Source organism: Carettochelys insculpta, chromosome 9 (assembly GCF_033958435.1).
Source record: "Carettochelys insculpta isolate YL-2023 chromosome 9, ASM3395843v1, whole genome shotgun sequence".
In the NCBI taxonomy this organism is placed as follows: domain Eukaryota; kingdom Metazoa; phylum Chordata; order Testudines; family Carettochelyidae; genus Carettochelys; species Carettochelys insculpta.
This window is the reverse complement of record NC_134145.1, coordinates 36,230,959-36,352,854: the sequence shown is the minus strand read 5'-3', so window position 1 is coordinate 36,352,854 and position 121,896 is coordinate 36,230,959. Positions and strand designations below refer to the sequence as shown.

The window sequence follows — 121,896 nt, the reverse complement described above, 5'->3', positions numbered from 1 at the left end:
GACTTTTGTTTCTTCCCAAATCTCCTCATACAGTTGAAATGTATCTGTAGCTCAGTCTGGCTAACAACTGCAATATCTAAAAAATAACTGCAGAAGAGTGCTGTAACAATGGTTCTTCAAGATGTGCCCCCCCATGGGTGCTCCACTGTAGCCTCCTGCTAAACCTGTAGGTTGTTATGTAACACACCACCAGACAGCCTGCAGGCCTCAGAGAGCAAGAGTGGAAACTTCATTCCTGTGGCACAACCAAGTTCCCATCCCTATGTTACAGCCTGTTGCAGCCTTGAACCCCGTAAACATAAACATGAGATAGCCGTAACAGTCCCTGTCACCTGCATTTAGATGTGGGAACCATAGGACAGACCAATAACCAGGACAACCTTGGCTCCAGCCCCATGAGAATGCTAGAAGTGGCACTGAGCCACTATGCGCACACCCAGTAAACTGTTAAGGGATAAAATCACTGGGAGGTCCCACCCCAGCTGAGTTTCGACTGGGGACACTCAGCCTCAGGAGTGCCCTGAACCTTTTCCTCCAGCTGGAACACCGTCCACTGTGTTCCTGATGTGAGGCACTTTGGGACTGGAACTCCCCGCAGTAGAAAGGGATGTAAATTTGCCAAATAGCTTCTTATCTGGATATATGTACACATTCCCAAAGCACTTCGCTTATCATGTGGAATGTGTGAACTAATTGCAGTAACTTGGAGTAGATAAGCTTAATAAGTACTATTATCCTTAATCAGCTCTGCATTGAAGCAAATCCCATAAATCCTGTGCAGCCTTGGCCTTGTGAGTTGACATAAATGCTCCTGCACCTCTAACTAGAGATTTTTTGTAGCAGTGTCCACCGAGCTCACGCATGTGCTCTCTCCCTCTCGAGGTTGTCTAGTACTGCACAGGCAAAGACCCTCTCTTCCTTCTCCACATACCTCAGAGAATCAGTTACAGTACAAGGTAACTTATCTTCTTCAAGTAGTGTCCTTATGGGTGCTCCACGTTAGGTGACTCCCAAAGCAGTACTCAACACTGAATTCTGGACCTTGGAGTGGAGTCTGTTACTATATAGCGTACTATGGAGTTGAAGATGAATTTGGGGGACAAATTTCATGGATCTCAATGTTCTGAGTGTGTGGGCAGAGGTCTATGCTGCTGCTCTACAGATAACAGATAAGAGTATCCGTAAGGAATGCAACCAAGGCAGAAACAGACCTCATGGAGTGCATATGCACCTGGGACGGAAACATGTTGTGTCCTCACTAACAGTGATTCATGTAATCAGAAACCCATTGGATAGTCTTTAAGCCACTATCTCAGCTTAAACATCTTTCTTCTATGGATGAAAGGAAGAGTTTAGGGAATTTCCTACCATCCTTATCCTGTGCAAGTACAATGCTGGTGGTTCCTCTAACACGTAGCATACTCCGAATCATCTCCCTGTTGTCACAAGGGGTTTTGGGGGAAAAAAAAGGGAGATGGAGGGATGGCAGATAAAATGTGCCACTTATTAGCCGAGGCCAGCAGTCAGCACCACTCTGCCTGCCCGCAGCCCTGGCAATGGGCAGCCAGCCCTGCTGTCTACCCCCGACCCCAGCTAGTTTCAACTTTGGCAGGTGAAGCATTTTTGTGAGGGTGAACCAGGTAGCAGACATCGAGAGCAACGAGGAATGTGGGAGAAAGGTGTTCTTCTCTTTCTTTCTTTCCTTACCTAAAAAAGAAAAACAACTAGTTTTCTAAACACAGGGGGGAGGAGGGGATAGAATGCCCCAAGAGAGGAAAGGAAACAAACTCAAGTTCTCCGGTTTTCTTGCTTTTTCTTTTTCTTTTCTTTTTTTTTTTTTAAACCTAAGGAAGTGGGGTTGGGGAGAAAAAGAAAGGAAACACTATGGGTGCACCTACACTAGGAACTAACTTCAAAATTAACTTTGAAGTTAGGCATTACTTTGAAGAGGCCAGCAGAGAGCCTACACACATTTTACCTTACTTCAACATGCTTACTCCCAGGAATGGAGTAGTACCCAACTTCGAAGTTTAACTTTGAAGTAGGGTGTGTGTAACTGTTCAGCTTCAAAGTAGTTTACTTCAAAGTGGAACTTCAAAGTAAGCAACTTTGAATTTATTTTTGTAGTGTAGACACAGCCTATTATGGAGAACAAAGAAACCAACACCAGCTACTCTTTATGCTAATGATGCAGATGAGGACAACTGCTCTCTATGGTGAGGCCAAAGAGAAGGTTGAGAAGGAAGTGAGGGGCTTTCATTCATTCAATGCGGTGCAAGATAGCTTAGTGGAAGACCACAAGCCACAGAAAATATGTGCGCGGGTGCAATGGATTCTGCTGCCAAAAATCTCTAATTAGATGTGGAGGGGAGCACAGTCACTACAGTGGAGCACCCAGAGAGACAACACTCAAAGAAGAACCCAATTAAAGTGTGTTCCTGACCATATAGGTTTCAAGCCAATGCATTTTTATTTAGTACTGTGTACACCTATGCAACCCCTCAAGGTTATTTGGTAACTTATATTTTTGGCAGATATTTATTGATTATATGGTCAATATAAAGAACAAACACCATGTCACACAGTAATCTTGACATCAATAAACCTATAGTAGCTGTACTGGAGAAGCGAAAAAAAAAAGGGAACTTTGATAGCTTTTACCAACACAGCACTTAATTATACAGTTATTATTAAACTGGGACTGTGTGAAGTTATTTTTAATCTAGAGACATTAACATTTATTATAACAAGGAAATTTAAAATAATGTGTAGAAGCTATAATATGCCAAAAGAATTTTCTGGAAATTTTACAGAACAGGTGAAAAAAAATCAGTGTGTAATATGGTCCACTATTCTAATATTAGCTTTAGCAAATTGGCTACTTCAGGATTATCTGTGTTTTGTTCTTTAATCCACAACATTATGATTAGTAGAAAATCTTTAGCAGACACAAAAGATGGAAGATGAAATTGCAGCAAGAGAGCATGGCAAATTTTAGAGATCTATTAGTGCATAAATATACTTAAACAGAAAAGAGAGAAAAAGAGCACTAACAAACCACAATAAAAGTTGTCCTTAAAGCAGTAGATTATAACAGGGTGGGAAATGTGTACTATACAGGTACTCCTCCAGAGCAGTTACTCTCTTTCTAAATATAAGGAGCTGGTGTATTTTCATAGCATCAGATTTACTTATGGTATATAAAGCCATACAATTATAAAATTATTAATATGATTATTCTTTTCCCACCCTGGCAGAGAATAAACATGAATTCAGAAGCACAGTGGGGAGTGGAAAACAAAGAAGAGAAGAGAGAAAAGGCAGCAGAGAAAGACAGAAAAGGTGAATACAGAGCTATAGAAGTGTTTATTGAGCATGCTACAGAGGTAAGCAGAGTACACACAAAATGAAATTAAACGACTGTCAAACCTCCCAACTTTGTTAGAAAATTAATTTTTAATTGTGCCGCTTTCAAACTATACTGAATTTTACATTTCTAAAGATGTAAAAATGTAACTAATAGAAAATATACATGACCTTTTTCTACATAGATAACAGAATCTATGAATCTTGAAATTAAGTACATCAATTTCAAAAAGTATTGGTCATTTAAACAGAATCAGATTAAACAGTTCAGGTTTACAGAACTGTTTCAAATTAATTTGATCTGTAGATTCTGAGCCATGTTTATAGTAAAGTCAGATCGATTTCTAAATACAAAATATTTTGAAGAGCTTTATTAAAACTGAATATTACAATGCAAGGTAAATTAAGACTAAAGGCACATAAACTTTGGTCCCACCTAGTTGGCAGTTTTGAAAAACTGCCACAAAATTAACCTTCCTGCAAGTGTTCGCAGTACACTTTCTTCATCTCGGAAAAATACATGCACCAGTTCCTGAACTAGCTAGACCAGTCTGCACATGCTCAGAAATCCACAACCATATTCCAAATCTTAATTACAAACTAAAGATGGCAATATATATTTAAATGCACATAAGTCATGTCAACTTCAAAAACATCTACGAAAAATATTCAACCACAAACAAGACATTACTTAGTGCTGACATTTATATGATACGTCCCACAAGAGTGTGTACAAAAAGGTTAAGATTCCACAATTCTTTCCACACAGGGTTCAAAAATCACAGAAATCACTTTTTTCTCCTTTAAGAAATTAATAATCTGTACCTTGTTAATTTTCTCTAATGCCTACATTCATAACTGAATCTAGACCAGAATCATGAATTACAGGCCATTTACAAAAAAGCTGAAGTAGCAGAAATTAATATGTCGTGTTTTAATCTTTCAAAGCAATATATTTTATCTGATTAAAAAAAGGTACATAACAACCCAATAAGTTGTGAAAATAAGTTCCAAGAAGGTGAAACAAAAACCTTAACCTTTTTATACACCCCTGCCTAAATATATTTTAATTCTCATGAAACACTGTGCCCCATACGAACAAATTTGTTTTATTAGCCAATGCAATTCTAGCAACATTAGTTTTCCTTTTTTAAGGCACATATGTCAACTAATTTGAAAAAGCGTGGAATTAACTTGAAACCCTTTAGAACAAAATGACGTTTCTCTAAACAACAGATGAAAACCCAACAGTTAATATCACTGCTTTTACCTTCTTATGAATGTTTAAAACAAAAACAAAAATAAAAACAAAAAACAAACAAAAAAACCCCAACAACCAAGGAATGATAACAGCATGAAAGACAGAAGTCAAACTCTGGTCCCCACATTCCTGAACAGTCAATAGGCAACGACACTGAACAATGCGATACACCATTTTTTTTTTTAATCTCCCATTTTAAATTGTTGATTTCGAGAAAGAAACTCTCAGATGGTGATTTTCTCCAAGATTGTAATTATGCAGATCAATCAAAGCCTGAATAGCTTCTTCCACTGTTGACATCTGAAGAAGTGCCATCTTGTGATCTCTTCTGAAACAAAACAACGTCATTAGGAACTAAACCAATATTAAGTAAAGGGCTAAAAAAACTGTTGCCCTTTCAAGACATGATATTCAAACACATAGGAATTCAAGGAAAACTTTCTTACTGAAAAAATTTAAATGCTTTCACAGTGCCTCCAGTGTTAGCAAACAGAGTGCGCAGATCTTCTTCTGCTACTGATGGTCTAAAAAAAAGAAAAACAAAACACATACAAGAATTATTTTTTTAATAGTTTATGTGAATCCCATTGACTTATTGTCATGCAACACTTACGGAATATTAGACAGATGAAGAGTTGCAGATGGAGGAAATATATTCTGGAAATTTTTTGAGCCAGGTTTCTTGAAGCGATGCAATGGTGAATTACCAAAATCTTTAGTTAGCCCTTGGTCATCAAGTCCCTCTCGAGGTAGCTGTACTGTCTGATGCTTGGAAAGTGTAACTCGAATAATCTTTCCATACATTTTTTGTCCATTAAGATGACTCATGGCTGAAAAAGATAAGTTTATTAAATTCAATGCTACATTTCAAAACCCTACAAGGATGGTACATACCTTCATTAAATCTCTGAGTTCAGCCAACACAATGAGCTAAAAATATAATTCTATTTCAAAGTTAGTTTGTAAAGATTTCAAAACTGCATTCAGTAAATCAAATGTGGAAACACAACCCTATTTTATTCTGTTACTTGAATTGTACAAACAACTTATGCCAAGTGAAAAAGACCACCATCACACCACTATCCACTGTTATAACCAAACTTCTAGTCTTTGGTTTAACTACGGTATTTTTTGTGTGTGCTATTGTGCTATGTCCAGCGTTATAGCAAACTGAGATCCATAGGGCTAAATTACAATTTGGAGCTAATGTTTAGTTTAAAAAAATACTAAACACCGCTTTCTCCTCCTATATACTATTATTCTGTACACAAACAGCACATACATATACTCTTTTTTGGAATAAAAATAAGTTGCTGTAGTAAGTTCTTCTGTCAGATGGCCAGTCTGGGAGCTGAGAATAACTAGAAAAAGAGTTGACTGAAGAATATGAACACGTTCATTTGAATAGCCACAACATGGTTTCAAATAATTAATTGACAGATTTAAATGAGGCATAAACAAACTATAATCTTACCCAGCTGTGATTGGTTCCCATCTGCCATCTGTATAAGAGCACTGTCTTTCTTATTGTATAAAATCTTCACACGCTGCACATCCCCATAAACACCTTTTTTAGAGTCAGAGAGGTAATCCAAAAGAAAAATTAATTTGAAGTCTAATCTATTAAACAGCACAATCTGACTTATCAATGAAACATTCAGACATCAACAAGATCATCCACTCAATCTCAACATTCACACAAATGAATAAAGAAGATCAAGATTTTGAACAGTGAACTTTGAAAAGAATAAATTTTTGATAAACCCTCAAAAGCTATGTGAATGATATTAAATTAAAGACCATGCAAAATATATTAGCATGCATTAAAAGAAAATCTTGTGTCTATGGAGAGTTTTTAAACAGCAAAAGAAAAATAGCAAAAGATTTACTATTCAACTTTAAGCCAAAAGTGCTAGCTACAAATAAGAATTAAGGTGAAACAAAAATTAAATCAATAATAAAAGTATAGTGCTAACAATAACATACCGAAGAGGGTAAACAGACTTTGGGGCGTAACCATCTTTAGAAGGAGAGAAGAGCAAGCAGCGTAAGACAAGAAGAGAGAAGAGTCGAGGAAGAGCGGAGATGAACAGATCATCCATAACGAAGGGTGGTTCCCGCAGAATGGTGAGGTGGTCATGGATCATGGTTCAAGGCGGTTAATTAGGGCAAGTTGGTCCGAGGAACACATTTTGTTCAAGCACAGAAGCATGAACACAGGGAATGAAGACAGGGGACGTTGACAAAGAAAATAAAGGATAAAACAGGGAAGGGCATGGGAATTTGGGGAAAAACAAGGAAAGGGAAGGTGAACACATAGGGAGAAGGATGAAATGGGGAAGGGAAACAGCAATGCAGAAACAAAAAAGGAAGTGGGGAACAAAAAAAAATAAAATATAGGTCAGTACATAGGAAATGCAGGAATTTGGTCAGAAAATGGTTGGTTTATGTACTGTACAAGAAAAAAAAAAACTAAGTAAAATGTAGTCACCCAAGACAAATATGGGTAAAGTACATCCATATTAAAGAATAAGTTACAGCATTTCATCTCAACATGAAAAAAAGCATGCAATAGAAAATTTTAACTCCGAACTTTAATTGCATAAGCATGGCTGGGTATGAAATGCAGGCAAAAAACTTTCAAAATGGCACTCTGATTCAAACATTTTAACATGCAAGACTGTGGATGAGAAAATAGTAACAAATGATAAATAAGCTTAATGAATCATATTAACAGAGGCCAGTTAAAAATGAAACAAGTATTCTAACTAGACAAACTGAAACATCAGACTTCCCACATTTCATACCAGCTTTCACAGCAATAAAAAATGTACAAGACTGTAAAAACATAAAACTAAATAAAACCCCTTAGATTTTAGAGTTAGCAAGAAATATAACAGTATTAAGGTGAAAAATGTTTTTGAAGACAAATGAATAATAACTGCAAAGAAAAAAATTACTAAGATAGACTGGAAGAGTGCCTCGTCAAGATCTTTGGGAGAACCTTCAAAGAAAAATGTGTTAGAGTAGTTCACATAAATTAAGATTTTAAAAATGCAGTGACATGTAAGCATGAAATGAAGCTGCAAATAATTAGAAAGAGAAAAAACACAATTCTACTTACATAAATATAATCTACAAATTGGAATACATTTTGCAGTTTTTGTGAAAATATTTAAATTACAAATTGAAAGCCAAACATGCAGTGTTTACCATATTTTTCTTAAGAAAAATAGGTAGCCAAGTATAAATGGATATTTTAAGTTGTTAGCTACCTAGGAAAACAAAAATATTTAACTATAATAGAAAAAATATAAAGTTTATGGCTTCAAAATTATTCAAAAAAGAAAAATACTATAAAGCAAAATATGCAAGTGGAAAGAGAGGCAAGTGCAAAAAAAGAAAATGAAAACAAACATTCACAGATGAAGTGTGGTTACAAAATAAGTGTGGTGGGGGAAGCTAATGTTTACACTGACCTCTTCATTTAAATTGCTAACCAAGAGGACTGTATTGCCACCAGCAGAGACTCCAGGCATACCCACTCGGCCAGCAGCAGCAGCTGCTGCTGCTGCAGCAGCATTTGGAATTGCCAAAGGACTCAGCGCTCCTGGAACAGCTGCAACAGGAAGCCCTAATTTTAAAATAAAGCATATTTTACGAAACACACACAAGTCGTTAAAAATATCTAAATTAGAGGTACAAATACTGTATAGATTACATTGCAAATCAGTTTATTCCACTATTTGTATTTTCCAATGCTTACTAAAACTGATCAGTGGTAACAGGGTTCCTGATATTTTTCTTGCTTCAAAGCACTTTTTACGACACTTCTCTTTTGTAAAGACCTTGTTGTTTTCAATCAAATGTAGGTCTTCTGAACCACACATTACCCTTTTTTCCTAGATTAAAGCAAAAATCCTCTCTATTATCATCTACAGCATCTGTTTTACCAAAGTGACCTGAAGCAAACTTTTTGATGTTTAATTCATCTTGTTCTCTGAATACTCCAGTCAAGTCAGTGAAACTAAATATTAATATAAGTTGCCCTCACCATTATGTTGTCTTTATATTACCCTTTTATTCACTACGTTCTTCACTTCAATTTGATGCTTTAGGCTAGATTACAGCCTTGCAGAGCAGGGCAAACAAAACAGCCTACATCAGGGGTGCAGAACCTATGGCCTGTGGGCTGGATGCAGCTTGTGGTTTGCCTGGATTGGGCCTGTGAATGTTGGAGCTTAGTCCTGGCATGGGTAGAAGCTGGCACTGGTGTTCCAGTCATGTGGGAGGAGGGGCACCATGTCTGGAGCAACAGCAGATTTATGCCAATGGGGAGGAGGGGGTAGAACAGGTAATGAAGCCTCGAGCCTCACAGGCCCAATCCAGGCAGCCTGTGATCATTCATCCTGCGGGCCCTGCCTGGCAGGGAAAAGCAGCTCCTGAGCTACAGCGAAGCCTTGTGCCAGCACAATCTCTTACTGCTCCCGTTGGCCAAATTGTGGCCAACAGGAGGCGTGGAGCACTTTTCTGAAGTACAGAGTGTCATATGAAGCAACATGAGTTCAATTCCACACACCCCACCCGCCCGAGCTGCACCAGGTAGGCGCCTGCACCCCCATCTCTTGCCCTCTCCCACCCAGAGCTCACACCCACCTGCACCCCCTCTCTTCCAGTCCCCGTGCCCTCAAAATACTCCTGCACCCTCCTTCAGACTCCACACCCTGACCGCTAGCCTGCTCCTCCACCCTCCCCATGACTGGACACCTTATCCTTAGCCTACTCCTGCACCTTATGTTCTGCGCAGGCCCTGCACCCTCCTTTTTAGCCCACTCTTGCACAAGGGTTCCATTTTTTCCCATCCATGTGCAGAACAATTTTTTATGTGCACTAAGGCACTAATCAGCTGGGTGGCACCTGAATCTGACCTAGGTGGCTGCCCAAGCACTCAGCTTACAGGGAACACTGTCCTGCATCCCACCTCCTGCCCAGACTCCACACCCCCAGACCACTTCTGCATCCTACCTCTTGCCCAGACCCCACTGCCTCACCCCAGCCTGCTCTCAGACAGTCCCCACCTGTGCACTGAACCCCTAATTTTTGGCCCCACTCCAGAGCTGGGTGGGGGTGTTACAAAATCTATTAGTCCCGGTCCCCTGAAGTTCTGGGGTGGAACTTGAAGGTAGTAAGGTGAATATCTGCTTTTCAGTTTGGGGCCACATTCTTCTTTTCCCCTCACTTTGAATGAAGCCTCCAACTAACTTTTCTGTGAATCAGAGGCCACTGACCCAAAAATAGATTTCTATCCATGGCTTATATATTTCCCACTGCTTTAGGGTCGGGGGGGTAGGGGGAGGAGTTCCAGCCACGATGGAACAGGAATCATTCTAGGGAGACGGCTCCCAAGAGGTAATCTTCCTCAGACTTTTTGCCTCCTAACAAAGTTCGTTCAGGAATTCTGCTGCCATTGGCCACCTACACTTAAGCTCCTCCTCTCCCTAGTGGCTAAGGCAGTGTACAGGGGCATTATTAATTTAAGATGGGTTTTCCAGTGGAATTCCTTGGGTTCACAGTGAGTGTACCTTCCCTCTAGGATAGACTCCTTCCCTACCATCCTGTGAAGTTGTGCCCCTATGCTATGCCCACACAAATAATACTGTACAAATACATTTTATTTAGATGTCAATAAATAAAACAGGACAAGCACACAAATAATAATTGTTCTAATTATGTATAACTATTTTATTGCATACTATTTTCCACTACTGCATTAGGCTTTGCAGATTTCACTGTGACTATGTGGTCTTCTGATGCATGGATGACAATACTAAATGAAAATTTAGCTCAGGACCATGTAATCTTGACCAGTTTAAGCTCACTAACATATCTAGATAGAAATCTTTGCTTTGCAGATGAGAACTGACTATTTAGTCCTTCCTCCTGCTAAGAGTTAATTTTGTTTAAAAATACAAAGAAGGGAAAGGCATAAAAATTACCCAGTTGCATATAGTAAGAAAATGCTGAGCAGCTAATTATTGATTGTATTCCTTATTAATAAAACAAAATATTTAAAATACTACTAAAACTAGATATTGCAGCAGGAAAAAATGGAGAGGTGTAAATAAGTGTCGTTACAAAGTAAATAAAATGTCTATGAATCATGTTTGTTTAACAGGAGAAAATTTATGGCAGATAAATAATCAACACATTCAGATTTTAGTACACTGGAAAAAAGGATTATCTAATTAGATAATATTAATGTATTGTGAGAGAGTGGGGCAGCCAGTAACTATTTGCAGTAAGGGTAAAAACAGCAACAACAACAAAAACAATATTAGGGGTGAATACTGAAAATATTTTAATGGCCTTATATAAACCAAAGTTATATTCTCCCTTAGAAAACATTCCTTTCAGGCCATTCCATGTCAAAACAGATACAGAAAGGCTGAAAGTAAGGCAATTAAAATTTTCAAAATAGAAGAATTTTTAAATATATCAGTTTATAGTGATCATAACACAAGTATGCAAAATAATCAATGAATGCTACTGAGAAGAATTGGGAAATCCTATTTAGTCCCACCAATAAATCAAGAAAAAGACCTCTGGAATCTCCACTACATTACATCTGATGAAGCGGGTCTTTGACCACCAAAGCTTATGCGCCAAAATATCTGGTTTATAAGGTGCCACAGGACTTCTCATTGTTTCAAGAAAAACGTTAAGTGGATATCTAATAAAATTAAAGGGCAACATATTTAAAGATAGTGTACATTATGCTAAAAAACAGAGCATTTTTAGAGGTTAGTAGGATTCAACAAGGGATTAGACATTTCTATGGATAACAAAAACATCAAGTTATATTAGAGAGGCTAAATATGCATACATGGAAAAATAAGCTTCAGGACATAAGCCAATCACTAGCTACCTGGGGGGATTACAAAACAACCTTCCTCCACAGGCACAATATTATGTATCTATCCATAATAAGGACTGTCTAGATCTTCTACTGAAATGTTGTACTGGTCACTATGGCTATGTGTACACAGCAGCCTTATTTTTAAATAAGCTATTTTGGAATAACTATTCTGAAATACGGCTCCTACACATAAAATTATTTCGAAATACATAGTCTTCACACATAGTGCTTATTTTGAAATATCATCTATTTTGAAATAAGCACTATTGCATGTCTTAACAGCTCCTATTATGAAATAGGCACTATTCTTCTTGCAATGAGGCTGATTTCAAAATAACACACTTGCTATTTCAAATTTATTTTGAAATAGTGGTTGCATAAGGCAGACAAAAGCAAAATAACACCTGTTTCCACGAAATAACTTTGCTGCGTGGCCATACTCTATCAGAGAAAGTATACAGGATTAATCAGAAAATTCCTATAGTCCTCAACCTCAGTTTTTCACCGTCTGTTCCATTGCTGACCTCTGTGAATACTGATATTGCTATAGACATATTTATATTTATTAATAAAAAAAGTTAGACACAAAAATTATGCGACTCAGTTTCCAAAAATCATAGTTAAAATTGTGCACAGAATGTTTCAAATAGTAAAGCACAGGGAGACATTCACATTTAACTGCTTAACCCGTAACTAACTACATTTTGTTGTTATATCACAGAATAAATGCACAAATATAAAGTTTCTGTATTGAAGAAACAGAACCAAAGAGCCCCACATAAGCGAAAAATGAAAATATGTCCAAAATATTGAACACTATTCAGTATTCCTGGTTTTTCACATATCCTATGGTAGAAGACAATATAAACCCTTTAGCAACAAAAGGTAAAAGCCAGTAAGAACATAATGTTCAGGGAAGTTCATGAACATTTCTTCATTTACAAGAGAGTCTCACTGATGCCCACTTGGAATCCCACAATGCTACTTTGTCCCCTGAAAAAAAGAACGCAATAAATAACTTGTTTTTTTCAAAAGTTTAAATATCATAATAAAATGTTACTTTTAATGTTGAAAAGCCTGATTGCTAGGATCACTTTAATAATTGAGTGAAGTTGGGTAAGACCATTTGTTAACGAAAAACTAAGTAGCTCCTCCAGTATCATCTGGGGCCAGTGCAAGGTACATGAGTTACAACTGTCAAAGCAGCTATCAACTGACTTCATATTTAAATAGTTTATTTACATACTATCAGGGAAGCAAATTTTGTTCTGGTTTATCTCCATATTGTCAAGGAAAGCATATTTTCTCTTTTCCGCAAGTTACACATTTTTACATTATCCTGGTCTCCGATGAGACATTCCTTCTCCATTCCCCTACTTCATAACTGGCAAATCATATTAGATGTACATCAATGTTTATAGAGAAAAATACATTTATCCTATTGTACAACATGAATGTGTATTCTATTGTACAATTAATTCAAGACCAAATTAATTTGATCATAAAATTTGACATTATTAATGCAGCTGAGGGGGAGGACAGACAGGTAGGAGAATGACAATGGACTTCAAATATGCAATTTGTTTCTAAATGTTTTTATTACTCCCTATATTGTGAGAATTGATATATTTTTGTGACAGCCATTAATATGATACATTTCCTTTCCTTGATAGTAATAAGACCAGTATACTTTGAATTGTATTAGGTTTCAGATTTTTGTGATGCAGATAAGAAGAAAAAGAACAATGTATAAAATTTGTCCCCCAGGAAACACATTCTGAATTGATTTTAATTCAGACATAAAAAAAATGCAAATACAGATTTTAATATTGTACATACCCATTTTTCATGTTAGTTTTCAGTAAGCTCAGGAAGTATAGTTAAAGAAGGTCACATATGCATGCATTAGCTATATAGTAAAAATGCACAAGACAAAGGGGCAGAATACTATGTGCCAACTGCACAACTTTTTTCACGTGAAATGGTAAAATCATGTCACAGTTTAACCTAGGGCACTTTAATCTAAGAAAATCCCACAACACTAAAGAATTGCTATAAGAACTAGAAACAGTAGTTTTGCGCCACTGGAAAGTAAAGCTTCCCAATGAGACTTGATGCTCACTTGCAGTCTTCAAAAGTCCTGAAAGACTAACACTTTTAGGCAGAGAAAAGTTATTTCAGGTCACTTAAGAGGCTCCCTCTGACCTCTCTACACCTACAAACACAGTAAGTAATATTTTACAGGTAAAGGGATAAAAATAGGCCAAATAATATTTTAAAAACAGTCCTAAACTATTATTTCTGTATCTCGTGCTATATACGCACTACACAATGGTATACATGATGGTGTGATTAGGTTTTACTGTCTTTTTTCTGGGATGAACTGCATACCTCACTTTATAGCTTTTCCATTTGCACTGGGAAACAATTCCTAATTTATGCTGGAAAACCTTTAAAATATACCAAAACGTATTCCTACATGCCCTAGTAACCCAGGCATGCAATTTATAACACACACAATAATATGTAGGTTGAAGTTATCTTTTCTGGTTTTCTATCTCCTACTACTGCACATCAATCAGTTATCAATGCTTTGTAGTGTTATCAATTTGTTGAAGTAATAATTAAGATACCAATACCTTCAATGGAAGAATAAACAGAAGCAAATTCAAACTACTAATATTTATCTAAATGTCCCTACTAATTAAAATTCCGCATCACTACTGAAAAGCTATTTCCCCTGTTAGAAAAGATATCTGACCATGATTCTAATTAGAAATAATTTTTGTTTCCACAAAGCTTTAACCAATTTTAAAAGAACAGGTTTGATCCTGACTGGGGCTTCTGTGTACTGAGATATATATAAAAAACCAGATTACTGAATTTTATAACATTTTTAATTAGTATAGTAAAACAGAATATGAAGGAACAGCTTTCTGGGACTTGAAATAGATGTTCTCCAAATGTTATATCCTCTAAAGATCCACATTCTTAACTCCTGTGCCCTCACGCATGCATCTTCAAAAGCTGCCTAGCAAAGCTTGTATCATAAAGTTTAGAACCCCTCAGATGGAAACAATTAAAGTATGCATCTCAGGGGGCAGACACAGCACATCATAGCCTCTAATGATTAATTCTTTTTTCAATCTAAAAAGATCTCAGTTTCTGGGGAATAAAATGAAATTACATCTCAAACAGGGAGCAGGATAAATGAATCAATCTATAAGACACTCCAAATAAAAGCAAACATCTCTGTGAACGAAGAATGAAATATCTGAAATTTATCCATATTAATGCTTTAAAGCCAATCAATAAAATAAACACCTTACTTTAGTTTTATTGTGTAAAAATGGCAAAAGAGATAGCGGCAGACCAGAGGAGAAACGGAAACAAATATTTACTAAGAACAAATTAAGAGTCTGGATGATGTGAGGGATTAGTAACAGAACACAAATTCACCCTACTTCCTTGGTTCAAACCTGATCTAGCTCTGTAAGCAGTTGTGAATCCATTCTCTAATGGACAGCTTTTCAGATAAAGAAAGCGATCACAATCAAACCATTTTCGCATTCTCATTGGAAGTGTTTTAACTATAATGGATACCGAGTAAAATTATACTTTCCCATTTATTTGCCCTGAGAAGTGTTGAAGTAGTAGTAATGTGGAGCAAGCATGCATCACTTGAAAAGCCTGTAACTGTTTGAGCTTTCTTCTTTGTAAACAAAAACTTCATTTTCTAGTAGTGTCACAACCATTAAAACATCATCTATAAAATTGAACTGTGTGTAAAATATAATAAAATCCCTTAAAATCATAGCACTTACTCTTTGAATAAAGAAGGAATTTTAAGAACATTTACAAGTAAATCAAATAATTTGAGTAAAATTAAGAATTTTAGCATTCTAAGAGAATTTTCGACGTCCCTAATGATCTCAGTAACAAAATTTCACTTCAAGTGTGAAAAATCACCCAAACTGGCTATTTCTGAAAACCATATTTTAGAATTTGCTGGGGGGTGAATTTGTGAAGGTACTGTTACTCCATGACAGATAATCATACAAGAATGCCCGCTTTCAAAATGGTTCCTATCTACTATTATTCTCAATGGAGTAAGGCTAACAGTTTTCTCTTTCAAAAAGGCCACCAACTCCCATTGGGACCAACAGAAATGAAGCCAAACTGCCTTCAGTGGAAGACAATGGCATTCAACCCAGTCAGATATCTATGAAAGTCTCTGCAGAACATTATTCTTTAGCCTTTGTTGAAGAAACAAAGTTATCCAGAATGATGGCAACAATGAAAATTCTTGTCAATGACTACTCATAGCACCATACTAACTTGACAGGAAAGTTAGGAAGGGGAACTCAGGGTGGATGTGAACATGGAAATGGGAAAGAAAATAGTGAGGAGGAAGTCATGTGTGGCATGGACATGACATATGGAGTTTGATTGTTAGGGGATAATGGCCCTAAAAGTTGAAATAAAGTGAAGGTTTTGAAATATACATCTTCAAATAAAAGAAATAATCATAATGTAACATCCTCTCTGGAATCTTGCATAATATTCACACATGAACATTTTAATTAAATAAAAAGGAAATTCCCAAATCAGGACTACAGTAAACTGAAGTTAAAGTTGAAAGTACTTATGAGTAATTTAATGGTTGAAAGCATTACTTGGATGTTCAGATCATTCCCCCAAAAAAGCATTACAAACTCAAAATATTTAAGAGTTGGTATCCTTCAAATAAACACCAAAAAGTTAGGAAATTTAGTTCGGAAACTTTGCCCTGTATTTGAATTAAATAAATAAAGCAGGGATGTCCAATATGTTCACAACTTGCCACATGTGACAAAAAGGATATTGCACTGTGGCGAATACAGCTCTTGAGCCACATGCGACTCTTGGAGCCTTTAAACGCAGCTCCTCCTGAGAGCCACACGTGGGATTGCTGTCCGCCCGCTCCATGCACATGCCCCACCACTTGGTGGGAGAAGTTTGCAGCAGCACCAGTGGCTCTAGCTTTGAATGAGACGTGGGGGGCATGGGGGTGCCAGGCTCTGGGTGAGGTGGGTGGCATTTATTTAGAGCGAGGGGGAGGATGTGGCACATATGTAAAGACGACACCAACAAGTGTGGCAGTATTTGAATTCCTATTGGACTCCACTGAAATAAAGAGTATCTTTAAAACCACTTTAATCTAACCTGAAAGCACACAAGCTATTATGCATTAATTATAAAAGCACAGTTATTGACAGCATCATTATAGGGTGGTGACTACAATGCATTTCTATTTCTGATTTTTTTAAATTTTAACCTCAACTAAATATCCTGGTTTTGTAATTCTTGTATTGAGGATGATTATAACATCACTGCAATACTTTACACTTACATTACTATACATAATAAACATTAATCCATATTGTATTTATTTTGGAATATGGAATACACTGATGTTACTCAAAGAACTGTCTGCATATTACAAAATAGCTGTTGGCTTCCCCTGTAGAGGAATTTCCCTATATGTGTGTGAATATATCTATCTCAAAAAACACAAAGAAACAACTACTGGTTGAACCTCTAGTCTGGCACTCTCATTCAGAAACATCAGTAATTTTTAGTCAGTCAGACAACCACTTATGGACGTGGCCAAGTTTCCCATGGCCCTATAAAGTTTGTTTACAGTCAACAGTTCTGGCTCTCAGTGTTCTGTGTTATTTAGCTGTCATTTACCCCTAAAATGTCTTCAAAGAGCCCAATTAGCAGTAGAAGTGTTGGTAATGTGCTAGACATCATTCGCCTCCCATGGTCCAGCAAATTCTCTCATTCAGCACTAGTCAGGGTCCTGAGGATGCTGGACAAGAAAGGTTAAACCTACATTGCTTTTGACAATTCACCTGAAAGCACTGCATTCTATCCATTAATGAATTTTCCTTCTTTCAAAAGATAAAAGGCTCATTAAAATGTCTAATTTAGAATTTCAAAGATTTCTGATCACCTCATTCCTTCACAGCAGAGAATGGAGTACATGAATGAACAATCATCTGTCACAGCCAGGATTATCTTTCTGTATGTCAGGTTTCTAACTGATTATACATCACAGAGACCTCATCAGTCAGAAGGTTTGGAAAAATTACAAAGAAAAAGTAATCCTTATACTGTAGCTATCTACAGAGGGCTATTCTGAATTGACAGGTAAAAAACGGATAAAAATCTGATCAACTTGAAGTATGATACACTGATAATTAACGGAACAGTATATAACATATTGACTGAATCCTGACATATTCCAACAAGGTGACCCCGCATTTGTAAATTTGGTCAACAGTTGTACTTAATCTTTTTAGTTTTATGGGTAAATCTTTTACCTTTTGTTTTGTTTGGTGTTACAAATGCAACCTTATCAGCTTTTTGCTAAAGTATACTTGGGAACAGCAGGTCAATGCTTTTTAAATATACAATTATGTTGTATGGTGAGCAGCATTTGTAAACTGTAAAATTTGAGAGAGCGCAAACAGTATAAAAATAAAAATCTTATGAAACAGAATAGACCTTTGTTTATATTAGGCTAAAAAACATGATAGGCTAACTTGAGGTTAACATACCAGTCTAGGCCTCAGGAATTCTGGGTTCAGGTTCCCAGACATTCCACTCACTTCTTTAGTGGCCTTCTGCAAACTCAAGAAACTGAAGCACAGTTAATTAATTGTTTGATCTACCCTGCATACTTAAACAATTACCTGTTTGGGGCAAGGATTATATCCAAATAGGTGTTTGTACAAACACCTAATAGAATGGAATCTCAATATCAGTCCTCTAGGCACTAGTGTAATACAAATAATAATCACAGTCGCAAGAAAGAAATAGCTTGTCAGTATCCTAGTAAAATCGAACTTAAGGATGGGTCTACATGAGCCCCTTCCTTTCAAAAGGGGCATGTTAATGAGTGGGTTCGAAAGATGCTAATCAGGTGCTGCAATGAATATGTAGTGCCTCATTAGCACAACAGGGGCCACAGTGATTCGAAAGTGTGGCTTTTTGAATCACGCGCCGCCCATGGAGACGGGACCTTCCAAAAGGACCACCCCCAGTTTTTGAAAGCCCTTCTTCTTAACACCAGATAGGAAGAAGGGCTTTCGAAAACTGCGGGGGTCCTTTCGGAAGGTCCTGTCTCCATGGGCAGTGTGCGATTCAAAAAGCCACATTTTCGAATCGCTGTGGCCCCCATTATGCTAATGAGGTGCTGCATATTCATTGCAGTGCCTCATTAGCACCTTTTGAACCCGCTCATTAACATGCCCCTTTCGAAAGGAAGGGGCTCGTGTAGACCCAGCCTTAGAGTGATATGATGGTTTTCTACTTGAACAATTTTAAATTTTCTACTACTAGACTTTAACGCTAGACAAACAGCCAAAACAATATTTAACTCTTACAAAAGTGTCTATTGGGGTCCACTCTAATGGCCAACACGTGGTTATGAATTACAACTTCTATTGCAAAACCAGTTAACTCATGTTGGGACAATTCTCGAATATGTAATAAAATGACCCAGTGTGTCCAAGGATAGAAGTAAGCCCTTATTTTTTCCTATTAGAATTCAGTGATCTCTTCCTACCCTCTGATTTAACAAATAAAGGTAGCAAAATTTACCATCTCTTCTGAAAAACAAAGGCCAATGAGTAAGAGTGCTGCAGGTCAGAGCTGAGGTACATTGGTACAGAAGTGTGGAACCTTTGACTGTACTGACTCAGTCCAGCACAAGTTATTGTTTCACTTTTATAATCACAGTATGCGAACATGACCTTCTGCCACATTCCGCTTGACAAAAGTGCACAAACTACAAAACAAGTAGCCTTTCTCTGAGAAAGTCAACATAGGCAGCAGCAGGAAGACCCCTCCAACATTCCAATACAAGCAATACAATGTTTAAAAAGTAAGGACAAGGAATGAGATAGGACCAAAAACAGGCAAGATCTCTGGTAGAGTATTAATGTTGTCTGTTTTACCACCCTTTCTGCTTTACCATCACCTGTATTACGTCAGCTTACACAGTATGCTCCTCAAATGGGGACACTGTTTTTGTATATTTTATAAAGCACCTTGCTTATTTGCATAATTACATTAATCATAACAGCTACCTTTTATATATAGCACTTTTCACCTGAATATCTCAAAGTGCTTCAGAATAGAAGTCTGTACTGTTACACTCTTTTTATAGATGAGGAAACTAAAGTGCAGGAAGGGGAAATGTCTTTCTGCAAGACCATTCTGCAAGGGAATGAAGCCAGAAACTGAACTCAAGGGTCCTGAGTCCCAATCTAGTGACCTGCCTGTCAAAATTTACATTTTAAAGCGGGGGGGTGGGGGGGATTATATAAATCTCCATACTAGTGAAACAGATAAGGGGAATTTACCACGTACCTAGAGTCTATTAATTCCTATTAAATGAGATGGAAAAAAAAAATAGAAGTCGAACGGGTCACAGGGGATGGATCATTCTGCTCAGTCTCTCTGAAGAGCCTAGCATTGGCTTCTGTCAGAAGACAGGATTAACAGCTACATGGGACTTTCTGACACAAACTTGCTATTCTCCTGTTAAATAAATTTTGCCATTAAACAGCAATTTCTATCCTACTATTTATAGTTTAGGAGTCCTGCCGTCCAGCCTACAGGGAGTGTGAACTGTAGAAAACTGATATAATTTTATTCGTGCCAGTAGGACCTGCTGGCATGAACTAAAACATACTTAGTTCATATTCATATAGCTCTTTCTGTAATGGACTACTACATCAACACTTAATTCCATGCACAGAACGGATGGTACTCATATAAAGAGCAGTTTTGATATTTTGTTTTCTCCTTATTGTTCATTATGTGCCTGCATGCATTCTTTACTGCATACTAATTAAACCTTTCTCTAATGACAGAATTATCAATTTCCTTGGGGGCTTTCTATGGTGCTCATTACTATAGTATCAAGTACTTTGCATTTATTTTCATTACAGCCTGTGAGAAAAGGCGTTATTGTAACTATATTACCTATGGGGAACTGAAGCAGAGAGAAGTATTCAAAAATTTTGGGAGCTCACTTTGAAACTCTTAGGCTAGACGGTAGGTCTATACTAGAGAAATAAGTCGACTTCAGATATGCAATTCTAGCTACTGCATTGTGTAGCTAAAATCGATGTATTGGAAATTGACTTACCTGACTGTCCTAAATAAGGAAGGTCGACAGGAGTGATTCTCCAGTTGATCTCCCTTACACCACAAGATAGTGCAGAGTACAGCGGTTGACCGCCAATGCCGGAGATCGATTTTACCAGATGCGCAAAATTGAACTCCAGAAGAGAGACCCTTACCAGGTTGATCTTCCACTTAGTACAGACATCCCATTAGAGTTTTTCAAAAAAATTAGTCCTATATCACTTTATATTTTAAAGTAAAGCTCCCAGTAATTTTTGTTACAGATATTAGTGATCAGGACTGATACAAATCAGACTTTGGCACTCCGAAAATGAAGAAAAATTAATGACCATCTGTGAAAAGAAAGGTTTAAGCAACTTGCTCAGCATCACCTAACAACTCAGTGGCAAGAGAAGGAAAATAAACCAATTCTCCAGGTCAGCATTCTACTGCCTTAACCATAAAACCCATAGTCTTTGTTCCTGCAATCCCCTACCTCATTCATTAACTACCTTCCAATTTCTGCAACAAATGTGGCATAACTTCAGTAGAATCTCCTTTACTACACAACCCTGATTCTACCCCAGAGCAGGTCCATCCTGTACACAGAATAAGACAGAAAGCCTGTGGAAAAAAATAGTATGTAATCATATGCATGTACACAAGAGATTGCACAATCTTAATTCTTCATTACATAACATCTGACTTGACTTTGCAATCGTAATGGTGTTTTTAGCAGAACTGTGTGTATACTTTGCTAGTTAAAAAAAAACATAACCTGAAAATACAGAAATTCCATCACATGGAACCTAAATGCATTATGAACAAATGTTGAACAGACCTTTGCTGTCACAGTAAAATGTAATTTATAGCACTAGTAGTCATTCCTTCTCTATATGACATATTGATTAATACTAGAGGAAAATGAAACACAACCTTTACTAGTGCACAATCACAGATATTTGCTAAGAGCAGAGGAATGATGAGATTTAGCAGTCTTGGGTTCCATTACAGGTTCTGGGATGGACTTTGCACTAGTGAGTATAGCCTTCTGCCCGGTTCTCCCTAGCCTGGCCTTATCCTACTCCTGCCTCTTCCCTACTGACTCCTCATCCTCATCCCTTTCACCCCACTTTGCCAGTTCCAGTCTCTACTCAAAAAGTGTCTCATCCTAGCCCCATTCTTGTTGCCCAACACGTCCTTGTGCCATCTTTCCAGTTTGTCTTGGTCCCTGAATGTCCCCACCCATTCACTCCCACTGCAGCCCTCAGCTCATTGTTCTTAATCTCCTTCCCCATTCATTCTTAGCTCCCTGCCTCTCCTAAATCAATCTCTCTCTCCTCTCACTTCCCTCATCACCCACTGGTTCCCAGACCCAATCTCCCTCCATTGGCTTTCCCCAGACTCAATCTTTTGCACTCTCAGGCCCAGGTTCCTTATTCCCATCTATGTCTGCCCTTTCTCACAGTTTCAGCTCTTTTCTCCATGGCATCTGAATCAGGCAACTTCTCACTCCAGGTTGCCTGGACTCATGAAGGGAGATGCCAGCAGCACTGGCAAGACAGGTTTCCTACCTTCAACTCAGAAGTCCAGATCAGGACTTGGCATGGTTTGCAGCAGCCCAGAGCAGCAGGGAAAGTCCTGCTCAGTCACAGGCTGTAGTAAATCCAATGTAGGAAGACTCTATTTAACTTCTAAAAACCTACAAAGTGTAGAACGTGTGTGAACTGGATTTTTAAGACTCGCAACCTGGCCAAATTTAGGCAGATTTTCAGTGACAGCAACAGGCACATCCCTGAAATACCGTCCATCCCCTGTCAAATCTGAAGTCCCTATTCTAAAGCATGGGGTCAAGTGGTGCAAATTTTCTCAAAAAAAGGAAAAAAAATCACCATTTTTTAAAATAAATGTATTTTTAAATAAATGTATTTTCCCCTAGCTTCAGTCTCAGAAATGGCTGAGCCATTCAAAAACAGTCAGTCTGAAGCAAACATCTGACATGGAATTTTTCAGGCCATATCTCTGAAGTCTAGCCAAGTTATAAACAACTGACAACTGGGTCAAAGCAACTGAAATCAGAAGAGCTGGGAAACACCAGTAATACACAGTACTGCCTGCTCTGTTTATAATCATATATTTCCTAACAGCAACTTACTGGTTTCCTTCTAGCTTCACAACTTCAAAGCTAACGGACAATAAGTGGGTAAGATAATAAGCATTGCACAGTTCACTTGGTCTTGTAAAAATATCTAAATCCAATCTGTACTCTGCTGACTAAATGAATCCTAAAACATCAAAGTATAAAGGACAGCCAGAAAAGGAACTGGGCAAAGCTTACGAGTTGATGTAATTGTGAAATTTACTGGGCTCATACCAAATTAAAACGATAAAACAAAACCAAGATTTAGTGTATTAAAATATTTCTCTCTCGAAGCCTAAGTAAATTAAGGACTGAATGAATCACTTCTACCAAGAGGCAGAAGATTGTTAGAGGCTATGACATGTTTATCTATGCACTGCTCAGGGAACCTCAGATGCTTTTTTCTGCTAGATTCTACTATCAGCTCTTAAGCCCACATGCCAGAGCACTAAAGACAAGAAGAAAAAATGCAGTAATTGTAAAAAAAATGCTGAGATGGAATTTCTATGTAGACAGGCTCTCCTTTTTGTCATCTGTATTTCTTTGTCAATTTTTGCATAAATTGTAGGATGACAATTCTTCCACAAAGTAACACGACATCTTATCTGCAGAAAACGGGCACCACAAGCAGGCGAGCAAGCCAGAATTTCAAGATCTGCTTAACATGCCTGACATAAAGAGACAGATCATGTTCCTCCTGAAGTCAACAGAGATGTTACCCTGTTTTTAACAGGACCAATATCAAGTTCCAAAGATTCTGCCATGAGGTAAAGGCAGTCTGAAAGGAAGATATCTTAGGTCATTAAGGGTGGAGCAAATTGACAGACATCCAAAACCAAATGAAAGATGGTTTGGGGAAATTAAAAGAATGTTAAGTGACCAGACAACTTTTGATAACGTGTATATTCCGTCCTACTACTGTTTGTTTCTCATGTACTCATACAATAAACTTACAGGGACAGAAACAACTGCACAGGAAAACTGAAAACAAAACTGAAAGATCTTAGGGACTTACCATAACATAAATACTAAATAATTACAATGGTTGATGATAATAAAAAAGCCTGCATTTGAAGAACTGGTAATCGGAAGAGTTTTCCAAATTAAATTCATACCTAGAAGTGATGTCTCCTTTGCAAATGCTGCAGCAATAGCTGGGTCCAATGCTGGTTGCCCATCACCAGATGGAAGATCAGGTCGAGTGTAGTCTCTACTTTTATCATTGTTGTACTTCACATTTAAGTTCACCAATTTGGAAAAATCAATCCGTAGGGTACAGCAAGCATTATAAATATTTTGCCCATCTAATGCCTGAAAGAGGAAAAATAGGTTTAATAATCTATTATATATCTGAGAGTGTCTGTGCATCTGTTTGTATGTCCATCTGTCCATGAATCCATTTGTTGAAGAATTCCTCCTAAACATTAAGAGCTAGGAGCACCAAATTTACTACGCAGCTTCCTCTTATCCTAATTTTAAAAAAGGTCAGCATTTGGGTTTGGCAGGAAAACGGGATGTGCCTAGAATGGGACTGTTTTCCATAATACAGAAAGGGAAGGGGGCTACTAGTAGGCACAGTTATACTGCAGAGTGAACACGGGGAGGTGGTCACACTCACAAAAAAGAATCCGATGAAGCATCTGATGAAGTGAGTCTGTGCTCACGAAACCTCATGCCCAAAACTTTTCTGTTAGTCTATAAGGTGCCACAGGACCCTTTGTTGCTGTTACAGATCCAGACTAACATGGCTACCCCTCCAATACTTGACTCACAAAAAAGAGGATGGCTGGGGGAGGGCCACGACTAAGGTTTCCGTGCTAGTGCTGGGCATGGTTTCTCACTCCTTCAGTGCTGACCCCATTCCCCACAGTGGCATCCCATACAGTCCATCCCCCTGGGCCCTCAGCCCCAGCCCCATAAAATGTAGTGGGGGGAAGCCCAAGTGGGCAGTGCAGCCCCCATCTCTGTGGGCAGCCTGGAGGAGGCTGCCACTACTACTGGAGCAGCACAAACCCAGGTGACCTGGGAAGCTGTCTCTACCAGACTAGCGCGGACCCAATAAGCCTCTTTCCTGCTCCTCTCACCCCCAGTAAGTCTCCTAGGCTCCTGTCCTGAGTCTCTTGTCCTGAGCACCTCACACACATCTTTGCCCTGACTCCTGCACCGATCCCCCACCCTGACTCCACTGGCCTTCCCTGGAAACAGGCAACACTGGGTAAGTCTTCTACTATAAAATATAGTTTGGTCACAACAGCTGAAGTCTGATAAAAGTGAGCACACATTTATCCATTAAAACAAAAATGATTTAGTTTAAAAGACAGTTACCTGTTTTCGTAAGTGTTGTTCTTCAATGTGTGTTGATCATCTTCAAGCAACACATCTCAAAGAGCTCAAGTTATGAAAACAGGTAACTGTCTTTTCTTCTTCTTCGAGTGACGGCTTATGTCCATTCAACATAATTGACTGCAAGCAGCGTCTGTAGAGGTGGTAGGCGTTTCCTTAAGAATATGTGGATTGCAATACAACCCTCCCAAAGCCTGTGGCAATCCTTGCCTACTGTGTGATGGTGTAATGAGATGTAAACATATGGAGAGATGACCATGTCGCTGCCTTGCAGATCCTGGATGGGAACATGGATAACGAAGACCACAGAAAAGGCCTGAGCCCTAGTGGAGGGGCTCCTACTGAAAGTGGGCAGCTAAATTCCTGCTACGTCACAGCTACTGAGGATGCAGTCATTGACCCACTTAGAAAACCTCTGAGCAGATACCGTGAAACCCTTATTTCTCTCTGCATATGTTATAAAGAGTTGTGGTGATCTGCAGAAAAGCTTGATCCACTCCAGATAAAAGGCAAGTGCCCTATGAAGACTTAGGATGTGGTGTCATCTCTCCTCATTGACTACATGGGTCTTGGGGTAGAAAACAAGAAGTAAGATGTCCTGATTGACATGGAAAGCCAAAACCACTTTCAGAAGGAAGGCAGGGTGCGGCTGAAGCTGAATCTTATCCTTAAAGGAGACCACACAAGGATGCTTGGACATCAAGGCACAGAGTTCCAAGACCCATCTCGCAGATATAATAGCCACTAGAAAAACAAACTTAGCTAAAAGAAGCAGAAGGGGAGTCCAAATGTTTTGAGCCTTTATTCTTACAAGTGAGGTCATGCTGGCCCTGATGTTCCCTATGGTTTCCTGATTCCATAACTATGGAATTCAGTGTCAGGTAGGTATAGATATTCATTCCCTTTTGCAGGTACAAAGTATTTTCTTTCCACCCTCTTTGAAACTGGCAGAATAGAGGACAGGGTTTGCCAGAGGGACTTGGTGATCTTGGCCCCCTTTCATTCAGCAGCAACATGAGTTTTGTCAGAGCTGCCCGGCCAAGACCCCAAAGAGGAATGTGAAGCTCCTCTACAGAGAGTTCCAGGTTAATGGTCATCCTCTTTAAAAAGTCCTGGTGAAGCTTAGCACCATCCTAGGGGACCACAGAAGGGGGATGTTATGATGGCCTCATTAGAAGACACGGGGAAAAATGCTTAGGATGCCTGGCCTTCTTGCAACGCCTGTGGAGAGTCTCCTGCCTTCTCTTCCACTGACAGGAAGACTGGCTTTGCCTCCTCCAAGCCCTGGGTGCAGCTTTTGTGGACTGCCAAGAGTGCTTCAGAGGCCCCACTGCCTGAGCAGGTTGCTTGCAGCTTCAGTGGGAAGCCCCACTGGGTCCAAGGAAACCACTGAGATGGCGACTGGACCTGGGACCATGGAGTGCCCTGCAAAGGTGTCAACAGTACCAGTGGCATTGCCAGGAGTGGTGCCGAGGGCTGCGATGGTGGAATGAAGCCAGATTCTGTAGCCACACTTACTGAGCAGAGGCTGCATGATACCACTGGTGGAGACTGGGCACTCTGAACCTTCTAAGCCAGGAGCTTATTGACACAGATGATGCCAGCGATCACCCCCAGAAAACTGTGTCTGCACCCTGGAGACCATCTCTGCATCACTCCAGTCAGGAGTGACGCAGAGAGGCAGACACTTGCTGCCAGAAGGATGACCTTGACCTCTGGGAGCCACTTTGTCTGCACTGATACAATGGTGCTGCTAAATAGCAAGGAGGCACCGAATCCTGTGGGAACCATCCCTCAAATGACAGCATGGCAGCAAAAGGCAACCAAAGACCTCACGCTGCTGGTGCCAGGGTACCTGTGCCTCAACAGGTCTGCGCTCCACATTTGGTGATGGCTGAGGAGTGGCATCCACAATGGGCACTAAGCAACTGAAGGGCAAATTATGGCTTCCCTACATGTCTAGGGCCCACTGGTGCTGGCGTCAACAGCACCGGCATGTCCATAATGTACGGCACCACTTGGAAGGGCTTGGGTGTAGGCAGGGCATGGACTATTGAAGAAGGTGCCAGGGAGCATGCAGGACTATGCTGCTCTGTCAAAGCCAGAATCTTCTCCAATCTTCTGTGGTCTGAGGCACGATCCACCTTCTTGGCTCTTTCTTTACTGGAGCCAGCAACTTGTCCTTCTCTGCACCCTTGGGTCATCTGGGTACCTACGATGTATAGTGTCAAGCAGACAATGGTGAGGCACTCTACACTAAAGCACTAGCGCCTGGCACTGAATCTGATGGCTGGTCTTGCAGTGAGTGTGGATTCCACCAGCAGGGTCTTTAATTTTCCTTGGACGAAGAACCTGCAGACCCTTACCTGAGATGTGACCTTCCCCCAAACAATGAGGCAATCATGCGTGAGGATCACTCAAGGGTTTAGGCCTCCACCACCACACACAGGCTTTGAAGCTGAGAGTGGGGGGGTGGGGGCGGGAGGAGGAGAAGAAGCTGAGCATGGCCTGTTCCCAGGCTAAGTCATAAATGGGGGACTAATAGCACTAATCCATAGCTACCTAGAAATATTTACAGGTAATTAACAAAACAAAGAGCTATTTACAAGAGAAGAACTATGGACCATTATGCTTACACTAAAGCCTAAGTTGAGCATGGAGTTCCAAGCACCCTCACTGGCTGCAAGATAGAACTGTGGAGGGAGGGGACTGAGAGTACCCTATATAGGGGGGGCATATTCACACCACTCTGGGGGCTGCCTAGCCCAGCTCCCTGAAAGGTACTGCTGAGGGAAAAATCTTCTGGCAGCAGCCATATGGTGATCTCACACACCTATGATGAACAGTGTGGCAGGGTCAACATTACTCCTGAGCGACAGTCCCATGACGTGAAAACTGCTTGCCCTTGCCAGGGTTTGGCCGTTGGCCCCTAGGCTCAAAGGGCAGTGGGTAAAAGCCCCATGGTCTGATTGGGATGAGTACTCATTCCCTCCAGCCTTTGGCTGAGTGCTGAGGTTACTGGGGCATGGAGCCCAAACACACTCTGCAGGCGCTGCTCACCTCCTGTATTGTCTTCCATATTGGTATTATTTGCCTATACCACTCTCTAGCTGTCTCTTTTCCTGTTTGAATCTCCTCACTCCACTCCAACTTCCTCTTCCACTCTCTCCCTGCCTCCCTACTGGGGGAAAGCTTTTAAGAGGCCCATGGCAACCTCAAGTGGGACCAGACAGCCCTAACTGATTTATAGCAACCTCTTTCCCTGCTGCTCCCACTGATTGTCAGAGCTGTTTCTGCTTTTGGAGCTGCTTTTCCCCTTGTAAATTACTCCATTGGCCTGACCCTGTCACAATAGATATGAGCAATCACTCGAAGAACCACCATTAAAGCTCATTCCTGGAAGCTTTTTCAATTTCGCTTACCCTAGAATATTTTTGCATACTCAAAATACCTGGAAATTTATGGTAGCATATTAGAGCAGCAAAGCTGGTGACCTAATTTATCAGACCTACGGAATCAACCTGTGTTCCACAGTGCTCGGCATTTAACTCAAGGTTAATACAGATATACTGTAAAGTTTTCAAAAATCAAAACCACAAACAAGTATTCTTTTTAAAAGGGACGTTAGAGAGAGAAAGAAGATTAAAAAGAAGGTTACAAAATAATATGTAAAAACTGCCAAACACCATATAGTGGGGTGGACAATTATTTTTTATGGGGGAGGGGGGTATTCCCAGAAATTGTTATGTGGTCAAGGACCACACTTTTGCATTATATGAATGGAGGAAGTGCAGTGTCTGGAATGGATTACTTACTATTACTGTGGCTCAATATGTGATTCTCTGGTATTCCACTGAGGTGTACTTGTACCCACTGCAACAGAGCTAAAGAATTTAGCCTAGCAACGCCCACAGAGTGATGCTGCTTGTGCCCTGTGGCCATAGTCTCTTCTTCAGCTATATGAGGTGGTGCTGCCTCAATCCCTCCTCAGTTGCTTCGCACAGAACACTCATAGACCAGACCACAATGTAGAGAGGAACGTAGGATAGTTCCTAGGCTATGCATCTGCACCACATTCTCAACCATTCTTTCTCTGAGTATATGAAACTATGTATTTCTTTTACATGACTCACAAGCAGTACCCAAAACTAACTGTTAGATGTAAGTGTGTTTTCAGGTCAATTTACCTGCTGTTAGACTAGATCAAAGTAATTACAGAATGCATATTGTCTATTCAGATGTTTAAAATTCATGAAAACTAGTGCACTTTTTCTTTCATTGTTTTCACTTATCTACTTCTGTCATAATTTAACAAATATTTAAGTAATAAATACCCCTGTAACTAAATATTTACCCATCAAAGAAATTTTATGAACTGCTAACAAAGAACTTAAGAGCTCTAATTGGAAATGTTAATTTCAAGCAAGTGGACAGGCCATTATGTATATCAGATTTCCTCAATCTGTGAGGCCTAACTCAATAGGAGGTGGAGAGTAATGTTTGTGGTGTGGTTGAGGACCCAACCAGCTTCATCCTGGCCCCAGCCTGAGCTGCCAGCTTCATGCTAAGGATCTGTTTTGCTAGTTTGCCTTTGTATATTTACTGCTATGCTATTCCTGCTTCGTTATATTCACTACTACACTGTATTCTGCTTTACATCAGAGTCAGCTGTAATTCAAATAACCTACAGGCTTGTGTCCTACACAACATTAGTTTCCACAACTTTAAGTCTTGAGGCGCATAATATCTAATCAATAAGCTTCATACATTCTAACAGCCCAGTGGAAAACCCCAGGGCTGTTTCTACACAGGCCGCTTTCTTCGGAAGTGGTATGCTAATACATGGAGCGAAAGATGCTAATGAGGCGCAGATGCACATTCCCTGCACCTCACTAGCATAATGTCACATGATTTGGAGTCCCCGGGGCAGGGGTGGCTTCCGGAAGGATGTGCTTCTTCCAGAGGCCCCTTCTTCCCAAAAATTTTTGGGAAGAAGGGGCCTCTGGAAGAAGCACATCCTTCCAGAAGCCTCCCCGGAGCCACGCTTCTACACGGTGTTTTGGAGTCCGGAAGAACAGTCTTCTGGACTCCAAAGCATGTGATGTTATGCTAATGAGGCACGGGGAATTTGCATCCATGCCTCATCAGCATCTTCTGCTCCCTGTATTAGCATGCCACTTCGGAAGGAAGTGGTCTGTGTAGAAATGTCTCATGTTTTTTGGGGAGTGGAAAATAGAGATTAAGTACATCTGTTGATGTAATGTGTTTAAAACAGATGCTGTTCTGTGCAGACTACAGAGAGGGGAGTTAAAAAACAAGTAACCATCATCACTATGCCTGCCAAGGCTAAAGTGTAAGACCCTTTATCTATAGGAATTTAGTGTGGTAACTAACTAAGGCTGCGTCTACACGTGCACGCTACTTCGAAGTAGCGGCAGTAACTTCGAAATAGCGCCCGTCACGTCTACACGTGTTGAGCGCTATTTCGAAGTTGAAATCGACGTTAGGCGGCGAGACGTCGAAGTCGCTAACCCCATGAGCGGATGGGAATAGCGCCCTACTTCGACGTTCAACATCGAAGTAGGGACGTGTAGACGATCCGCGTCCCGCAACATCGAAATAGCGGGGTCCTCCATGGCGGCCATCAGCTGGGGGGTTGAGAGATACTCTCTCTCCAGCCCTTGCGGGGCTCTGTGGTCACCGTGGGCAGCAGCCCTTAGCCCAGGGCTTCTGGCTGCTGCTGCTGCAGCTGGGGGTCCGTGCTGCATATACAGGGTCTGCAACTAGTTGTTGGCTCTGTGTATCTTGTGTTGTTTAGTGCAACTGTGTCTGGGAGGGGCCCTTTAAGGGAGCAGCTGGCTGTTGAGTCCGCCCTGTGACCCTGTCTGCAGCTGTGCCTGGCATCCCTATTTCGATGTGTGCTACTTTGACGTGTAGACGTTCTCTCGCTGCGCCTATTTCGATGTTGGGCTGAGCAACGTCGAAGTTGAACATCGACGTTGCTGGCCCTGGAGGACGTGTAGACGTTATTCATCGAAATAGCCTATTTCGATGTTGCAACATCGAAATAAGCTATTTCGAAGTTGGGTGCACGTGTAGACGTAGCCTAAAAGTGGTATCAATACAGTTACCTTGGAATGTCCCGTCGCATATCCAAATTTCTGTTTTAGTCCCAAGTATCCTACTTGGATGGGGAACCAAGCAATTTCCCCTAGTTCCATAAGATTATAAAGTCACTGAAGTGGGTCTCTTTACGAGCAAGCATAGAAATTACTAACAATATGCAAAACGTCGTACTTTCCAATTACCAAAGAAAGGTAATGAATCTAACAATCCCTGGTGAGGGTCTAAAAGGATGGGTTATAGATCAGGGATTACTGGAGGATAATTTTCATTATTCTAGGATACAAATCTAAAAGACATAAGCAAAGACCTAGACAGGTAAAAAACATTGATAACAGCAAATATATGTATAGGGTGCCTGAAAATATCCTAAGAATATACTGAAAATATCACAAAGATGATACTCCTCCTTTACCCCAAGTGGAGAAAAGTAGTGTCGAAAGCATCCTTACAAGCTTGTAACCATTTACATCTGTACCTGTGAGATGGGGTTAATTTCACATTTCACCCCATCTAAGTGGGAGGTGTAGCTTATAGGGCTTACCTGCTTGCTTGCCTGTAGATAAACAGATTTATTGTTTCCTTATTGGTTTGAATATATGTGATAGGTTTATATTGGCAGTTTGGCTGTAACACAAGGGACTAAGCTAAAGCAAAGCTAGCATGAATATGCCTGGGACCCTTCACCCAGACAGCATAGTCAATGGGTATATATTTCAGAACTTTCACACAGATAAACCAACCTTCAGTGACATAGGTGTATGGTATCAAAAAAGTATCAGACACGCACGGAACACCAGCAAGTTGTTCATGGAAAACCAGTGTTCCACGGAACATTGTTTAAGAAACACTGCTATAGAGTTAATAGTAACAGAGAGGTAGCCATGTCACTTTGTACTCCAACAAAACAAAGCAACAGAAATGTAGCACTTTAAAGACTAACAAAATGATTTATTCAGTGATGAGCTTTTGTGGGACAGACCCACTTCTTCAGATCAATACAGCGAGTGCTGTAGAGCAAGTGTGGCAAATGTGCACTTCAGGGTTCCCAATTATACAATAATTAAATGCTGGGCCTGATCCTGTGACAAAGAATCTGTCAGTCCTGAAGGTGGTAACTGGAAATTCATAAGTGTTTATATTATATATAAATTATACTCAGTCTATAGATCAGGCAACAGCTCCCAGCTGTATCTGCCTTATCCTGCCCCCAGCTGCAGCTGCAGGCCTCAGCCCCAGCCAAGAGTTCTCCCCCACCCCCAGGTAATAGCCCCCTACACATACACCTTTCAACATCCCTCCTCCCAGAGTTGTGGGCCCATTCCTAGCATGAGGTAAAGGGTGGCCACCACTGATATACATAGCCAGTGGTGAAAATGTGGTGCATTTCCTCACCAGTCACAGATTCTGGACCCTTGGTAAATGGTAAATTATTGGCATAATACTTTACTTGAAAGTGTAAGCACAACTTGAAGCTCATAATGCAAGAACACTGTATCTCAGGAATTCCTTCTTGCCAGGATACAGGCAAAGCACACAAGATGACTTGGTTATAAAATTATCACTTGTAGCCAGAATTATTAACTGGATCCTTGTAGCAGGCATAATAAATGTAACTGCTTGGGGCAGTGTGGGGCATCTTAAAGAATAAAGAAATCTTGCATCCTGTGAAGTTTCTTTCCCCAAAGAGAGAAATTATTCGAGTTGTCCCCGTTACGGAGCTTTTAACCAAATATGTCATGAGCGCACCCAGCTGACTAAACCACATCAGCAGGTTACTCAACTAGTTTTTCCCCCCCAGTGAAAGTACACGAAACAGTGAAAGACTCTGGATCCATGTGAATTATGAATAATATTAAGAGTCTCCCTAAAAAGGAAAGTAGGGAATCCCAAGAGAAAAAACGCCAAAAAAGTAGTGGGCTTCAGAAGCTGAAGCACTCTTTGCAGATCTGCTGTGGGAGCACCCAGCTGGCTGTACTATGTCAACAGGTCGCTCAACTAGTTTTCCTCTAGTGAAAGAACACTTTCAGTTTAAGGCAGCACGTCAGGGAACTGTCAATCCCACATACTACAATGTTGTTTATGATAACCATGGATTAAAACCAAATCACATACAGAAAAGAAGGGAGGGAATCACTAGGGGAAGCACCCAAATGAGCCATGGGAGAACCTACCAGACTGTACCATATACCTGTGATGCCCAAGTGGAACAAGCTGGCTTCATGCAAGTAGGAAAAGAAATATGGGAGCACCCAGCTGACCGTGTCATGTCAACAAATTGCTCAGCTACTTTTCCCCCAGTGAAAATACACCAAGCAGGCCACTACAGAGCCTGCATCTCCCCTGAGCCATACACTCTCGGTAGGGAGAGTAGTGCAGCAGGACCTGGGGGCTTGTCCCCCAATAAAATTCAGCTGGCAGGGGCCAGATGAGAGACCAGTTGACATGGTGCCGTCAGCGGGTTTCTTAGGTGGGGTGGGGGAGGAAGCAGCCCAGAGAATTCATGTTGCTCTCTGTAGGGCCAGCCCTGCCCCCAGTAACCTGTTGACATTTTTCTATCAGTTGTGTACCTACATGGGGGAACCAGCTCTGAAAACAGGTGCTTCTGGGGGACTCCCAACAGAACTTCAGCTGGGAGGGGTCAGCTGAGGGACTAGTTGATATGGTGTGGTCAGGGGGTTTCTTAGGAGGGGGGCAAGCACAAAAAATAGGCACCGCTGGGGGAGCCATCCTCCCAGCACGTGCTGCCTCTCAGGGACCAGCCAGCCACTGAAAATATTTCCCACAGGGGAGGTCACCCCCCCACACCCTGGTGTTGCCTCTCAAGGGCCAGCCAGCCACCAAAATGTTTGCTTTTGGGGGGAACCAACCCCTCAGCACTTAGTGAGCCCCCAGAAAACGTGAAGCACAGAAGCGTTCACCCCATGCAGGCCAGCACATGCTTTTGTCTGGAAGCATGGTCTGCATAGCACAACCAGTACGTGTAGTGGGGCAGGGGCTAGCCATGTGGTGGGGTGGGGGCTAGCCTGCCAGCCACATGGTGCCAGGGAGTGGGGGGATGGAGGACTGCCCCATACAAATGTGATGCACAGAAGTTTCTCAGCCTCTTCTGCTAAATCCTGTGCGGAGAGGAGGCCTTCACTCTGCACAGGGCAGGACATACTGCTGTCTGCAAGCACAACCCCCACAGCTTAGCCACCATGTGGTGTGGTGGGAGCTGACACGCCAACCACATGGAACCTGGGGGGTGGGGCTGTGCAAGCCACATCGCCCAGTGGGGGCTAGACAGCTGTCCATATTGTGCTGGGGAGGGGCATGTCCCATACAAATGTGAAGTGCAAAAAAGAAGTTTCTTGGTCTCTTCTGCTACATCCTGTGCAGAGAAGAAGCCTTCACCCTGCGCAGGGCGGGACCTGCCACTGGCTGGTCCCCACAGCCAACCCAAGCCACCATGTGGTGTGGTGGGTTAGCTCGCCAGCCAAAATGAGATCCTGGCTCTCCTGATAGCTCCAGGCTGGGGCTCTCTAAAGTGACTAGATGCGATTGCCACACTAATCATAAAGAAATGAATTCAAATTGCCAGGCTTCCAGTTTCCTACTTCCTGCACTTCTGAAGAGCAGGGGAGGCAAAAGTGGACAGAACATACACATGCTGGGAATAGTGGGATACATCTGGAGGCCAATAAAATTGATTTAAAGAAACACTGTTTCCACACATGCATTAATTAGACCTTTTAAATTCAAACGGTGTTATATCGCATTGGATGGTCAATGCAAGAATGCCGACCTTAGCTCTCCTTAAAAATCGACCTGATGGTATTTGCAGTGAAGACAGTCACATTGTAAAATTGAGCTAACTGCCTTAAAATTGACTGTATTCTGTAGCACAGACATAGCCTCAGTGGTTTTTCTCTGTTCCAAGTTACTTCGCAGAATTTTGTTCAAGCTGAAGTTTGTGCTATCTTCACTTCAGTTTCCAATACTGTGGATCCAATCCAGAGGTGGTGGTAAAAACATAGGTTAACATAGCCAGAATCTACTGCAAAAGGAAATGACATTTTCCTGGAAAACAAATGATAGAGGAATGCAGTTTTCACTACTTATACTACCTGAATTAATGCAGTTCCACAGAGCCAGAGGCTTTGTGGCATTCATCCTTGTCAATATCTCACATGATTTTCTTCATAATGCTCAGATAAATACCATCTCTTCCAAGTACTTACATCACTTGAGTTTTTCAAATTGCTCTTTAACTTCCTTACTAAGTCTTCAATTTCTGTTAAGGTCACAATCTCATTTCCTTTGAAGTGTGCCACTGGAAAATTAATTTCCCATTATCTTCTATAGCAAGAATGACTGGAAGAATCATTTAACAACTTCACTATCTCATCATGCTTTCCAAATGACCCCCCATGCAGCCCACTAGTTTTTCGGGAGGTCTTGTCGCACGGTCTTCTTCCTTCTAACATACTTCAAATGTAGTTAAATAGGACAAGTCATTTCTTATCCTCTTTTGTCTCCTTTTGAGTCAATTTTCAATTCAGCTGGCACACACTGTGTTACTCAAGACAGATTTAGGCTCTTTAAAGTTTTTTTTTTTTTTTAAATAAAACCAATACTTTAACAGTAAAAACTGTACTCAATCATTTTAATTACACAGTTAGGTGTAATATCTTATTGGGTCCAATAGATGCTACCACAACACACGAAGCAAAAAATCAATAAGGTATACTTTCCGTTGTATGAAAATGATCACTCAAACCCCCCCCCCCCCCCCCCCCCCCCCCCCCACACAGAGTAAGAGTTTAGGACATTAGGAAGTTTTGCAATGTGTTGTACTAACACATTTTTCAAATATCTTTTCAAAGCCACACATGATACACATGCAATTACAGAATCAAGATTAGTTTAAGTTCAGTTAAGGAAATATATTTGTTGTAAAGAAAGGACCTGACTAGCAAGTAGAAGGCAAACCCTGAAAATACGAAAATTACAAGACCAGAAGGAATAAAGTACAGATGATGTGTGTTTCAAAGAACAACTGTGATAACAGGAAGTTTCTAAAAAGAAAGTCTTTGATACATGGGAATGGGGGGGAGAGGGACTGAAGATGTTTTTAAATAAGACGAAACCTCTTTTAAAAGTACAACAAAAGTCTTGTGGCACATTATAGACTAAGATATTTTGGAGCATAAGCTTTTGTAGGCCAAGAGCTGCTTCATCAGATGCACTGGGGGGGGCGGGGGGGGGTTTCCACAGGGGTATTGAAAGAGTGGTGGTCCCAGTAACAAGGGGAGGGCCAGAGCTGACAAGGTCTATTCAGCAAGGTGGAAATGGCCCCAGTATCAACAGTACTTATCAAAAAAGAGTAAAAAACATGTCAGATCAGACGGGGATGTGAGCCATTGTCAGTGTCTAATGGGGAGCTATTAACACCCAGAGCAGAGAAATTGTCTTTTCTTTGTAAACTGCGAGCCACTCCTCCTCTCTGTTTAATCCATGGTTAATGGAGTCAAATCTGCAAACAAATTGCAGCTCAGAGATTTCTCTCTCCATCTGATTTCTGAGTTTTTTTTGTTTCAGAACTGTCACCCTTAAATCTGCCACTGAGTGTCCAGGGAGATTGCTGGACACTCGGTGGCAGATTTAAGGGTGACAAAACAAAAAGCAGTCAAGTAGCACTTTAAAGACTAGCAAAATAGTTTATTAGGTGAGCTTTCGTGGGTAGGTGAGCCAAACTTGGCTCAGTCTAATTCTTGATCTCCCCCCCACCCCTCCACTCTCTGATTTGCTCATCTTGACTATCTTTTTCTGCTTTGTCCTCCTTGCTTACTGTTTTTGGTTCTCTGTGTCTTAAATACTGAGTCTGTTCTGGTCTGAAGAAGTGGGTCTGTCCCACGAAAGCTCACCTAATAAACTATTTTGCTAGTCTTTAAAGTGCTACTTGACTGCTTTCTGTTTTGATAGTGTATAGACTAGCACGTCTTCCTCTCTGTTACTATTCAACATTAAGGGTGACAGTTCTGAAACAAAAAAATTTCAGAAATCAGATGGAGAGAGAAATCTCTGAGCTGCAATTTATTCGCAAATTTGACTCCATTGACCATGGATTAAACAGAGACTGGGAGTGGCTTGCAGCTTACAAAGACAATTTCTCTGCTTTAGGTGTTGACAGCTCCCCATTAGATGCTGACAATGGCTCACATCTCCCTGTCTGAGCTGACTTGTTTTTCCCTCTTTTGATAAGAACTGTTGATACTGGGCCATTTCCACCTTGCTGAATAGACCTTGTCAGCTCTGGCCCTCCCTCTTTACTGGGACCCCCCTCTTTAAATACCCCTCTGAAACCACACCCCCCACTCATGCATCTGATGAAGCGGCTCTTGGCCCATGAAAGCTTATGCTCCAAAATATCTGTTAATCTATCAGGTGCCACAAGACTTCTTGTTGTTCTCGAAGCTACAGACTAACACGGCTACCTCTCTGATACTGTTTTAAAAGTAGTCAACATAAGCCTTCCTACCCTGCATACCAGTGTTAAAGCCTACATAAACTCAAGACACAATGGAAAAACTGCTGGTGAGTAAGGAAGGGAGAAAAGGACTTGGGAAGAAAGGGGACCATAAATCTTATGTGGGTTAAGACCAGAACTAAGGATAAATGGCTTCAAACTGTTTCTATCTTACGTTACTAACTGGCAATGACATTAATTGCTGCTGAAGGTTATGAAAAAATAAACCCTTAAAAGGTTCATTGCTAAATGACCACATTGGAACCAATATGGGTGGAAGCACCCTTGGGTTGAGCCCATTTGTAAATATTGTGCTCAAAGACTTATAAACTTTTGTTATTGTTTGGATGTAAATAAATCAATTATTCCTCAGGCTTTTTAGGCAAGTTTAGAGAAACTGTATAAATACCATTTGGCCTTCTGATTTAATACAAGAATTTATGGTTAAATTAGTGTTAAAGTAATACCCTGCACAAATAGTAATAATTCCATCATGATAGGATAAATCACAAGTCCAAAAGTAATTTTGTACCTACCAGTTTTGCTTGCTGTGCATTTATGGGATCACCATACTGCAGCAAAGCTTGAAATTGATTATTCTTTGTGAATGTAATGATCTTCAATACAGCACCAAATTTAGAGAATATCTGTCAAAAATAACAAAAAACCTTTATGTTCAGAAATGTATTACAAATCATATAAACTAATGTGACACAGAAATGGCTTACTTGGTGAAGAACATCCAAGGTTACAGGGTAGTACATGTTGTCAATAATTATTCTAAGTACTGGACTCTGAGCTGGAGTCACTGCACTCTCACTAACTGTAGTTCCACTTATGGGAGTATTTGTTGTCTGTACTGCTGTCACTGCCTGAAGAACAGCTTGAGCCCGCTAAATACAAAGAAAACATCTTATAAGGAAACCATTTCAAGAAAAGAAGGTTCAGAAGATTATAGCTATATTCATGTTGTTACTACCAATAAATATTTAGTTACCTTTGGCAAAATCAAATTAACCTTTTAAAATATACCTACTGATATAAGAGCATGGTAAACATTTCAGATATTTCTTCTGTGCTATGGCAGCAAAACTGTGCTCTCTGTTATATCTAGGCCATAAAGTACAATGTCTAATTAGGACAGTATAATGGAAACTGCTACAATCTACCACAAGGGGAGAAGTTGGTAACACTACATACTATGATTACTTCCTACTGAACAACAGGAAGTGGCTTCAAATTTCTAGCAGCAAATATGACATTAAACAAGTAGGACAAAAGTGAGCTTTGGAGGGGATTTCAGAGTATTTATTTCCACAGGCAACAATGAGGAATAAAACAACAAACAAAAACACAACTACAAATTCATAATGTGATTTACTGAATAACTGTAAGTTTAAAAAAGTTTCTAATATTGATATGAGAATTAATTAAAATACTGAAATATTAAGTAAAATGTTCTCATTGAAAAAGGTATTAGAAGTATGGTACATCAAAATATTCCAATTTATGTTTTAATGAAACAGTAACTGAGCACAGTCAGAATGAAGTAAATCACAAATAAGTAAACTACTTTGAGACTATATTATCCAACCTCTTTAAAAACAAAAATCCCAAAAATTTCTTAAAGCAACAAGCAGTTTTAAAAATGCCTAGGATAATCACATTCATAATATATGAGCATATGCTTACATTACTACTGCTATTGCCAACTGATTACATTTTAAAAGGGTTAGATATTTTTCCGATGAAAAAGTGCAAAAGTGTGTTTTTATTTCAGGTTTTCATATAGCACCTTTAAGTAGCAAAACAATACACAATAGAAGAGAGAAGTGTACATGCCAGGTAAGTATCATAATTGATCAACATATGAATGCGCATTGTGAACTCTAATGGTATTATCAGACACACCACGCAACTGCAGAGTTCAAAGTGAACATGATATTTCTGTCACTGTAACAAATTAAGTATAAGGAAAGTAAGAAAAAAAAAGACATGATGAACATGACTTGGGACAAGAAAGTTTACTGTATAATGTTGATACTCTCATAAAAATATTTTGGAGACAGTGATAATTTCCTTTTAAAGATACACACGAAATCCACATCACTTTTAAGCCACTCAAATGTTTGGTAGAGTTACCTCATCATTGATTCTTCTTGAATTTTCAAACAAACAGTAATGTGCCTATTAAAATGTGTGTCTCGGTAACCTCGGAAGAAGCTTGTGTTATATAATCTGAAGACCAGAACCTGCAAACTCTTACTTACACTATTCTGGTAAGAATTTGTAAGATCTAGCTTTCTATGTAAGAGTCTGTAAACACTCTTTCTTCACTGTGTGCTTGTTTCTCACAGTTAGTTTATTAAGGTCAACTGGACAGCATACCAAAGCAAGCATGATTGGTGAAATAAATCTTTGCAGTACAAGGCCTACAAGTTTAGAAATTATCAAAGCCATGAATTGTTGAGTTTAATATTTACTCCTTTTATAGAAACCCTAATTCTGAATGTATTCGAGAAAATATAACTGTTGGAACTGGCTAATCAGCTGCACGTTTAACTTATGAAATACTACATATATTAAATTTCTTTTAAAGTTTTATAGTATTCTTCCACATTTGAATATTTCACCTTGACTTGACTGACTTTAACCTTGACATTCTGAGTATAACACAAGACACCTACAAGCCTCCTCCACTTCACTCTGCCTTGTGACAAAAACTTCTAGTTGACTCCTTCAATTGCTATCCTTCAGTCTCAGTAGATCTTCCCATGTTGTTCGAAGTCTTCCTCTTTTACATTTTCCTTGCAGGTTCCATTTGACGGACTATGCTGGATGGTATTCTGAGAGCGTGGCCTAGCCATCCTCGTTTTCTTCTCTTAATTTGAATGTCAAGTCTTCCCATTTGATGCAAAGGATGTACTTCAGGCACCTGTGTATGAATGTCTGTAGATTGTGATTTGAAGACTTTTTAGTACACCAGGTCTCACATCCTTACAAGACCACACTCTCCACATTCACGCTGAAGATTCAGAGTTTTGTCTTTGCTGATATCTGTGAACTCCATATGGAACAAAGAATCTTGAATGAAGCTGTTGCTTTCCCTATCCTGGCACTGATATCCTTATCTCCTCCTCCGTCTCTGCCCATAATACTCCCCCCCAAGTAGGTGAACTGCTCCACATCTTCAAGGTCATCCCCTCCCAATGTGATGGTGTTATTGTTAGATTGGTTGATCCTCACTGTGTTGGTCTTTGCCTTGTTAATGCTCAGACCAGTCATTGAGGTAGTTTTGTCTAGTGTTGTGACTTTTTCTTCCATGCCTTTCTGTTGGTGTGAAAGAAGGCTGACTTAGTCAGCAAAACCAATGTCATGGCTGTTTGAGAAGTGTCCACCTAACGTCTCATGGATGGCCATCTGTTGTCCTACTCATAATCCAGTCCATAGCAATCAAGAACAGGAAAGGTGACAACAGGCAAACTTGTGGCACATCTAAGAGTATGCTGAAGGATTCTGTCAAAACACCATTGTGGATGCCACAGTGTTTGCAGCAGTTTCTACAAGATGTCTCTATCAAAACTGTTGAAGGCTTTGTTGAAGTCTATGTACAGGGAGGAGTTCAACTCGAGCAACTGTTCTATGATCACTCAGAGTTGCTCTTTGATCAGTACAAGATCACTTACTTCAGAAGCCAGCCTATTCTTTCCTAAGCTGTATATCATTTTTTCTCTTCATTCTCTATAAGAGAATCCTATCAAACACTTTTCCTGGAATAGACAGTAACATGATGCCTCTCCAGCTCTTGCATTCCTTCAGGGTGTCCTTCTTTGTAAGCTTGATAAGGTACCCATGTTTCCAGTCTTGTGGGATCTCAGTGTCCCAAATTTTCCCCAAATAGATTATTCATCATGTTGAACCATAGAATTATAGGGCTGGATGGGACCTCAGGAGGTCATCTAGTCCAGCCCCCTGCTTCAAGCAGGATCAACCCCAACTAAGTCATCCCAGACAGGACCTTGTCAAGCTGGGACTTAAAAACCTCAAGGGATGAAGAATCCACCACCTCTCTAGGCAACACATTCCAATGCTTCACCACCCTCTTGGTGAAGTAGTTTTTCCTAATATCTAACCTACACCTCTCCCTGTTCAACTTCAGACCATTACTCCTTGTTCTGCCATCTGACACCACTGAGAACAGCTTCTCACCCTCCTCTTTAGAGCTCCCCTTCAGGAGTTGAAGGCTGCTATTAAATCATCCCTAAGTCCTCTCTTCTGCAAACTAAACAAGCCCAAATCCCTCAGCCTAGCTTTATAGGTCTTGTGCTCCAGCCCGTTAATCATTTTTGTTGCCCTCGGCTGAACCTGTTCTAACACATCCACATCCTTTTTATACTAGGGGGAGCCAAAACTGGACACAATATTCTAGATGCGACCTCACCAGTACTGAATAGAGGGGAACAATTACTTCTCTAGATCTGCTCAAAATGCTCCTCCTAATGCACCCTAGTGTGCCGTTAGCCTTCTTGGCTACAAGGGCACACTGTTTACTCATATCCAGCCTTTCATCCACCATAACCCCTAGGTCCCTTTCCATCATACTGCTGCTGAGCCAGTTGGTCCCCAGCCTGTAACAGTGCTTCGGATTCTTTCATCTCAGGTGCAGGACTCTTCACTTCTCCTTGTTGAACCACATCAGATTTCTTTTGGGCCAGTTCTCCAATTTATCCAGGTCACTCTGGATTCTCTCTCTACCCTCCAACGTATCTACCTCTGCCCCCTAGTTTTCTGTCATCTGCAAACTTGCTGAGGGTACAATCCAGTCCCTCATTCAGGTCATTAATAAAGATGTTGAACAGCACCGGCACCAGAACCGAGCCTTGTGGCACTCCACTTGAAACCGACCACCATCCACCTATTGAGCCATGGACCACTACTTGTTGGGCCCGACCATCAAGCCAGCTTTCTATCCATCTTATAGTCCAAGGATCCAATCCAGATTTCCTTAACTTATGGGCAAGAATGTTGTGGGAGACTGTAACAAAATGCTGAATGATATCTCATTACCTGCCTTGATTTTGATTCTTCTTTTGTAGGTCTACTGATGTTAATTTACAGAGGTACATTTTTAGGTGGTAACTCCAGAGGTTCTATATGGGTGGGGTGGTTCAGTAGCTCTTCAAAGTGTTACTTCCATCTAACAAGCTGCTCCCTTGGATTTGTGAGCACACGCCTCCTTATCTTGCACTGGCTGACCCACCGCATGCCAGCTAGCTTCCGTGTGATGTTACACAGCTCTTTCAAGTTTCTCTGTCTTGCAGCTTGTTCCACTTGCTGTGCAAGGTTTTCCACAACTGTTTCACCTTATGATAGATACTAAAAATACCATAATGCACAAGACTATAAAACATGAAGTCCACATTAATCCATTTGACACTGACCCACTGAAAATCAGTTATGGCAGTCATTCTGTTCTTAACTCACCTAGTTGTGCCTATGTACTGCAGCACACAAGGTAAAAAATATTTGTTTAAATCTGAAGTTTAATGTTATTTTGTTGTTGGGCTTACACGTATTTTAGGACAAAATATCTTAACAAAATTATTAAAATGACACAAAACATTCAAATGGCTCATTTAAATCTGTGTTTATATTCAGGCATGACCACATTGCTGAAAACCAATCATGGGACATTCACTCATTCTTACTTTGAGTTTAAACACTTGAGCTACATCTACACTAGCCCCCTCCTTTCAGAAGGGGCATGGTAATGAGGGAGTTTGGAAGATGCTAACGAGGCACTGCCCTTGGACTTCAAAAGCCCTTCTTCCTAAAACCAAATAGGAAGAAGGGGCTTTTGACGTCAGGGGTGTCCTTTCAAAAGGCCCCCATCTACATGGGCGGCATGCATTCAGAAAGAGGCACTTTTGAATCACATGTGGCTGCTGTTATGCTAATGAGGCATGGCATATTCACACCACAGCCTCATTAGCATCTTCCAAAATCCCTCATTACCATGCCCTTTACGAAAGGAGAGGGCTAGTGTAGACATAGCCATGGCTGTTTAAGATACTCCATCTTTTCTAATTTCAATTCCCTCTCACCTTGCATTACCTTAATCATTTGTACTTTTCTCCCTTTTCCTATTCAATTTTTGCATTAAATCTACTAACCCTTTCATTGTCTTTGCATTTCTCAGTATAGAATATGAAGAGAGGACAATGTTAAAAATGAAAATGCCTTGTTACAGCAGCTTTCAAATGCAGGTAACAAAATTATATGGTGAGTATTCCAACTGACAAGACTTAATGGGATACTCTGCACAAATGACTCTCGAAAAACTTTTTAGTTTTCCTAGTAAGTACCAGTTTCCAGCCCTATCATAGCCAAATGGCTCCTGCTCAGTATATTGCTCTACTACATTGATGATGTCCTGTAATATTTATAAAAGTGTGCTGTTAATTTATAATATAAGAGTTGCCAAAATAAGGTTGCTTGCAAGACTGAAACAACTTAGTGCTGAAACAAATAAGAGTGTTATAGCCAAGATACTATCTCAGTTGCAAGCATCACACCAGAGCAAAAGATGGTTGCTTAAAGCAGACAGGACATTACCAGAGGACCTAAAGAAAATGAAAGGCAAGAAAACAACAGATGATGTTCCTATTGTTTAAAGTTGTACATACATCCACCACTGCCCATACTGATGGCATGTTTTTATTTTCCATTTCCTTTACAAACTTTATTCTAGTTACTTTTATTATTAAAGAAAGTACACATTTCTTACAGCAGGCATTTTCTAAACTTACAGTCTAGGATATTCTTTAATGGATAGGAGACTACTCAGAGCTCCAGAAGATCTAATGTGCTGGTACTGTGAGGCAGGGAAAATTAATGCTGAAATTAATTTTAGCAGAAAGCAAACATATCAAGCAGGGAAGTTTCCAGAAAATTTCTCTTTAAAAGATAATGGCAAGTTATTTGCTAATACAGTATTATAACAAAAGGACCTAAATGCAACAAGAAAGTAACAGAAACTAGTGATTGTCACAACCCAGTGTTAAGTCTGATCTAAAACGGAACACAAGAAATGAAAATGAACATATTAGCATCTGACCTGAGAGGAGCAATGCTTCTTTTCCCCATTCTTTGTAGGATAAAACAATCTCAAATAGAAAGACCTTTTCTGCTCCTACCATATTATCTTTGAAACAGTTTCCCCATTCCATTAAAAAAAGTGAATTATACCTGTTTTGGAAGAATAATAAGTTCTACACACATTGAGTATCAAACAACAAAATTCTCACTTACTGAAATCCAAGGTGATCATTAATGAATTTTTCTCCAGGTACTGTACAGTAGGAACAGCAGACCAAACAAGAGTATCAATGCTACTGAACATGTGATTCAAAGCAGTTTAAGTAGGACTCAGCTGAACTCTCAAATGCCAGAACCAACAAACTGTTAAAGAACAACATTTAAAAATTTTGGATGTTTTCCATATTTTCAAACATATTGATTTCAATTACAACACAGTGGTCATTTTGTTTATTTCATACTGACACTGTAAAAAAAGAAAAAAAAATAGTATTTTTCGGTGCCCTCATGCTAGTAACAGTTTCTGCTCAATAATGATCCAAACCAGTGCAGATAATTGTATGTTCAGTTTCATCATCTGAGTCAGATGCCACCAACAGACTACTGATTTTCTTTTTTGTTGGTTTAGATTCTGTAGTTTCTGCATCAGTATGTTGCTCTTTTAAGACTTCTGAAAGCATGCTCCACACCTCCTTCCTCTCAGACTGTAGATGGCACTTCAGATTCTTAAATCTGGGGTCAAATGCTGTAGAAATCTCACACTGATACCTTCTTTGCATTTTGTCAAAATCTGCAGGGAAAATGTTCTTAAAACACATATTTGATGGGCCATCATCAGAGACTGCTATAACATGAACTATATGGCAAAATGCAGGGGGGTAGGGAAAAGGCAAAAGGACACACGTTTCTCCCCCAAGGAGTTCAGTCACAAATTAAATAAATGCATTTTTTAATGAGCCTTACCACCTTTTGAACGGTCACTGAAACATGAAGGGGCATATGAATGTTTACCACATCTGGCACATAAGTAACTTGCAATGCTGGCTACAAAACTCTCATGAACATCTGTTCTCACTTTCAGGTGACATTGCAAAAAAGCAAGCAGCATTAACTCCCATAAATGTCCATAAATTTGTTTCAGCGATTAGCTGTGCAAGAAGTAGGACTGAGTGGATTTGTATGCTCTAAATCTTTACGTTATTTTGTTCTGGAGTGCAGTTATGCAAACAAAAAACCCCTCCGCATTTGTAACTTCCAATTTCATGCTACAGATTGCACTACAATATTTGTATGAGGTGAAATGAAAAAATACTATTTCTTTTGTTTAGCATTTTACAGTGCAAATATTTGTAATCAAAGTAATAATATAAAGGTAGCACTGTGGTACACTTTGTATTCTGTTTTGTAATTGAAATCAATATATTTGAAAACATAGCAAAACACCAAAAATACTTAACGTGTTTCAATTTATAGTCTACTGCTCAACAATGTGATTAAAACCAGGATTATTTTTTTAAATTACAATTAATTTTTAGTTGATTGAGTTAACGGTGATTAATCGATAACCCTATTAACTTCTAAATCAAGAGTCAAGATTAAGATTTATTCTATGATTTTTTTCAAATTAAATTAGAAACAATTAACAATGAAATATATTAATAAAATACTGACATATAACTGCAGCATGTAAAATTCCAAACTCTATGTATTTTACAATAACACAATAAACCGCAGCTATCATCAAGAGAGTTAAGTTCGTACAAAACACATTCAAATCATTTTGTAGCCATCAATACAGGCCAAGCTTAATTTGCTATTGTATGCATTTATTATACTCCGTAACAGTAAATATACCTGGTTTAGTGTATTATCAGTCTTTAGTTCTTTATGATTAGAGTACTGAATATAGATGGGTTGGTTACGAAGATGAGGTGTCACAGCAGAATAGTAATTAACCATAGTGATAGCTGCTTCTTCTGTTGCCAACTCCAAAAAAGCCTGTGATGTAAGTGTAAAAAAAAATTTACACACTATTTACATGTCGAATTTCTAGAATAAAACATTGACATAATGCAGGGATCTAAGATTTCTAGATTTCACATTGGAATGGGCCTGCAGTGGCAAATAAAAAATACATCATTTTGCACCTGCTCAATTTAGCAAACCGTGGTATGTGCATATAAAGTGAAAACTTTGAAGAGGCTAGCTTAAACGGTTGGCTTGCAAACTATATGGAGTACATAGAAGAGTGCAAACTGAAACAATGTGAGGCTTTGCACCTCAACTGTTTACCATTACATCTGGATTAATGCAAATAATATTTTACCAGCATACTTAGAATTAGAAAATACTTAAATCACTGTACTATAAATGGAATTCTGAAACAAGAATACCTGATTTTTTCCTTTTAGCATCAGGATGTTGGTTACCTTACCAAAAGGTAAGCCTAAAGCAATAACTTCTGTTTCTGTCACTTCACCAGGCAATTTCCTGATATGAAGAACACGAGAAGGAGCCCCATCCATTTTATCGTCCGCTTTGAATTTCTTGTTGTCATTACCATTGGCTGAAAGATATTTTTAAACTCCATGTCATATTTGCAAGTCTGTAGTATTTTAGAAAATATCTACACTCGTAAACTTTTCAAATAAGATGGACTTTGTACTAGAGGCTAAATATTCAAGTCACTATGTGAACTATGCACTCTCCCATTCATGTCAGCAGAGCCATTTAACAGTTTTCGAAGATTTCCAGAGGAATTAACAAGCTATCTGAAAATCTGGAACTGCTGCAAGTCAACTGACAAAATCTGGGAAAACAAATGTGATGCAGAGGACTAAAGAAAAAAACCTTTGTAACTGTTAAAAAAAGTCCAGTTAATTTAATTTTGGTATGTTATGGAGGCGGGGGGGACTAGAATAAATCAAAAGGCAGGCACTCATGTCAAAAAATTCTCTCACAGCCCAGCCTGTGACGTAAGAGTTGGTGGTGGACAATTCCACAGATGGAAGAGAATGGAGAACTTCACCATCTTTCAACTCAAAAGCGCAGTGGGATTAGCCTCTCAGTCGTCACTACAGCATTACATTAATATAATAAGGTCTATAAGGAACTATTAGGCTTTCTAATCTGCCTCCACGTACATAAAGACCACAGACTTTCACTCATTTACTCCTGTACTAAGCCAAATAACTCATATTGGACAAATGCAAAAAAAAAAAAAAAAATCCAGTGTTGATTTAAAATCATCAATAACTGGAGAACCCGCAATTTGGTAGCCTGTTCCAATGATTAATCACCCCACACTGTTAAAAATCTCTACCTTATTTCTAATTTGAATTTGTTTGAACTTCCAGCTATTGGTTTTCATTATGACCTCCTCTGCCACATGAAAGAGCCCCCTCTTCTGATCTGTATTCTCTCTATGAAAATATTTAAACACTGACTAATTTAAGGTCAGAAGGGACCATCATGATCATGGAATCTGACCTGCACAGAACCTTACCTACCTACACTTCATATCACCTTCATTTTCTTTATGATCAATTAATCAAATTGAGCTTAGTCTCTCATTGCAACGCACTTTTGCAGGTTTCATACGGTTTCTCTCTCTTCTCTGCATCCTTTTCAACCCCCTTTCTGAATTGCAGACAGCAGAACCAGCTGCAGTACTGCAATAGTAGCACTCCCACTGACTGACTGAGAAAGAATCCACACAGTAGCAGATGTTTGCCCCCCACCTCTTAGGAAAGTGATGGGCAACCTGCAGCCTGTGGGGGAGCATACAACCACTGGGGCTCCACCTACAGCCCACAAATTCCCTGGCTTATTCCCTCCCCAACATGTCTTTAGGGCACCACAGCCCCACATTTCCTATTCCTCCCCTTCCCCAATGCTTTCACAGGAGCCACAAATCATGTGATTTACATGCTCTGCAAGTGCTAGGAGGCAGGGGGAAATGTGCAGGTAAGTGTGGGACTCCGGTTCCCCAGTGCATGAGAGGCACATGGTGGAGGGGATTCGGACAGTGTGCCAGAGGGTCACAAGTAGAACCCCATTGGGCTGCAGGATGCTGCAGCCCACTGAGGTGAAGGAGAGCCACTCATGTGGCCCAGCCACTATTCACGGTTGCCCATCCCTCTCTTAGGGTACGTCTACCAGCAAAAAATCTCATGGCTAACTGGTACCAAGCAACTTGGGCTCATGGGGCTTGGTCTGTATGGCTCTTTCACTGCTGTGTACACTTCTGTACCTGAGCTCTGGGACATTTCTACCCTTCAACTGGGAGCATGAGCTATTACAGTACCTTTACAGAGAATTATTAATTAATAAGGCAAGCAATAAAACCAAAATGGAAAACAAAATATCTGTAATCCTTCCATCCCCGGATGAATAAATGCTGGCAAAACTCATGAAATCAAGCAAGTTTAAAAAAATCAAAATTTAGCATAAAAGATATTTAATAATAGTAATGCAAAGAAAAACTCATCATGCTACACTTTTTCATTATAACTGCTTGTATTTATGTACTACTGAGTCCAGCTTCCTGACTCAGTTAACAAAAGTTACTTTGACTCCTGAGCAGATGAGGTTTATGCATCAATAGCAGACCTTGTGCCAGCCCATAAAAATACTCTCTCGGTGCACACAGCAGGGATGGCCGCTACACTTGTAACGTGAGTTTTTAATGGCCAAAAGTCGCATGAGGGACCACTTCATTAACTGTAATTCCAGGGAGTATCATTTGACATCCTGTGTTTTATGTACCAACTTATCAGTTACGCAGAAATATGCCAATTACTGTGTTCCCTTTAGGCCCACCATGTGTTGAAACATACCCTTAATTTAAATTAAGCTAAACCTTCAAATATATATTTACGTTTTTATTTATATAATAATGTATATTCAATATGGGATATTAAGAAATATTTGCACTGAATACTTCATTATTTACAGTGGAAGATTAATTTCAAGTTTTTAATAGTATTACCTAACAGTGATCGTGTTATATTCTTTACATCTAAGAGGATATTCTTTATATCTAAGAGGACTTTTTTCTTTATACCAAATAATCTAAAGTACCTTTAAATTAGTTATCAGTATGATAATTGAGCAGGCAGTTTTTCATAAATACTTTTGTCCTTTCTTACGTATTTTAATAAGCAGTAACAAAAAATGACGACATTTAAACTACTATTACTTGCGTCTGAGCTACCATGGATAGAAAGGAAAGTTATCACCTCAAAAGTCATTTCAGGCTCTCTGCAAGCTCATCATCACCATCATCATCATCACCACCACCACCAATAACTGTGAGCTCAGCGCCCGTTGGTGTCTGATTCCTCTCTCACTATTTCCTTCCATCTTTCCCTGTCTGTGGACTGGTTTAGTTTCTGTAGACTAGCTCTGCACCAATCTACCATATCATCTATCCATTCTCTGTGGGGCCTGCCTCTCCTGTTCAAACCACCCATTATGCTGAATACCAGCGTCTCGATTTTTCTTTCATTGTTCGTTCTGCAAATATGCCTAAATAATTATAGCTTCTGTTTTATAACCTTCTGCCTCACTTTCTCTTTTGGCTTTCATCTTTCTATATAATTCCTCATTGGTGACCTTCTGCATCCATCCTATTCTCAGAACCTTTCTATAACAACTCCTCTCGAACGCCAATATTTTTCTTTTCAAATCTTTCATTATCACCCATGTCTCACATCCATACAACATGCTGCTGAATACACACATTTTCAAGATGCTCCAGCTTTGTTCCTAAGCTATTTGCTTTGCTTTTCCAGATCTTATCCATTGCCTTCAAATTTGCTCTTGCTTTCATCATTTTACTTATTTCCTTCTTACAGTCTAGATCATATGTTGTGTTGCTCCCCGATATGTAAACTTCTCTATATTTTCTAGTTCAATACCATCTACACTGATCTTCCTTCCTATTTCCTTATCTCCAAATACCATTGTTTTTGTTTTAACGATGTTCATAACCAGCCCGTACCACTTCCTTTCTTTGTTTAGCACTTGCACCATTTTTGCTGGCTTCTCTTCATCCTCCGCAATAACAACTATATAATCTGCGAACCTCAAGTTGTTAATTCTTTTCTTGTGCACAGATATCCCTTCTACCTCTTCCTCGATCTTGTCCATCGCTCTCTCCAGTTGCATGATAGAGAGAATTGGCAATATTGGATCTCCTTGTCTCGTACCTCTACTTGTTTTAAACCAACTTCCCAACTCCCCGCATGTTCTCACCACTGCCCCCACACAGTCGTTGATATCCTTCAACAACCATATCAGTCTGACATCCACTCCATACGACTCCAACACCGCCAAAGTCACTTCTGATCTACACTGTCAAATGCCTTTTGAAAATCGATGAAGCAAGCGTATACATTCTTGTTCTTTTGTCGAGCTTTCTCCACTATCAGTCTTAGTGTCAATATCTGCTGTATGGTACTTCCATCTTGTCTGAACCCCACTTACTCGTCTGCTATACGTTCTTCTATCTGCGATCTTAGTCCCTCCATCAGTATCATCATCAGCACCTCGCCTAAATGACTCGTTAGGGCAACCGTTCTGTAGTTCTTGCACTCCAATGTACTTCCTTTCTTGTATATTGCCACTAGTACAGATCTTGTCCATCCATTAGGCGCCTTCCCTTCTTTCCATGCTATATTACATAGTTAGTGTATTTCCTGAATCATGCTTTCCTGTCATCTCATCATTTCCAGGGCTCTTGCTGTTCTTTGGTCATTTCACTGCTTCTTCTACTTCCTCCTTTGAAATATCAGTCTCGCTCTCGATGTTCAGTGGCAATATCTCTTTCAGTTTTTCAATCAGTCTCTGAGACACTCAGGTCTAACTGTGCTTTGAACAGATTGGTGCAGTATCTCATCCATTTCTGGAAAACCTGCAAGCTCAGGCAAAGATCATTGCATTTGACATGAAAATGTCTAATTTTGAAGAAGGTTTTCTTAGCAACCAGAACAGCTAGAAACTTACTTTCCTTGTTTTTAAGGAATATGAAATCTGGGACGGAAAACAAAATATAACTCTAGAGCAGTGTTTCTTACACCATGTTCTGTGAACAACTCACAGGTGTGTTGTGTGCATCTGACACTTGTTTGATATCATACACTGCTCATTTTCTGAATCATCACCTTGTCATGATGAGTGGGCTTGTGTGTTCCAATGGACCTGAGGGCAATGCCACAGAGAGCCTGGAAGAACACTGTTGTCAACTGAAAAATGCCATCAACTGCATAACAAAGAGAGAAGCACATGTCAAAGTCAAGGCAGAAATCTAACGTAAAACAAAGACCCTGAAAAAACAGTGGTGGACTGAGAAGGCGTGAGAACTCCAGCCTCTTGCAAACATCAGTGATAAAGAGATTTCTTCAATGCCATCAAAACTGTTCATGGACTGAGAATCAAAACTGTGATATCAAAGGATGGTATCCAACTCTTGAAAGACAATGAAGCAATTGCTTCTCACTAGAGGGAGCACTATAACAAGCTGTTGAACCACCCCTGCATCGTGGTTGTAGAATCCCTTGACCAAATCCCTCAGCAACTGCCTAGGGATGATCTTGCAACGCTTACTACCCTGAGCGAGGTCCAAGCTGCCGTCAAAGCAATGAAGTGCAACAAGGCAACCAGAGTAGATGGAATCCCCGCTGAAGTTTTCAAATAATGCGGGCCAGAGCTCCATAAACAACTCCACCTCCTGATTCTCAAGATCTGGGAAAGGAAACAGATGACATGAGATTTCGCAGATACACTGATCATCAGTCTCTTCAAGAAGGCAGACAAGTCGGACTGTGCAAACTATCATGGCATCTCCCTCCTGGCAAGAGTAGAGAAAATCTTATCTTGAAGCCTTGTAAACTGAGTCCTGCCACTCCCAGAAGAAATTCTCCCAGAATCCCACTGTAGGTTCCAACCATTCCAAGGAACAGGGGACATGATCTTCACCACCCAGCAACTGCAAGAAAAAGGTCATGAACAAAAACAATTCTTACACATGAGTTTCATCAACCTGACCAAAGCGTTCAACTCAGTCAATCATAGCATCCTGTGGACCATCCTCTCAAAGACTGGCTGCCCCAAAACATTCATTAGCATCTTGAAGCTGCTTCACAATGACATGAGGGCCACAATATTGAGCAACAACAGATCCCAAAGTGACCCCTTTGAGGTCAAAACAGGAGTCAAGCAAGGCTGCATCACTGCCCTATCGCTTTCGGCATCTTCATCATCACGACCCTTCACCTCATTGATGGCAAGCTTCTAGATGGCGTGACGATCGTCTACAGAATAAACGGAAAGCTTTTCAATGTCAGGAGAGTGAAGGCTAAAAGTAAGACCTCCATGATCTTGATTACGGAGTACCAATACACAGATGACAACATGGTTGCTGCTCTCTCTTCCGCAGCCCTTCACACCATCTTAAATGCCTTCACTAAAGCATACAAGAATCTCAGCCTCACACTGAGCATCAAAAAAACCCAAGGTGCTGCACCAACCCTCACTGACAAGACACTCTCATGTACCTTTTATTGAAGTCAATGGAGAACTGCTGGAAAACGTGAAGCACTTCCCATACTTTGGATGTCATCTTTCTACTACAGTCGACACTCATGAGGAAATACAGAATTGTCTAAGCCATACAAACTCTGCAAAGGATCTTCAAGAACCAGGAAATCTATCAAGACAAATCTCCTTGTATATCATGCAGTGGTTGTTCCAACGCTACTATATGCATGTGAAATCTGAACAGCACGCAAGTGTCACGTAAAGGCACTTGAACAATATCATCAAATATTTCTTGGGAGGATAGGCATATGAACACTAGCCTCCTGGAAGAGTCAAACATGGCCAGCATTGAAGCCATCATTGTTCATCAACAACTTCGTTGGACTGGTCATATGATTCAGATATCTGATCAGCACCTCCCAAAATAGATTCTGTTTTCTGAATTGGAGGAAGGACAGATGAGTGTTCAGGGCCCAAGAGAAGCAATAAGGACATGCTGAAAGCACACATGAGAAAGTGCAGCATCAGTTTTGACACTTGGGAGAACTGTGCCCAAGACCGTCCTCAGTGGAGGATGGTTATCCGTGAGGGGATGGTGTTATTTGAGCAGTCCCACTGCAACGCAGACAAGGAGAAGCAGAGAAGAAGAAAAGAGCAGCAAAAATTGCCATGTGCCGCTCCAAGAGCTAACAACACCTGTCCCTTCTGGGATAAGAGCTGGAGCTACAGAATTGGGCTGATCAGCCATCAACGTGACTCAAAATTAGGAGGGAGACCTGAAGACATCCTACTCCTTATCGAGTGACTGCCAAGAAGATCATACACTGATGGAATATATTTTCTATTATTAAAAACAGATACTGTATTATTTCTTCACTGCTATGATACCTGATTAAATACCTTCATTACGTTTTTGGTGTACATGTCACTTTTTTTTTTTTTGGTCATAGATGTTCTGCATAAAAATACTATTGTTCGGTATTCTGTGGTCTCAAAAGCTTTAAGAAACGCTCTATAGCACAATTGAAAGATCAGGCCATACTACCTCATCACCAGCCAGTACTTCCCAAGTATAAAAAGATACATGGAAAACACTTTTGAAACACTGTATTAAAGGACATATTATAATTTTATATTAACATTCATTTTGTGTATAAATATTAATTTCTAGTGACTGTGTAGAAATGGAAGATTAGATTTCAAATGCAACGTACCATACTTTTAGCTTTTCAAATGATTGTTTACAGTCGCCATATTTTGAAATTCTTAGACATTGGTTTCTACCTAGAGTCCTATGCCTAACAATATACTTTTGTTCTGGTCATTTTCTCTTTGCATAGATACTCTGAGAAATTCCAGGCTTCTGAGTGATTAAATATAGATTCCCTTTAACCTGTGACTCAGAGTGAAAAATGGATGAGTGTCTCTACCTTACCTTATCAAATGAGGAGAGTGTTGAGTTTAACAACAGAAAGTGGTTTCCCCAACATCTCATAGAAAAGGTTGGACTTCCAACAACAAATAAAACATGTAATTTTCTCACAAGTTCTAATTTCACCTGCTAACAGAAAGCAATGATGTATTGCTTAAGCACTCTCTTTGCCAGCCCACAGAAACCAATGGGTCTTATATGAGTCATTGACAGAGTAACACTGCCCTTTGTAAATTTTTACAAAGTATGGATTAAAGTGAATCTTCAAAATAAAAATATTGAGTTTACAAAGATTAAATTAATTCAGTTTTTAAAACTGCTTGGCACTGCATGGTCTCTTAATTCCATTTTAAACAACACTTCACAATAGAAGATAAAGTTTAATGCTTTATTATGGAAAAATGGAATGAAGATTCCATTTCAATACATGAAAACACAGATGTTGTTCAAAACTACTGGAAGGTGAACTCAATTATTCTTAGAAAATGTTCGGTCATTTGAACAACTGCGTGCCTATGTCATCAACACTTGTGTAGATTAAAAGACACATCAGAAACCAAGAACAAGTTATTAAGTGGCTGTAGCAATTATTTACTGTGGCTCATCTCAATCATAGACCCAAGTAAAGGAAAAACAGGTCAGCATAAAAGATATTCCCAGTGCAAGGGTATAAAAAGTAAAGAAGGGAAAGTCATGGAAAATGTGAAGTGTCCCAATTCTGCCAAAAATTACAATTAAAGTATTTGGTTCTTCACACAGCTGACTGCCTACAGGCCTGTATTGTTGTGAAACCTAACTTTCACTAGATCTAAAAAGCCTGATCAACTTAGCTTCCACCTACACTCCTATTTTCTGGAACAAGATAAAAATTAATATTCACAAAGAAAAACAGCTGCAGCTCACAGCAGAAAAGCCAATAATTGTGATTACTAAGGTGAATTATTTGTTTTGTATATCCATCTTGACAATCTGAAACAAAACGTATCTTCAAAGACTCATCTACAGAGTAGGAAAATTCCAAAGCTACCTCTAGGTAAAACATACTCCATATTCAGCTACACAACTTCTAGTCTTTTAGTTAAAAACAATCTTTACACATAGTCAAACACATACTGATATAATTCTTACTTGAAATTTCACTGAAAAATATTCTCCTTCCCCCATACACACTCCTCTCAAAAGACACTCTCATCACTTTCTCAAATCTACACACAGAATTCAATGATGCTGAATAACCAGCAGCAAACTCGGACAGTGATGGGCATGCTACACATATGTTCCTGTTTAAACCCTATTAGATGCATATGGTTCCTTGAGCCTTAACTGCCTTCCAAAGATTAAAAGTTCCGTTTATTTAACATCAAGAGTTCTGGAAATTAAAAATACTGAGGACCTTTCACACCTTCAGCAAGGTATAAAATAATTCCTATAAAGAGCAACAAAGCCGCTTGATTCTATTATGCAATCAAGAGGGTCAGGGATCAGATCCAAGTACCAAGTAATCATTCATATTCCCAATGAAAACCATGATAAATGTAACCAAGAATTGACAGCTCTTCAGCAACAAATGGAAACTACCTGGCAAAGAAAGTACTTATTGGGTATGCAACATCTGCTTATCTCAGTTGCCTACTGAAAAGTATCTGGAAGTATATTGGTTAGAGACACCAATTTAATACCAACAGGACTTAGATGACAACAGTGCCCTGCAGAATATAAAATTTAGGTAATTATTCCATTCTGGACCATTTTACAAAGTATCATCATAGTGTCCCATTTAATATCTACCTGCTTGAAGTACCTTTACCTTTCTGCTATATATCAATACACAAGGGATGATTTCAAACTCTAGGAGACCTCTGACTTCTAGAAGATTCAGATCCCAGCTAGTTTAAATAGGAATCAAGAATGAAATCTTACACTAGCTTCAGAAATGGACATTTACTCCAATCGTTTTCATGTGTGCCTTGATCAGAGAATTTAAAATTCTCAGCTGTTGCTGAAAATGGCATTGTCAGCTTGTGCCAGAAAAACTCAAGAGCCCCGACCTTTAATCTTCTGCAAATAAAGACAAAACTGCCTTCCGGAACATTTTGTGGTTGTTAAGTTAACTCACAGGTCATCTTCACCTTTAAAACAATCTATTCTAGCATATAGATTTTTTTCTCAAATACGGTTTGTGCTTTTCATTCGAAGGATTTACACATTACACCTAAAATATTTTAGCATTTATAGTGAAAGCTTAAAGGAAAGGGGTGATATGAGGGTGCAGAAGTAGTTGTAAAATTACTGATACTAGAAATAACATGGAATGAAGATCTGAAGATTAATTTCTTTCTGAAAGCAACATAAATTAAGAATGCTTGATTCAAAGACTATTTCAACAAAGGTTTGCATAATTTGGAAGCCTAGTACTTCAAATCTTAGGCTATGTCTACACTAGAGTGTTTTGTTGACAAAAGGTCCCAGGGAGCATCCAGATTCCCAAGGCAGCCTGCCAACAGTAAATCAACAGAATGCAGCACTTTTGTCAACAGCCATATCCACTCCCCATGAGGCATAACACCTCTGACAACAGATTTCCGTCAACAGAAAGTCGGACATTCGGGGGGGGGGGGGGGGGGGGAGTGGAGAGAGGAGGAGGCCTTCTGTCAACAGGGCTTCCAGTTGGCTGCTTTGTCGATAGAGCAGCCAGGCAGTCCCTCTGTCCAGCTACTCTCTGTCCACAGAGCAGATTCTTGTGATCCTCTTGGAAGTTTGGCTGTGATCTGTCCTTCCGCCAAAAACTTCTGTCAACAAACATTTCCGAGCTACAATTCATCTGCAAATTGATACCCTCAGCACAGGTTTAAACAAAGACTGTGAATGGCTGGCTAAATACAGAAGCAGCTTCCCCTCCCTTGGTGTTCACACCTCCAGATCAACCGCTGGTAGTAAGCCTCACCCTTGCTGACTGAGCTAACCTTGTTATCCCCACCCTTGCTCTGGCTTATTTATACCTGGCCCTACAGATTTCCAAGACCAGCAGCTGATGAAGTGAGTCTGTGCTCAGGAAAGCTCATGCTCAAACCTTTTCTGTTAGTCTATAAGGTGCCACAGGACCCTTCGTTACTGTAATCTAGAGATAGCCTTATTGTATGTTCTGATTGCACAGTGTTTAACCACTGTTTAACAGAATTGTTTACAACTCCATTCTCTCAGATTCTAAATTATTAGTTTCAACCTGAGAAGGTCAGAGCAAATGTTACATATCTACCTTCATGATCATGAGTGACAATGGCCTGTCCAACCAATAAAAATGGAATAAAAATTACAGATACTTTACCTCATTGTATTTTGCAAGTCACCCAGGCAATATGAGAAAATGGGAGAAAAAGCAGAGGTACAGAAATTCTTAAAGGAAAGAAAAGGTGTCTACCTATCATATCATTTACCATGTATTGGAAGAAGAGAAATTATGACTGGGGTAATTTGGCATTCAAATACCATTGAATTTAATGGGGGCTAGAGGCTTAATTCCCTTAGGTTCCTTTGAAAATCCTAATCTACAATGTTAATATTTAGGAATTTCTCTCAGTGGAGTTTTAGTAGGTACCATGTGTACTCTGTCAACTGAAAGAGTGCATACTCAATTTTGAAAACATGATACATGGTGCAGACTCAGCGTAATCAAAAAAATCTAGACATTTAAACGAAATAAATCTGATCTGCTTCTTTTTGTGTACTTTTTTTTTTACTTTTGCAAAAGTGTTTTTCAGTGTTTTGCAAGGTATAGGACCAGAAAGAAGAAAGGACAGTGCTTTAAAAACAACAACAGCAGCAACAAGACACCTTGATTATGAATTACTACTGGGGTAGCACGAGTGGTAGGCAGGACAATTTTGGGCAGTGTGAAGGTTAAGTTGCTTTCAGGTGCTTTTTCACCAATATGTCACATCCTGGTACCAGAAATATAAATTGCCTTTTTATGTCTCTTCTTCTATGAAGAGATCAACTTGGATAGTATCATGAAATCAAACAACAAGTGACAAGGTCATAAATATGCCTTATTTCCCAGGAATAATAGAAAATGGAGAAGAGGAGTAATCAGAAATAGACATTAGGATTCTTGAGAATTTCACAGTGTAAAAGAGGGAGGCAGAGTCAAGTCTCAAATGTGTTATGGAGTAGTTATGGTTCTAAATCATATTTTCTTTACAAATTACATATTTTATTTACAAATTTTCTTTATAAAGACATCAATAGCCATGATATTTTCAGTATGATGACAGAACTATGGCTCATGTCTACACTACTGAATATATATAAATTCAACAGCAGAAGGGTCAGAAGAAACAACAGAAGAGAATCTTGTAGTCTACTGATTTACAGTACATTTAGAATGGCATTTTGAACCCATCAGCCTTAATTATACCTGGTCAAAAATACAAACAAGAAAAATGCATGGTTTCCCTTTCAGGTCTAATTACTCCTTAAATGATCAGCTACAAATGCTCGAAGAATCTGTACCGACCTCTCACTTGCAAATCTGGAAAAAATATTCCTGCTCTGGATATAGCCAGATCTGATCTGATCAAACAAGATGTGCAAGTTAGACAATATTTTCTGTTCAGAGGCTTAGGTCGCATAAGTGAGACTGTGTCCTCAGTCCAACTATGTTTTGAAGAATTACTGAAAGATTTCTCTGAGGATATTACCAAAAATAATACAAATTATATAACTGCATTCAGAAACATCTTTTTAGGCTTCTTATACTTCTTGTTGAGTCCCTGTCTTTTTTCCAGTATTTACTATTACCATTATATTTAGAAGTGGTACCTAATCTGGGAATGATAGAAAAACTCTGATTGAGATTATTCTGTTCATTTAAACTTGTGGCTAGTTTGAATGTAAAATAAAACTATTGACTAATATTTTTCAAAAGTAACTAGTGATTCTGAATGGCTACTCTCAGACACCTTCACAGGCTCTGATTTCCTCAAAGGGCCAAAACCCATTTCTCTGAAAATTGAGTCCTCCTGTGTGTTTTAAATTGGATATCCAAATTACATTTTTCAGTGTTGGACCATAATTACTTTAAAGCCCAACAACATAATAATAATATTCTTTAAAGATGTTGAGAAATGGTTCCATTTGAGCACACTGAAGTCTCTCACAACTGGTGACCCTTGTAAGGGCCTTAGACAAAGAATCAATTTTTGAGACAAAAGCAGCATTTCCATTTAAAAGTAAATTTGAAACTAATTTAGTTTTCTTAAATTTGTGATTTGATATTGACTCACTTGAAAGGTGACATTACCTAACAACAAAACTTGATAGTAATACAGATATTTTATTTATAATCTTCTTTGAATGAACAATTTGGTTTTTAGTCCTGATGGCCTGTGTATTTCACTAGAAATGCATGCCGAATTTGGGATTGGAGAGGAAAAAATCATATTTTGTGCATGAGACTGAAAGTATTGTAAAGGAAAGTTGGCAAGTCACAACACTTTCTAACTCAAACACATCATTATTGTTTCCAAGAATACCTAAGAAATCAAAGACATCCTCTGGATACAAAAAGGAGAGTTGGAAAGAAGCAGTAGTCTTCAGAAACCTTCCTTTAATCTAAAAATTATTTCTATGCTCTCTGTAATTTTGTTAAACCTAACGTCACAGTCATTAGTACTCACACACAACTTTTTACTATAGAAGGTCTACTATTGTCTACCAGCATTACCAACACTTCCAATAATTACTGGGCTCTTAGAAAAGATTTAGAGGTAGTAGGAGGCATCCTTCAATCCCGAGGGACCATGGGTTTGCGCCCCAGTTGGACTGATTTGAGCAGCGTCTTCTGTGGCTGTGCAATCCAATCGGGGAGTGGCAGTCCTTTTCGCACTGTGAGCGGAAGTAGGCAGATGTCGCTCTGGTATCACAGGCACGGATCTTCCTGAGGGCTCTCCTGTCTTCCGCTTCCTTCACCAAGGTAGTTTCATACATATCAAGAGCTTCCTTCACTCCCTGTTTCCAGGAATACCTGTCTGAAGCAAGCGAATGCCAGGTGTTCAGACTGATAGAGAGAGCACTGAGGTCATGCTTGCACATGTCCTTGTAGCGCAATTTAGGTCGCCCTTTCGGCCTCTGTCCAGACGCCAGTTCGCCGAAGAGCAGGTCCTTCGGTATTCAGCCATCCGTCATGAGTGACACATGGCCCAGCCAGCGCATACGCCTCTGTTTGAGAAGGGTGAACATGGACACAGTGCCTGCCCTCCCAAGCACTGCGCTACTGGGGGCCTTGTCCCACCATGAGATACCAAGTATGCGCCTAAGGCAGCACATGTGGAATGTTTTGAGCCGCTGCTCTTGTTTTGAGCGCAAAGTCAACGTTTCACTGGCGTACAGCAGTGTGCTCAAAACATAGGCTGTGTAGACCTGCACCTTGGTGCATACAGTGAGCTTATCGTTAGCCCATACTCTGTTCGTCAGCCTAGAGAATGTTGTGGCGGCTTTTCCAATGTGCTTGTTGATCTCGCTATCAAGTGACAAGTTGTCCAAGATCGCTGAGCTTAGGTACACGAACTCATGGACGACTTCCAGTTCGTGGTCTAGCACGCTGATAGATGGCTCGTTACCCATGTTTTGGCCCATCACCTGGGTATTCTTTAAGCTGATTGTGAGGCCAAATTCCATACATGCATCCGCAAAGCGAGTTATGAGTGACTGCAGTTCCTGCTGAGCGTGAGCAGCAACAAGGAACTCCCTTAGATGCTTCGTAAGCACCCTGGTTTTCACTCTAAGCCTCGACAGTTTGAAGAGGTTGCCGTCTGTTCTTGTGCAGAGAGAGATACCCTCTGTAGCGGTTCCAAAGGCATATTTGAGCAAAACTGCAAAGAAGATGACGAACAGCGTTGGAGCCAGCACACACCCCTGCCTCACTCTGCTGAGAATCTCAAAGGGTTCAGATGTGGATCCGTCGTATACGACAGTCCACTTCATGCCTTCATGGAAGGCCCTAATAATGCTAAGCAGAGTTGGGGGACAGCCGATCTTAGCCAGAATCACAAACAGACCTTTTCTGATGACGAGGTCAAATGACTTGGTCAGGTTGATGAAGGCAATATACAGAGGTTTGTTCTGCTCCCTGCACTTTTCTTGTAGTTGCCTAACAGAGAAAACCATGTCTATGGTGGACCGTTCAGCTCTGAACCCACACTGAGACTCAGGGTAGACTCTCTCCGCAAGAACATCGAGCCTCTGCAGAGCAACAACGCAAATAGCTTCCCCACAGTACTGAGAAGGGAGATGCCACAATAGTTGTTACAATCACTCGTCACCCTTGTTCTTAGACAGTAACGATGTTAGCATCCCTCATATCTTGTGGTATGCTGCCTTCTCTCCAGCATTGGCAAAGTATTCCATGAAGCTCTGAAACTAGGGCACCATTGGCGCATTTGAGGATTTCTGAGGGAATACCATCTTTCCCTGGGGCTTTTCCAGAAGAAAGTGCTTTTAGTACGTCGCTGAGTTCCTCCAAGGTGGGCTCAGCATCGAGTTCAGTCATGGTGGGCAGAGGCTTGATGGCATTCAGGGCTCTCTCTGTAACTATGGTCTCTTTGGCGTACAACTGTGAGTAGTGTTCCACCCAGCGTTCCATCTGCTTGGTTCTGTCTTTCAAGACCTAGCCTATGGCCGACTTAAGTGGGGCAGTCTTTCTTTGTGATGGACCGATGGCCTGCTTGATCCCATCGTACATTCCTCGCATGTTACCAGTGTCCGTGGCATGCTGAATCTTGGAGCAGAGTTGGAGCCAGTAATCGTTGGCACACCGCTGAGCAACCTGCTGCACTTGACTCTGAGCAGACCAGAGTGCCTGCAGGTTCACCTCACTGCGAGAGGACCTGTATGCAGCCAGTGCCTGTCTCTTCTTCTGAATTAGGGGCGTCAGCACTTCAGTGTGGGCTTCAAACCGATCAGCAGACTTGACTGTCTTCTTCCCAAAGGTAGATATTGCAGTATTATCGATAGCATCCTGTAGTTGTTCCTATTTCTTGCTGATATCAGTGTTGTCCAGGCAAGGCAAGGCCTCTTCAAGTGCTTGGACAAACTCGCATACTTTTGAAGGGTCAATGCGTGGCCTCCCCTCCTTTTTGGAGCAAAAGAATCTTCGCAGCTGGGTGTGCACCTTACTACTCACGAGCAAATGGTCAGTGTCACAGTCTGCGCTGTGGTAGCTACGTGTCACCATGACTTTACCTAAACGGCTGCGTTTGGTGAGGACGAGGTCAAGCTGGTGCCAATGTTTCGATCTTGGGTGTCCCCACAAAACTTTGTGCTGGGGTTTGACGTTGAAGAAGGTATTGGTTACGCAGAGGTCATGTTGGGAGCAGAGTTCAAGGAGGTGCTGTCCGTTTTCATTCATCTTCCCTGTTCCCAACTGTCCCAGACAGGATGGCCAGCTGCGGTGGTTGCCGCCAACTCTGGCGTTGAAGTCGCCAAGGATGAATAGCAGCTCATGGGAAGGTACCTCACTGATGGCAATGCTAAGTTCATCATAGAACTTGTCCTTAACTTCCTGGGCAGAAGTTAAAGTAGGCGCATAGACGCTGAAGATGTTGACCATGCCCACTGGTGTTTGAAGCTTGATTTTCAGCATTCTCTCAGTTCCCACATTTGGTGGTATGACTGAGCCAACTAGGCTATTTCTGACTGCGAAGCCAACACCGTGTTCCCTGGTCTCTTTTGGAGGCTTCCCATTCCAGAAAAAGGAAAAGTCCTTCTCCCTGAGACATCCAGAGACAATAGCCTTGTTTCCTGGAGGGCCACGATGTCCATCCGCAGTCTTCTCAGCTCGTTGTTATAACAGGAAAGAACAATGAAAGCCAGGATTGGTGCCTGGAAATAAATTTTACAGGACCAGGGGAAGCTTGACCAAGTCCATGATAAAGGGACTTCCAGCTAACTAATCATGCTGGACCACGGATGTTCCCAGAGCAGAACATGCCAGACTAAAGTGAGGTTCAAACTGTACAGAGGATTATGACCGATACGGTACACCGGCAGTAGGAGCTATTAGACCACCATGCCACACTGCTGAGGAGAGTTCAGCCAAAAAACAAAGTGGTGATCAAGGAATCCTCAACCACATCTAGTTAGATGATGCAGTAGCAGACTCTCTGCTATGAGAATGAGAAACACAATACAAAGTAGGTGTGTCAAAAAAGCAGAATGGGCAAAGCTCCTTTAACAGATACAACTATTTCATAGTATAAGGAAATTGTAAAAGGAAGGAGAACAGTTTTCAATTACTGAAAAGCCAATTTATTTTGAGTCCTTAGAAGTTTGTCCAAGAAACGCAAAGCTGAATGCTGCTATGAGCCAGAAGCTGCTTCCATACTAAGGCAGTGAATTAGCATCAGACTCTAGTGTGTGGCAGTCCAGCTGAGGCATTATTAGAATTTTAATCAATCATTCTAAAGTTACTCAACTACTGTGAAATGAGCAGGCTAATCTAGCAGGGATACCCAGACAAGTGGGTTCCTACACATGACAATGTTTAATTCCTATTTTGGGTCCATTTAGCCATTGTTCGCTCTATATTACTCCTTAGTTTCAAGGCAATTGTATACATCATTCTAGTTTAAAAAGTGTGGGTTTTTTTCATGTTGCATCCAGTTTTCTAACCATAAGAATTGTTTCTTAACCTGCAAATTTCCACTGATTTAATTGGTTTACTTTTTTCAAATATTTGTTTCAATGAAAAGCCATTGATGTCTGCTTCATGACAACAATTTATTTTGTATAATAGGATGGATTCTACTTTTACCACTTTATTTTTACTACTTTCCCCTTGTAAATAAATAGGTAAAGGTTCTGAGATTAAATGTTAGATTTCTCCTTTGAAACACTTACCCGTAACTACCATGCTGCTCATGTTAGAGTTCGGGCTACTGAGTACACTGCCTGAAAGAAGTTCGTCAGATCCTCTCTAAAAAGAAAGAGACAGCAAGAGTTTTTTCTTCTATTTTTGTCATATTTGGAAAGCTTTAAATTTACATGACATATTGTATTGAGATTTGGCAGATTCTTCCTTTTCAGAAGAGTGACAGTAAATAAAAACACTGAAATCTAGAGAATACAGTATATTCACATAGCACCTCTGGATTCAAATAACTGCATAAATGTAATCACTCCAGAGCTAAAATGCAGCCTCAAAGGACAACAATATTCAAAAGCACACAACTTTAGAATAGGAAGTTAATATTGTATCCACTGCAACTACATGGGGAATTCAGGCAAATGCTGAAATTAGAATTTGAGCAGAATGCTAGGACTCATGCTCCCATTTGAACTTGGTGTTTTGCAGTTCTTTACATCTAAAGGAACTCTGAAAACAAACTTTTTTTGGTTAGAGAATTAATTTCTGCTTGGCTTAATCTCTAAAAATACAAAGATCATCAAGTCTATTCTTCTTAGTCTTCTTTTTGGATGATTTCAATGTCAATGCAGCTCCCAGAGGATATTTGGCATTGAATGCTTAGAGAGGGATCCTTTTCACCAAAATGTTTGTGTTAAACAGGTATTGAAATTAAGTCTGAAGCAGTCTAAATTCTTAACTATATTTTATATATACATATGTATATATCATCTCTCAATGATCAGGTTTAACTTCCTTCCAGGATACGAAAAACACCCAGGTGGCTTATGTAAAATAAGTAGAATTTTTGCTTGTTTTTTAAAATATTTCAGGCTTTCTTCATAAGCAAAATGTATTAGAAAGCATATAAATCTCTCTTCCTTTACATGTCATCATTAACAGGCTACTGGATTTTTTTTTTTGTGTGTGCAGAAGAAGTTAAGACCTCAGGTTTTATGTCCCAATGCAAAGTATTCTCCAGTAGCATTAATGCCCTCAGAACTAACCCAGGCCACTAAGTCTTGATTAAAACATATTTACTGAAACCCCAATATCATTTTGCATGAAATCTGTGTTTCCATTCTGACAAACTGCTTTACTTACAAAATATTTATAAAAATAAAGATGCTTCAGACTGTGTTGTCCTTGAAGCTGCCTCTCTTTGAAAAGCATGCTGTATGTTTTTGAGTATGTCTTCACTCTAAAATATAAATACATGCTATACTAATCCGCAGATACCACAGTCCTAAATGATATGCTTGCAAGATGCATATAATCAATCCCTCTTTCTGTAATATCAGTATCAGAGAGGTAGCTGAGTTAGTCTGTATCTTCAAAAACTACAAGAAGTGCTGTGGCACCTTATAGACTAACAGATATTTTGGAGCACAAGCTTTCGTCGGCAAAGACCTGCTTCATCAGCTGCCACAGGACTTCTTATTGTTTTTGTAATATTAGTGTAGATATTAGTATTGCATAGGAATATGAAGAGGAATATTAGAATACATAAGAATACATAACACATTTTGAAGCATCTCATTATTCTAAAATCCACAACATCCTAGACCAGGGGTGAGCAAACTTTTTAGGTTGGGCCCCACTTTTGAACCCTGCAATTAGCCTAGCGCCCTCCCCCACACCCCACACACACTGTGGGAGAACTACAGGACGGGATTCCAGGGGGTGGTGCTAAGGAAGGGGGTAGGATACTCGGGAAGGGGGTGCTGGGAGGCTCCACGGGATGTCCCGAAGAGGAAGGGGTGCTTGGGGAGAGGACCCCAGGAGGGTACCTTACCAAGCTGGGAACTCGCCAGCTGTCCCTTTCACTTGACTCAGGGGCTCTGTGCATTCTGACAGCTGTGGGGGCAGGGGGGAGCCAATCGCACTGTGCCCCACCCCATTAGCAAATGACACATTTCCTCTGGGGGGTGCACCCCTCACTTTGCACACCCCTGTCCTAGACAACACAACAAGCCATGGTGATCACTAAGATTACTCAGTTTTTAGCACTATTTGTCAATGTTATTTACACAGACCATTCCTGAATAATGTTAGTTTACCTTGTACCCTTTTTGACACTAGATTATGTTCCATACATTTTGGGGTTCAAATTGGCAAAATTATACAAATTTAAGTTTACTAAAGAAAGTAGCATTAAGTCTCATCACTGTCAGAGGAAATCATTTTTATTTAGATGAAAAGACTAAACTTAAAACTGACAATACTGAAAGGTAATTCAGAAAAGCTATGGAAGCTTTCCATTGTTCCCCTCAAGACCATTCTAAAGTATGAAGATGACTGAAATGCAGCAGATGGAACTCACTGATATACTCTTTTTTTCCCCCCTCTTTGAAGATCTAAATTTCTACCCTAGTATTTGCTAAGGAGACGAAATCATAGTCTGACAGCAAAAATATGGAAATAAAATCATGGAAGACAGGATGGCTGAAATTAAAAAAAAAAAGACAGATTAAAAAAATACCTGCACTTCTGTGCCGTCACCACATTTTTAATCAGATGTGTTTTTAGGGCACTAAGATTCGTTTTGCCAAACTGTATTTTGAGAGAACAGCAAAGCAGATAAACTCCGAACCTAAATGCAGATTTAAAACAGGCAGCAGGTCTAACTATTTTGTGGACTGGGAATTTAGTTGTGATTTTGGGTTTCCCTTGGAGAATGTAAGCTTCTCTGTATTTCATTTTCTAAAACAGGTTGTTTAATGTTTGATAATTATAATTATAAAATGCAAGAATTATGTTTTCTATAATTAAACATCTACAAATTAATTTTCTCCAGAACAAAACAAAAACAAGCAGACAGTTTTTGTGGGAGAAAGACCAATAAACCTACTGAGCTGCTTTTATTTTCTTATAAATGTAAGTTCCTCACAATCCTAATTCCTTATATAACAGATCCCACAAGGTATCCAGACAAATACAGGCCACCATGTAATGCAGCAAATATTTCTAAATACAGTGTTGCCTAAATCCTGTGTCCTCTTATAGGATAGTACCAGTCACATGATCGATTTTCTAGCCTTACTAGATGTTTTTAGCAATCATCATCCCTGCTACATTTCAAAATTAAATTATTCTTTAGACAACTTAAAACTACAAAAACAGGTGACAATTAGCTATAATGAGACTGAAATACTGAATTTGAAGCAATAACTTTGGAATCTAGCACTTGAATACCATTAATTCCAGATGAGTTATCTTAAAGTTGCTAGTCTTCTAGAATAAAGACAAAAGTACAAATCTAGCTATTCAGTGATTAAATTAAAAATATCAGTTCTTTTGGCATCCGCATTTACAATGAACTGAGCGCCTCCTAAATTATATCATACACAAAGATACATTCCTCTCTCTTTATCAGAAATTGGGCTGAGGTTGGGGGTGGGGAAGAGACGCAGTGTTGGATGAAAGGCTAAGTCAAAGACTGAGACTTGCATTCTGCTCTGAAAGTGATGAGATTTGTGGTCAACACCGCTACCCTAAGAATGAGTTCTAAATTCATAAATCATTTGCTATGAAAGTTCTGTCTCATGCACTCACAAGTTTCACACCTGAGGAAGACAATTCCAAACTTCCAGCTGCTTTGGAAAGGCATAATCATGCAGGGAGAGAAATGTATTCAACTAATTCAAACCACTCCCATTAAGGCTTTCAAAGATGAGAACAGAAAACTTGAACTGTACCCACTATTCCAGAGGGAACAAATGATAATGGCAATTCAAGGGCTGATGTGGTCTGAGCAGCTTGCATTGCTGTTTTCTGAATCAAGTGAAGACTTTTAAGTCTGGCTGTCAAGGGTAAGAATCACAAACAAGTGGATCACTGGAATAAATACAAGTGTACCAAAAGAGGATAGAGGAGGATGTGGTTTTCTGTAGAAGAGTATTGTTTTTTTGGTTTTGGGGTTTTTTTTTTGTTTTGTTTTCTGTTTTGATGACCATGTCACCCTGGAGTCCAGGTGAACATAAAGACTGTAATCTTGATGTGTAGACAACACAGCCCTAAAAAGAGTGACAGAGTTCTTTGAAGCACTTCTATGCCCCAATCCTCACAGCAACACTTATTCCATCATTACAGGATTCTGCTTCAGACAGCTGCTCTTCATCTTCATTACACACTGGCTTTTTTCTATACAAACTAAATGGGAGAATTTCCAGAAGTACTCAAAACTGTAAATGCTAGAACACTAATCCTACATATTTACCCCAAGAAGGGAAGAGTCTGTACAGAGTAACATGCTACTTGATGAACCACTCATTTACAACTTAAATATGAAGGTTATGAGACCCAGCCTCTTTTAAATGGTCCTCACTCATGCCTAGAAACTCAATTTTGTCCTTCCTATCTCATCCTGTCACCCTAAACACAATGTTTAACCAGAGATGTGAATAAAAATATTTAAAGTGTGGGTCTACCCAGAAAACAGCTACATAAAGTGACATTGTGGGATTCCACATTCAACTGCCAAGCTTAAGCTTCATAAGCATACACTGCTTCGTACACTACAAATATGAAATACAAAAGTCGTAAAATAGAGGGAATGTTTAAATCTTCTAGGTCTTTCAAAATTATCAGACAAAACTATAGAAAAGGAGGAAGAAAGGGTAATGACTAACCACAGTGCCTACATCTTTGCTTTAAATGTTGTAACTAATTCAGAGCCCGCTGTATAATTAAATTCAAGTCAGTTTGTCCCAACTTACATTACTTTGAAAATGTGTCCAGTCTGAATGTTACAGATTATGTTACACAACTGCCAGTTTTGCCAGGCCATCACAATAATCAAAACCCCCTAAAATCTAATTAAAAAACATTCAAACGGCCTAAAATCTATTGCAACCTTATTTTTCCCACATATCCAAATTAATATATATTTTAACTCTAATATTAATCTCTTTCCACATCAAGGAAGCAAAGAGCAGAAATAAGCAGTCAATTCCCAAACATATTTTAAAATCTGTTCCTGGGTTTAATAAAATTTAGTTGATAATTGCCTCATGAGGACTTATCAAAATTTCTCTGAAAAGCTATAAATATATGTGCATAAGCTGACTACTGAATTTCCTTTATTAACTCTTAAGTAGAGAAAAAGGTTTCACAGGTTGATTATTGTACCTAACATAATAGGTTTGTTCGCGGTAAAGGCAGCTTATTAAAGTTTATCACACACTTTAGTCTCCTCCGATAATAAAAATAAAACAAAGTGAATGGTGTTACTAAAAGCAGTCAGGAAATTAACAGAGCTATCCCTCTATTTAAAACATAGCCGCAAGAGCAAGTATCATCTAACACATAAGAACATAAGAACGGCCATACTGGGTCAGACCAAAGGTCCATCCAGCCCAGCATCCCATCTGCCGACGGTGGCCAATGCCAGGTGCCCCAGAGAAGGAGACAGAAGACAATGATCAAGTGATTTATCTCCTGCCATCCATCTCCTGCCCTTGTGATACAATTAATATCTAAAACGTTTTTAATTACAATCTGGTGGCGTGGAGATACAATAATTAAAAAAAGAAGTTGTCTCTTTTCTGAGGGATTTGTGACTTACCAATGATAAAAGTCTATTTTAAATAAAGCATAGGACACTTTTTATGTGCATGATGAAAGAAAGCATGAAAGTGTTATTTGGTAACTTTAGTTACATTACACATTTACCACAGGTGGTCTCACCTTAAGGGTATTTGTCATGCCAGGAATTTACCACTACCATAAAACTATCTGTGTACATCTAATTGCAATAAAAAGACTCACAGCAGAGCCACAACAGGCCGATGTCAGGCCGATGTCACTTGGGCTTGCAGGGCTCAGTCTCCAAGGCTAAAATTGTAGTATCAATTTTCAGTCTTTGATTGAAGCCCAAATGCTTACTCTGCAATTTTAGCTCTGCAGACAAAGCTCCATCAGCCTGAGAGAACAGGCTCTAAGGCTATGTCCACACTAGGAAATAAAATCGAATTCATTAGACTTTATACCAATAGATTTTATAAAGTTGATGGTGAGTGGCCACACGTTTAGAAAGTTGACATAGCAAAGGTAATGGGGACATGCTAAGTTTGACTGTGTCAGGAGTATATTGTGGGTACCTATCCCACATTTCCTGAAGCCCCATTGCATTCTGGATTTCTGTGCCTGTGCGTTATGGGGAAAAAAATGCTCTGCAAGTGGCTGTGGTTGTCTGATACCATCGCAGAGTGCCTTGCCCTCACTCCCCACTTCCATTGAAAACAAACTGCCAGATGCACTTTTGAGCCATTTTTCTACAGCCTGCCCCGGCAAACACCATCACAAGGCTAGCAGGTCAGTCCTGAGAAATGTAAAATGCAGAAATAAAAATCTGAAAAGTTTCAATTTGGAGCTACTAAAAAGCTGTTTTTTGATATTGTTGAAATGCTTCATTTTGATATTGTCATGTTGAGTTATTTCATTTTGACCCAGCAGCCACTCATTCAGGTAGGAGGAGAGCCGTGTGGTATAAGGGGCAATGGCATGGCGAGAGGGGCAGCCATACAGCCTGCCCTGATTTCTGCTTCCTGCTGACCTGGAGGGCAACAGAGGTGAAAGCAATATCTAGAACAGACATACTGGGGACACTGTGGGATACTTCTGGAGCCCAATAAAATCAAATTAAATTAAAAAGCGTCCACACTAGCATTAAGTTGATCTTGTAAATTCAAATTTGGTTTTACTTCTTGTGAAAAACCTGGAGTAGAAAAGTCGACCTTAGGACCCCTTAAAAATCAACAATGATATTTGTAATGAAGACAGGTACATTATAAAATTGACTTAACTCCCTTAAAATCGACTATGTTCTAGTGTAAACTTAGCCAGAGAGTTGGTGCCACAGGTTTTCTAGTAAAGTGCAAATGTAACCTTAACTTCTAACTACGTCTACAGGTGAATGACAAGTAGCAGTATTACAGAAGAGTTGCAGTATTCAAAAGTGTTCAAAATAATCAGCAACAGCCACTCCAATAGCTAAAGTCATTCTTCAGGGTAAGTTTCTTACAAATTGAAAATGTAAAGAGTCTTTGGGCATTAAAAAAGCCATTGTTCCCCAGGGATAAAATACTTAGAGTTTTAGTCAGCAATTTTTGGTAGGGCCGGAGGAAAAGTGCAGAACTATAAGCACTCGTTTATAGATTTCAATTTGTATCAGCAATAAATACGAATTTCATCAATATTCTGTTTTGGGCTGTCAACTACAGTTAACTCAAGCAGTTAAATAAAATGAATCATGATTAAGCACAGTTTTAATTGAAATGTCAAACAGAATACCAATTCAAATTTAATATTTTCCATGTTTTCCACATTTCCAAATACACTGATTTCAATTACAATACAATAAAAAGTGTACAGTGTTCACTTATTTTGATGATAAATATTAAGAAAAAACTATTTCCAATCACTGCTAACACTTACTCTTGCACTCTTAGGCCGCGTCTACACGTGCATGCTACTTCAAAATAATGGCGCCAACTTTGAAATAGCGCCCGTCATGGCTACACGTGTTGGGCGCTACTTCGAAGTTGAAATCGACGTTAGGCAGCGAGACGTCGAAGTCACTAACCCCATGAGGGCATGGGAATAGCACCCTACTTCGAAGTTGAACGTCAAAGTAGGGCACGTGTAGACGATCTGCGTCCCGCAACATCGAAATAGCGGGGTCCGCCATGGCGGCCATCAGCTGAGAGGTTGAGAGACGCTCTCTCTCCAGCCCCTGTGGGCCTCTATGGTCACCATGTGCAGCAGCCCTTAGCCCAGAGCTTCTGGCTGCTGCTGCTGCAGCTGGGGATCCATGCTGCATGCACAGGGTCTGCAACCAGTTGTCGGCTCTGTGGATGTTGTGTTGTTTAGTGCAACTGTGTCTGGGAGGGGCCCTTTAAGGGAGCGGCTTGCTGTTGAGTCTGCCCTGTGACCCTGTTTGCAGCTGTTCCTGGCACCCTTATTTCGATGTGTGCTACTTTGGTGTGTACACATTCCCTCACAGCGCCTATTTCGATGTGGTGCTGCCCAACGTCGAAGTTGAACGTCGACGTTGCCAGCCCTGGAGGACGTGTAGACGTTATTCATCGAAATAAGCTATTTCGATGTAGCGTGCATGTGTAGACGTAGCCTTACTGTGCACTCTTTGTTGTGACAGTGCAACTCACAAATGTAGTTTTTGTTAAATAACTGCATTCAAAAACAAAACAATATAAAACTTTAGCAACTACAAGTCCACTCAGTCCTATTTTTTGGTAAGGCATCAAAAGACACACAAGTTTGTTAACACTTGCAGGAGATAATGTTGTCCACTGCTTGTTTACAATGTCATCTGAAAGTGAGAACAGGCATTCATGTTACAATGTGAAGCTGGTGTTCCAAGGTATTTACACACCAGACATGCTAAACCTTGTTAACACTGAGCACAGTAATGTATGTACATATTTTCCTTGCTAACTGAAGTTTCCACTTCTTGCATATGACAAAAAGGGCTCCAGTCAATAAAAGCTTATACCCAAATAAATTGGTCAGTCTTTAAGGTGCCTTAGGACTCCCTGTTGTTGTAAATGAAAATGTAGAAAATATCCAAAAACAGAATTTTGATTAACTGCATGATCACAATTAGTTGCAATTAACTTTTCTAACTGCTTAACAGCCCTCATTTTGTTGTCATAAGATGACTTTTTAGTGAAATACCACACGCATATATTTTGTTGATGCATATTTTGTAACTAGTAAATAATGGTTACTAACCTCTCATAATAGTTCTTTGAGATGTGTTGTTCATGACCATTCTAATCAGGTGTATGTGCCTGCACATGTGAACAGCAGCCAGAAAATGTTTTCCTAGTAGCATCTGTCAGGTTGGTCTGGGCATCCCCTGCAGTCACACCTTCTTTGTGTTCAACGGAGCCCTGTCCCGCCTCACTCCAAGAGGTGCAGAGAGTGGGTACTGCAATGGATGTGAACATCATCTTGAAGAATAGTTACCAGATGAGAGATGAGTAAAGGTTCATGACCTCAAAATTTTGAAGAAGGGGCTTGTGGAAAAAATGCTTTCCTTCTGGAAGATCCCCACAGGTCACACATTCACACATGTATTTTGAAGTCCAGAAGAGCTTCTTCTGGGCTCTGAATCATGTGCTGCCCATAGGCTAATAAGGAACAGGAAATTTACATCTGCACCTCATTAGCATGTTCCAGACAGCTCATTACCACGCCGCTTTCAGTAAAAGCGGCACGTGTACACGCAGCCTCTAAGAGTAAAAAAAAGAATTCAGATAAAATCCCAGAAACAGAGTGGGAGCTATCTAGTTTATTGCATCCAAAGTAGCATGTACAGGGCAGGTGGCCTACATGCACATTTGATGCAAGAGCTTCTGGCCCTCAGAGACTGAGCAGACTTGGAAGACCAGGCTGACTGACTTGGAGAAGGTAAGGGAGGCAGCCAAATGGTCTCACCCCACCCCTGCAGTCTCTGTGCTGTTGAGGACCATGAATCTCTCAGGGAAGGAGAGCATACAGAGTTGAGGGAAAATGATCCCATAGTTGGGACCCTCCTTCCACATGATGTTGTGTTATCCTCTCACACAGAGAATCTCTCTCTGGGGGAAAGATTCCAGTTACTGGGAATTCCAGTTACTGGGGGATTCAGTGATTAGAAACATGGATAGCAAGTTTTGCTATGAACAAAAAAAAACTGTATGGTGACTGACCTGCCTGATGCAAAGGTTGCGGATCTCTCAAGACATCTAGATAGATTTATGTATCATGCTGGGGAGGAGCCAGTGGTTGTGTTACACACAGGTACCAATGACAAATAGGAGGCTAGAAGAGGCCAAATCTAGGCTGCTTGGAAAGAGATTGAAATCTAGGACCTCAGTGGTAGCATACTCAGAAATGCTTCCAGTTCCACATGCAAGGCCAGGTAGACAGGCAGAACTGCAGGTTCTCAACGGTTGAAGGAGACAATGGTATAGGGAAGAGGTGTACAGATTTACTAGGAACTGGAGAAACTTTTGGTAAAGACGACGTGCTATACAGGAAGGATGGGCTCCACCTAAACCAAAATGGAGCCAGACTACTGGCATTTAAAATTTAAAGTTATAAAAAAGGTTTTAAACTAAGAGTTGGGGTAAATCTGAAAGGTGTGGAGAGGCACAAAGACTGGACAGACACATTCCTTATGGGAGTTCTATTAATAGAGATTCTTTATGTTCTAGTAAAGATGACAAGATGGACAATAAGATATGGGTACGATCAGATGAGGAAACAGTCGATCTAAAAGAGTCCCATTCAATTACATCAGGAAATGGCTGTAGTGGACAACTGCAGAAGAACTTTGTACATCAAAGCTTAGGGGTGATGCGGCATGTTCCTCCCCCAATCACCCACCCACACATCCAATGAGCCAGGAACAAGACTCAGGGAAAAACTACCAAACAAGATACGTGGTGCCACTGTAGCAGAACAATTTGTAGATAGAGATAAGAGCAAGGGCACAAACATGCAACAGTCTTGTATAATGAGATGCAGTAAACACGTAAGCAGGGTTAAAGAACGAGAAATAACAGAACCAATAACAGATCAATAACTGACAGCTAAGGAAATACCATAAATGGTAATGAGTGACCTAATGGAACTGTATAATGAGGCAGAAAAAAAATGTATATAACCAACAAAAATCAATGCAATTTGTAGTTCACTGATGGCTCATGGACCTGATGCCTCGGAAGACGAGAATTCTCACTTGTCCACAGCTGACTGGAGTCCCCAGCTTGCCAAAGGGACATAAGAGCCACTTTCCTATCACGCTTTTGCTTTTTAGTTAAGGATTTATTGCTAAAGCCCGTCAGGGCAATAAACTGCTTGTGGTTAACAGATACCTTGTCAGCATGTTTTGTACTCAGAGAACCCAGTGTCCAACCTGAAAAATTTTTGATTGCAACTATGGCAGAAAGCTAAATAGTGATAAGTCTTTAAAATGCTTATATGCAAACACTTGAAATCCAAATAATAAGAGGTGGGAACTAGAGTGCCGCATATTGAATGAGAATATTGATATAACAGGCATGAAAGAAACCTGGTGGAATAAGGATAATAAATGGGACACAGTAATACCAGGATACAAAATATATCAGAAGGACAGAACAAGTCATGCTGATATGGGAGTGGAAATACATATGAATGAAAGATTAAAATCAAATAAAGTAAAAATCTTAAATGAATCACACTGTTTCATCCAATCTTTATAGATAGTTACTTCCATGCTCTAAAATGAATACAGATGTAGGAATATATTAACAACTACCCGACCAGGATAGTGTTAGTGATGATGAAATGCTAAGGGAGATTAGAGAGGCAATAAAAATAAAAAACCTCAATAGTAAGGAGGGATTTCAACTATCCCTACATTGACTGGGTACACGTCACCTCAGGACAGGAAGTAGCAAAAAAAGGTTTCCTGACACCTTAATTGACTGCTTCCTGGAGTTGCTGGCTCTGGAACCCACACAAGGTGAGGCAATTCTTGATTTAGTAATAAGTGGAGCATATGAACTGGTCCAAGATGTGAACACAGCTGGACTACTTGGAAATAGTGACCATAATATAACGAAATCTAACATCCCTTTGGTGGGGAAAAACATCACAGCAGCCCAACACTGTGGCATTTACTTTCAGAAAGGGAAACTATACAATAATGAAAAGGTTAGTTAAAACCAAAATTAGGAAGTACAATGCCAAAAGCAAAATCCCTGCAAGCTGCATGGACACTTTTCTAAGACACCATAATAGAGGCTTTACATAAATGCATACCCCAAGTCAAAAAACACAGTAGGAAAACCAAAAAAGATCACCATAGTTTAACACCCAAGAAAGAGAAGCAGTGAGAGATAAAAAGGCATAATTTAAAAAGTGGATGTTAAATCCTAGTGAGGAAAATAGAAAGGTGCCTAAAGCAGATCTTTTACAAATATGTTGAATAGCACTGTTCCACGGTATCCACCTCTTTCCACTGAAAACTAACCATTTATTCCTCTCATTTATTTCCTACCTGTTTTAAGAAATAGTATCTGATCTGTGAGAGAACCTATCACCAATTCCTTATTTTGCCTAAGACCCTTTGGCATAGGAGCTGGTCACAGATTTTTGGAAAATGTTTTATCTTTGTCTATATATTTACTGACTCCCTCGGTGTCCTTCAAAGAATTCTAATTATTTGGGTGAGGCATAATTTCCCTTTAAAAAAAAACATACTGACTCTTCACCTGGTACTGAAGTTAGGCTTATTAGCTTGCAATGCCAGGATCATCTCAGGAGCTTTTAAAAAATTAGAATTACGTTAGCTATCCTCCAGTCTTCTGGTACAAAGGCTGATGTAACTGACAGGTTACATAACTGTTAGTTCTCCAAGTTCATATCTGAGTTACTGAGTGCCATCTGGTCCTTGTAAGTTACTACTGTTTATCAATCTGTTCCAAAACCACCTCTCATGACAGACGACTTCAATCTCAGAGATAGTTCCTGATATATTCCACTTAAAATGAATTTTTTTTTTAAATTTGGGATATACTTTTAGTCTGGGCATCTGGCATGGTGCTTTAAATAATTTCCATGCAGCTTGCAGGTAATTCACTCAGGACTGTTCCTTTAAATATCAATTTAACTATCTATTTCATTTTTGCGTAGTCCCCCTTTTTGAATTTAAATATCACTATGGTGGGTTTCTTTGATATTTTACCCCTACAACATTAAATTTAATTATACTATGGTGACTATTGCTGAACAGTTCACTTATGGCTAGCAAGAAATGAGTGACAATAGGAAGGGACTCCACAAATATGTCAGACAAAAACAAAAAAAGAAAAGATCATGGCTGCTGATTAATGGATGTGAACTGGTAACAGAAGATTACAGGAAGGTAGGGTTGATCACTGAAGAAAAGTAGAACGTTTTCTCACAAATAATAACTTCATTAGCTGTCCCATCACATATTATCATTGACAATGAAAGGGAAAGGATGTAGATTAGAATACGTAAACAATACACCAGAGATCTTCTGATTAATCTGAATGACTTCAAGTCAGCAAAGCCTGAGGCTGTTCACTTCAGGGTGTTGAAAGAAATCTCAAAGCCACTGACAAAAATATTCATAAAATCATGGATGACAGGAGAGGTCCCTGAAGACTAGAGAAGTGCTAACGAAATGCCCATTTTTAAAAACAGGGAAAAGATGAAGCTGGGGAACTACACACAGTCAGTCTGATCTTGATATCCGAGAAGCTACTAGACTACTGTATAAAAAATTTAATTTGTGGAAAAACTGGAAAATGAAGGGGTAATCACTAGCAGTCAATACTGATTTACCGAGAACAAATAATGACAAACTGAACTGATTTCCTCCTCTGACAAAGTAAGAGGTTTGGTTGATCCAGGGAATGCAGTGGATATAACATACATGTGTACTTCAGCAAGGCTTTTAAAACAGTCAGACATGACATTCGGGCAAGCAAGCTGGAGAAATGCAACATTAATGAAACTGCATTTAAACACATACATAACCGGTTAATCCATCCCAGAGAGTAATTATTAGTAGAAGTGTATTAAATTGGAAGGTCTTGTTGGGATTCCACAAGGATGTGTCCTGGGTTCAGTGTTACTTAACATCTTTACCAAATACCTAGATGTAGGAATAGAGAGCATACCAATCCAATCTGCAGATGACACACATCTGTAAGGGGAAGGAGGGAATGTATACTTTGGAGGGTAGAGCTAAAAGTCAAAGAGATCTTGATAAATTGAAGAACTGGGCTTGAGACAACAAAATGAAATTCAACAAAGCTAAATGAAAGGTGTTAAAGTTAGGAAAGGAGTAAGAAATGCACAAATACACAATAGAGGATAACTTGTTTGGGAACAGCCATCGCAAAAAACACAAATGCAATACCAGAGGCATAGCATGCAAGTCGTAGGAGATGAAGGTACCACTCTGTTCAGCACTGGGTAGACATCAGCTGCAGTATTGTGTCCAATTTTGGTCAACAATGTATTGAAAGGATGTGGAGAAACTGGAAAGAATCCAGATGCAATTATCAAATATGATTAAAGAGTTGGAATGAAAGCCGTATAAGCAAAGGCTGAAGGAACTGGGTATGTTTAGCTTGAAAAAGAGTAGACTGGGGGGTGGAGGCACAAGAGGATTCTTCAAATATTTGAAAAGCTGCCATTTAAAAAAAGAAGAGCGAGAGAGAGAAAAGCTTCTCTCTCTTGCTACACAGGACAGATCAAGAGGCAGTGGGTTCAAATTACAACACAGCAAATGCAGATAAAATCTCAAGAAAAACTTCCTAACTCTGTGATTCTTATAATGTAACAGACTGTCCATGGAACTCTGGAGGTTTTCAAAAGGAGGCTGGGTAGCTACCTGCCTTGGATAGTTTAGACTCAAGAAGTCCTACATTTTGGCAGGAAAGTAGACTAGATGACTTTGTAGGTTTCTTCAAACCTTATAGTGTATGAATCTATGACGTTCAATGAGATCTACTGCAAGCCAATGCTGCACTGGCTGTGAGCACTGGGCCTGGAGGGTGTATTGTACACCAAGCCTAGAAGGTGAACAATGGAGAAGGAAAGTGTGGTAGAGGATGTAAAAGTCCCCAACTCCACCCCCCACCGTGTTTTATAAAAATAGGCTTGTGACTATGAATACATGTAACTCAACAATGCTTTGAACAAAATACCTCATGAAACCTATCAGTTTTAATGTTACAGTCTGCTGGATCTGTACATCCTATTTTTGTGCATGTATCATTCTTGTACGTAAAGTTAGAAATACGAAGTGTGAATCAGTTTATAGTTTTAAGTGTGCTAATGAGAGCTGTTACTGATACCCCAGAAGCCTAATGGCTTGATGAGCAACTGCACGACTTGTAAACTGCCTTATTTATCCTGTGAGTCCAAATGGCAGTTGGCCCCAGGGAGAAATGTGATCATACCATCCAATACTGGGATCCATTTTGAACCTGGTGTTTTTCCATTGGAATGAGGAGGATGCCAAAAGAAAGATTACTGACCTGGGGGAAAGTCTATTTAAGCAATGGGAAGCTACCAGTCTTTTGTCTTCAGCTGGCTTCTGAAACCTTCTGGTGCACCCAGAGGCTATGTCTACATTACAGCAGTCTGTTGACAGAAGTTACTGTCTCAAGAGATCTTCCGGCAAAAATTTAGTTGACAGATTATGTCCACACACAACAGTGGATCAAAACAGCAATCTGCTGTCAACAGAGAGCAGCCAGACTACCCAGCTGCTCTCTCAACATAATGGCTCACTGGAACCTCAGCAAATAGGGCTGGTGAACTAGAAGCCCTGTCTGTTGTCAGAGGGGCCCCCGGAGTGTCTATGTGGCTTTTTTTGTCAAAAGAAACTGCTGAAAAAGATATTATTCCTCATTACAGAGAGGCAGAATGCTGTTGAGGGAAGCACCAAGTTTCGTCAACACTGTTGACAAAACAAATTTTGTGTGTAGATGCTCCACAGGTTTTGTGGACAAGACCCTCTCATGTAGATGTAGCTGGAGAGGATACAAAGAAAAGCTGGAGACCCAACTTGGTGAAAATATTTTGACTCTGATTTGAAACTTTCTACCTGAAATAAGAACAGGTGTTTAGGGTGAGAATTTGTACGTAACACGTTTCTTAGTGGATTAGAACCAGCAATGCATTTGCTATTAATGTTGAGTAACTTACTTTGATCTATTTTCACTTGCAACCACTTAAATCCTGCTTTTTGTGTATAAAAAAAAAAAAACACTTTTGTTTACTATCAGGCCCTGTGTAAATAATTGTTACCTGGGGAGAAATCATGGTGCATTGATAAAAGGGAGTTAACTTATCAGCTTTCCACATGTAAAATTTCCTGGGTGCTGAGCCCTAGAACTGTGTCCTGCCAGAGCTGAAATAGTTTTGCATCTGTATTGTTCTGCACCGGGGGGGGGGGCAGTTACCCCAATTCTCTGACTTGGCTGGGGAGACCAGACCTTCTGACCCCACAGGACAGGGAGGCAGGGAGCCCCAGAAAGCAAGAAGGCAGGCATCAGAGGCATAATCAGAACAGGGGAAACAATCGCAAAGGGACTTCTGTAATTTCACACCACCACACAGGAGAAAGATCCAGGAATCCTTGCAGGAGAGAGAAAGGGAAGTCTTCCCAGGACATAATGGGGATTTTCAGGAAGCCAACAAAGGCTAATGGACCTGTAGGGTCAGCAACCATAGGTTCTCCTCCCTTTGCAGGCCACTGAAAACTCAATATTGGGATATTCCTATACCATTCTCCCCCCACCAAAATTCCACATGGCATCAAGAGTCACTGCACTATCCCTACCACTCCACCGTGGAAGATGTTAAAGACAACACAGCTTTACATATACTGGCTTGCAAATGCCACTGTAGATGCAGTAGCTATAATGGACATGAATGTTCATTTCTGTTCATCAGTTCTGTTCCATTAATTTAGAAAATGTTATTAATTTTCAATTTATCTATTTTAAAATTGCAGGGGTAGTTTGCACGGATTTTGCTACATAATACAATTCCGTTATTTGGAGCATAATTCATCTTTATTAATTCACAACATATGCTGCTGAGTCCTTAGTAGTTTGGAAAACAACTAATGACACAACTTATAGGATCACTCACAAGCAATATGTGAATTGACAAAAGTTATTTTTCTACAGGGACAATAACCAGAATACAATTCCTACTAGGCCACAAAATAGCGTGGCTGGACAATGCATACTACAAAACAAATTACTCCACTCACTGTCAAATTGCCTTTCAAAGCCCCCATGTCAACTCTTCAAATAGCCCTGCTCAAATTAAGAATAAAGCCACGCCAACTCTGCCCTATAACCTGGCAGAAACTCTTCCCCTTTTGCTTCACAGATAGTGTGCAGGACACAGCAGCTATTTTTCTCCCTGAGACCTAATACTGTGAGTAGGCAACACCAGTGACCCTTCCAGTGGACAAATGCACATCCAACTGTCATTTAGTAGTTTGGAATCTAGTAGTTGACTTATTCCTGCTGTTGAAGCAACTTGTCTATGGCTTCATGAACCAGGGGAAGAAGGCATTGTCATTTCAATACCGCCAATGGTAGTCCACCAGGAGAGAATCTGTCCTTGTTGAATTTCATTGTATTTACCTCAGACAGCTCCTCCAGTTTGTCCAAACCACCTGGAATTATAATCCTGTCTTCCAAAGCACTTGAAAGCCCTCCCAGCTTGGTATCACCGGCAACTTTATAAGCACACACTCTATGCTGTTATCTAAATCACTGATGAAGATACTGAAGTGAACCAATCCCAAAACTAACCTTTGCAGAACCCCAGTCACTGCAGCCTTCTGGAATATCTGCGAACCATTGGTAACTAGCCTGTGGGAACTGCTATCCAACCCAGTAATGCTCCCACTTTATAGAAGCCCTGTCTAAGTTGTATTTCCTTAGTTTGTTTATAAGAAGGTCATGCAACACTATATCAAATGCTTTACGAACATCTAAGTAAACCATATCTACCACTTCTCCCTTACCCACAATGATTATTATCTTATCAAAGTAAGGCATCAGGTTGGTTTGACATTAGTACTTTTCAAATCCATGCTGTTACTCATCACTTCATCTTCTAGACCAGTGTTTCCCAAACTTAAAACATTTGGATATGCCTTCTGGGACTTAGACTTATTGGCGTACCCACTCTCCCGCTGCTGTCCCAGTGCTTACTTCCTGATTTTTAGTAATTTATTTTCTGCTGCATACTCCTTGAAATCCTTTCCCATACCACATTTTGGGAAATACTCTTCTAGATGTTTGCAAATGGGTTGATTATTTGCTCTACTATCTTTCCTGGCAGAGAGGTTATGCTGACAGGTATGTTTCCTAGGTTATCCTTATTTCCCTTTTAATTGATGGGCCTTTATTTGCCTTTTTCCAATCTTCTAGAATCTCTCCCATTTTCCATGAAACTTCAAAAAGGATAGCTCAGATATTTCCTCAAATTAGGTACTTGACAATTCTAGGATGCATTTCATCAGGTGCAGGTGACCTGAAGGTATCCAAATTACTTATGTACTTATGTAACTTCTCACTTTTTTCTCCTATTGTAACTTCAGAACCTATTTCACTTTCTCCAGCATCCTCTATGCTAGACACCCAATCACCATCAACCTCCTTGGTGGAAACAGAAACAAAGATGTGGAAATGGCAGACATGCTTAACGACATTCTCTGTGACTATCTTTCCCTCCTCGAGTAAGGGGCCTATCCCATCCTTGGTCTTCCTCTAGATTCCAATATATACATATCTATATCTACAGAATGTTTTCTCGTTACCTGTTACCTCCCAAGTTAGTTTGAGGTCCCTTTGTGATTTCGCCGAATATTTTTCCTACATACTTGTGTTACTTGTTTATAGTAGTGGTTCCCAACCTTTGCCAGACAGGGACCCATCCTGACAATCCAAGGTGGCTCGGTGACCCATGGCAATACAAAAAAAAGGGGGTGGAGGGCAGCACGGGCAGTGTCATAACTAGCTAATTTTGCACCTGAGGCAAGAATATAAATTTGAGCTACCTCACGTTTACATATTCATAATAGTTATTGAATAGAAAAGGAGAAATATATTAATAAAATAATAACACTACATTGACTATAGTTAATCAGAGCTGTGGTGGTGGAAAGGCACTCGTCCTCAAACTGCTCCCCCTGGCTTAAACCCCACAATCAGGGGCTAAGAGGGTCACACTCAGGGTCTGGAGGGGGCCAGAGGAGTCACGTACAAGAGCTAGGAGTCATTCAGGGGCTGAAGGGGGCTGGGGTGTCTCACTCAGGAGATACAGAGGGCTAGGGAAGGCACAGAGCCCCGACCCCTATGGCTGGAAGCCAGCTAGGTCACAGAGCCCCAGCCAGCAGCGTCAGCTGCAGGAATCCTGGCCAGGTGCAGGTAGAACCTTGACCCCCACAGCTGGGGTGCAGAGCCGTGGGCTGACAGCACCAGCTGGAGAACCCCACCTGGATGCGGGGGGGACACCCAGCTGGAAGCCAGCAGGAGCGCAGAGCCCTGACTAGCTACCCAGGCTTAAGCCCACTAACCTCTAACCCTGCCCTCTCCTGCCTACCTCACCTGAGCTGGGTGCTGCTTCTTTGGCTCCCTAGCTGTCTGCACTATACCTTTATGCACGCAGGTAGGTAGTTCCCTGCCCTGCATGGCTAAAATGGTACTTAATGTAACCAACTGGGTTAACTGCCTGACAGCTGTTGAGACAGTTAAGAAGTTGAGTACCATTTTAATGTGAATGGCTTCTTAAGAGCCACCTGGGGAGCCACCCAGCCCAGCCAGGAACCTTTTCAAATGTAATCGCAATCCACATTTAGGTCACGACCCATAAGTTGGGAAACCCTGGTTTACAGTCATCTTTTTCAATTAACCTATTTTCTATCTTTTGCAGGATTCCTTTTTGATTTTTAGATGATTCAAGATCTCCCCGTTAAGCAAGGGTGGTTTCTTGTCATGCTTCTTATCCCTTCTACACACTGTAATAGTTTTCTCTTGAACCCTTAATAATGTCTCTTTGAAGAGCTCCCAACAGAGCTCTCGCTTCCCATGGGACAAGAAGTCCTCGGGCACCTTATAGACTAACAGATATTTTGGAGCATAAGCTTTCGTGGGCAAAGACCCTCTTCGTCAGATGCATGAAGTGGGTCTTTGCCCACGAAAGCTAATGCTCCAAAATATCTGTTTCTATAAGATCCCACAAGACTTCTTGTTATTTTTGAAGATACAGACTAACTTGCCTACCTTTGATACTTCTGCCCATGGGACCTTACCTACAATCTCCCTGAGTTTGTTAAAGGCTGCCTTCTTGAAATCCATTGTCTTTATTTTGCTTTTTCCCCCCCTCCTACCGCTCCTTAAAGTCATGAACTAATCACTCCATCATCACTTTTGCTGTCCACTTTCAAATTCACAACTAGTTCCTCAACTTGTTAAAATCAAATCTAGAACAGCTGTCCCCCTGCAGTCGTTTTCTCTGACTTCTGCTCCTGTGTAGTCTGGTCACAAGGACTTAATCACATCAATAAAGGTGTTTATTGTTAATGCGAAAAGGAACATAAATGAATCAAGCAATTTACTGGCTCTTACAACAAACCCATCCATGGTGGTGGTTTTACTGGATGATTGAAATCTTTAACTTTCTGCAGATACTTTGTTGTTTGAACTATGTTTACTTGCAGTACTGCTACTAAAAGTACCAACAGATGACTCTGCAGTTGATGCCGATAGACAATCTAAGCCTCTTATGCTTAAATGGGATCCTGAAGCAAAATTCAAACACGATTTAGAATATTCTCACTCTATTTAGTTAATCATTTACATTTTTTTCCAGAAAGGATGCAAATCTGATTACAAGTCACCCCTGCCCAAAAAAAAAACAACACACACACCATACCAAACCTAAGACTCACCATGCTTAATTTCAGAGTAAGCCCTACTGAACTCACTGGCACTTCTGCTTTTAAAGAAAACAATTATACGATGGAATTCCCTTGAGAAAACTGAGTTATGCTGAAGTAACTGTGAAATACGGAATAGACTTACAGCATCATCATTACAATCTGGGCCATGATGTTCCAAAGCAAGGCACATGTACTATGTAATATAAAGTGAGAAAATGATGCTCATTGGCAACTGACAATTCTAGACATCTCTTACTGCAGTTCTCTGTGCTATATACTTGGTTGACAGGTTCAGAATCTACTTAATTAAACAAACCATAAAGATTACCTAAGCTAAATATATTTTTCTTTCTAGCAGAACCCAATAGTTCGGGGATTTACTCATCAAATCACAACTATACCAAAAGGCTTAGAGAGTCCTGAAGATGATGCACTGCAAAGTGAATTCAAGTTAGTAACCAGTTGATCCACATTGTTCTCCAGACACATCCCCTTAATTTTCTCCCAATAAGTAGTTTTTCCTTACGTGGGTTCATTCTTGCAACTAAGCGCTCCATCTCTTTCTTGCACTTGACAATTTTGCCTTTTTTAAACCAGGGAACAAATATCTTCAAAACAGTCGCAAACAGAGTCTCCTAAGCTATGCCAAAGCTATGACAGTTTTTCTATGGCAGAAATATGGGAGAATATACGAAGATCTGTGTGTGCTGAATAATGTCCTCTCTTTTTCTTTCCAGTCCACTCCACTCCACCGTTACTTTCTATGCTGCCTCTGACCTTTCCAATAGATTGTCTATTTGTCTTTAAGTCAATGTCTTAACTAACTTTTCTGCCTTGTGTGGCCCAGGTCCACTACCACACAAGCACAGAACTAAAACAGTGCTATCCAGCCTGGTCTTTCTTTGCATATATTACTGTAGTATACTGAAAAGCAGAAACTGAAAATCCAAAACTGGTAGATAGGTTAGACAGATTAGTACCATTTATTCATTTTTGAGGCTATAACTGTAGGTGTAACACGTTTGTGTATTTCATTGTAAGTTATTTTTAAACAAGAAATTAAATCATAGAATCACAGAACACTAGGACTGGAAGGGACCTCGAGAGGCCATCGAGTCCAGCCCCCAGCCCCAATGGCAGGACCAAGTATTATCTAAACTATCCCCGACAGACATCTATCTAACCTGTTCTTAAATATTTCCAGCTATGGAGAGTCTACAACCTCCCTTGGCAATTTATTCCACTGTTTGACTGCCCTGACAGTTCGGAACTTTTTCCTAATGTCCAACCTAAACCTCCCTTGCTGCAGTTTAAGCCTGTTGCCTCTTGTTCTATCCTCAGAGGCCAAGAAGAACAAGTTCTCTCCTTCCTCCTTATGACTCCCTTTTAGATACCTGAAAACCGCTATCATGTTTCCCCTCAATCTTCTCTTTTCCAAACTAAACAGGCCCAATTCTTTCAACCTTTTTTCATAGGTTGCATTCTCTAGACCTTTAATCATTCTTGTTGCTCTTTTCTGGACCCTCTCTAGTTTCTCCACATCTTTTTTGAACTGCGGTGGCCAGAACTGGACACAATACTCCAGCTGAGGCCTAACCAGCGCAGAGTAGAGCGGAAGAATGACTTTTCGTGTCTTGTTCACAACACACCTGTAAATGCATCCCAGAATCATGTTTGCTTTTTTTTTTGCAACAGCATCACACTGTTGTCTCATATTTAGCTTGTGGTCCACTATAATCCCTAGATCCCTTTCTGCTGTAGTTGCTCCTAGACAGTCTCTCCCCTTTCTGTATGTGTGAAACTGATTGTTCCTTCCCAAGTGGAGCACTTTGCATTTGTCCTTATTAAACTTCATCCTGTTTACCTCAGACCATTTCTCCAGTTTATCCAGATCCTTTTGAATTATGACCCTATCCTCCAAAGCAGTTGCAACCCCTCCCACCTTGGTATCATCTGCAAACTTAATCAGCGTACTTTCTATGCCAATATCTAAATCACTGATGGAGATATTGAAGAGAACCGGTCCTAACACAGACCCCTGCGGAACCCCACTTGTTATACTTTTCCAGCAGGACTGAGAACCATTAAGAACTACTCTCTGGGTACAGTTATCCATCCAGTTACGCACCCACCCTACAGTAGCCTCATCTAAATTGTATTTGCCTAGTTTTTTGCTAAGAATATCATGACAGACCATATCAAATGCTTTACTAAAATCTACTATACCACATCTACCACTTCTCCCCTATCCACAAGGCTCGTTATCCTATCAAAGAAAGCTATCAGATTAGTTTGACAAGATTTATTCTTTACTAACCCATGCTGGCTGTTTCCTATCACCTTACCACCTTCCAAGTGCTTGCAGATGATTTCTTTAATTACCTGCTCCATTATCTTTCCTGGCACTGAAGTTAAGCTGACTGGCCTGTAGTTTCCTGGGTTATTCTTATTTCCCTTTTTACAGATGGGCACTATATTTGCTCTTTTCCAGTCTTCTGGAATCTCTCCTGTCTCCCATGATTTTCCAAAGATGATAGATAAAGGCTCAACTCCCTCCTCTATCAGCTCCTTGAGTATTCTAGGATGCATTTCATCAGGCCCTGGTGACTTGCAGACATCTAATTTTCCTAAGTGATTTTTAGCTTCTTCTTTTTTTATTTCAATTTCTAACCCTACCCCTTTCCCACTAGCACTCACTATCTTGGGCATTCCTTCAGACTTCTCAGTGAAGACCCAAACAAAGAAGTCATTAAGCATCTCTGCCATTTCCAAGTTCCCTGTTACTGTTTCTCCCTCCTCACTGAGCAATGGCTCTACCCTGGCCCTGGTCTTCCTCTTGTTTCAAATGTATTTATAAAAAGCCTTCTTGTTTCCCTTTATGCCTGTAGCTAGTTTGAGCTCATTTTGTGCCTTAGCCTTTCTAATCTTTCTCCTGCATTCTTGTGGTGTTTGCCTATATTCATCCTTTGTAATTTTTCCTTGTTTCCATTTTTCATACAATTCCTTTTTTATTTTGAGATCATGCAAGATCTCCTGGTTAAGCCAAGGCGGTCTTTTGCCATATTTTCTATCTTTCCTATACAGAGGGATAGCTTGCTTTTGGGCCCTTACTAATATCCCTTTGAAAAACTGCCAGCTCTCCTCAGCTGTTTTTCCCCTCAGTTTTGCTTCCCATGGGACTTTACCTACCAGCTCTCTGAGTTTACCAAAATCTGCCCTCCTGAAATCCATTTTCTACCCTTCCTCAGGATTGTGAACTCTATGATTTCATGATCACTTTCACCCAAGCTGCCTTCCACCTTCAAGTTCTCTACCAATTTCTCCCTATTTGTTAAAATAAAATCTAAGACAGCTTCCCCCCGGTAGCTTTTTCAACCTTTTGGAATAAAAAATTGTCTCCAATACAATCCAAGAACTTACTGGATAGTCTGTGCCCTGCTTATTAGTTTCCCAACATATATCTGGATAGTTGAAGACCCCCATCACCACCAAATCTGGGGCCCTGCTTGACTTTGTTAGTTGTTTAAAAAAAGCCTCATCCACCTCTTCCACCTGGGTAGGTGACCTGCAGTAGATGCCTAGCAGGACATCACCCTAGATTTTTACCCCTCTTAGTCTAACCCAGAGACTCTCAACACGTCCATCTCCAACTCAGTCCAAGTGTGTACGTTTTTAATATATAAGGCAACACCTCCCCCCTTTCTTCCCTGTCTATCCTTCCTAAGCAGGCTGCACCCTTCAATACCAACATTCCAATCATGTGTATTATCCCACCAAGTTTCTGTGATGCCAACGATGTCTTAGTTATATTTATTCATTAGCACTTCCAGTTCTTCCTGCTTATTACCCATACTCCTTGCATTTGTATATAGGCATCTAAGACAATGATTTGATCTTGCCTCCCTGTTTTGCCCTGACCCTCTTTGTACTCTGACATTGTTGCCCATGTTGCCTCCCATTTCTGACCCATCACCCAGGTTTCCATGTTCTCCACTTACCTGTGGGCTTTGCTCCCCTGCCCCCGTCGAACCTAGTTTAAAGCCCTCCTCACTAGGTTAGCCAGTCTGTGTCTATGCTGGTGACCCCTGGTTCTTGTGTTATGTGAAGTGGTATATAACACTTCCTTATTCACCTTCTCTACGTTATTCATGATTTTATAGACCTTAACTACCTCTTTTTTTTAGAAACTAACCATATTAACGTTTCCAATCTCTCATGTAGATGCTGTTACACACCCCATTGGATTTTTTTTTTTTGTGAGATAGGAAAACCAGAACTGTACATGTTATCTGTGGACATACCATGTATTTATATAGTGGCATTATATTTCCTGTCTTATCTATTCCTTTCATAATGGTTCATAAAGTCATTATCTTTTTGACTGTCACTCCACAGTTAGTAGATATCCTTGAAGAGAAATAACCACAATGATTCCAAGAGCTCTTCCCTTGAGCGGTAACAGCTAATTTTAGACTCCCCCCACATCTTTTTGTATGTATAGTTGAGATTATGTTTTCCAATGCGCTTGACTTTGCATTGAACTTCATTGGTCATTCCAATGCCCAAACTCTCCTTTTTGTGAAATCCCTTTAACACTTCCTAATTGCTTTAGACTTGAATATTTTGGTAATTTTATATCTGCAAACTTTGGAATCTCACAGTTTACACCTTTTTTCCCAGATCAATTATAAACATCTTGACCAGAACAGGTTCCAGTACATCTCTAGTACTGCTCTCTATTCTGAAAATTGATTTTTTATTCCTATCCTTTGTTTCCTATCTTTCAGCCTTGTATCCCATGATTGCTTAGTTTGTTGAAGAGCCTTTGGAAGTCCAAGCATACTATACCAATTGGTTCATCTTTGTCCACATGCTTACTGATCCCTTCAAATAATATACCATTGAGGCATGATTTTCCTTTACCAAAGCCTTACCAACTCTTCCTCAATAAATCCTGTTCACCTATGATTCTTATAATTCTGTTCTTTACTATAGCTTCAGTCAGTCTGCTTAGTACTGAAGTTAGGATAACTAGCTTGTAACTGATTTCTTCAAAAACTAGGTCTTACTCTGCCTTTTCCCTGTCAGTTCAAATAAATGTTTTTTCCTCTTTAAAAAACACATATCACATAGCCTATCTTCAAGAAAAACATGATGAGGTGTGTACCTCTTTAACACTATCAAGTGCCTATGAGTATTTACCTGTTTATATACTACTTTACCTAATATCTGAGGCTTGTTCTCTAAACTCTTCCTTTTATGACTATTGTATTTGGTCAACCTTACTCAGCCTGTTGATGCAACATCTTCCACGACGAAGAAATAAATGTCCCCACTGAAATGTTTAAATTTCATAAAAAGATGATTATCAGGGAATTTCACGTTTATTTTAAAATAAACTTTTGATAAGCGGCCTCAGTTTGCTTTGAACTTGTTACATTAACAGTTGCACTTATCAACATGGAGAATTTAGAAAGTGATGGTTTAAGAATGAAGGAACATGTTGCCTTCCAGGACATAAAACAAAAGTTCTCTAAAAGATTCCGCACATTTCAAACAAAACACAATTTAACAGGAATTATTTCATTACACATAACTCAGAGATCTTAAGAATGATATTAAAAGGGCTTAAGGTGTTGAAATTGTGAAATTTAGTTGTTTCTAGTGCAGCTGGAACTTTATTTTATGGAGTGCCACTTTCAAGAGTCTATTTCATACTGAAAGAATTTTGCTGTGTTCATTTCCATAATCCCAAATATGCTCTTCAACAAGTAATACACACACTAGAAAACTCTCATCTGTTCATAAATTGTGCACTTGTGGCAACATACTTGTCTGTATAGCTCAAGGATAGCCCTGTACCATTGTTCCCTTCACATTAACTATATTTTTGACACCAAGTATTGATCTGATTTCTGAATGCAAGTCACTTCAAGAAGAATCAGACAGCTAATTGAAACTAACTATAAATTCTCCAGTTTTAAGACGCACGCAAATGTGGAAATGAAGGGTGATGAAAAGGGGTGAATAAAAAATACTGCAAATTTCTGCTCTAAGACATGCGGGACAAAACGTCATTCCCATGTTCTGCTTCCATTACATGTGTCCAATTCTTACCGAAGCTGTTTTCAGATGGAGGTGGGGAAATCAGCTTTTAAGGTCACCACATAGCAATGAACATACACTGTTGCACAAGCATTCTCTCTGAGGGATACATCTACTGGAATTATTTTTGTTTATTTGAATAAAGTTTATAAAGTATACAAAGTGCACAAGTTTAAATACATTTATATAACTACATTAATTTTTATCACTGTATTACTCTACCATCCACATAACTGATCTTGTTAACAAATTCTCTCTTTTTCCAGTCAGACTTCAACCTCAAGTTGTTTCTTAAAGCATTTCTTCATGATAAAATGTCATCTGACAATCATTTATTAAAATCTTGCAGCTCACTTCTACTCCACAAATTAACATATCATACTAATAGGTTGCCAGTGTATCATCAGTTAGATTCACATCCTACCTTCACGCCAACTGCAACATCAGCGACAATGCTGTAAAGAAAAAAAAAGACACCTTATTTAATAGTAATAAACATGTTGTACTTTTCAATCCACAGATTGACCCTCAAAATAAGTATGACTTCCCCAACAAAACTGAATTCTTCTCATGTGTTTTAATTAATTTTAATATTTTGAAACTTTGGTGGCCCTGCCCATTAAAATAGCAATGACCACTCACTAAAGAGAGAAGAGACAGATCAACAAAAAACAAAACAAAAACAGAGTGGGATCAAAGATCCAAAATAAAAGATATCAAGAAGAAACACTGAACAGAGACTCTCCAAGAGTACCCACAGCTACAAAGGATATCCATGATGTCAGTGATGAGGAGCTCTATCTATACACAGGCCTTAAGAAGTGAGAGTGGGAAGAGGTCCCACTGTCTGAAAATCTATCCCATCCAGCCTCTCCCTCATCTGGACAAATGCCAGAAAGAGTCTGATGAGGTGACCACTGCACATTGTAGAATAATGTAGAGGATGAGAGTGGAAGGATTTAAGGACAGGTATACCTAAGAATCTTTTTGTTCATTCTTTAGCAATCCTTACAGAACATTTCAAGACACAACATGATTAATACTACTTCTGAACTGAAAATGAGAAGCACATTGGAGGCAGGATCCTACAAATGGCACCTACACCCATGTGGAACAACAGCACAGACACTTTTTATGCAACTCCATTTGCAGGATGTAGTCCTGGGTAGACCGTACATAACAACCCAAAACAGAATACAGCCAAGATACCCAAGTTTAAACAAAATGCCACAAGTGTTAAAAACCAAATGTGACAAGTACAGAGTGCCAGTTCTGCAGGTAGCACAAAGGAGTGACTTTTTAGACTGGGTTTACAACTCCAACATTCTGCTGATAGGCAGCCGGAAACAGACTTAAACACCATGTTACCAAGAGGTTATCTTACACATGCATTCACAAGATTGTTTAATTGGTCTCAGAAGGAGGAGGCAGGTTCAATGCATTCTGGGGCCAGCAGGATGCAGTACAAGTGTTTGGGCTGACTATAAACAGTAGCGGCGTTTCCCAGCCCCAAAGAAAGGAGGGCCTTGTATGCAACTACCCATCCCAGCTCCCTGCCACGACTGAAGGCCCGGGCTGTCCCATATGGCTGACGCCTGCAAATCCATCCCTACTTGAGCTTTTCCTGCCTGCCTCCGCTGTACACAAAGGCATCTTTATACCTGAAATACAAAAGGCCGGGGGCTATTAAGCGGCTATTGGAAACAAAAGAGGTTGACATGTGCCTCCTGCTGCTGCTCCCCGGCCCAGCTCCCCAGCAAGCCAGCTCTGGTTCAGCCCCTTCCCCTAGCCCCACAAATGAGGAGGGGGCAGAATGGGGCACACCCCCAGCAGAGCGCCGAGGGCTCACACAGCAGTGGCGAGTCAGAGAAGGGCCCTCCCCTCCCGCCTGGCAGCAGAGCCCGCGTTATACAGAGGCTCGCCCCGCTCACTGGGCCCCAGTCGGCCTCCAGCTGCCCCACAGGGCGGTCCCAGGCGCGGATTCCCGCTATTCCGGGGGGCGTGCTGGGCACCTAGCTCCCCCCCAGACACCGCCGGCGTGGGGAGCGAGCCCCGCTCTGCCCGGCCCCCGCCGGGAAGACAACAAACGCGCGACAGTGGCCGCTCGCCCCTCCGTCCCGTTACTCACCCGTCCATCGCCGACCAAAACAAAGCGCTGGCAAGCAGGGCAGGGAGCCGCGCAGGCAGCGAAGGGAGACAGGCAACGAGAAAATGGCGGCCGGGCCCCCACGGAAACCGCCGAACGTTGCCGAGTGCCAGGCTTTGCTCCCCATCAGATTGGGCTCCCTTGTTGTCACTGAGCATGCCCGTGCGCTCTGCGCATGCTCGGTAGCAGTGGCGCGCCTGCCATGCCCCGCACTGCCTGCCTGTCTGAGCCACACTCTTCCCACCCAGAGCGGTAGGATAAGGAAGGGGGTTTTCTGGCTCACTGCTGGGCCCATCTGCCACGCCCCATTCGTTTCCCAGCCCTGCTGACTGGAGGCCGGCTCCTTGTAGGGACAGTCTCTGGTCCCCTCAAAGTATGGCAGCTTGTGTGGGGAGCGACTCCTCTGCCCTGCTGCCACCAGGCTGAGCCTGAGAAAAGAAACTTGCCAGATTTGAGGCACAGGGACTTGAAGTGGATTTCCAAAGCTCCAGCCATGAGGCCGGGCTTCTCTTCTGGCAGGAAGAGACTGTCCAGACTTGGTGGTACATCTCATTCATTCCTGGGGAATGCATACTGATGCAACCGATAGAGTGGGTCTTTGCCCACAAAAGCTTATGCTCCAATGTATGCTAGTCTATAAGGTGCCACAGGACTTCCCGCTGGTTATCTTGTCTTAAGATGATAGCAGTTAGCTTATGCCCTGAAACCAACAAGGAAAGGGTAGACAAGTTATTGCACACAATAAAATTATCATCAGAGCTGGTGCAGTTGGTCATAGATACCAGCCACTATTAAGACACCTGATGAACAAAATAGCAAAACCTTCAAGCATCTGTAACCCTGACAGACAGAACCTGTGAGCGTAGGGTCTAAAGCCCTGTACTCCACTGCATGAGCTAAAGGCCAGCTGACTCTCAGCCAAGGTTGTAGAGAGAGACTTCACTCACCTCAGATGAGGTCTCAGTACCTCTGGGTACTACATGCTTCCCCGGGCTGACAAAGCACATCCCAAGCTTCTGAGACCTTCCAGTAGTTCTTCCCGCTTGTAACACTGACAGACCTGGGTTGCTGGCCCCAGGAATAGAACCTGTAAGCATAGGGTCTAAAGCCCTCCACAGCAGCTAAAGGCTAGGCGGCTCTCAGGCTAGGCTGGAGAGCAGAGACTTCACTCACCCCAGATGAGGTCTCAGTAGCTCTGGGTACTACACATCTATAATATGACCTAGCCCCAGAAGCAATTAAAGATTGCACACAATGGTTCATACTTTTTTATACAAATGGCAAAGCTGATAACAAAATCCTTTATTTGGTATTAAGATGACCATACAATTTAAGACCTAATATCATTATTGTACAATATGCGGGTGGATTAGTGCACGTTATACAATACACATGAGTCATTAGCTTTTAATGGTCAATGAGATCAATGATCCCATTGAAGTCATTGGGACTCCTCTTGTCTACAACAGTCCTGCAATGTCATATGTTGCAGGATGGAGGCCTAAATTGGAACAAACTAAATAGCGTGTTTGGTTTCACAGTAATGCAAACTGTCTTTGTTTTATCAGACATCTTGATGCTTTGCTTATAGCTCAGGCTCTTGGAGACAGCTGATTATGGGAGAATCTCTGCTTTTTTTTAAATAAGTTTCTAACTTTTGTAGTTAGGAAAAAAACCTTAAAAATGCTCACAAAGGATCACAAACCATAAGTAGAATAAAAAGACCTCAACATTCATTTTGTTAAAAAATACTCACGATTTTTAAATTAACCCCATGATACTGTAAAGTGTTACTTCATGGTTTTGGTATGTTTGGAGTAGGTAATACTGGTTTCATGAAGACAGCTGGAGGATACAATCATTAGTGATGTCAAAGTGAAGATTTAAAATTGCTGGTGGTTTCAACAATTGTAGGGTAATGCAGGTCTACAGACGCTGTTTCATGGAAACAATTGAAAAATGGACCTAAACTGGATGAATTTCAATGCCTGCCCTACTTCCTGAGCCAGTCAACAGACTATGGTCCATATTTAATGCCCAGAAAAAAGGGGAACATTTTGCATGGTCTACACGCCAAAGTTAAGTCGACGTAGATTGCCTTGCATTAATCTACTGATGCATGTATAAACATTCAAATTTTATAAATATCCCATTATGGTCATAGAGTAAAACCACTTCCTCAAACAGTAAACTGCCTTTTTCAACCAACTTTGGAGGATGTAGATAAGTAAGTGTAGATACTACACGATCAGAGTCAACCTGAACAGTCCACCAGTCACTATCCCACAATGTCCCAGTCCCCCTGACACTGACCACTCTGCTCATAATTTAAAACTCCACAGTTGACAAGTTGCATATACCAGAAGACTTCCCCACAACCCTTCATAAAAACCTTTAATAAACTTTTCTTGTTGCCTATTTTGGCAAACGCATGTAGACTCTCACCTTTGTCATTGTGTCCACTCAACAAAGACTCTACACACCCGCACATAGAGATAACAGACAAACTCTTGCCAGGAGCATACAGGAAGAACTGGCTTTCCCAGACTTGTGGAGAAAAGAAGCTAGGCAAGCACAGATATGGAACCTGAGTAACTATGATACGCATTAGTAGATTGCATGGAGGATGCTGTCCAAACAGTGCAATGAGGATGAGTGGCAGGGTACATCCCCAGCATTTGGGATCTTGTACACTGGCCCCCAGCCTGGCCAGCTCCCAACAGAAAGGGAACAACGAGCAGGTAGGAGCCTGAAAGTAGAGCATAGACATAGAAACTTCAGGCTGTTTGGGAGGGTAGTCTTCCCATGCCCATGACACGCGCCAGCCATGTTTCAAACCACAAAGAACTTTAGCCAGACCTGCCAAGTGAACTCAGATGAACCCACTGATGAAGAGGGAGGGAGACTAGGTAAGCGGGTGCAGGCAATTTTCCTTACTTTTTATTTTGTTTACTTTTCCTTCCTCTTCCTCCTTCCCCTCTCCATTTAGAACATCCAGCCCATCCCCACATGTATAAGCCAAAGGGACCTATTGTTCACTGTTTGACAAGATAAGAAGTTAATTCAAATCAAATTCCTTAACATTACTATATCCCACTACAAGATGAGATTTTGCAGGGTGTACCTCCCCGGTCCAGCACCTTCAGGACCTGACCAGTCCAGTTTGCCGAATCACTGTAAGTCAGTTTCACCCTCCAACTCCCCCCAGCCTGATTCCACTTCCATCTCAAGCTGCCGGCGACCCCTGACAATTGGTCCCCTGGACTAGCTCCACTTCCAGCCCTGGCCAGCAGAGCTGCTGACCCACTGCTGCTGCCCCACTCAGGTCTGCAGCCCCGCTTGGGCTGCTGGCCACCATTCCTGGTTGGGCTGCTGGCCTTTCTACCACCAGCACCAGCCAGGCTCTCAGCCGCTGGCCACCTGCCCCTCAGCCAGCCGCACTTCCACCAGCCCTTCTTGGGCTGCTAGCCCCATCCAGGCTCCCTCTGTCAGCCCCCACCCCACCCAAGCTGCCTGCTCTGACCAGGCTCCCATCCACCAGCCCGGACCAGGCTGCTGTCCCCGCTGTTGCTGGCCTCATCAGGGCTCTTTGCTGTAGGTCCTCCTAGTGTCAGACTACCTGCCTGCCATGGCTCTCTGATCCAGGAACATTCATGGCCCTGCTGGATTGCCAGACCAGAGAGTCCCACTTTTTAGAGGTTCAACATCGATAAGGAAAACCACGGACTCACATTGACATTTAAGTCACGGCTTGATATAGTCCTGGCTGGGATGATTTAGTTAGGATTGATCCTGCTTTAGGCAGGGGGCTGGACTTGATAACCTGCTGAGATCCCTTCCAGCCCTCGGATTCTATGATTCTATGACCTATGAAAATCACAGATTTGTGTATTTGTAGCCACAGACTCATCTACATTTTTGAAGTTTCATGCCATTAAGTTATATGTTTGTATCACATTATGGCTACGTCTACACTATCCCAAAACTTCAAAATGGCTGTTCAAAGGGCCATTTCAAAGTTTTCTAATGAAGTGCTGAAATACATATTCAGCACCTCATTAGAATGCCAGCAGCAGCGGCACTTCGAAATTGCTGTGGCTCACTGCCACGCGGCTCGTCCAGAGGGGGATCCTTTTCGAAAGGACCCTGGCAACTTCAAAATCCCCTTATCAGCAGAATAAGGGGATTTCGAAGTTGCCGGGGTCCTTTCAAAAAGGATCCCCGTCTGGACGAGCCATGCGGTGGCGAGCCACGGCAATTTTGAAGTGCTGCGGCCGCTGGCATTCTAATGAGGTGCTGAATATGTATTTCAGCGCTTCATTAGTAAACGTCAAAATAGCCATTTGCATGGCCATTTAGAAGTTTTGGGATAGTGTAGACAAGGCCTATGTGTGTTTGTTTATGCTTTGATTTTTTTTTTTTTGCATTCAGTTTTTGAACCTTAAACGTCATTTTCCTGAAAGCAAACAATCACAATGGCGAGATCCTCAGGCTTGGAGATTGGATTTACTTATTGTCACAAGCATTACACATTGATGACCATAGCTGACAAGAATAGGAGAAAGGGAGCACTAGTGCCCCAAATCAGGGGGTCCACCAAATACCTGTAACTGGTTAAATCAACCATATAAAAAGTTTAATCTACATCAGTGTTCCCTGGAGGCCATGCACTTGGGCGGCTGCCCAGAAGAAATTCAGGTGCTGCCCGGCTAATTAGCAGAGTTCTCACAGCTACCTACAGTGGGAAGCATGTGTTTCTATTGGTGGTGCACAATCCCCATGCCTTGGTGCATATAAATTTATTCTGTCTATGGATGGAAATAATTAGAGAGACCACTGATATACACTGCTTGTTTGTCACTGTTGGAAGAAACTTAGTGTTTCAGCCGATTGATAGCAGGAGAAATACTTTCATCTGTGCTTGGAATACCCCCAACACTGGATCCGAAAGTTATTCCACAGAGTGTTCTGTTCTGTCAGAAGAGAAAGGAGACAGGAGCTGTGTCTACACGTGCACGCTACTTCGAAGTAGCGGCACTAACTTCGAAATAGCACCCGTCGCGGCTACACGCGTCGGGCACTATTTCGAAGTTAACTTCGACGTTAGGCGGCGAGACGTCGAAGTCGCTAACCTCATGAGGGGATCGGAATAGCGCCCTACTTCGACGTTCAACGTCGAAGTAGGGACCGTGTAGACAATCCGCATCCCGCAACGTCGAAATTGTGGGGTCCTCCATGGCAGCCATCAGCTGGGGGGTTGAGAGATGCTGTCTCTCCAGCCCGTGCGGGGCTCTATGGTCACCGTGGGCAGCAGCCTTTAGCCCAGGGCTTCTGGCTGCTGCTGCTGCAGCGGGGGATTCATGCTGCATGCACAGGGTCTGCAACTCGTTGTCGGCTCTGTGGATCTTGTGTTGTTTAGTGCAAGTGTGTCTGGGAGGGGCCCTTTAAGGGAGCGGCTGGCTGTTGAGTCCACCCTGTGACTCTGTCTGCAGCTGTGCCTGGCACCCTTATTTCGATGTGTGCTACTGTGGCGTGTAGACGTTCCCTCGCAGCGCCTATTTCGATGTGGTGCTGCGCAACGTCGATGTTGAACATCGACGTTGCCAGCCCTGGAGGACGTGTAGACGTTATTCATTGAAATAGCCTATTTCGATGTCGCCACATCGAAATAGGCTACTTCGATGTAGGCTTCATGTGTAGACGTAGCCAGGGTGTCCATTTACTGAATGCAAAATTGCTTCTTTGTTGACGCTACAGGATACAGAGCCAAAAACTTTCCTTTTTCTCCATTTCCTAAATTAATACACTCAGTAAAATCTCCTGTCTCTAGTGTGGTGTTTCCTTAAGTGTTGGCCTGTATTTAGCATTAAATTATTTCATGTTCAGGGGCATGCTGCATAGGCATTAAATGCAGAATCACTATTAAAGACAAGACATCCAATGTAAGAGTGTATTCCAATTTGAGTAGCTTAACCTATTTCAAGGTCAAATTGTCACCCTTTACATTGGTACGTGGAGTACTTAGCCCTGGGTTGATGTGTATAGGAGTCCACCCAGTTAAGGTGCTATGTTACCTAGAAATATAATATACTGATTAGCTCTGTGTCTTAACAATGAAAGCCAGTTACTTTTGCAATGATAGGATACATTTGCAATGACTAAATAAGATTACCAACTATGCTTAAAGTTAATTTCAGACCTTTTATATTTATGGCCATTACTATTTGACCACATTAATTTCCTGAGACAAGGGCTTCAACTCCTGACCTTTTAGATTATTAAAGATTTTTATTAAAAAAAAACCCTTTTTTCATATTGTATTCCTTAAAATGTGACCATGATAGATATTTTCTGTTTGACTCCATCATTTTGGATAACACTTGCTTATACAGCTTTCTCAAAAACTGTTCATTCAATGTTACTTCCTACTTGCCTTGCTTCGTTTGTAGAAGACATTGCCAGAGTTTTCATTTGTATATATTTATTTATTTTGGAGACTTACAAGTGGCTTGGCCCTGAAACTGAAGTACGTCCAGTCCTCTCCCTGTCCCTGAGTCAAAATAAGTGCCATCATCTGGGCTAAAGGACAGTGATGATGATGATGATGATGATGATGATGATAGATGTACTCCATGAGCGTGGCAAGAGGTCTTAGCAAATTGCCTTGAGAGTGGAAGAGGAGGTTGTTTTACATAATTTATTAGCTCTTACAGAATAATTTTTTCAAATTCCTAACAAGCTTCAGTTTCAGTGAAGGGAAATATTTTCAAATAGACACTTCTCCCTAGTATGAAAATATTCAAATGGAAAATCAGTTAAGTTGTGGGTGAAACTGTTTCTGCAAGGATATCCAAATGATGGCACTACTTTTAACATGAAGATATTTAAGGGATGCATCACTTCTGTGGCATAAAAATCCACAAAGGGGGTCCCTCTGGAATGAGAATCTTTGGAGTTGAAATCCTTTCAGTGTGAAAACTTTTAAAGTCATAAACATTTCCTAATTTTGATGGCATCATTTCCTTAATATTATGCCTCTTTGAGAAAGAAATTACCCTATTCATGTGATTTCTGGAAGAATCATTACCCCTTTTACCCTTTTTTAGTAAAGCCTAGAAATTTAAAGGGCTTTTCAGCATCGGAGGTACTAAAATAACTGGTAAGTAAACAATACACAATGAAAATGTTTTGTGCCACCAAAATTTTCTGTTCGTGGGTGGGTTACTCTACACTCATAGCTGTTTTAAGAGGGGGTATTTAGGCTTTTAAAAATACCAGACATAGAGGACATAAAGTGAAATTGGGCCTGAAATTTTTAACAAGCCATAAACAAATTTTGAATCATCAAAACATTCTCAGGAAAAGGTTGATTTCAAAGAATTTCAACTCCGATTTTTGGAAAAAAAGCATTTAAATTCACAAAATAGGATATTTTCACATTTTTGGAATATGAAAAACTTCAGTTGAAATAGCTTGAAACAGATTCAAAATTTGAGGTAAACAGAGTTTAGAAAGTTGGCCAAAATCAAAATGAAACATTCCAAAATCAAAACAAAAATATTTCAATTGACCTAAGACAATTTTTTTGTTTGTTGATTCATGAAAAATTGACATTAAATTTTTTTGAAGTCTTGAATGTTGTCTTGGGATAAGGAAATTGTTTTCTGTCCAGCTCTGTTAAAGTGAGTTGGGCAGGAAAGAGAAAGCTCTGGGTTCATTTCCTAGAAGTCATCTAAAAAGTACAAGTGTGACAAAATAGTGAGGATTTTTATTTAATCAGCATTTATAAAACCTACATTAGAAATATATCATAACATACCATAAAATTTTAAACAATTTTTGTTCCTTAAGGTTAGCTCTCTTGAAGCACCTATTTGAGTAGCAAGAAGTTTGTTATGGCTACTGCCATTTTAAAAAGTTTTTTTTTTTCTGATTACCATGACTTTCGTTGTGAATGTCAATGATCTGAGGTAACCCCAAAAGTGGGGGCAACCCAGAAATATTGTGTAGGGCAACTAAAGTCTGACACCTTTTAGAGAAAGAATGATTTTTGAAGTTAAAAAACCCTCAGAAATTGAAAGATAAAATATACATGAGTGGATGCTTTGCCCTCATAGCTGTGTACTTCTTGGGAATAACATATTTGCTAACTTCTTATTTGCCCTAATTGTGGGATCCTAAACATACCAAATAAAGATTCTAGTATATCATATCATACAACGAGGACTTATTAAATGCCAAAATGGCCGCGTCTACATGTGCCGGCTACTTCGAAGTAGCGGCGCCAACTTCGAAATAGCGCCCGTCACGGCTACACGTGGCGGGCGCTATTTCGAAGTTGACATCGACGTAAGGCGGCGAGACGTCGAAGTCGCTACCCCCATCAGGAGATGGGAATAGCGCCCTACTTTGACGTTCAACGTCGAAGTAGGTAATGTGTAGTCGTTGTGAGTCCCGCAACATCAAAATAGCAGGGTCCGCCATGGCAGCCATCAGCTGAAGGGTTGAGAGACACTCTGCCCAGCCCCTGAGCTTGATGGTCGCCGCGTGCAGTGGCCCCTTAAAGCTCCCCGCCCCCTGCCTTCCTGTGCAGGAAGCTGAGAGAGCGTGCAGGCGGCAGCCCAGCCACACGGCCAGCCTGCACGCTCCTCTGCAGCCAGACCAGCCGCCCACCGCTGTGATGGCTGGCCCCCAGCCCCCAAAGCGCCCCCAAGGCACTGCCCCCAAGGGAAGCCAGGGCTCCCAGACCAGCAGCCAGGCTGGGAAGCGGCAGCGGGGCCCCTCCTGGACGGAGGCTGAGCTTCGGGACCTGCTGTGGCTCTGGAGTGAGGAGGAGGTGCTCCAGGTAATCGGGAGCAAGAGGCGGAACGCGGATGCGTTCACTCGGCTGGCCGAGGGCCTGGCCGCCCAGGGTCACTCTGCCCACACTCCGGATCATGTCCGCAGTAAAGTGAAGGAGCTGCAGCAGGGTTATGCCCGGGCCCGGGATGCGGCCGGCTGATCTGGGGCCACCCCCATCACTTGCCCCTTTTACAGGGAGCTCAGGGCCATCCTGGGCCCCCGGCACACCTCCTCCCCTCCGGCCACGCTTGATACATTGGCCGACAAGCCCCAGCAGGCCCCGGAGGCGGAGTCCACCCTGGAGGTAAGCCCCACACCCTGGGGGCCCCCCCAGGAGCCCACCACTGGGGCACCAGAGGAGGAGGAGGAGGGGGTGTCCTCCTCTAGTGACGGGGGGCTGTGGATTATGTTGCCCTCGAGGAGCTCCAGCCGGGCGTCCGCCCACCGGGTGTCCCCCGACCGTGGGAGCGGACCATCAGGTATGCACCCCTCCTGGTGCGCACCCCCGGGGTTGAGGGGCGGGGATAACGGATATGACCAGGGCCCTCCACATGCCCAGATGACCATGGCCCCAAGGACGGCAGTGGCATGTCCCTCAGAAGAGTGCATCAGCCCCTGCCCCCCAGCACGACAGTGCCATGCTCCATCCCCGGGGTTGGGGGGGAGCGGAACCTAGGGTCCCCCAGGGGGAGGGGGTGGGACACCCATCATCATCAGCAGCAGCATCTCCTGGGGACGGGGATGGGGAACCAGCAGAAGAGGGGTGGGGGGACAAGGGCCACGGCTCGGGGCCCACACTAACGCCTGTCTCCACTCTTCTTCCCCCTCTCCTGTGTTCCGCAGCTGCACCATCGGAAGGACTGGAGAGCGCCGGCGAGGTGTCAGTGGTCCCGGAGAGCCCACCGAGGCCATCACTCCAGGCCAGCCCCTTGGCGGAGGACTGACCAGCCTCATGGCGGGGACAACGGCGGACCCAGCACCACCACCGGATGACGACGAACTCCCAGCTGCTGGAGATCCACCATCGGCAGCTGGAGGTCACTGAGCAGCATCTGTGGGTGGAGGAACGGCGCCTTCAGCTTCAGGAGTGGGCGCTGGCCTAGCACCAGGAGGCATGGGGGGCCTTCATGCGTATGTTCGAACATATCGCGGACTACCTGGCCCCGGTCCGCCCACCCCCAGCACTGGACATTAGGGGCTGTGGGGCCCAGGACATGGCCCCCCCCTCCCCCTTTGTATATATTCCCCTCAGTTTTATGTTCGTTTGTAAATGGTTTCTATTAGACCCCTGTTGTTATGTTGTTCTTATGATGCTGATACCTGCCCCCCCATGTACATAGTTCTCCCCTTCCTTGTCTTTCCCTTTTTTTCTTTCATCTTATCGGACTTATAATATATATATATGTAATATTTATTCGGCCTGTAAATAGTTAGTTAAGATATTAATGAGGAGAGTTCAATATAGATCTGGTTTTACAAATAAATGGTGGGGGGGGTGTGCTCTTGGGTGCTCTGTGGTGTGAGCGTAGGGGCAGGGAGTGTTGTGGAGGATGGGGGGAGCACTGGGGGGCCTGCCAGCGTTCACCCCGCAGCCTCATTGAACTGAGCCCGCAGGACCTCCCGGACCCAGGTCCCTTCGGGGTCCACCTGGCGACTGGGGGCAGCGGGTGGCTGCACATCGGCCCTGCCAGCCTCCACAGCCCAGCCCTGAAATAAGGCCGCCCACTTGCTCTCGACGAGGTTGTGGAGGGCGCTGCACGCACCCACAATCTGGGGGATGTTGGTGGGGCCCGCATCGAGGCGGGTGAGGAGACACCTCCAGCGCCCTTTGAGGCGCCCAAATGTGCGCTCCACCACCTGGCGTGCATGGTTCAGGCGCATGTTGAAGTGCTCCTGGCTGGCTGACAGGTGGCCCGTGTAAGGGTGCACGAGCCAGGGCCGGAGGGGGTATGCCACATCTACGATGACGCAGAGAGGCATGGTGTCCCCCACAGGGATCTCCCGCTGGGAGATGTAGGTCCCCGCCTCCAGCCTGCGGCACAGGCCCGAGTTCCGGAATACCCGGGCGTCGTGGGTGCTGCCAGGCCAGCCCACATATATGTCCAGGAAATGGCCCCGGCTGTCCACCAAGGCCTGGAGGACCACTGAGTGGTAGCCCTTCCTGTTTAAGTAGCATCCTCCACTGTGCTCTGGGGCGCGGATGGGGATGTGGGTCCCATCCAGAGCCCCGAAGCAACTGGGGAAGCCCAGGGTGGCAAACTCCGCAATGGCAGCATCCGGGTCCCCAAGCCTCACGAGCCTGTGGAGGAGCAGGGTGTTGATGGCATGGACGACCTGCAGGGGAAGCACATGGGAGAGCACCAATGAGGGGTGTGCAGAGTGTGTGTGGCCTTCCCCTGCCAGGGCCCCTCTCCCCTGCCAGGGCTGCCTCCACCTCCCCTCATGGGTCCTCTTACCTCCATGAGGACAGCCCCGATGGTGGCCTTGCCGACGCCAAACTGCTGGCCCACGGATCGGTAGCTGTCTGGAGTGGCCAGCTTCCAGACAGCGATGCTGACCTGTTTCTCCACAGTGAGGGCACGCCGCATGAAGGTGTCCTGGTGCCTCAGTGCAGGGGTGAGCCACTGGCATAGCTCCATAAATGTCTGCTGGCTCATGCGAAAGTTCTGGAGCCAGCGGTCGTCGTCCCACTCTCCGAGCACCAGCTGCTCCCACCAGTCGGTGCTGGTGGGGTAGCTCCACAGCCGGCAGCATATGAGGCGGGGAGGGCGGGGTGCTGCAGGGTTGGGGGTTGAGTTCTCCTCCCCTGCGGGCAGCTCCTCCTCTGTGGCAAGGAGGTGCTCAGCTGCCTCCTGCATGGCCTCGAGCAGGGCGAGCACTGCTCCTGCAGGGGCGGCTGGTGGACCTCTGTCTGCTGCTGCTGCTGCTGTTGCTGCTGCTGGGGGTCCATGACTGCGTCACTCGAGGTGTGCGTGCCTATGGCTCTGCAGACCGCGTGCTGTGCAGGCTGCATGTGTCTGGGAGGAGCCCTTTAAGGGAGCGGCTAGCTGTTGCCCTGGAAGTGCTAGTCCGCCCTGTGACCCTGTCTGCAGCTGTTCCTGGCACCCTTATTTCAATGTGTGCTACTTTGGCATGTAGATGTTCCCTCGCAGCGCCTATTTCGATGTGGTGCTGCCCCATGTTGATGTTGAACGTTGATGGCACCAGCCCTGGAGGACGTATAGACGTTATTCATCGAAACAGCTTATTTCGATTTCGCTACATTGAAATAAGCTATTTCGATGTAGTGTGCACATGTAGACGTAGCCAATATTTCTCACTCTTTCTGGGTATTTCTATGGCTCCCCTCACCTCAGCCTTTAACTATCATATAAATCATTAAACAGATAAATATTTAAATAGTGGGAAATGTTTAGTGCATTCCATTTCAAAAGAAAATCATCATCTTACCAATTATGTGCTTAAGCAAAACAAAACAGCAGTCATGTAGCACTTTAAAGGCTAACAAATACTTCGTTAAAAAAAAACACCAGAAATGTAGCACTTGAAAGACTAACAGAATGATTTATTCAGTGATAAGCTTTCGTGGGACAGACCATCTTCTTCAGATCATTCTCATTTCCAATACAGACTGACATTTATAAGTATAGAGGACCAAAATAATTGCAATAAAACTGACAAATCAAATACATAGGACTGAAGGAGGTGGAGGAGGGGCGTGGGGATGGTAGTTGCCCTGCCTCAGATAATTATGAGCATCCAAAGAAGGGAAGCAGTCCTTGTAATGTGTGAGTTAATTGATATCGCTGTTCATACCACGTGTTAATGTGTGGAATTTGAATATGAAATCCAATGCACAAATTTCTCGCTCTAATCTGTTTTTAAATTCTTTTTGCTCTAGGACACAAATTATCAGGTTTTTAACAGAATGGCCCACTTCCTGGAAATGTTCACTGACTGGCTTATGTGTACTGAATTGCTTGATGTCTGCTCTGTGTACCTTTAATCTTTGACAAAGGTTTTGCCCAGGGTGTCCAATGTACATAGTGGCAGGGCACTGTTGGCACATAATGGCATATATAATGTTGATGGAAGTGCACGAGAACGTGCCTTTGATCTTGTAACTAACCTGGTTAGGTCCAGTGATGGTATCCCCAGAATGAATATGTGGACAAAGTTGGCAGCAGGGTTTGTTGCAAGGAAAAGTTCCAAGATTTGTACTACCGTGGTGTGGCCTGTGATTGCTGATGAGAATCTTTCTTAGGTTAGGAGGTTATCTACAGGAAAGGACAAGCCTGTCACCTAGGGCCTTCTGGAGAGTAACATCATGATCTGCAATAGCTTTTAGGTTTTTAATGATGCATTGCAGGGATTTGCGTTAGGGGTTATAGGTGATGACAAGTAGTGTTATATTATTGATTTTCTTGGGCCTATCTTGAAGTAGCTGGTTTCTGGGTATTCATCTGGCCCTGTCAATTTGTTTTTTTCCTTCTCCCAGTGGGTAATTAAGTTTTACGAATGCTTGGTAGAGGTCTTGTAGTTTTCAGTCTCTGTCAGTGGATCATGTGGTTTTTTGCTGGATGGAAGCTGGAGGCATGTAGGTAAGTGTAGCAGTCAGTGGGTTTCCTTTAGAGAGTGGTGTCAATGTGGCCGTCAGTGATTTGTACTGTGATATCCAGGATACGCATTCCTTGTGTGGAATAGTCAAGGCTGAGATTGATGGTAGGATGCAGGGTGTTAAAGTCTCTGTGGAATTCTTCCAGAGTCTCTTTACCATGGGTCCAAATGATAAAGATGTCATCAATGCAGCTTAAGTAAAGGAGGTGGAGGTAAGGATGAGATGAGAGGTCAGGAATCGTTGTTCTCAATCAACCATAAAAATGTTAGCATACTGTGGGACCATTCGAGTTCCCATAACCGTGCTGCTAATCTGGAGGTATAAATTTTCCCCACAATGGAATTAACTGTGGGTGAGAACAAAGTTACATAGGTCAGCCATCAGATTTGCTGTGGTAACATCAGGGATGGTATTCCTGATAGCTTGTAGTCTGTCTTCATGTGAAATATTGGTGTAGAGACCTTCTTGCATCCATGGTGGCAAGGATGGAATTATCAGGAAAGTTTCCAATGTTTTGTAATTTCCTCAGAAAGTCAGTGATATCTTGAAGATAGCTAGGTGTGGTGGTGGCAGAAGGTCTGAGGAGGGAGTCTACAGAGCTGGATAGTCAGATATTAAGGGTGCCAATACCTGAAATAACAGGGTGTCCTGGGTTTCCAGGTTTGTGGAGTTTAGGCAATAAATAGAATAATCCAGGTCAGGGCTCAGATGGTGTCTCTGAGTGAATTTGGTCTTGAGTAGAAGCAGGGAGTTTTTTAGCGGATCGTGTAGTTTTGTTTAGAATTTTAAAGTGGGATATGAGGAAAGAGATCTGTAAAATGTGGTGTTGGAGAGTTGGGTAGCTGTCTCCTGTTCATAGTCTGACTTACTTGTGATGATGATAGCACCCCCTTTGTCAGCCTACTTAATTATTATGTCCGAGTTATTTTTGAGACTCTGGACAGCATAGCATTCAGCTTAGTTGAGAAGTATTTAATTTGGTGCTGTTTGCATATAATTTCAATCTCTGCATGGTTGCTGAAGCATTTATTATGATTTATTAAGAGATGAGCTTTGGTGGGACAGACCCACTTCATCAGATCAGGTCTGTCCCATGGAAGCTCATCACCTAATAGATAATTTTATTAGTATTGAAAGTGCTACATGACTGCTGTTTTGTTTTGTTAGAATACAGACTAATACAGCTACCTTTCTGTTACTATTCATTATGCAAGGTGCTTAAGCAACAATAGTCAGACTGGGTTTCTTGGTAAATACTCTTACACTCTAAAGTACAAGAAATGTTGGGCAAAATTCTCCTTAATATGCACAGCATCTCTCAGTTCCATTACTGTAATCTGTTGTAGCTCAGTGGTGGTCATCCTAAGAGCACCTTTATAAGTCAAACACATCCCCAAATTTTCTCACTCTCCCAATTAAATAAATTCCCCAAACATCACAACTACCCCAATTGGATCAATATACCTCCTGTCATGCTCTCAAATACATAAACGTGTTCCACCCACTCCACTTAGCTAAGGATCCCTAGAACACCTCATAGTGTACTCATTTCCCTGTGTGCTGGGTAATGTCTACTTATACTTCCCAACATAAAAGCCAAAGTCAATCATCTTTTCCTTCCTTAAACATTCCCAGCAAAATGAAAGAAGCTCTTACTTCCTGAGGATGAGGCAATTGGAGTGTTTCAGCTGTGCTGGTATAGTATTCCCAGTCCAAATGGACTGGCAAAGTAATAACCCTTCAGCTCCTCTTTCAATAAGGCTAGATGGCATGAATTTTAGAATATTTCCTCACACTGCTATCAGGTTACTGCCTAAATCATTGATCACTCCAACATTACATGGGGAAGCAGAGATTTCCACTACATGTTAAGTTACAAGGTTTCAATGGCATATTAGAGCACTTTATAATTAAATGCCTTTTCCTTTCTAATAATTCTTTGAACCCCATTGAATTCACATGGTATATTAGCTATAGTGTAAGACCCATTGCTTCAGGCAGAAATGACACTGACGTAAAAGGAAGAGGTGCTGCTCAAGGGCCTTCTAGTAATTTTTCTGATCATCTCTAATTTTCCTTGTCAAAAGATGTTTTAGAAGCAGTAGAATATTTGGGTGTTTCATTGGGCTTGTCAACACTTGCCCCCAACTTCGAAGGGGCCATGTTAGTCAGGGCAATGGGAGATTACTAATTTTGGAGAGTAAAGGCACTTCGAAGTGCCCATGGCTACATACATGAGGCACTTCAAAGTCGCCACAGGGGAGAATTAGCCTAATGAAGTGCTGTGTATTCACCACAGCACTTCATTAGTAATCTCCCATCACCCTGATTAACATGCCCCCTTTGAAGTTGGGGGCAAGAGTAGACACAGCCTGAAGGTACCAAAATGGGAACTTTGCTCTTGAAGACAATCATTTGTTATATCCATCACTAGAGCAGGTATATACTTATTTCTCATGCAGGCATAAGTACCTCTAGGAATGCTGTATACTGAAAGTCACACAAACTTGTTTTGAAACCCCTACATTGAGCATGGGCTATGATAATAAATCAGATTCAAATGGTTTTACTTACGTAAACAAAAAAGGCCATTATGATTCCAGAAACAACATTAGTTATCTTTAAACCTTGGTTTGATGTGCCAAAAAGACAAGTACAACTTATAATTGGAACTAACATATATAGTCTGTAGGTAACTAAAGGACAGCTGATAGAGCTGGAGGTCAACAGTAGCTTAGTTATTTGTATTACTAAACTATGTACAGACTTGGGAAAATTACTGAAAGCATGTGATTTAAAGTGTCTCACTGTCCTTTTTCAGTATGTAAAGTCAAACTAGATAACTACATTTTCAGAACATAAATCAGTTAACTTTCACAGATTATGCTCATGAATAGTGAAGATTAGACAAACAAATAGCTGTTTGCAACATAGTTAAAATCCAGAGACAGTGTCTCTTTGTGTTTATTAAACCACATAGCCTTTACGTGGTATCTGAACTCAGATTTGACACTAATGGAAAATGTCTTCTGCATTCATGTAAATATTACCTTGTATCTTTTACGATATACTGACACAGCTGCATTGATATTGTAGACTCTAATTAGTGTGTTTGATTTAGGGAATATCAAAGGTAGGGATGATTTAACAGTAATCAACTTTCCACATTCTTTCCGCAAAGCCTTTACAATATTTAGAACAGACGTTGTTGTGCTGGGAAACCAAGCCAGAATATTGGTTTGGTCCCTGTATAAGGGTTAGATTGTCCTGGCCCTTACACAGGTTTTCAAAGGAATGAGGAGGATCTAAGGTGAATTAGTTGTTTTGCTCCTCTATTCTTTTCTAGAGTGAAAGCTGCCCCAGAGTGGGTGGAAGGACACAGAGCCATAGAGAGGTGAGTTTGGAAAAGACTGTGCATTCTGAAACATAACAACACATTGAACCCCTAGCTGACTCAAAGCAGCTCCATGACATTCCAAACATGAACACATATACAAATTGCGTTATGGAGCCTTGACTACATCTTCATGAATTTAACCTAAACAAACAGCAGTCTTGCTGCAGCACAGGAACAAACAATTCCTCTGTACAGTAAGAAATGCAAATATGGTAGGAAACCAGCTTGGCTTAACAGGGAAATCATTGGTCATCTTAAACTCAAAAAGGATGCATATAAGAAGTGGAAATGTGGACAGATGTCTAAGGAGGAGTATAAATATATGGCTGGAAAATGCACGACAGCAAAGGCACAATTGGAACTGCAGCTGGCAAGGGATAAGAAGGGTAACAAGAAGAGTTTCTACAAGCATGTTAACAATAAGAGGATTATCAGGGCAGGTGTGGGGCTGTTACTGGATTGAGAGAGGTAACCATTGTCACATGCCAAAATAGCCTATTTTGAAATCTACTCAGGACAAGCTACACAATTTGTGAAGTGCAAATTACGTAGCTTATTTCACGATTAGGGTGCTGTCTCAACATATCCAAAAAGACCTAAGCCTGGAACTTAGGTCTTCCATCCTGAATCCCAGTCAGCCTTATCAACTAGACTACACAGCCTCACTTTGATGTGCTTCTGACAAGTAGTCTGACCTTATATTTTAAGGTACAAATGAAGGAGTACCGTGTCTCTCCTGAAGCTTCATTTTCTTGAGTACGTCCCCCCTGCTCCCTGACAACACTGGTTCTTTTTCAGACTTCTTGCAATTTTCTGCACACAGTGGCATTCGCATACCCTTCATGTACCAGCTTCTGGGCCCTTTAAAATGCCCAACCTTTAAAAATGCCTGATACCTGTTTGATGGCATGCTCCAGTCCTCTTCTTTACATGTGCATATTTCATCCGACAGCCATATTTTTTGTTTAAAACTGTCAAATTCATTACCATTTAACAAAGTAAAGGAAATACATTATTTTTGACATAAGAGATTCATTACTTAAAGTTACATACAATTTGTTGAGGAAGTTATTCTTGCCAAAAAAAAAAGTATCTTGACAGCACTATACCATTGTACTTGCATTAGAAGACCTAGTCTGAAGACAAGTACGCTTTAGTTTAAGTAGCAGTAAATTTCTTTTCTGCCTGAAGCAATTCTTTGGGATGTTGCACTTCAAAACACAGCTTTTTTTGTTCTTCTTAATAGGTAGCAAAGACTTCTGAATTTTTAGGTTCAGAGACTGATGTAGACTTGCTTCGACCCTTCTCAACATGCTAAATGCCCTCAAGTTGTCTGCACTGGAGTGTGGCAGTCACTGCAGAATTCTCATCAATCTCCTGAAGAGAGGCAGTACATCTGTTCTACAGCATAGTTTAAGAATGCTGCTCCACTAACTCAAAGTATGAGGTTGCTGTCCATTTGCTGCGATGGTGGGATGCATCAGTACTTGCAGTTTAACACACTGAATATTCAACAAGCAACTGATCCTTGTCTTCCTCATTATCACAAGTTCCCAATTTACTGGCAATACCATTGATATCCTTTAATCGAGTGGAAACCCATAGCAGCCATAAATCTTGGCAAAATGTCAACAGAAAACTAAAGTATCTTTTTTATTTGGTCCTTTGCAGCTTCCGAATTCTGAAGTGACAGCTATGTCATGAAGTGTTTTCTTTTCTCAGTTATGTTTATCTAAGAGGTTGTGGTGCATATTTACCACAGTAATGCATGCCTTTGTACGTCAAGCCAATAGCTACCTGTAATATTCTCTACCTGGGATAAAGCTAGAATATGAACTGAAAAGATCAGAATATCAGTTTAGGCTGAATGCTAAATTTCTATTATTTATTATTATTAATAATTCACTATGTTATACTTTTCATCCCTGGATCTTAAGACATTTTAAAAGGAAGGGCAGTATCATTATTCACATTTTACAGATGAGGAAGCTGAGAAACTGAAGTGATTAGCCCAAGGTCACACAAATGGCCAGTGAAAGAGTAGGTTATTTTTCATATGCTTTGGGATTCTCTGAGTCACTACAACACATGGGGTCAAAATAGCAACTAATATTTCAAGAGACGTTTTTGACCCACAAGAAGCTTTAGACAGACATAAGATGGTGGTGTCTACTTGGCTAGTATTTTGGAGGTACAACAGGTCTTGAATCAGATAGAAGAGAACATACCATATCTGAAATGTAAACAAGTTTAAGAGACTCTATCTCTAAGTTGGAGGGCACAAATGTAAAAAAAATCCAAGTATTGATTAATGAGTCTAAAATACCCCTGCAGAGCTTTGATTTGCTGTATCATTCTGTCACCAATTGCATGCATTCTTCTGCCCCATATACCTTTTTGATTTACACAACGTGGATCACGTTGTGACTTCATCCATCTGGCGTGTGTTATGTCCTCAGGTATCACTAGCTAAACATTCTTCAGGATTATAATTTTAAAAGGCAGGAAACACAAACAAAAATGCAGAAAAGGTACATAAAGGTGTCTTAAAGCAAGTGTTTGTAGTCCCTGATCCTGCAACAGCTCAGTGCAGGCCACTACCACAGTGTCCGTGGCTGTGCAAGAGCAGCAAGCCATAAGGTGTCCTGGTCACACGATTCATCCATTTTTTGAGCCACGGTATGCTGGTATTGCTATACAAAACAGCCACACCAGAAGCATGGAATCTGTCCCTAAGTGTTCAAGACAATATAAATTGCAACATAAAGAATCCCATCCTTACCACTTCAAAGCCATACAAGACTACTTTGATGGAAACTAAAATTAATTTTTCTGATAGTGTTAGTAATGTATCATTTATAAGTTAGTTGCAACTACACCTCAAGCATTTTTACGGAACTTAATTCAATATTCCAAACCATTTAAAAACATGATTACAGAAACCACTCACAGGCTTTATAAACACATTTTCATACTATTAGTGAAGGAGCCTACTAAAGAGTAATTTCCATGCTCATAATGTACATATAGTGTAAAATGTTTATAATAGAACCAACTAAATGGTATTTGCTTCCAGCAAAACTTCTATTTTCTTCATTTTGGATAGAAAATGTCTACTCTGTAGAGTCCTTTTTATGCACTTGGTTGAATAGTAAATTCTTTAGATGTTAATTTTCCCTTTTTTAAAGGGAAGTAGTTTACACTGGTATCCATGTAAAATGATACTCATAAAAATAGCAGTACAAAGGCCCTGATCCTGCAGAGCCTAAGTCAATATGTACCGTAGAATTGATGATGATGATGATGATGATGATGTTCATTCATCATCATCGTCATCTTCTAGCATTTGCAGCACTTGCCATGATGCCCAACAGCATCATCATCAGTAGAATGAAGGGGTCTAAGGCCACCATGAAATCTAGTTAACGGACATGCATTGACAACATGTGCAATTGACTGGCAGAGACCACACTGACAAAGAGGGCAATTACACAGCCCTCATGTGGAGAGATTGGCTTCTTACCTTCTTAGCCAGTTTGTAATTTGTTCAGCAGAGTCCAGAGAAGGCATGGCAGGTCAACACCCAGTGGTCGAATGGTCAGATCAGTGGTAAGGAACCCATTCCAGACATCTCTAGATGAACGCTTATCATGCTTCTGACATATTCCAGTTTGGCATTTAAGACCACAGTGGACATCTTAACATGAGTTGTGCTCTGGAGTGACTGAAGGTGTCCATATACAATAGACCTGGATTGGCATGTAGTTTTTGCACCAGTCTGGCTGAAGACTGTCTGTGAAGAAAGCGTGGCAGAACTAGTAATCATGAATATGAGATAGTGCAGGATGCCTGTAATAATGCACATGGTTGAGTTCAATTTGATTTGATCAACTGGTGTGAGATAAATGACATCACATGGGAACCATGTTCTGCTCAGGAACAGCACAAAGCAAGAGCCACATTGAGAAGTGCCTGCATCCCATGTTGACCTGGCTAATTTGTTGATTAGATTATTCAAGGTCCTGACTCTGGCAGTAGCCTTTTTTTAGATGGACAGGGTAATACAAAGAGTGGTTCAGTGTGGCACAAAATAGACAGTTTTTTGCCTCATGTTCCATGTATTCTCTGCAGAGGAAGGCATCAACTCATGTTTAGTGAGTAGGTTGTAGAGAGGGAAGACACTCAAAACCATATTTGTCACACTCGATTGGAGACACTATTGACACCAACGAGGACTCCTACCCCTGAAATGGATCTTTAATGGCTTCTGATGGAACGAATTATGCTCTTATCAGTGAAAAGGGCTCAGAAGAATTACCTGCAATACCCAGCAGTTTATTGAGAAGGAGCTACAGAATCAGTAATGAATTATATCAAGCTCATAACTCCTATGTTAAACAAGGTTATGCATTTAGATCAATACATTCCCACAAATAAGCCTCTTTTTCAGAAGCATACATAAGAAGTTTGTCTGATGGCCCTGCACGGTGCCTGCTTGCCAAACATAGAAGGCAGTTCCCGATTTTATAGATAGCTTCTTTTCTCCTTGTCTGTTCTTCTCACCCTCTAGCCCATCGCTGAGTCACTCAAGAAAAAGCCTTGAGAGTCATCTGGTTTACAGTCCTTGGGCCCACGGAGCAGAGTTTTGGCTACTTTGTCTAGCAGCACTATAAGCTTCTTCAAGTACTAAAATTAAGGAATCCCAATCAATAGTAATTTAATTTGCTTGACTCCTTTACTTTTTTTTCCACAAAGAATCACATTTTAAAACCACGCCCCATGGGCATGTGGTTACTAATATATACCTTATTAATATTTTAAAAGGGGTTGGAGGATGGTAACAAGAAAAGATCTTCCCACGTTTACTCACTCATTAATTATTCATTCTGGTTTGCCATGTGACATTCCTGCTGTAAGATCATTAAAATCAAGTTGGTCTGTGACCCATGCTGGAACACTACGTAGCTGCGTCTACACGTGCACGCTACTTCGAAGTAGCGGCACTAACTTCGAAATAGCGCCCGTCGCGGCTACATGCGTCGGGCGCTATTTCGAAGTTAATTTCGACATTAGGCAGCGAGACGTCGAAGTCGCTAACCCCATGAGGAGATAGGAATAGCGCCCTACTTCGACGTTCAACGTCGAAGTAGGGACAGTGTAGACGATCCGCGTCCTGCAATGTCGAAATTGCCGGGTCCTCCATGGCGGCCATCAGCTGGGGGGTTGAGCGATGCTCTCTCCAGCCCCTCAGCTCACTGGTGGTCGCGTGGAGCGGCCCCTTAAAGGTCCCCTCCCCCGCCCTGACTGCAGGAAGCTGAGGGAACGTGCAGGCTGCAGCCTGCACACGCGGCCAGCCTGCACCACCCTCAGCCCCACAGAGCTGCGATGGCTGCCCGGCAGCCACCCCAGCACCCCCAGGGGACCCTCCCCAAGGGGAGCCAGGGCAGCCAGGCCAGCCAGAAGACCTGCCAGTCTGGGAAGCGGCAGCAGGGCCCCTCCTGGACGGAGGCCGAGCTGCAGGACCTGCTGGGGCTCTGGAGCGAGGAGGAGGTGCTCCAGGTAATGGGGAGCAAGAGGCGGAACGCGGATGCGTTCGCTCGGCTGGCCGACGGCCTGGCTGCCCAGGGTCACCCTGCCCGCACTCCGGACCATGTCCGGAGTAAGGTGAAGGAGCTGCGGCAGGGTTATGCCCGGGCCCGGGATGTGGCCAGCCGATCTGGGGCCGCCCCCGTCACTTGCCCCTTTTACAGGGAGCTCAGGGACATCCTGGGCTCCCGGCACACCTCCTCCCCTCCGGCCACCCTTGACACCTCGGCTGACGAGCCCCAGCAGGCCCTGCAGCCGGAGTCCGACCCGGAGGCAAGCCCCGCACCCCGGGGGCCCCCTCCGGAGGCCATCCCCGGGACATCGCGGCAGGAGGAGGAGGAGGAGGAGGAGGAGGGGGGGCTCCTCTTCTGCAGAATCCAGCCTGCAGATCCTCCTCCTGCCATCCCAGAGCAGCAGCAGGGCCTCCGACCCCTGGGGATCTCCGGACCGTGGGAGCGGACCCACAGTTAGGTACCCCTCTCTGGTGGACACCCCGGGGCTGGAGGGGCGGGGGTAACAGAGATGTGTCCAGGGCCCCCCACACGCTCACATGGCCATGGCCCCAAGGACACCAGGGCCATGGCCCTCACAGCACTGCAGCCATCAGCCCCTGCCCCCCTACCCTGCATAACAGTGCCATGCCCCATCCCCGGGCCAGGGGGGAGCGAAACCTCGAGGGACCCCCGGGCGGAGGGGGTGGGACACCCCGCAGCAGCAGCAGCATGTGATGGAGTGGGGGGAGTGCCAAAGGGAGACTGAGGCTACATATGAGCCACAAGAGCCGAGGAGCTCCCAGGGCCAAAGGAGGATCCTGGCGCTACAGCTGGCAGGTGACACCTCTGCCCTGAACCAACAGGAGCGAGGAGCCGAGCTGGCTTGGACTTGGGGGCGAGGGCGGGGGCCACAGGTAGAGGCTAGGGGAAGGGAGAGCTGGTAGGCAGCCAGCCAGAGGAGGGGGAAAGCTGCATCCCAGAGGGGCCCCCCTTGGGGTCTTCTCCCCACGACGGGTTGGAAGGACTGTCTCTTCCGACAGCTGGTGCTGTCACTCCTGCCAGAAACTGGCCATCTGTGGCCTAAGAAAGCTCTCCTGCTCTCAGACCCTGTGGGGTGAAGTGAGAGTCGCTCCCACCAGGGGACGGGGTGCAGGGCAGGGGGACCCCTGAACCCCATCCATCACAGCAGCATCTCCCGGGGACGGGGATGGGGAACCTGCAGAACAGGGCGGGGGGCACAAAGGCCACGGCTCAGGGCCCACACTAACACCTGTCTCCATTCTTCTTTCCCCCCTCCTCTCCTGTGTCCTGCACCTGCACCTGCACCATCCGAAGGACCGGAAGAGAGCGCCGGCGAGGCCTCGGTTGTCCTGGAGAGCCCTCCGGGACCCTCGCTCCAGGGCAGCCCCTCGGCGGAGGAACGACCGGCCCCGCGGAGGGCAAGACGGCGGACCCCGCGCCTACTACCGGCGGCGGCAACGGACCCCCAGCTGCCGGCCATCCTCCGCCTCCAGCTGGCCATCCTCCGCTGGCAGCTGGAGGTGTCGGAGCAGCACCTCCAGTTGCAGGAGCGGGCGCTGGCCTGGCGCCAGGAGGCATGGGGGGCCTATATGCAGACATTCAACCGGCTGGTTGACTACCTGGCCCCCCATGCCGTTCCGGCCGAGCCACCGCCCGCCCTGGCCGCTCCTGCAGCCTCACCACCAGCTGCTCCAGCCATCGCCGGGCCGTCCGCCATCGCCCCACCACCTCCCCGCGAGGGCCACAGTGCCGAGGGACCCCTGGAGCCACCTGAGACTCGCCGGCGCCGATACCTTCCGGTGCAGCCTGCTCCCACCCAGCCGCAGACCAGACTGCAGGCACGGCAGGGATCCCGGCCGGGCACGCCCAGTGCTGGGCTGTAGGGGCGAGGGGCCCGGGACGTGGCCCCCCCCCTTGTTGTACATAGTTGGGACTGGTTTATTTTGGTGCCCCCGTTTGCCCCGTCCCCCCCCTGTAAATAGTTCTCCCCGTTCTCCTCCCTGCTTTTCTTTTTTGTTGATGGCGCACACTTTTATTTGCTTTGTGGTTGTATTGTTTTATTTGTGCCCATCTTGATTTGGTTGAACGTTTGTCCCTCCTTTTTGGTTTGTGTGTCACATATTTATTTATTTACAAAAAAAAAAAAATTTCGTTAAGACAAAAAAAACGTTTACATTCACCCACAAGTTCATGCTGTCATTTCTCCAGGACAAGTGGGGGGGGCGGTGGGGTGCTCCATGGTGTGGGCGTTGGGGCAGGAGTGTGGGGGAGGAAGGGGCGGGCAGTAGGGGGCCTGGGCAGAGTTCACCCCGCGGCCTGTTGGTCGAAGTGGGCCCGCAGGGCCTCCCGGACCCGGGTCCCCTCTGGGTCCACCTGCCGACTGGGGGCAGCAGGTGGCTGCACGTGTGCCCTGCCGGCCTCCGCGGCCCAGCCCTGAAGAAAGGTCTCCCCCTTGCTCTCCACGAGGTTGTGCAGGGCGCAGCAGGCACCCACAATCTGGGGGATGTTGTTGGGGCTGGCATCCAGGTGGGTCAGGAGACATCGCCAGTGTCCCTTGAGGTGGCCAAATGAGCGCTCCACCACCTGGCGTGCACAGTTCAGGCGCTCGTTGAAGCGCTCCTGGCTAGCGGAGAGATGGCCCGTGTAGGGGTGCATGAGCCACGGCCGGAGGGGGTAGGCCGCATCTGCGATGACGCAGAAGGGCATGGTGGTGTCCCCCAGAGGGATCTCCCGCTGGGGGATGTAGGTCCCCACCTCCAGCCGGCGGCACAGGCCCGAGTTCCGAAAAACCCGGGCGTCGTGGGTGCTGCCAGGCCAGCCCACGTAAATGTCCTGGAAATGTCCCCGGCTGTCCACCAAGGCCTGCAGGACGACTGAATGGTAGCCCTTGCGATTGAGGTATCGTCCTCCACTGTGATGCGGGGCGCGGATGGGGATGTGAGTCCCACCCAGAGCCCCGAAGCAGTTGGGGAAGCCCAGGGTGACAAAGGCGGCGACAGTGGCATGTGGGTCCCCCAGCCTCACGAGCCTGTGCAGGAGCATGGCGTTGATGGCACGCATGACCTGCAGAGAAAGCACATGGGACAGCCCCAATGAGGGGTGAGCAGGGTGTGCGTGGCCCTGCCCTGCCCTGCCCTGGCCCCCCTGCTTTTCCCTGCCCTGCCCTGCCCTGCCCCCCCTGCTTTGCCCTGGCCCCCCTGCTTTGCCCTGCCCTGCCCTGCCCTGCCCTGGCCCCCCTGTCCTGGCCTGGCCTCCCCCTATGGGTTCTCTTACCTCCATGAAGACAGCCCCGACGGTGGCCTTTCCAACACCAAACTGCTGCCCCACGGATCGGTAGCTGTCCGGAGTGGCCAGCTTCCAGACAGCGATGCCAACCCGTTTCTCCACAAGGAGGGCACGCCGCATGGCGGTGTCCTGGTGCCTGAGTGCGGGGGTGAGCCACTGGCACAGCTCCAGAAATGTCTGTTGGGTCATCCTGAAGTTCCTGAGCCAGTGGTCGTCGTCCCACTCCCCAAGCACCAGCCGCTCCCACCAGTCGGTGCTGGTGGGGTAGCTCCACAGCCGCCGGCGTGTGAGGCGGGGGGTGGAGCGGGGTGCTGCAGGCGTAGGGGTTGAGCCCTGCTGCCCTGGGGGCATCTCCTCCCCTGGGGCAAGAAGGTAGTCAGCTGCCTCCCACATGGCATGAGCCAGGGCAAGCCCTGCTCCTGCCGGGAGGGCTGGGTGGACCTCTAGCTGCTGCTGCTGCTGCTGCTGGGGGTCCATGACTGCGGTGCCCGGGGTCTGTGTGCCTATGGTTCCTCAGACCGCGTGCTGTGCAGGCTGAGTGTATGTGGGAGGGGCCCTTTAAGGGAGCGGCTAGCTGTTGCCCCGGAAGCGCTAGTCCGCCCGTTGACCCTGTTTGCAGCTGTGCCTGGCATCCCTATTTCGATGTGTGCTACTTTGACGTGTAGACATTCCCTCGCTGCGCCTATTTCGATGTTGGGCTGAGCAACGTCGAAGTTGAACATCGACGTTGCCGGCCCTGGAGGACCTGTAGACGTTATTCATCGAGTCGCAGCATCGAAATAAGCTATTTCGATGTTGGCTGCACGTGTAGACGTAGCCCGTATGTGATATTTATTTTTGCATGGACCAGTATTTATTTGGACCCAAATATCAATCTTACACTCTGACTTTGCAAGTTCTTTACCAAATTTGAGCTCCTTAAAGGGAAACTGTTTCCAGTATTCTCTTAGCCATCCAGTTATGTTAAGTTATGCTCACATCATTCATTTAGTATAGCCACACTAGTCTGGCCCCATCCTGACAATAGTCTGCCAAGTTGTCCAGGATGACATTTCAAACATTCTTGAATGTCTTCTGTATACATAAACTTGTGTGACAGACTCAAGTGTAGGTTATATGTGTTAAAACTGAATATGTTGGTTGCAAGCATGGAGGCTTGGGGTAAGCCACTGTATTTCACACTTGTTTTATATCCCACATGTACCTGAAAAGGCACTTTATGAAATAGAAGTTTGACAGTGACCACCACCTATGCTGAAAGAGCTCTTGCCAGTTTTACCATAAAATCAGTGTGCTACACTGATATCCTAGGCCACAACAGCTCTTGCCTTCAAATTCTGTTGAAGCCTGTAGCCAGGCCTAGGACTTGCTTGCATGTACTTGAGTGCTTCTGGAAGCAGCTTGGTTAACACTGTGAATGTTGTCCCCAGATCTGTAGATATATGCTGGAGGATAGGACTTGAGGGTACTAAATAGCAGATTGCTCAACAGATTGCTGCACTTTGTGCATCCTTCCTTGATTTTAGAAGGACAAACGCTTGATATTTTCCAGATCACTGAGGAAACACTTCAGGAATTTGGATAATCATTAATGCTCATTGGTTCAAAGACGTTTCAGGAATTCTGGTGAAGTGTCATGTCCCACTGCCATTCTGGGTTTGATGTTGCTCAGTACCGCATCTAGTTCAATGGATGTAAATGGGCTATACACTGAGGAAGGAAATTACATTGTCTAATTGCTGCCATACATTACAGTGTCTTTTGTTCAGGAACCTTACTGAGTGGCCATGTGCATCTAACATGCTCACATGCCCATAGGTTGGAATTTTGCATTTGGAAATGGATAGTCAGGGATAGGTATGTTTCAATTTTTTAAAAATGCTGAATCCTTACAGGGCTATCTCAATTTCCTTATGAGATGCCTAGGTTTGGCCATCTTCAAATAGTGATGATTACAAATTATGTACTAATCAGGGCTTTATTTTTATCTATTACTATTATTAGTCAAGTGCTGACATTGTGCAGTGAAGTATCGACATTATTCATTATTTGCTAAGCACTATGTGCTTATTTTAAGTAAATAATAATTGTTAAACATGCAATGTACTAACAGTAATTAGTGAATAATTTGATGTATCATTAAAATAGAAAAGAGTAACATTTCACAATGTTATGTGCATTCTACAGTGACAGTGTGGTAGTTGCTTTTCATGACAGTGAATTATTGTTATTTCTTCCTGGCATTTGTATTTTAGCTCTATGAAATACATTTATCCTTGTACTTTTAGTTTTGTACATCACTCAGGGATCAGGTAGATGCTGTATTAAAATCTTAACTACATTTGGTATTTCAACTAATACCAAAAAAATGTTAATCTGCAGCTTCATGTTAGTCAGTTATTATTGTGGTGAACCTAATATAAACTTAAATAATATAGACTTATAGTTTTGTAAATTTTTGTTATACTCTTACCCTGTGTCTACACAAGCCCCTTCCTTTCAAAAGGGGCATGTTAATGAGCGGATTCAAAAGATGCTAATGAAGCGCTGCAAATGAATATGCAGTGCCTCATAAGCATA

At 41.9% G+C, this 121,896-nt stretch overlaps 1 protein-coding gene across 5 annotated transcripts; it reads right to left on the bottom strand.

The window, feature by feature from the left end:
- Positions 1 to 3,437: 3,437 nt before the first annotated feature.
- PTBP2 (polypyrimidine tract binding protein 2) lies at positions 3,438 to 93,725 on the bottom strand. 5 transcript variants are annotated; one of them, XM_075002611.1, is made up of 14 exons: positions 93,558 to 93,725; positions 91,854 to 91,884; positions 64,809 to 64,884; positions 47,335 to 47,507; positions 46,796 to 46,939; positions 38,572 to 38,736; positions 38,380 to 38,490; positions 23,982 to 24,177; positions 8,107 to 8,261; positions 6,614 to 6,647; positions 6,102 to 6,194; positions 5,241 to 5,457; positions 5,074 to 5,151; positions 3,438 to 4,955 (listed from the first exon to the last, which is right to left on the bottom strand). In XM_075002611.1, exons 1-14 carry the CDS (start codon positions 93,563 to 93,565, stop codon positions 4,823 to 4,825), a joined length of 1,614 nt encoding a protein of 537 aa, XP_074858712.1. In that variant the 5' UTR covers positions 93,566 to 93,725; the 3' UTR covers positions 3,438 to 4,822. The 5 variants fall into 5 exon arrangements, with proteins under 5 accessions (XP_074858712.1, XP_074858713.1, XP_074858714.1 ...); XM_075002612.1 differs by having other exon boundaries at positions 3,438 to 4,952; positions 93,558 to 93,690; XM_075002613.1 differs by having other exon boundaries at positions 8,107 to 8,246; positions 93,558 to 93,690.
- Positions 93,726 to 121,896: the final 28,171 nt, after the last annotated feature.

What these genes read in the sequence shown, in the direction of transcription:
- PTBP2 (XM_075002611.1), bottom strand. An exon ending in TGCTAAAAGGAAAAAATCAG is followed by an intron (nt 46,940 to 47,334) that starts GTATTCTTGTTT and finishes CTTACATCACAG; the next exon opens with GCTTTTTTGGAGTTGGCAAC. An exon ending in AAGTCTGTTTACCCTCTTCG is followed by an intron (nt 6,195 to 6,613) that starts GTATGTTATTGT and finishes ACTCTAAAAAAG; the next exon opens with GTGTTTATGGGGATGTGCAG.